The sequence below is a fragment of the Macrosteles quadrilineatus genome, unplaced genomic scaffold (genome assembly GCF_028750875.1).
Source record: "Macrosteles quadrilineatus isolate MER2022 unplaced genomic scaffold, UCM_ALF_1.0 Scaffold_7__1_contigs__length_78375512, whole genome shotgun sequence".
Classification (NCBI taxonomy): domain Eukaryota; kingdom Metazoa; phylum Arthropoda; class Insecta; order Hemiptera; family Cicadellidae; genus Macrosteles; species Macrosteles quadrilineatus.
The window spans coordinates 48,589,459-48,733,637 of NW_026542600.1; the positions used below are offsets into that span (position 1 = coordinate 48,589,459).

Below are 144,179 nucleotides of genomic sequence, written 5' to 3' on the forward strand. Positions count from 1 at the left end.
GTGTTGTAAGTTGTCCAACGATCCATGATTACTCAAATGCCATGACATTTGTTCTTGTTTAGTACAAAAATGAAAATTCTACGTGTAACAACAACTGATTGACATATGTTTAAAAATTATCCGTTATTTATGGACCACCCTTTACTAAAACATACATTAGACCAAATCAAAAAGAATAATAGTGTTTTATTAATAAGTGGTTTTATTACAGATGTCAGCTTTACAAACAGGAACGTTGAGTGTGGAAGATTGTGACTTTGGTGGAACTCTGGGGGAGTCGCACGACCAGGAGTTGCAAGACTTGAGACGGGTTGTGGAGAACCTACGAGACACTCGAGAACAGCTAACTCGACACCAGGCTGGTCTTCGAGCGACCCTACTAACTCTCACCTCCGTCATAAAGAGTATGTAGTGTATTATTCATAGGCTAGTCATAAAGTAGAACATCAGTAAAAAGAATATCTAAGTTATAAAGTTATTTTGTCACACTACTCTATTTTAACGGACTTTCCATTCAAGGAATTTGTCTGTAAATAGCTGTTTGCAGACGCCGAGCTTGTTTGGAAAACACAGTAAGGAAATCCCTTACAACTGTTCTCACTGGTATAATTTCTAAGACAGCTCTGTCCTCTTTGCCTATTCTCCACGTCTTCTTCATGGTCTTTTTTTTTGGTCATGCACATTGTGTATCCTATGTAATGTGATTACTACTAGGCCTCTTCTGACTTATAACAATTCCCTCCCAACCATTCATTATAAAAAGGACATAACAAATTAATATCATCTTAAAAAAACAAACAACAAATACAACTTCTTCATTAAACAATAATTATTTAACTATTCTTATAGGGAACTTGTTAACTTTTATTTAAAGGTCAAATTTAATAGGAGGTCTTCTCTCACTCTGAGAACGGCAAAGAGTTCCTCCAGGGCTCAGTGTTTTCACTATCTTCATTGGGTCAGGTCCATATACTTCATCGTTCTGAATCATAGGTTGATCCACCTTGCGACATCCTTCATCTCCTCAGCTGCTTTATTGATAATTAGGCTAGTCTTACTGTTAGGTCATCCTGGGGAGACTAATATGTAATGTAATTAGAGCTTCTTCTTCAACATTTGTTCCAAATTTAGGGCGCAGGTGAGAAAAAACGCATGAACAAAACAAGTAGGGCCTTGAACATTCACTAAATAACTCACTTGACCAACCTTAACAATCTGTCCTGGCAACCAGCTTAAACATTCTAGTCTCACGCTCTTAACAAACCTCCTCTCCCACCGCAAACGATCTGAATTTGTTTCTTCTCCTATTAGCCGTTTCTTCAATCTTCAACTGTTTTTCAACATCTGAACGAGCCAGGTGGACTTTAAACAAACTCAAGTAATTTCTTGGTACAAATCTCAAAAATTACTCTGCTGGGGAACTTCCTGTGGTTGAATGCAGAATATTTCGATAAGGGAAAAGGAAACTGTCTATGTGATGTTGTAAGGCACGAGGTTGACAGATGAAGGATTTTTTTCGTAGTCTGTACCGCTCGCTCAGCAAGCCTGTTCAAAGCTGAGTGACACAGTGGGGTGACCACAAGAAGAACTGCATTGTCTTAAAAAAAAACATCAAACTCCTTTGACGTTAGTTGAGACAACAAACAATTGGGTATACTTTGCAAAAAATGGCTTCAATTGGAGACTGTCATTAGAGCAAGGCTACCCATTCAGTGTATAGATAGACTACTAATTTGGTCAAGCCAGGGTTGAAGTGGGTGGCTAAACTTATTTTCTTCAAGGTTATACCTACAAATTTCTTTAAGAAACCTACGATTTTGCCTTGGCTACAATCAGAAACGTTATAGGGCAGCCTTGACAATTGTAATGGTTTTGGTAAACCCCAGCTAACTGGAAGTTTACCCACTGTTACTTTGGGTGACGTCGCTCAGGAATAAACTCATCACTCGCTTACTAAACTCAACTTTATTATTAGCCCACCAAACAATACAAAGAACATAGAGATAAAACAAAAAGGTAGAGTAAACTGGATCAGTGATAATGATTTAGTTTACAACAGAAATGCCAATTTGGGTCAAATACTCTGAACCCAAATTTTGAAAAACCCTAAGATTGCCTTACCTGGGCCCAAGGCCAAAGACCTTTGTCTCCAGCTCCCCCAGCAGGACCCCGTCCACCAGTACACCACACTATCACTACACACACACAACAGACCCCCTGATCAAGTGCACTGGCCTACTTAAGGCAGGGTTCACACGAGCGACATATCTAGTTGACTGACGTTGACTAGCATTCCTCGCGACCCGGCGACACACCAATTCACACGAGCGACGGGTCCACCGACTAGATCGCAGGCGTGACGTAAAAGATGAGCATCGATAAAAAAGTGACTGATATTTGTTTGGTGCAGTGAAGTGATGTTTTGGACAGTTATCAATGTTTTTCGTAACTAAATTTGTATCAAAATAATGATATTAAAGTAATTAACCATCAATTAAACTATTGTAATAGTTTTGTTCTGTAAAACCTTATTGTTAAGAGGAAAAATGAAAATTTAAAATTATTTAGAGAAACCTATCACTGATAGTATTGTTGGACTTTTAATACAGTTTTCCAAAACGCGAATTATGCTATTCAGAACATTGCTAATTTCCTATTAATTAAATACACTAATTAAAACTTAATAGGCCTACATGCTAATGGAAACTAAAGAAAATATTTAATTGAAACCAAAAGATTATTATTTGTTATATGATTATACTCCCATACATTTTGTCTTCTTAATTATGTCGTGGTATTCCCAAAGACACAAAAGTTTTTTCATAGATTCGATGAAAATACAGTATCGATATCAAAGCCACTGGAATACATACAATACAATACAATACAATATTCTTTATTGTTCATTCGTTAAGAATTACAATAGTGTCAATACAATAGTGAATTGTACGTGTTAATTTCCATAATTTTCATAAAATTCCTTTATTGAGTAGAAGGGTCTTGCGATTAGCCACTTCTTCAACTCCTGGTGTAGCTTGTTGCCAGTCAGGTCTCTCAGGTAGTCAGGTAGATGGTTCCTCAGTTTGCAGCCGGTGTAGGAAGGTTTTTTCTCCCAAAGAGTTGTTCGGTAAACTGGTAGGGCAAATTTGGAGCCATGACGGGTGTTGTAGTGGTGCAGGTCTTGGTTTCTTGGGGGGTTTATTTCATCCACATACTTTATGGTTTCAAGTATGTAGAGAGACACCACTGTGAGAATTCCTAGGTTTGCGAATGCTAGTCTGCAAGCCTGTGGTGGGACAAGGTTGGCAAGGGCTCTTATGGCTTTCTTTCGAAGAACAAGGATTCGATTCATATTTTTTGTTGAAGTTCCTCCCCACACTGTCAAGCCATATCTAAGATGCGACTCTACCAGTGCGAAGTAAGCTGTTTTGGCCACAGAGAGTCCGCCTATGTAGTTTATTCTTATGACGACATATACATAACTGGTAAACAATGAAAACAAAGGAAAACCTGTCGCTCCTGTGAAAGCTCCCATTAGGCCACGTGTACTGCTACGCCGCTAGAGATATTGACTAGCTAGCGTCGCGACACTTAGCTAGGAAGCGGGGCCTGGCGATGGACATATCAGAACCTTTTCTCTAAACCAAATCGTAATCATAGACTACTAAGGTCAAAGCCCATCTCTAAATTCGAACAGCCGTTTGAGTGTGACTTGTTATGACCAAGTAAAAAAGTCAAAGGACAAAATGAAAATGAAATTAAATGAAATTATATTTATTTCCCAATTGAAAAATAGATACAATTTGTGGTATATTACATAATAAATTTAAAAATAAATTAAAAACAGTATATTATAACTAAATGGCACCAAGAAAAAAAACCTTATCAAATTTTATAGAAAAGGTCTACATAGGCAGGGGCCTGTGCTTGAGTTGCGGGTAATTTAAGCGACGATGATCCGTCACTAAAAGAAAACACCTTCCATACAAACAACAAAGTATAGAATTTTTGGACTACAACTATTAGAGCGAGTGCTTCCTTCTCTATTTGTAAGTATCGAGCCTCATGTACTGATGGTGTTCTTGATCCGAAAGCTTGGTTTTTCAGACCCGTCAGAAAGCTGATGTGAGATTACACCTCCTACTCCGTATGGGCTAGAATTATCCATGACAACAATGTCCAGTTTTGGTTTAAAGGGTATGAGAACCTTGTTTGTCAAAAGGAGCTCTTTTCTTTTTTGTAAAGCCCTTTCAAATTCTTCCAACCAGTTACCATTTGACGCCCTTGTTTCACAAATTGTATATTGAGTATAGCATATTGGACAGATTTGGAGAAATTTACTGTAATAGTTTAACAAGCCAATATATGACCACAGTTGGGTTAGATCATTTTGTCTTGGAGTATTAGCAATAGCTGCTGTCAATTCCTCACTTGTGTATATCCACATAGCGTCCAGGCAATTTCCCAGAAATGTAAGACTTTCCTTAAACAATTCATTTTTCCCTGCGTTGGTTCCCACCCCGTAATGTTGGAATCGGGACAAAACATCCTTAACCTTTTCGTTCTTCTCATCCAAAGACTGAGAAGTAATAAGGATATCATTTAAGTAACAATGTACATCTTCAATTCCTGCTAAAATGTTATCCATATCTGACCTGAAAATAGCACCAGCACTACTAGTCATCCCAAAGTTTTTTTTTTTTTTTTTTTGTCTTAAGGACGCTAGGCACGAGCCTGGGATTGTTTTTTACATTACTTCAGGCTAGACCTAGGGGTTGCGGCATTATCACTTAGATAAAATCCATTGACTTGGCGGGGATCGAACCCGGGACCTCAAGGACTGAAGTCCCGCGCTCTAACCACTACGCCAGCTCGCTCCCCCGTCATCCCAAAGTAGAGTCTCTTGTATTTTAATAAATCCTCGGGCATATTTTTTGTCAAACAGTTTCTCAGAGCTTGGACTAACACAGAGAAAACACAGAGAACTTTAATGTTCAATAGGCTGAACTCAAATCAGGTTGGTTGTGACTCCCGCCTGAAACTCACTCAGAACAGACATCTTTATTATGCTAACCACTGCTCCAGTATCAACGAGCAATTAATATGCTCATTATTGATTAACATTTCTGTGACCACTACCAGCGTAGGCTAGGCATTATATAGCCTATATTATACAGTATAGCCTAACTCATAATCTGGTGTAGTAACAGATTTACCCCACTTGATCATTGTCACTCTTCGAACAAATATTTATTATTCCTTTTACAGATCTAGCCTAGTTGAGGGCTGTTTACACATTTTATACACTTACTTTAAAGTTATGACTAACATAGTCCTTGTAAAAACAATTCTTAAAATCACTGTTCTGAATTTCATTTGAACTAAGGCTACAAAAGAACTTTTCCCTAAGAGCATGATCAGGGAATTCCTTGAAGCCACAGGTAGGGACACTGTATCCCCTCCTTCTGTGCACACCTATTAACCCTTCCCGGACGGGTGACGGATATATCCGCCTAAGTCTTTGGCGATAAAGGACGGGTGGCGGATATATCCGCTTATGGTTTTTGATGTTCCGGACGGGAAGTGGATATATCCGCCTTTTCTTCAAGACTGGCAGGTGTTTGAGCAGTAAGCAGATGTTTCGCTGTACCAAAGCGCCAATCTCCTGCTCTCTCCATGGCTTCACTCTCTCCTGCACTCCTTCTCTCTCCCACACCTCCCCTTCTCCCGCACACCCTCCACTTCTCCTACGCTCCCCTCTCGACGTTTCGAGCTCAACAATACTTTATTTATTATTTATTGTTATTTATTGTATTTATTGTTTACATATTGTTCTTTATTTATTGCCTAACGTTGTCATGGTAATATCTTCAAAGAGGGGTGGCGGATATATCCGCTGCTTTTCTACTCATCAGCGGATGGGTAGCGGATATATCCGCATAGTTAAAAACGAGTAAAAAATGATTTTTACAGTATATGAAGTGTTCCATTGTGTCTATTTTATGTATACTTGTATAACAAAACACAACTAAGAAAAATTATCTTTTATTTTTTCCTATATTTTTTTCCCGTTCTATGTCACAATTTCGCCCGTCCGGGAAGGGTTAGAGACAAAGCTTTCATAGGCCTTATTCTTCTTAGGCAAAAAGAGTGAAGTTGAAGTTCATACGATCACATCAATGTTACCTCTCCAGGTTTTTTTTGCAGCAAGAGATTTTTTAGAGTAATATTCAGGTTCCGGTAAAATAGAAGAAATTTCAGTAAAACAAACTAGGAGAAATTCACCCTACAACCAAAAAATATCATCTGCAGATTGGTTTCATTTACTCTTTAGAGCTATGACGGATTGACAAACGATTCTGAGGTGTTTATGTCAACGATGTGGTCAGTACGATTGGCCAACTGAGCCCAAAAGTTATCTCTTTTACTGCTAACACATTTTTTAATAGATTTCAACTGGAAATCAATCGCAATTTGTTACCTGCAATGTATTGTACTGTTGTATTTATTGGTAGATTACTTTACTCATTATCAAAATTTAGCTTTGTAGGTTTTAAAAGCAGCTTATTTAGTGTAATGAAAAATAGTTTTTGCAAGTTTGCTTTCAATGAGAAATTAAAATCTCAAACTTGAAACATGGATCTCAAGCTTACAAAACCTCACTTTTGGCTATTGTAAAATATACCAATTTGGTTGTTTTAGATGGAACATCTTGTAAGAAGTGCAAGACATGTGAAAAGTCTGGTGTACAGACTATAGTGAATAGAGATTGTAGTCAAGTTGTTCAGACCAAAGTCACAACAGTCACAGAACCACTGGCTGATCCTGAAGACAACAGGACTATTCAGGGTAAGGCAGAAGCTAACACAACATTATGCAAATTCACAGAACCTAAACTGACCCCTAAGGAGCTAACTTAATAACCAGAGTGTAATTTTTTTGTCTCGAGCATTATCATGGCTCAAAATCACGTCTAAGATTGTTCCTTCAATCATTAATTCTTTAGGGAAAATAGGTGAGAAAAAAATATAAACATTATCAGCAAACTGACACATTTTAACTCTTGAACCGTAATGTGTACAGCATTGTAGGTTGACATTAAGTTGAAAGGACTGTAACATAACTAAATTTATATAGATCGTTTTTTGTTGTTGTGAAAATCCAATTGTTTCATTATTTTATGTGTGCTATAAAAATCAGTTTGATAAATCAAAGTTTCATAACAAATTTCAAAAATTCACCCGGAGATTCATCAAAATCAGACCACAGATATAGTCTAGAGCTCTGCACAAATCCTTACTCAAACACACACACACACAGAAATCACTTTGAAAATCACTTTTTAGGTTCAAGCCGAAACTCAAAACTAAAAATTTTTACAAAATCATTAGTTTCCCCATGAATACTTGTTGTCTTAATATTTGACCAATGTTTCTCGGATTGATAGGATCACCAAACTAAATATATTTACAAACTGTAGACTTGTTGGAATTACTTTAAAAAAATTTAATTACTTTACGCTGTAGTAGGCGAGACTGTAATTAATCATTCTCAGCCTGGCATTAATGGTTCGTAGGATAACTCTTCTTGACTGTACAGGGGCCATTTGTGGATAAGTTCTTCATCAAGGTCTTGAACGCTGTACAATCAAGGTTCCTCACACTTTTAGGCAGAGTGTTGAAGATTTTGATTACCGATCGAGCGTATCTCTTCAAGGTGTGACTTAAAGGGCAACTGGGCGTTTTCAAGTCATGGGCCTCTCATGCCATAATCATGCTTACTACCTCGGATCTCAAATTCGCCCAGGTTTTCCTTCATCAGAACCAGACTGTTGAGCACATATTGGCTTACAACGTAATGGATTCCCATTTCCCTGAAAATGGCTCTCTAGGGCCTTTTGATGTAATGACGCTCGCAGCTTTTTTCTGAAGCAACTGTATCTCATGGCATATAGGGGAGTGTCCCCAGAGCACTATCCTGTACACCACATGACTATGTGGCATGGTATATGGTTATCATAGCCTAGGTCTTTGTAATTTCTTCTCGGAGTTTCCTTTAGATGTAGGCCTACTATGTACAATGTATAGGGGAGCAAGTATAAACACAAAAGCTTTCACTTTAGTTTTTTCTTCCTCTTCAGTCTGGTGGCCAAGGCCTTTTTAGAGCAGTTTTTGTGAAGGAGCTTTTTACAGATTGCAGAAATATTCCATGTAACCATGTCTAAATATTACCACTGATTGGGTGATCCATCCCTTGAACGCATCATTGTAATCAATAGGCTGAATGACAATTTTAAGTGTCCTATTCATCACTAATACATTTATCCATGTTCACTTGTATTCTACTACGACATGAATATTGGGCCTATTCTTTTCTTGGTCAGTTTTTGTTGTTAGGAAAACTTGCTATTTTATGAGTATCATTTTGCGTAGCCTATTTAACTAATCATTACTGTGTGCATGTCCACCAAAAACCTGTTATAAGTAGGATTTTTTGTGTAAGGCCTACCGCACACGAGAGACTTTTTGTCGGCCGACTATTTTGTTGTAGTCGTGAGTTGAAGTCGGCACCATAGTGGTAAATCTGAGCGTGTACACGGGCTGACCATAGCCAGACAGTCGGCAGACTGTCAGCAGACAGTCGGGGCGTTTTGGGGCTGACCGATTTTCCCGCCGACTGCTCCCCGACTCGACTTTTGTGTCGTATTGATAAAGGCATAGAGACAAGTTTGAACATGCACACTGTCGACTAAATAGTCTGTCAGTCTAGCAGAGTTTTGTTGTGTGTACGCTCCGAAGACAGTCAAGTGCGTTATGACTGTGACAAGTGCAAGTATTTTGCAGGGTTAAAAAGTTGAAAAAACTTATTGATGTAGTGGAGGCACGGCCCCCTCTTTATTAAAAGTCATTGAAGGAGTATTCAGACATGATATTAAAGTTATGGGAAGAGGTATTTGAAGCCTTGGTGGATAACTGAGATACCCTGCAAACACAGAAAAAATCTGTCCGGATATTTTCTTAAATCCGAGTATAGGCTAATAGGTAAAACTGGCCTTTCAAGGTTCTCTGACTATAAATTGGATGCACCCAGTATTTTCTTTTACGTTTTCTTGCACGAAATCTGATCAGTAACGCACATATGACAGCGGTTTCTGTCATATCCATCCTTTTGACACTCGAAAGACGACTTAACAGTCGTGGTGTGTGCACCCACAGTCAGGGACCAAACAAGTCTTTTCGACTTTTCGATTGTCCACCTGTCTCCAGCCAGACAGTCGGCCGACAAAAAGTCTTTCGTGTGGGGTAGACCTAAGATGAGAGAAACTTGATAAGTGTATGAATAATTATATCAACTAAAAATACCTTTGAGTTTTAGTCTTTCAACAAAATTTCTCAAAAGATTGGTTGGTGCCTGTTTGGTCTTGTTTGAAAAAAAGTTTTGATCCTATCCAAAAAGTTTCGCTTTCGATCCTTACCCTGAAAAAACCCATAGTAAAAAATTGTTCTTACAGTATCGCTGCTTTCACAGAATCATTTGATTTTATCCCGGTTCATCCATGTATAATTTGTGGGACCACAGCTAATTTTTATGTCTGTTTGCTAGGTTGCTATGCCCGTCACCCTTTTCAAGTGATAAATTTTTATGAAGCAATGTTAATTTCATTAACCATTTGACGTTTTTACTCATTATTCCTATTAACTTAAAACTTACTTTGGCGCTACATTCCCAGTTGCTTTTTTATTACACATTCTACGTATGCTACATTCCACTACTTTTAATATTCATGAACCATTCATTGCCTGTGTAGCCGAGTGGTCATAGTGCTCCCCTACAAATTTGAAAGTCGCGGGTTCGATTCCAAGCGAGATCGATTCTGAACCTTGATTTCAAAGGACCTTTTAATGACACTAGTGTATTTCTTATTAAAATGTCAATAAATAAATTGATTGATTAATTTATTGGTCATTTCTTATTAGGCTATCAATTTTTAAATTTTTTTCCTTCTGTCCTTGGATGTTAGGCACGATCCCGGGATTGTTTTCACATTACTTCAGGCTAGACCTAGAGGTTGTGACATCACCTAGATAAAATCCATTGGTGATTTTGGGGGGATTTCAACTTTGAACCCAGGTCCTCAGGGACCAAAGTCCTGCACTCTACCACTAGACCAGCTTGCTCCCAGGGCTATCAATGATACTATCTAACAAACAATCGATGGTAGGTAAATAAGACAGAGTTTGGACTGTTCCCTTACTAAAAACGTAAAAAAATCCGATGGTGTACATAAACACAAATAGATTTTAAAAATCAATCCAAGCAAAATAAAATATAACTTCTAACAGTATTCAATACAGGGTGGAAAAAAAGTCTCAGGACGGTTAAATATTTTAAAAAATGATAAAAATATAACTTCAAAACTTGGTACACAGTTCCTGGGCATGAAAATCTTTTTGATACATTATTCATTGATGCGCTACCTCCTCAGGGAGACAATGAGCAATGAGTCAGAAGAAAATATTAAACAAAAGCATAGGTTGATATGCACATATATGATATAGCTACACTTATAATATAAACATGTACAAGACATTACATTTTGATAAAATATAAGAGCAGCATTTGACCCTCTAAGTATTTGATCGGACAGTAGGTTTGGTCTAAATCGAACAACACTTTGATATATATTTACTGTCATATAAGTTTTAAATAAAAATGGAGACGTATAGAATTGGACAAATAGTGATAGAAGACGTAATTTATAGTAGACGTTAACCGACCTTGTATTGACCGATAATTGGATTATCTGCCCTTGCTCATAAGATATTACATTTTGTTTTAACCAACCTTGTTTTGAGAGCAGTTTGGTTTAACAACCACTTAAGAATTTCAGCATTTCCACTCCAATGCTTGGCGATGGAAACAATATGCTAAACTCTACAGGATATAACTAATAAAAAGTTAATTTTTATGTAAGCCTATCCTAAAATTTATTGCATATTGCCTGTTTGTCATCATCTTTTGTAGCACGAGCACTTCGATTCGTCATCCGTGCGGCAAAGTTTATAATAATCGTAAAGTGTGTTGAAATGCATGTTTAGCTGTTTAGAACGACTCCAAGGTCAAGATCACTCAAGCCTTTAGTGAGAGGCTTAAACATACAGCTTAACAGGAATAAACATCCTGTCTCTTAAGGAAATGGTTGCTTGTATCTTTAATTTTGACATTAAATTCTGTACTGTAATAAACGATAGATTTGAAAAGCATTAATTAATATATTAAAGGTATTTAAATAAGAAATTTTATTGCCACTTGCCTACGACTATAGTTCATTACATTGAAAGTATTTTACTTTACTGTGTTTTGGATAGTGACTTTTCTATTGTCAATACATAAAAATAAAAAGGAATATGTAGTTTAATTTGTAATGCATGCACGACTTCGGATAATGATTTTATAATTCCAAATAAATTAAATAGCACTTCATAAGTAATTTCCCATAAGTTTTAGGGATTGCCCGTTTTAACCGACCTTTTGTGTAATCTGGTCGGTTAAGAGGGGGTCTACTGTATTACGGTATATTCGTAATTCTTAAGAAAGTGGCAATGTAATATGATAATGATAATCAAGAAGTTATTGAATTCAGTAATTTAGAACATTTTGTAAAACCAAGTGATATCAAGGAAACCAGTTATGCTGTTTCTCAAAACATTTTCTTGTTGACTTAAGGTTACAATAATTTTGTAGGTCAAGAGGTGGAGTTCGTAGAGGATCGCATCTGTCCGTTATGCGGTCAGTTCTTCCCTCGCACAGTTCCTTTCGAAGAGTTTCACTCCCACGTTTTGACTCATTTTTCTCACGAAGACGCTGATTATGATTCCATAGTTAATAACTATGAAATGGTCAACTAATAAATTTCCTTGTAGATGAAATATAGTATATTAGAAAAAATTGTTGGTGCTAATTTCGTAATGAGTATAATTATAGTGGAATTTTTTAGTGTTATTAGAGTTATTTATTTTTACTATGTTAAATAATATGCTAATTAATTAATCAGTAAGACGCTAACTCTTTTTTTAGAGGTTAAGTGTAAAATTTAAAAGATAGGAATGAGCAAGATTGGATTTTGGTCCAAGGACTGCATATTCTTCCCTAAATTTAGAGTTTTTCAAAAAGTTGTATTTGGTATACATATTTTGAGTTAAAAGTTGTAATATTTTCCTTCTGGGAGGAAAACAAAAACTAACCTTAACATTTTTTTTTAATTTTAAAAATACCAAACATATTTTTTGGTATGTAAAAATAAATGAACGAAAAATACCTTAGCATCAGTGATATTTCAGAAGTATATATGATGATCTAAAACAAAATGAGTGGTAGCTAGCCCTAGTAGCATAATTTAAGTAATACAGAACCATTTGTTTCTGTCATCATCATTTTGGTTGGTACAATGTGTTATCACAATTACATGATGACTATGATTTTTGATAGATTGTAAATTGTCAACTATCGCATAAACTTTGCAGACGTCTTTCACAATTGGGATAACATTAAAGTAGTTTTGTAAAAATATAGTAAAATTACTAAAGTTGTATTCCAAAATAAAAATTAAACTGAAATGTCTGGTATATTTTAAGTCTTTAACATCTCTAAAAATATTCTTTAGCGTATAATTGTAGAAATATTAAAATGCCTTGTCACTTAAGACCAGTGATCTCTTTATTGTAGAACTATCAATGAAACCTGTTGATTTATCTTTATTCTAAATTTAATATACTAAATCTTGACGGAGATTTTCTCAATTTCTTAATTACATGTTTAAAATGTACAGGAAGAATAGAGTATTTTGTACACAAATTGTAGAACCATGTGTATTTTAAGGAAGTTTTATGGATTCAAATTGCAATTACCTATTTTAAGTTTTAACTATAATGATCAATCAGTTTAAGCATGTTAACCAGGATGCATTGTGATATGTTACCAAGAATCATTTAGTTTTAGTAATAATCATGTTAAACCATTATTAATGAATTGTAGATTATTTGTTGATTTAATTATTGAATCCAATGATGGTAGTAATATCTGTTATTAATTGTACTTATTGAATGTGCGTCAACCTTGTTAAATTGCATAAAAAATGACTTGAAAGGCATAGAGATTTTAAGAGAATGGTTCTAACCAATTGAATATCACATTAAAGCAGTGCTTTAGTTTAAGGGATATATATTTTATACCTGTTATTTTCTGAAGATGTTTTAATTTTAATTCTCCCAGTTAGACCAAATCTGTTGATTTGTTATTCAACAGACTTAAATTTACTGTTATCATTGGGTCAACAATTAATGATGCTGTGTTATAAAACTTCAACCTTATAACTATATTAGGGTTTGGACCTGTCCTAAAAAAACTCTAAATTATACTGATGTAACATTGACATATCATTACATCAAAATGTAAAATTTACTGACTGAAGATTTTGATTTAAATAAAGATCAAAAAATTGCAATTAAGATTTTATATTTTGATTTTTGTTTAATTTGTTCATAAATCATGGCTTATAAAAAATATATTATATTGTATATAATGATATATATTTAAACTGTTTTCTATTATTATAATAATTTATTTGATTATTACCTGTGGGTTAAATCTGTCCAAAGTTTACTGTGTAATAAAAAGTTGTTTAAGTACAGAATTTTCTTGGATTTGTTCCCTCAACAGTTTTCTTATTGTTTTGAAAGCGACCATTGAATGGGACTGTAGAAATCTTTGTTAAACATACAACATTATACATCAACTGTAGTTGAAAGGACACTGCATTTAAGGTTACAAAATAAAATATGATACATTTAAAATACACTTTCCCCATTTAAAATGCACTTTTAGTTAAAATTTTCAAACAAATTCAAATGTGTCTACACTTAAGGCAGATATCAACCAAGTTTTGTTTTTTTTTTATACAGGGAGCCACAAAATGATCTGACGGTTTTCTTTGCCGTCCTGTCGAGCGAGTGAGTGGTGGAGGGTAATAGGCGCGTTACAAAGCAAATGTGCGGACATTTTTAGTAGGCATGGAACAGTGGATGGCTGAGCACCATGTATTTGTAGTGGAATTGTTTTTAAAAGTGGAAATTCCTGTGTAGCTGTTCAGTAGACGTTTCAATGTGGGTCAAAGAAGAAATGTCCCAACTGGAAACACCATTTTGTGTGGGTGGTTAACTTTTTAGAGCTACTTGTTCAGCATTGTGAAAAAAGGTTAACCAAGGTCCAAAGTCAGCCCGGACGGCAGAGAACGTCAAGTTAGTAAAGAAGACTGTGTGGCAAAGAAAACCGTCAGATAATTTTGCCGCTCCCTGTATATTGCATAGCACATTATAACCTCTTTACAAGGGCAGGTCAAACATTTACTATTATTTGAGGGCGAGTTTTCTAACCCCCTTTCCAATGTGTTTCTAAAGCCTCCTAAAACTGTACCCAAACTTATGATATTCAATTCCTGTTGATTCAAAGATATAACATCACCTTATGTTATGTCCTTCCTTAAACCTGGTGAATTTCCCATTTTGGAAATAAGCTATTACTGCAGGTCTCATGATAAAGACCTAGACCCAGGACCAATATACTTGATTTTTTTCGATCTTTTAAATATTTACATCCTCGATGTAACTCGAGTAAAAGTCAAGCGATTTTGATGAATCTTTGTACAATCATGTAAACATACGTTTATTCAAACAAGTTTATGAAGCAGCATGATTGGACTAAGGGACTGAGGTTTCATGGGGTAAAAATTGTTTTTTCCTATTTTTGACCCTCAAAACAAAAAAATGATAATCTATATCCAAACCATTTTGTAGAGCTTAAAAATTCAAATAATTTAGTATATAAAGCGATCTTCTGTGCCTAATGGTTACGGAGGAATTCCCAAAAATTGAATGTAAAATTCCTATATTCTTATGGTGGATAAATAAAATTGTTGTAGTTTGCTTGTTTACAGACATATTTTAATCAAATTTTATAGTTAATTTATTTCATAGAAAGCTTTTACGTTTCAATAAAAACACACCTTATTACCTTCCTTGTAGCAGCAAACCTAAATGCTCATTAAAATGAATGTTATTTAAATAAAAAAGGAATCTGATATATTTAAGGAATTACTTTAGTGAAAGTATCTGGCCAATGGAAATTCTATGAGTCTGCAGTTGCTGCCTGGAGGGTATTTTATTATTACACACAGATTACAGAAAATGCATGACATAAATTAATGCATAAATTATTTGTACCAAAAATTACTACTTATTTTATTTATTTTCTACTACTGGATAAAATGGTTTAAGTGCTTTTCTAGCAATCAGAAGGCTGCTGGTTTGATCCTGATTTTGAAGTCAGAAGCTTTTAGATGGCCCAACATTAGACCCAGTTGTCCTTGATCATAGGACTTTTAATAAACCTAATGCTATAAGAACGGCAAATTTTTGTCAGTAACAAATCTACATAGACCAGTGGTTCCCAACTCGCCGGAGTTGTGGACCACTTAATTGACAGACATTTAGCCTTCTTTCACACCGTCCCGGGGTTGGGGGGGGACCGTCCCCCTGTTTAGACTATTGAATTATATGGGAGCTTTCACACCAGTGCGGGTTGACCCGGACGGTCCTAAACCTCTGTCCAGGTAGAAAAATCACCCGCACGAACCTAAACTTCCAATGCGGGTCGAAACCGCATGAATACTTTTTAGATCATGGGCTCTAATGTATGCTTTCAAACTTGCGCGGGACGGGCTGGTTTCGCCCGCACGTAAATGAGTAGTTTTGACAGTCTATGCCTATCAGTGGTTGAGTGTGGTTGATTTTGTAATACTCTTGTTAACTTAATAGGGAAGTTTGTTGTTTTTGGTATGGAGGTTGAAATTTATATACAGCTGATTAGTTTGGTCAAGCTTTATATTTTGGTTCAGTTTGAAGGCCAGTGTGTAGGACGAGATCCCCACTGCAGCAAACCATCTTTCATTTGCATGTTTAAATTTTTACAAACGATTTTATTAAACATACCTGATTTATTAAATAAAGAAACATTTGGTTTAACGAGCACTTACATGTTCTTCTAAATATATGGAAGGAAATGAAGTGTTGTTTAAGCTAAAACCGCCAACAAATATGTGCATGAAATCCATATATATCAAAATTTGAACTACAAAATTACTTTATCTCCTACAGTGGACTGAAATAAAAAAAAATGGTCCCAGATGTTATAGTAGAAAGTGAGTCATTACATATTTGAGACCATGTTTGAAGTTTTTTAGAAATTTTTATTTTTAATGGGGATTTTCCCATAAAACCCCATAAAATAACGGAAAAACAGGATTTTCCCAAAAACAGCCATCACGATTTTAATACAAATTTAGTATGTTATAAGGTAAATGCACCAGTAGCTGACAGTGCTCCAGAAGCTGACAGTTTGAGTTTCTTAACATTATAATGTGGTCTCTTAAAAATATTTACACATGATTGCATTGTTAGAAGAACATATGTTTATTCTTGATTTGTTTACAAAAAAATCAGTTAAATTTAGCCCATACTTGCGGAATGGTGGTGGTTTGAAAGCGACCCTGTCCGTACACATCACATTTAGTCGATTCCCTTAATGAAATTGTTAAGAAAGTTAGTTTGGTTTTTTGTCATTTCGCTAAATTTCGTAAATAGTATTAATGATTAGGCTCATTATTTTTATCAATTATACCTTTGTTGACAATTTCATGAAAAAATTGGGGCGTTAGGGGTTTTGGATTTAAAATTATATCAATGTCAGGCTTTGGTACACAAAAGCCATACAAGTTCCACTAGCTGACAGGGGATATTTGCTACTTGCACAATATTAAATTGGTTTCACCCATCGAAATTTGCATGCTATTTATAATTTATGTGATCTCACATTTTTATAAAATTATTTTAATTTTTTAATTTATAAGCCAAATTATCTTAAAAAATGTATATTTTTTAAAAATATATATAAAATATATACAGGGTGACAAACAAGTCTGGAAACGGTTTAATATCTTTTTAAATAAATCCGTTAGAAAATTCAAACCTTTCACATCAACTTACATGTATGAAAACTACTTTTTCCAAGCATTATAATTTTTTTACCTCTACCAGGGGACGGCCCACGAGGAGTAGGTACATAATCTTTAATGTAAGCATATGTTGATATGCACATCATTTTAAAGGTCTGGTCAAGTGGAGTTCATTGCCGGAAACTGCGTCAAAAAAGGTTCATCCGTTACAAAATGGCGGCTGTCCAAAGTTCTTGTGGAATATACCCGCACAGGCCTTAGTATTGGTAAATACTCGTATTAAACATTAGCTTGAGAGCTGAAAGTGTATTTTAAAGTCAACTAGCTCATAGATTAATATTATAAAATCTTCAAAACAAATTTAACCGAGTTTCAGATTTCCCGGCTAATGTTGAATATGAGTATTTACCAATACTAAGGCCTCTGCAGGTATATTCCGCAAGAACTTTGGACAGCCGCCATTTTGTAACGGATGAACCTTTTTTGACGCGGTTTCCGGCAATGAACTCCACTGGACCAGACCTTTAAAATGATGTGCATATCAACCTATGCTTACATTAAAGATTATGTACCTACTCCTCGTGGGTCGTCCCCTGGTAGAGGTCAAAAAATGGTAATGCTTGCAAAAAGTAGTTATCATACATATAAGTTGATGTGAAAAGTTTGAATTTTCAAACGAATTTAGTTAAAAAGATATCAAGCCGTTTCCAGACTTTTTTGTCACCCTGTATATATATTTTAATGTAAATATTATTTATTTTAAAATATGTAAAATAAATTTTCTTAATAACGTTTTATGTGATTTTATAATTTAATTATTAAGTTAGATTTTATTCGTCTTATAAATGATAAAACCTTTAGGTTTAGCAGCTAGTACATTTAAGTTCCAGTGTCAGCTACTGGGACAACTGACAGTCAGCTACTGACAAGCACTTTTTTCACTGTCAGCCACTGGAACACGTACAAAGGTTGAATTAAGTTTAAAAATGTTATAAAATATATTTAAAAAACCCTTTTTGTATGACAAATTTGAAAACTACACTAAATTTAGAATCACATAAAATCCGTAATATCTCTTTAGTTCCTATTTATTCAAAACCACGGATTATTAAGTGCGTATAGTTTCTTATACTGTCAGCTACTGGTGCGTTTACCTTAGTCCTTTATATTCTGAACAAAATGGTACAAATCCCATTTCTGTAAAAAATACGGTTAAAAAGTTATTGTAAATTATGTTATTTTCCAATAAAAACCCCATAAAATAACAGAAAAGTCGGATTTTCACAAAAATGGCCCGAACGATTTTGAAAAAAATTTAGTATGTCCTTTAAATTCTGATCAAAATTGTAGTAATCCCATTTCCGTATATTTACTCTCACCGCTTACACATGATAAGGGTTGTTGACAAACTTATGGGAGAAAGTATGTGTCAGAATGCTGATACTGTTTATTTATCATTAAGTTTAAATATAAAATACATGTTCTCACTGCGCAGTTTTTCTAAAAATGTCACACACAATTTTTAGAAAGTTTAAATAGTTTGTAGCAATGTTTTCAGTGTGACTTTGAATTTGAAAAACTTATTTGAACTAATTAACTCTATTATCATGAATTATTTGTCATATAAACTAAATTTTTTTCATTTTCAATTTAAATCTACTCAATAATTATTTGTTGCCCCCAAGTCCCCACCAGACCACTTCCAAGGCTCTTGTGGACCACATCTTCGGTAGACCACCGGTTGGGAACCAAAGATCATCTTACTCCATTCAACATTCACTTAGGATCCATTTCAGCTTAAAATATTTCACTGTTTTATTTATTCTTGTAGTTCTGGAGACTGTTCTGATGTTGATATTGAAAGAAATCAGAAATATTACAGAGATCTTTACAAGATTTCACTATGAAATAATTAAAAACAGCATTACACCTTGAATATACCTCCGCTTCATAAGTAAGTTAATGTGCGTGCAGCAATTACCAGGAATTAAGAAAATTAAATTATTTTACATAAATGACTCCAAACAGGCATAAGCAATCTGTGAATTGAATTCTTAAATCACTCCTGATTTGAACAGGAGACCGATTAAGCATTAATTAGGTGGGGAAAAAGGTGTTCTTTAATAACACGAGGGAGGGAGGAAAAGCCACAATGAACTGGTTCACTAATTGATGTCTGGATGTTGAGCACTCTTCAGGCATACTAATGAGAGACCTACCCCTTCCCACCATAGTGTTTACACACATTGAATATATTGTTTACACTAGGCACACTTATGTATTCATTTTAATTCGTATTCTATGAAAGAAAACATTGTATGATATAATAAAATAACATTGCATTACATTAGCTTTGGAAGCGTACACGTTATTTATTTGGCTTAAAGCTTGGCCAACGACCGTTTTTTAAACTAGCTTTTTCAATTCAGTTCTTAGAACTGAAAAGATTCACATAATAGTATTGTTTACATACTTTACAGAATTATTTTTTACTTTACAGTACGAGTTTGGACCAATGAGGTTCAAGGATTGAGAGAAAAGTAAAATTGTAATGCTTCTAACGTCAAATTATCAGGTGTTAAGGCCAATTTAATTGATTATACAATGAATGATTGGTTGGGACAAAGAGTCTTTGCATCAGTGGCAATGAGAGGTTATAAACGAAAACAAACATAATAGTGTAGTCATTTTAAATCAAATTTTCTCCATTACCTAAAAAAACTCTTATAAGTGTAAAACTTGGTACGTATATTTAACTTTACTTCCGGAATAACATACTAAAAGTCCTCGGAAAATAAACTTATGCTACGACCGCCATCTTGGAAAATGGTGTCCAAAAAGCAGTTTTTCCCCAATTACTCAAAAACTATTCATCCTATAAAAGAACATTAAATGTGAAGAATGTTTGCCAAAGAAAGATCTACAACTTTTGTACTGAGAATATTTTGATATAATTAACCGTTTAGCCATAAAATGCAATAATTATAAAATTCAATTTAAAAATTCGTAAAAAAACATTAATTGCGATTAAAAAAGTTTTAAATAAAATATTAAAAAATTTATTTTATTATTTGTATTTAAAAATTTGAGTTTTCTGAACATTTTCATACCATTAACATAACTTTTCCTTTGCATTTATATTTGCTGTGACATTTTAAATGGTACACTGCTGGTGCTTTCGTTGATAGACTACCATAATAATCTCATACTGAGCTCAATATGGTACAACGATGGGATTTGGTATGTATGTTTTATTTACCTATTGGAATAACAACAAAAGCCCTTACAAAAACACCTATGCAATGGCAATTATCTTAGTAAATGGATATTGAAATTTACCAAAGGATTAAGACATTTAATTAGGGTGTTTTTAAAAGAATGCCTGGATTTCAAACGTTCGTTGCTCGGGGACTATTCCAGATAATTAAATGATTTAATTTGACATTTGTAGGTAAAAGAATAAAGTTTTTTCTCAGTATTTGATAAAACTCTGAATGATTTAATAAAATTCAGATTTCCATCAATCTTATATGAGCGTAAAACTGGATCGGCGGGTTTTTCCTGATGTCTTAATTCAATCTTTTTCGGCACAACGACTCTATCTTTTATAGATAACATCATCAAGTGATCAATTTGGGTTTGTTCAACTGAAGACTTCGTTGGGCAATAAATTTTTTCGGGCTTCTGATGCAGAATTGTTGGATTTCTTCGACTATGTCATCGCTTGTTTTTAGCCGGCCAGGTGCATGTCTCTGCAAAACACTTCGGTGCCACGAAACTCATTAAACCAGCTTCAAGTTTCTTTATCATCAAGTAGATTTAAATTTAGTTTAATTTAGCAATATATATAAACGATGCGAACCACGTGTGCCGTAAACCGTCGTACTGGCGTCAAGCATATGAGTCACAATATCGGCACCACCACGCACCTGTTTTGCGCATACCAAGGCCAAAGTTTCCTCCCTTGCTACAAGGGAAATAAAACTTTGTTATTTTAGCTTCAATTTGACGTACACCCAAACAATTATCATTTAAAATCCCGGCATTCTTTTAAAAACACCCTTTAAATCAGTGAAAATAGGTTAATATTGTATGTTGTGAAAAACAAACCACTTTAATACAATTAATTATTTTTTATTCAAACAATTAATTATCATTGTGATGTATCCTGTTACATAATTGCCCCAACCTTATTCATCACCAGACTGAAGTTCTACTGCTTACCAAGAGTTTCCGTGTTATTATTATTATGGTAGTCTAACAACGACATTTAAAATTTCACAGAAAATATAAATTGAAAGGAGAACTTATGTTACTGGTATGAAAATGTTCAGAACATTCCTATTTTTAAATTAAAATAATAAAATAATTTTTTTAATAATTTATTTAAAACTTGTTAATGGCAATTAATGTTTTTATTAAGAATTTTCATATTTATTTTTTAAATATTGCATTTTATGGCTAAACGGTTAATTATATCGAGATGATGTTAATACAAAGGTTGTAGCTCTTTCTTTGGCGAACATTCTTCACATTTAATGTTCTTTTATAGGATGAATAGTTTTTGAGTAATCGGGGAAAAACTGGTATTTGGACGCCATTTTCCAAGATGGCAGCCGTAGCACAAGTTTTTTTTCGAGGACTTTTAGTATGTTATTCCGGAAGTAAAGTTCAATATACGTACCAAGTTTTACACTAATAAGAGTTTTTTTTAGGTAATTTCTCAAATATGACTAGACTATAACCTCTCTTAGACGTTATGAGTAGGTAGTGATTGTTAGTAATAAAAAAATGGTCATAGGTAAAGTAGTGTACTAACCCCCCAAGAATTCATTGATGACAGAAATAAATTGAGCTTAAGAAAAAGTATTGTGTATTATTTATTCAAATTATCAACTAGTGTTAATTGTTTTCCACAAAATCAATGCAAAATTTTTAGACTTTATAAACAAAATTATCGTTGAGTGACAAATTGCTACAATCGATTATCGATGATACGGAAACGACTGTCGGAAGTAGCCGATGTCAAGCGATCATGACTAATGATAGTTTGAAACACACATTAACGCAGGATGTGATCGATGGATGTCTGAAATAAACACATGTCCTTGCAATAATCCTGCAGTGCAAGAGTGGAGGCCGGGGTTCATGGCATCAGAAAAACATCCTTATCAGGACTGTCCACGGTATAAGACGGTTAATTCACTTTGTGAGCTGAAACGCAGGGTGCTTGTAAAATGGAGTGGAATGTATGTGTAACTGATAAGCCGATCCTTTATCAAGGACAGTCAGCAGTGATCCTTTATCAAGGACAGTCAGCAGTGTCACAATTAAGACGAAACAACAACTTAATTCCTTGATAATATATATAATCTATGACACAAAACAATAAAAAACAAGTAGGTAACACGTCCAATGCATAAAATAGGACTCCTAGACCCTGAGATCTAAATCAGCCATACATGCACCTATGCATTGGTGATAAGGAACTCGCCCTCACTTAAAAACTCGTTGGCAACAAAACATATTTTGAGAATACTTTTAAATATATTTTCATACCGCTGTTACTTAATCTCCTGAGGGAGTTTATTTAGGAACTTTTCTGTTGGTTATGAGAACAGGCTACTCGAGTTTATTTTGGCAACCTGTACAACGTTGTACAGCCCTCGGCTCCTTGTAGGATATAAGTGTATATCGTGGATTTGTGTTAATTTGAAAATATTAGGTTGTTATTTTTTTCAAACGACGCTGATTCCATGATCTACGAAGAGGCAAGAATAGGTATTAAATTCATTAGACAGGCATTTATAGACCAACACCTTAAATGCAGCACAGCTGTTTTGGAGCTGGTTTTGGAGTGCTAGTCACTTAAATAAAGTAACCTGTATTTACAACCTTAAACATATTAGGCAACATGAATGTAATACATCTCTTGAAGAGCTTATTAACTATTGGTTACGGTTTAAACAGTTTAAGAATGTAAGAGATGTGATTTTCGTGGTCCTTAGTCTGGTAAAACATAACCACAATTAGACAACTTGTTTTAAAACCAGTTCACATCGTTCAGAAAAACAACTGATTGAACAAGTAATAATTTGTTACTGTTATAGTTAAGTAAATACTGTAAAACATATTTATCTACATGATAATCCTACAGTAAAGAATGCAACTGGTCAAGTTATTCTTCGTTACACAACATAGATTACACTACACCTTCAAACATTACCAAACAATTCAAACTCAAACAATACCTTCCACTAAAACCCAAGTTGCAAAGGGTTGAACATTTTCACCCCAAAATAAACTACTAAAAGGGGTTGAAAATAACTCAGGTGAGCCAAGGGATGATAACGTAAAGAGAATTAATAGTAAGAAACTTTCAACTTCTACGACATACTTCTGGGCTGGAGGCGAAGTTTGTAGCTAATGGAGAAATATGGTTAACCCTGCCTGGACTTTAGGTAAACCATTTCTTGTGGTTATGGAGTAATGGCTGCATTGTTATTGGACCAAGTCCATAAAACAACTTTGGTATTCAAAAGTTGGTCTATTAGCATATATTATTGTAGTACGTTAAGTTACAAAAATAATTGGTCAGAGTAAACTTAGAGCACCAAATTGAATGACCCTTTAAATGTAAATCATTGAATCGAAATACAATTTAAAATGTTTAAAAATTTAGTACAACGATTATTAAAATTTTACTATTTAATGGCTTTGTTAGAACATTGCCATATTTAAATGGAATACAATCAAAATATCTAATTAAGCAGCACCTTTGTTTCAACAATACTAAAGACAAAGATTTATATTAGACATTTACTTTGTTTGAAATTCATTCAATTTTATTATTACAAACAAATTAAAACGTTATAATTATTAAGTTAAATAACTTTGGTTTAATTACTTAGCAAATTAATATGATTCTTATCTTAGATCTGTGATGTTTTCGTGTATGTCAATGAAAAGTTAATTTAAATAATTGTATTATTTCATATTATTGTAGGTTATGCGAGAACATAGATTAAATATAAAATATAGATTTTACAAAGGTTCTTAAATACAAAATTTATGATGTATAACTAATTTCTATGTTCTTAAAATCCTTTTCTCAAATAACTTGACTAAAAAGCTGGTTAAAAGTCAAATAATTTTTGACATTGTAATTTTTTTTAACGAAATGCAAAGAGATAGCTGCGTTTATGCTAGTATAGCTGTATTATGGCATATCCTTTACTAACGAATATGTATTGAGAAAATGATAAAATAACGAAAAAATTACCATTAAATATTAGACATATTTGAGGAAATTCCTTTACTATTACAAAGACATATTTCTTGACAAATAGTTCAAAGAAAAAGTGTTCTTAAAACTTAGTGAACACTGTTAAGACAACTATGGAATCTTAGTAACGATGAAAATTTAGGTTTAATATTATTTGAGGTTTAAAAATTCGCGTTGACCTAAAAAACTAAGGAAACATACAGCCAATAATCCTTGTTTTACACCTAATTAATTTTAACTGAGGAAGTTAAAAATGGTACGCGCCAAGAAAAACTGAACACAGTAAAACATATCTTGCTGCACGTTTTAGTATCCCTCCAAGGATGTTGTTAAGGCACATTGTCCTTTCCCTGAGCAAGTTGGTCGCGGGAAGGGTAGAATTGCGAGGCAGCCTCATTACAATGGACTTCAAGTGCTCTCGACTTCTACATACAAATTAAGAAACCATTTTCAAACCACCAAGTCATATTCTCACCATCCAGGAAAACTTAAATTTTTATAGGTGGAAAACTTTCTAAAAATATTCTATTCTAATTTTTTCACTTTTTTAAAAATAATTTTCAAATGTTAACTTTAGCTGATGGTTTTAGAAGTCTAGAACTTAGGAATAATATAAAACGAAAGGCATTTTTGAAAAAGTCTATTCTATATTACCAGTTTTTTTATGGAGTTATATTTAGTACTAAATCACATAATACTGTGTAAACATCAAATTTCGTATTGTTTGTTTAAGTTTAACAGGAAGAACAATAAAAGGGTGTATTTTAATTAGTGGTTTGTAAGAAAATATTTTATGTTACCTTTAATTCAATTTATATTTTGTCAATATTGTGGTGATATAGATTTAAGCATGATGTCATATTTGTGTCCTGATTTCTGACGTTGTCTATTGTAATTTTATGTTGCTGAATGACAATAAAGATTATTATTATTATTATTATTATTATTATTATTATTATTATTATTATTATTATTATTATTATTATTAACTCATCACTTGCGTAATATTCTACAATAATTATTATCGTTTAGGTTTGGCTAGTAAAAAATATTAAAAGTTGAAAATGTTCTGATTCATTTGGATCAGCTGATGGATGATGGTCTATAAGAACATGAGTTAATGCTTGCACATTTCCTGTACCAGAATGTAATTTATTGTATGGATAAATCAATCACACCATTATCGCCGTCGATGACTTGAAACATGTAATGAATTAGAAATAATGACCACTTCAAACCATGTAACAAAATCGTTAATTATGTGCCAAACAGATTTATACCATTGCTATTTTATCATGACCCTTTATTGTAAAACATCACTTATAAACGGTTTTGGTCCGGCAAAACTTTTCAATTCTCACTGTTAATGGATATTACGACAATATTAAACAAATTTTAAACATATATTTATTTACAAACACAATATCATTACAATTTTAGTTTAGTACTAACAACGTTTTAACCGACGTCACTCATTTTATAGAAGGCACTTCAAACTATTCTCCTAACATGATTGTCTGAATGTATTTACAATAGGTTAAAATAAAGCATTAACTAAATATGTAAAACACTAACAATGTTGACAAACATTTTCATTATTTCAACCTGCGAATCAGTATCACTGGCTGTAAAAATATTAATTGCTAACATTTAACAGCCTTCCTTATTCCAAAACTAATTTGTCTTTTGAAGTTAAAAATACGTTGAGTATATGAATCAGAAGTAAAAAATAAATATGATTGGATTCTGTTGTTAAACACATATCAATAAAACAATAAACATCAACTGCAACTATAAAATCCAATTCACTAAAAGAATAATGAGAGGCAAATGGTAATATAAGAAACACTGGATTTTTTTCGCCTTGAAGTAACACCTTACAATTGACCTTAAGTCATGATGGTTACATCTATAAGCCAAAGTTTTTGACAGTGAAATTCGTTATGCGGATTCTGATTCTTCTTCAGAGATCTTGCTTTGGCGTCTATGACACTAATATTATCACAAGTAAAGTAGATATGATGACTCGACAATAGTGGATTGCACTCTTGGAGGCTACTTTGTTGTCATCAGACATGACACTTGAGGCTAAAACCAGTCCAGATCTACTCTTGGGTCCTTCGGTAACGGCACAGCTTGTCTGAAAAATCCACAAACCATCAGTATTTTTGCAAAAGTCTTATATCTAGATGCTTTATAGTGCCTAGCAAGAAGAATAAGGGGCTGAAACGAAAAAAAAAACAGAGGATCAAAACTGCAGCAACACCACAATGGTATTAGTATCCTGATTTAAACTGAACAATTCAAATTAATACAGATCAGTCACTGAACTCTTGAAAATGTTTTTGGCATATTCTTGATTTTCTGGTAACAAAATCTGGGTTTCTTGGTCGTGATTCCCGGTCGCCAAGTGTACCTTTTACAAGGGCCACGGGTTCGGATATTTTCAGGTCGGGTCGGACCAATAGTTGAGGGACCGTTTGGGGTCAATAATGGTTATCGGACCAACCTCGGATCGAGTCGAGCCGAGTGCAAATTGCGGAAATTGACGATTTCACGACGATCGCGGTGATGCTTACGGGTTTGTGCGAAGACTAATGAGAATTCATTGATGCACAAAAACATATTCGTGGGAATAGGTTGCGTGGGAGTTGTGGATTTTTAGTTTAGTTAAGAGTAACATCGTCAACTATCATTTCTGGGCAATCATGATGGGATAAGGTAGTGTTTTGTTAATGGGGACCCGGATAACAGGGTGGCTGCAATATATTTAGTTAAGGGTTAGAACAAACTCTGTAAACATCTGTGCTATCCGTGGCACTATCAAAAACTAAGAAAGAAAATCTGATTTCAACATAGCATATTTTTGAGAGGGGACTCAAACAAAGAATTTGCAATCCTCAAAGAATGAGAATTTGATTATTTTGGATTTGAATAAAAACCCGGTGCGTACGGCAAGGTCCCAATTTGATCGGTTCTGGGTCATAAATCATGAAGGATTAATCCAATATTATTCTGGCATAGCTAAAATACAAACATGTCTTAAAACGATAAAACAAAATAAGTTGAGATGATTGACTTAATTAGTGTAATTAAAACGCTAAAAATGTACACCACACTATAATTATTTAATCAATGTTTGTCTTCATCAAGACAAAACTGTTTGAAAACACTTCGTGGAATCAGCTTCGAACAACATTTTTTGTTGTTATGAAACGACACTGTCCTCCTTTTATTTATTGGTGAAGAGAATTTGCCATTAACATTGTGAGTCGTTAAATTGATATTTGAGTTGTCATCCTACAAGACTTGAGTGCGTTCCTGTGTTACGTATGAAGGTACAAAACAATTCGTGAAGTGTATATTTTCTAAATCATAATGAATCGGACCATTTTCGCAATTAAAAATCGATTAAAAATGTCCTGCTTGGCCTTAAACAAAACTAACGTCTAAAATAACAAATTTACATATAAAATTTGGCAATACAAATATACCACAGCGTAGTAGGGCTAATTTTGTACTGTTATAATCCAAACAATTAAACCAATAGAACAAGAAGCTACAACCATAAGACCAAATAAACAACAATTTAATGCATTAACGAAATTAATCAGTAATATTATGTATATAAGCCAGAATGAATTTGTGAATCTATTTTATGAAATACTTATTTAAAAATTAAAACATATTTGATACTGATTCAGTTTTAACAAGGTTATATTATGGAATGTCAAATGTTATTAATTCTTAATTAGAGTAGAAACAAAAGATGTTTTCTCTGTTACTGCACGTTTTCTTTTTTTCGTCGAGCATTGCTATACAATATCTGTAACACAATACATGACACAGTCTATTAACTAAGAATGTTATGATCAACCTTAAACAAAAATGACATGTACAATAATCTGTGCTCAAAGTATTTTTATAACGTAAAGTCTACGTTTCTTCTTTTAAAAAGATTCGATTTAAGTAAAAGAAGTTTTTACTATCAAAACAAACGTATACAATTTTAAAAACTCTGATTAAATATTTTAATTATGAAACGATTGTGTAAACTTATATTGTTTCAAAAAACCAATAAAAGTGAACATTTGTTTGAAACTGGTTTATTTTTAATAACAAAAGATAATACTTAATATCAACTATTAATATATTAAATACCCCCGCCGCAGCAAACCTGCCGTCTAAGCGAATTTCCATTTGGCTGAATTGATTTTCAATTGATCTATTTAAATAACATTAGGTTTAACGAGTACCTAGGTTTGCTGCTACAAGGAAACTAATAAAGTGTGTGTTTTAAGTAAAATAATTATTGCTTAGTATAAAATGAATATATTTGCCAAGTTTGATCAACAGATATCCATAAACAAGCAAACTACAACATTTTACAATATCCTCCATAAGAATAACATGGTAATTTTAAATTTACCATTTTTTTAGTTTTCTCCGTAACCAATAACCATACAAAAACACTTTGATATACTGAATTGTTTGTTTTTTTAAGCTCTTTAAGAAGGGTTAGAGAAAAATTGAAAAATTTTGTGTTTTGAGGGTCAAAAGTGAGAAAAACCAATTTTTACCCCATAAAACCCCCCATAAAACCCTGTTCCCATAGTCCGATCATGCTGGATCGCGAACTCATTCAAGTTTATCCTGCCTTACACCTTCAAACCAAATTTCATCAAAATCGAATAAAAATTACTCAAGTTATCGTGTTCACGGACACACACACACATATATATATATATATATATATATATATATATATATATATATATATATATATATATACATATATAAAAATTTGAACGAATGGTGTTTTTGGCCTCTGGGGACATCAAAATGAAAAAGTAAATCGGTCCCGGGCCTAAGTCTTACCATTAGACCTACGGTAATAGCTACTTCCCTATAGGGAAATTCGCTAAAATTAAGTGGGAACAACAGCTTTGTGTTTATTTTGCTACGGGAAGTATTTTGTGGAACAGTGATTGTATTTTATAATCTATTTGATTTGTTTACTTAACTTACCGACTCCTTTGTCTCGTTTTTCACCTCCGAACACCTGGACTTTTGATGACCTAGGCAGGCTATGTAGGCTATAGCGTGGGGAATGTAGCTTTGGTCCACGGTCCCGCTGAACAACTCCCTGGCTAATGGACCCTGGAATGTTGGAATTGAAACGTAGGTACAGAAATACGTTATTTTCGATAACAGCTAATATAAAAGAAAGTACAGTAATTGTTTACAAAGCTCTAATTTAGAGCAAGGAAAACGATCAGCTGACTCTCCCTTGTCCAAATTTACTTTTCCTACAGTTACCTAACAATGTACATGTTCTCTCACTGATTTAAGAAAGCAAAGTGGCCAATTCGCTCATCAGTAATTAATTTGTCTTACTCCAGATTTGGAACGTGAAGGCACGAAATAGTGAGCGCGTAACATGCAGACAAGGTCGTATGCGCGCGAAATACGTTGGCAGCACTGGCTGTAAATCAGCTGGCCAGCTGTTGTACTGTTGTATCATTAAATGTCATATTAAAAGTTCACTTCTGTGCAAAAATATGTTACGTTTCTTTACCAATTTATTTGTTTTATGGTAACGGTAGGAAAAATATAATGTGCAACTCGAGTGCAAAGTGCAATTGCCTCACTCGAGAAACCATTCCTCAGTCGCCTACGGCTCGTGAGTTTCTCTCGAGTGAGTCAATTGCTCACTAGTTGCACAAATAACCATTCCTACTACGTGTACTAGTGTTTATTCACAATTAACTTCTATTATTGAAATCAGCTGTTTTTATTGTTCAACAATAAAAAAAAATTGAAAAGTAATATGTATTAGCTAGTTTTGCTGTATTTTAGTTTGTAGTGAGTGTTTAATGCAAAATAAACATAACCTTAAACTTGAATTTCTAAATTTCACTTCGTTGTAGGTTTGATATAGTATTATTGCTTCTATTCTTATATTAAAATTATCTTAATTAGGACACATACTTTTGATTTTAATGAGATCTGTTATTCATGTGAATATTTTGTGTCGCGATGAAAGTATCATTCGTAACTTGTACCGAAAGTGATTTTCCTGAATTTGCTCCAATTATTCCCATCCTCGGCTGTTATGAATGTGGTGTGAGTGTTATGAAGAAGGCTCCATTCTCGTTTGGTGGTTTTACAGTCTGAACTATCAAATACAATAATAATGGTTAAATTAATTAATAGTTAGTTAGTTCAATAGTTTTCAAATCATGTTAAACAATAAAACACCTCAAGGATTGTTGTTGTTGTACGTAAACCACTACTTATTTTAATTCACAATCTTGGTGCAAAGGTGAACAACACGTTGATAACAGAATACTGTGTTATTTTGCCCTGCGACTTATTTCAAACACAATGTATACAACTACGTAAAACACACAAAACACGTCTTTACCGTCCCTCATACCGTGTTTGACTCAAGTAGAAGCACACTAACCACATCTATGGCGTGTTTAAATATGTTTAAATTGATGTTTATCCTAAGTTGCTCAAAATTTAAAAAATTGTCAGATAAAATTTCCATTGACGATAAAGGATGATGTTTATGGGGAAGGAGAATTATTTAGTTAGTTATTAGTTAGTTAGTTATTAGTTTTCACAATTGCAACATAAAACAAAAAAATTAACATAAAAAATGAAATTGAACATAATATGTAGGTCTATGTTTATTTTTTAACGTCTCTAGCAAATTAAGTTACTATACAGAAGTATTAATGAATGATTATAAGCCAATCGTCGGTCTTAGAATAAAGACTCTTTTGGATACTGCAACTGCAAGTGCCTATGTGATTGTCGATCATTTTACTACAACAGAAACACCAGGTAAAATAAATAATATCCAATGCAATAGCTGTGAGATAAATAAAAAAAATTAATACTGTATCTTAAAATCAATAATGGTTGTAAATTTTAAATGATGTTATCAAAAATTAATAATGGTCTATAGGTTTTTAAGTAACTCTGATTAACGTCCTAACTATGAAAGCACAAAATCTTCTGATATTCCTTTACAAGGAACCAATCACAAAATAGTTTTTTATACGTAACTAATTACTTTTTACTCACTATGCAAAGAGCACACATCAAACATTTTTACAGATCTTATATGTTATTTTCGGTTATGACGAGAACAAAGTTTTACATCAGCTCGAAGCAAAGCAAAACAAGCAGTGAAATAAGTTCAGAAGCTTAAAATAAATTAGAAACGCGATATGTTAGGATTGAGTAGGATGTGTCTGCTGTATTCGTATGATTAGATATTTCAATTCGAATATCGAAGTGTTACGACGGAGAATATTGCCGTTACTTTCTCAAAGGAAAAAAATGTTTGCCAGATTAAAAGCGATGTATTACTGTGAAACACATAGCATATTCTGATTGGGTGAGAATTCAATTCATCAACTGAACATTGAATACGTAACAAACTTCTGAAGTCTCATAAATAATTATTCGGAAGGGGTTGTTTTACTGAATAAAAATACATTATATATATTAAACATTGTCGATGAGAGAAACTAATTTAAAAATTTATTATTTTTAAATAAGTTCCCATATAACTAAACAGTTAGGTTTAAAGAGCATTCTAAATTGTTTAATAAAACTTTTAATTTAATGATATTTTATGATTTTTTAAATATTACCATTATAAAATATTAGAACTAAATGAATAAAATATAAGTGTCATACAAGTAAGTATACAAAGAAAAGGTAGAAACGGTTTAAATGACGTAAAAAGTGCGTGATAATATAATTTAACAAATAAATTTCCCCTTTCTAATAAATAATATTACAAAATCTCACCATTACATGCATTTACATACCAGGAATAGAAGCTGAAAATTAGAAAAAATACAGAATATTTCATGTAAGGTAAAATGAAATTAAATGAAATGAAATGAAATGAAAGATTCTTTATTTTACCAGGCAAAGTTAGGGCCACATGGCCCTCTCTTGCCATGTGGGATTGTCAGGCAACAAACTTAAATATAAATAAATAAAAATACAATGAAAAATCTTAATCTAATATAAATATATATATTTAACACATCAAGAACACGTTAAACAAAAATTCTATTTAAAAAATAGTAATTATTATAAATAGAATATATACAAAAGAAAACACATTCAAACTCTCACACGCACACACACCAGCAATCGCGCAAAGAAGCAGAAGCCCTAGGACACGCCAGCCGAGACCATTTGCTCAAAGTAGAGATTTTTTAGTGCCGCCACAAACTGGGAGCGTTTATCAAGGGATTTAATGTGTAGGGGTAGGCTGTTCCAAAGACGGCAAGCGGTAACAACAAAAGCCCTGTCATAAGCGGTGGTCACATGATGAGGTATACGCAATGTGATCGAAGAAGAACGAGAAATTCGTGAACTACCTTGAGACACAAATTTAAAATCTGATGTAAAATATTTCGGAGAGCCTGATTTCAAAATAAAAAAAGACCAATGAAAAAATTTTGATGGATCTTTGATAATTTAATTTCAAGATGTTTGCCTCAAGGTAGTATGGCGTGATATGCTCCTCACGCCGCAGACCATAGACAAATCTCAAAGCGTAATTCTGAGACCGCTGGAGCATACCCGCCTGAATCACAGTCATTGATCAATGAGTTGCAGTAACTGAAGTGGGGCAGTACAAGTAAATGAAGTTTTGTATGTTGTGGCAAAAGGTTCTGCAATCTTTTCAGTGAATGTATGGAGGCAAAAACCTTTTTTCGTGTGTCCGTAACTGATGTGTCCCAAGTAAGTGAAGAGTTGAAAGATATGCCAAGATTCTTTACTTTGTCGTAGTAGGGAAGTGCTTTGCCACTCACTGTGATTGGGTTTATTGAGTCTAAGTCAATTGAAGGGCGAAGTCGAGGGTGGCAGATTACAATCGGTTTTGTCTTTTCGTGATTTAGTCTTAGTCCGTGATTCTTAGTCCGTGATTCTCAGTCCAAGTAACTATTCGGTTGACATCTTCATTGATCCTTCTGACACAGTCATTTTCGTTGTTTGCTGTAAAATGGTCATAGATCTGTAAGTCGTCAGCGTACATGTGGTGTTTACAGTTGGCCAAGGTCAAGTTTATGTCGTTGACGTACAGTACAAAGAGCAGTGGTCCAAGGATTGATCCTTGGGGCACACCGCATGTAACAGTCATCTAGTCTGATCTTGTGTCACCAACCTCCACACATTGTTGCCTATCTGACAGATAAGATCTCAGCCATTTAAGAGAATTCTGGGAAAACCCTATTGCCCTTAATTTCTGCACGAGCAAGTCATGATTGACACAGTCAAATGCTTTGGAAAAATCAAACAGAGTTAGAATCGTTCCTTGTCGACGCTCCATAGCGAGTCTAATGTCTTCAGTCACTCGAAGGAGTGCTGTTTCTGTACTGTGCGTTGATCTGAAACCAGATTGATAATCAGATAGAATGTTATTTTCAGTGATGAATTCAGTGATATGACAGTGAACGATCCTTTCTAGGCCTTTAGAAAGAGCGGACAAAATACTTATCGGCCTGAAATCCCCAACCAGGGTTGGTGCTGAGATCTTTTTTAGGAGACGGACAATGGCAGACTTCCAAAATGAAGGGAAAGAACAGTGCCTCAAAGATGCATTAAAAATGAACGTGATAGTAGGAAGGATTGCGTAGAGGATGACTTTGATAAAGCGGATAGGTATCCCATCAGAACCGACAGCATTGCTTCGGATTCTGCGAATAGCCATCAAAACATCAGGCTGAATAACTGATTTGAAATTAAACTCGGGATATCCCAGGTGTGGGGTTGGAGAGTTGACTAATTCATTCAAGTAACTATTGACTTTATGCTGATTGGTATTTTGACTGCTAGAAGAAAAGTAAACGTTTAACCCATTTAGAGGGATGTGTACTGGTTGAGAATCAAATTGTTTCCTAAGCCCAAGACTTTTAACTTTACGCTATAAAACTCTCGATGGCTGTTTTTGATTTTCAAAAAGTGAATGAATGTATCCAAGTTTGGAATTTCGCAAAAGCTGTTTAACTCGATTACGAAGATTACAATATAAAGGTACGCAAATAATGATGGGGAAATTCTAAGAGTAGTGCGATTAGCCTTGATACTTTATGGGAAAAATCACAAAAATCACAATAACGTTTGAACCGTAATTTTATTGCTTAATAATATTTTTACAGTTAAAAGAACATAGGGGTACTAAATTTAAATCAAAATCATTCTTGCCTTTTTATGTAAAAAATCATTTTTTTTTTATTTTTTTTTAAATAAACATGACAAAATGAATAAAAACACCTGGATATTCATTGAACTAATCACTGGTGTAGTCTGAAGCTCTGCACAACTGTTCTATATACACAAACACACACTCACAGATCACTTAGAAAACCACTTTTTGAGGTTCACTGGTGCCCAAAACGGACATACTATCCAAAACTAAAACTGGACGATTTTGACAATAACAATACTTTCTCCATATAATATATATAAGGGGAGAAAGTAAAATGCAAAAACCGCACATTTTTCGTCCGGTATGATGACTAGTAGTCCAAGCACATCTAATTTTCATCGTCAGCGTTACCTCGGCCATAAAACTAAGGGTGTTTTGCTAGTCAGAGCTGGAGCTTCAGACTGTTATGGGGATATCCATATATGTTTGAAGGGAAAAGTAGATAAAAAAAACAAATACAAGAAATTAGAGCTCGTATAATTTAAGTCACTTTGGTGTAGTGATAAAATAAATACACAAATATATAAAAAGCCCCTTATTTACAAGCGAGTGTCATACAATATTGTTTTCAAACTAACTCAGTCAAAACTAAAAATTAAAATAATCTAATACATTTACACATCGAATGTACAAAACATTTCTAAAAAAATTACAATTCACATTGTACAATAGTTTTTTCCTGCAACCCTGAATAACTCTAGAATTTGGAGCTCATAATCTCCTGAGGAAGGCTATTATACAACTGCGGGCCGAAGTCAGATAAGATACTAACTACGCAGACATATCTCCAATAATTATTGCTATGGATATAAAATTATTATGAAAACTCTTAACAGGTACCGACTCTAAAACTGAGCGCCTACCTGAGCGTACACGGGTACGTCCTCGCCACCATGGGTTGCCCACTGGCGAGGGACGGCCGCTCCATGGACAGCGTTCCTCTCTTCTTCGCTAGTGTTGGAGGGGATGGCCCGAGGACTTGTGTACCCGGGACCGTTGCCGTAGAGCAGGCTGGAGTATGGCAGACCATCCATGTCTGACGGCTTGGTGTCCGTACCTGGGAAATTTGGTAATCACAAAAATGACTATGGTTATTTGTTAAAAGGATTGCTAACTAGTTTGACTAACAATTATTCGATTTAAGCTTTCTTTGGTGCTATAAAATAGTCAATACTCACACACAGTTGTAATATAATTTTGAAGACTTAGAGTACGAGGTATGCAAAAACGTAAAAAAGAATGTCAGAGAAATCGTAATCAATTACCAATCACAGTTTAGCCCGCATATTTTTTTTTACTCATTGACAACACCACTCGTACATCAGCTGATATTCCCCCTCCATATCCATCCATCTCCCTCACAAATATAAGGATTCGTCATCGTCGGTAACGCTGTGGCTCGGTCGTGAATGTCTTAATAGACTTGTAAGTCCACGTTTGCTTTGTACCGTACTTAATAGCAAATATAAGTTAACTGTTAAACTGCAAAATTACTTGTTAAATGTATTCAACCCATTTAACCAGCCTCATCAAGAAATGAAGTGGGCCATCTTAAGCCAGAATTTAATGCTTGATAACAGCAAATTATTCAATAGTGCTTAAAATTCATATTTTTTCAACGGGTTACACATATAGTGGGTTCAATAAAACCCACCCTTTTTGCTCATTTTTATTCAAGTATCTTACAACAAAATCAGGTCAAATGGAAGTCTTTAAGAAGATCAGCGACTCACTAACGTCGTAGTACAGTGTGGTACTATGACATCTACCGAACACCCAGTAAAGAAATAGTTAGTGCTGCTTGTGGTATCGTCTGTGGCTGGTAGGCAAAACTTTGCTCATTTGGTAATTTACCGATCTCATAAAGTATCTGATAACTACAATCATCTCTGGCTTACCCGTGTGCCTTACAGTGACAAAACTTCAGTGTCTTCCCAATCACCGTATAGTGCAGTAGATCTATGATGGGCAGATGAGGTAAAAAACTAATCGTATGTTACCTACATAATTGGTAAAATCCTTGTTTTACCGCGTTCTTCAAAACGTATCTCACAATTAACTTACATAAATCCGTTGCAAGATGCATACAGTGCTAGCCGATAAAGTTGTCACTCTCAGAAAAATTATGATTCCGACTATATTATAAAGTTGTATTGCGTTTAAGCTACGTTACCAAGAATAGGGTTGCCCCGCGGCGTGGCTAGGCCGCCCAGGGTGAGGACATTGGAGTGGTCAGATGTGACGACGACTAAGGTGTCCGAGGGGTCGACCATGGACAGGACCATCATCACGGCCTCGTCCAGTGAGAGGGTCTCGTCTAGAGCTCGGTAAGGGTTGTTGTAGTGGTGAGCGTGATCTATCCTACCACCTGGAACAATGAACAATTACAACTACATGTCACCATTGTCACCCATGACTCGCCACTCTTAACATACCTACAATGCAGTAATGTCGTGGGTTCGGATCCTGTTCCCTGCCGCTACTTTTAATCGGTATGGTTCGCCCATGTCCTGTACTGGCTCACCCCTTGCTTTGCTGGACGTCCCAAGCCGTTTTTTTGAAAATCCGATATTTTTGTTATTTTGTAGGGATTATTTTTATAGGGAAATCACAGTTAAAAAATAAAAAAATACACCCAATTAATTAAGTAATTATTATACAATGCTTAACTATTCATTATCACTTTTATCAGTCAATTTTTGTCATTATCATATGTAAGGTTAGGTTAGAACTACATGACCCTTGTGGCCGTTTCTTAAAGCAGTATACAATATGTTGATCAATATGCAGGCGTTGTGAAACTAAAATTTAACTAATGTTTATATAAACTATTTTGTGGCCTAGTGACCTATTATTGAATTACTTATTTGAAAGACAATATTGTAAGCAGTTTGTGTAGGTTAATGTAATGAGTGCTAACTTGGAGGTAAGTAATCGAGCTGTGTACTGGTTTACAAAAGCTATAATTGAGCTATAATTAACACGATATAAACTGATTTTTAACCCAACATAATGACCTCTTTCATATTATAATTTTCATTTAAGAAATGAATGACCTCTTTCATATTATAATTTTCATTTAAGAAATGCTATTGAATTCAACTAACAATATGACGTGGGTGGTAAAAAATAAGACTGCTCAAAAGGTAGAACAGTAAGTTATTTCATTCTTTGAAATAAATCCAGGCGTCATTCAGCTAAAGGCTACGTTTTAGAGTAGTGACAAATAAAACTAAAAATTCAACTTCAAATTAAATCATCACTACATTATTCATAGCTTTAAACTGCTAGGTAAAATAAAATACATTTGAAGACCTCCTAAACGTTTTTGGGTAAAACACAATATTTCTGTAAAATAATTTCATATCTTTCATTTTCAATGGTTACTGTGGCTAAGAAAGACCAGAAATAAATTATCCAAGCCACAAAATGTCATCCGTTGAGCGGCTTTTCTATTCATTTAGCTGAGATACTCTGAAATATTTTCTTTTGTTAAATTCAATTTAATTTAACTACCTCGAATCTTTACTTTGCTTGAGGTCTTGCAACACATATTACGAACATTACACAGTGTTACTGACATTAATAACTATTGCTATATAGTGTTAATAATTTAAGTCGGGTGAAGAAACGTAAAATATAATCACCGTTCTGTGTAAAAATGTTTAAAATATTGACAACCGTTCCTGAGTTTTTTTTTATAAATAAACTTAATTAATTGTGTTGCAAGTTTAACAATATTTTACTTTTGCCATCTTTCTCGTGTACGTGTTTAAATAACTTCACTTATATGACATATTTACGTTCGCCAAATTGATGGAAGACAAGCGCTCACCTTCAAACCGGAGGGTAGCTTGTTCGATCCTGAAAAGAACCGTTTCTGGACTAAGTCGTAGCTTGTGAAAATTCAACTGCTTTTTATATTAATGAAACCAGAATTTGGACTGTTCCCCAACGCCAAAAGTTTATAAGATCAATACCAGAAACGCGTATTATCTTATAAGGGTTTCTGGCTTATAAATATACAAAAAGTGAATTGATCCTCAGAAACTACAAACCATCAATTTGTTGAAGTAGCAATACCAAACCGAACTATTAGGTAACATACAACAAAAGAAGACAATTAATTGTAAAATATGGGTCTTATTATCAACGAGGGAACCTTGCACAAATTGGAAAATTGCGCAATAGAGTTTAAAACTTGTTTGCAAGGGAAAATGATACATACAATACACCTTTCTTTACCTTTCAAAGATTATATTCATTTGAGAGAGTTATTAGGTGAAGAAAACTTCTAATTTAAAATACAATACATTTGTTGATTGTAGATCTACACTATAAAGAGTGTAAAATAGCCTGTTTAAAAGTCATTTTTAGAAAATGTTTAGAGTTTTGTTTGTGGTCTTACTTTGTTTAAAAATTAAACTAATGGCTTAACTGTTAAATTAAAATTTCCATTTTGCCGTTATAAAGAAACTTGGTCAGCATTACTGGATATTTGAAAGCTTTTAGAAATAAATAAAACGCTGGGGGAGCGAAGCCCTAAAGGAAATTACCTTTTTGGTTACCATTCGTCACTCCAATAGATCATAAGATTTACATTGACACATCAATCGAATAAATCAATAAAAGTTGAACGGGTAAAAAAGGATGTTTCCTGAAAATGTTTAAATTGAACTATTGATGTATATGTATGAAAATGGTGACGTTATTAAATTAGTTTAATATACAGACTTTGACTGAAAAAATCTGTTTAAAATCATGTTGATTAAATTACTGGTATATTTGTTTTATTTAAGCCTTGTGTTCTTTTTGGGACTTAATACAAAAGCAAAGCTATGTTCAACATGCAAAAGAAAACCTTGCAATTGTTTTTATGGAGAATGTTGACTAAACTAAGCCAATGAAACTCAAAACAATGGAACAGTTTTATAATTTTACAACAAAAATAAATTACACAATTGTTTCTAGAAATATAATGAATAAAATTAATCAATGAGACTCACTTTCTACGAAGAGAAAGAATCCTCTTGGATTTTTTAACAGTATTTTCAGAGCTTTTGCTGTCATTTCCGCTAAGGAGGGATCTCCTGTCGACTTCTTGTCTCTTTCAGCTTCAAAGTCCATGTGTGAATAGGAGAAAAGACCTGAGAAAACGTGAAACAGCCTTACAACCACTTTACTCAAAATACTCTTAAATACTCTTTTTTAGGTTAATTAATTCTTTTGGCTTAACCTCTCTATTTATATAACTTTGATATTTTTCTTAACTTATAAATTGATTTAGACTATAGAATGCAATATATGTTTTAGATTATATGAGGTTCAATTATGTGTAGATTTTATATATATGAGTGTAGATGAACCTTCAACGTCAGATAGGTTATCATTAATGTAACAAAGTATTTAAAACACCAGGATGATTTTGTCTTGACATACAAACACACAAACATAAACAAAGTAAATAAATATACATTGGCAAGAAAACAATGTTTCACATCCTCATAGTATTTCCCACTGTGTTTATTTATTTTGTTTATGTATTCTCAATGTGGGAAGATATTATTGTTTGAATGAAATATTCTATGTGTAAGTGTTAATGTATTTAACACTTTCCTAATGATTATGCTTCGACTTAGAAATCAATGATAGTTAAAAGACCTATATTAAATGTTCATTTAAGAAAACATTGTTATTATATTCTTGATTCTATAACCATTTATCTTTTGCAATATTAGTAGTGATGGTACACGGGGTTTAGGACCGAAGGTAAGACCCCCCGCAAAGCCATACCTTGTTTATTGTTTACAATCCTTGACCCCTGACCTCCAGTAATCAGCCGATAGCGCCAATCAAACGTTTAACCCCAATTGACCCCAATTAAAAAACAATTAGATAAAAGATATCGCATTCCGGCGTTATCCGTTATCGGGGATTCCCCGACCTGCGGGTCACCGCGTCTGTTTACATCGTCCGCCATTGTTGTTTACACTTCTTTATCTCCTTTTGCGCACGTGATCAAGTCTGTCGATGTGTGCTAACAGCTATTCGCGCTCTATCTGTTGGTAAAACAGTGAACTAGATGAAGTACTAGATTTTCATAATTAGTGTTTTAAAAGTGTGGCAAAAAAGAAGTCATGCTGCCTCAATGGGATTTTTTTTAGTTTCCCTAACACTCACTATTTACAAAGCTAAGACGTTACCACTGAGCCAGCATGACTTCTACAGACTGCCTTGTATTTTATGTCATATAGCCAACCTAATGAATTCAGTCTTAGTGTGGCCATCGATCTAGTACAATGTCTGGACCTAATCAAGAACAGCCAAATTCATCTCTTGGCTCTTCAAATGCCAACAGAGCCAACCTTACTTTGGATTTTTCCAGACCACATCAACGCAATTATGAACGCATGACTGGAGATAGGAATCGTCAACAGAGTGGGTTCGTGTCATCATCTACTTGGACGACTGGAGATGACAGATGGTACAAAGCTCAATCTAGCGATGCTAGCCCAAACGTTGTTAATCGTCCAATCCAAGTTTCAAAAGTGACTAACAGCCAGAGTGATATAGTTGAAAACCAATTGAGGATTTTGTTTGGCTAGACAGAATTTTTGGTATAAAAGTCATGTTTCAAGCTTGTATGGTTTCAGTCTACTTTGATATCCGACTGTGTGGAAATGTCTATAGCAGTAAATATGGAATTTCACGAAGAATTTATTATAACAAATGATATGAAAATTCAATTCAAAAATGACCAATTGGAAACAAAAATTATCATTATTGTATACACACCAAATGGGAGAGAAAGCGTTTCGCTGGATGTTGACAAGTGGGCGGAATTTAAGAAATCAATCAGTGATGTGGACCAAGAGTTTTACAGAAGATTCAATCACCAGCCAGCATCAATGGATGCCTCATTAGTCACATCTATAACTCCACCATCACCCCAGAAATCTTCTATTGATACTTTTAATGTGCGGAACGATGATCTTGTAAAATCAGGATTCTACAGGACAAAATGTTATGAACAAGTAATATGTTGTGAGTGTGGTTGGCAGTCGGGCAGTGAAAGATTATCATTACGATACTTGAACTTTCTTCATAAAGTATTAAATCCCAAGTGTAAAATGAGTGAATATGCTGAAGATGACTATATAAACTATTTTAACCACAAAACGTCTATTGAAAATACTGAAAATACAATGACAGAAAAGTTTATTATATGGCCAAAATTATATCCGAGTATTGAAGATATGATTAAAACTGCATCCAGTTTCATGCATCAAGTGTGGTGTTGTCTTAGATCATTTGGGTCTTGATGACAAGCCTGCAGAAGAACACCAGAAGGTTTCACCCGATTGTAAATTTGAATAATAAAATGTATAAAACCGATTATATTGTTTTTTAAGTTATTCTCTTATACTCTTTAAGATGTTAATATGACTTATCAACTATAACACAAAATTTGCTTTTTGCAATCCCACTAAAAAACCAAGAGTGGACCTGAAATGGAGCTGAGTGGACCGGTGTCCACCCAGTGGACCAATCATCTTATTTAGATTGGCTAGTTTAAATGTCACACTTGTAATGATGGAGTTTTTTTTCTTAGACTAAATAAATGGGCTCTATATTAATGATGTACCTAACAGGAGTCAGAAATAATTTAGTGCAGGAAGTATATTAAAGAATAATACGTTTGTGGGAATGATGTGGCCACACTAGATCTGACTAGATTTGTAAAAGATATACTTATGAGCCGTTTACTACCATACTACTTCGGGTGATTATTAAACTTGGTAAATAGTATAAAAATACAAAAATCTATAGTAGTCTAATTCAAAACCATCTATATTTTTTTTAACCACAAACTAAAGAAAGAGAAAGAAAGTTTATGTTCAATATGACGATAAACTTAAAGATAAGGAACCAGTTGATAGATATATTGTGTGACCTCAAACTGGTCACTGTTTCATCTCTACACTTTCTAGTTAAAATACAATACTATAGATGAAACAAACTTTCTTAGGCAATACTGAGTAATCGTTATTTGTATTTTAATCATTTTATATTTATGGTAGTTGTTGTGAATCAAGATGTGACAGTTGTTGTGAAATAAAGAGTGCAGACCAATTTACAGGAACATTAAAAGGTAATAATTTCCAATTTATTGTGACAATCTTTGAAAGGATTTTATTCCTAGCAATGAATTAATAGATAATGACAAACATAAAATGTAGAGAGTTTGAATTAATTGGCTAAGAATAGAAATAATAGTATAACCATTAAGCATGTTAAGTGTTCATTTTTTATCAACTTAATTTAATAAGCACATGGATGGTTTTAAAACGCATTCTTATACGAGACTTTTGAATTATTATTAACTAGGTGAAACCCGTTAATAACCCGTTAATCCCATTATCGATGGATGCTTTAAATGTTTACGATAATTCTTCTAACTAAGATAAAAAGAGTAAAAATATCAGTCCTTTTTATTGATTTTTAAAAATTTGTAATTTAAGTCGAATTAACAAGATTTTACATGAGTGAAGCTGTATCATACTATACGTTTTCAAATAGGAAATTTAAAGACAATTTTATTGATGTCCAAGATTTTAAATGCCGTAGTATAAAAATACTATTTTTTGTAAACACTTATCACTGGAATATTTAGTGATATTCCAGTACATAAAGGATAAATTAATATAACATTTAACACGGAATTCAAATACTTACTGTTTTAGTTTAGTATGTACTACTGATTTCATTTGTAGTGCAGTAGGAATAATGGAAAATATACCTTAAGGTGGAACTAATTGCAACTAATCTTAAGGTTATAATTTTATATTTTAGTCTAAGAACCTTCAGTGAAATACTGGCTTTCATTTAAGCTATTAGTTATTCAAATCGGATGAGTTTCAAGTAAACGCGAGGTGAACAATCAACATAAAAATCATTTTTCATTAGGTGTTAATATGATTAAAAATCAACAGCTCCAGTATTGTTCATGTTTTCTATATTTTGTAGACTCAAAATAGTCAATAAATTATAGATGTCAATTTGAGCTATTAATCGTTTAAATTAGTTAAGCTCAAGATAATGTATTATTTAATTAAAAATCATAAATTTGATTATTTCTCAGATATTATATTTATTTTAACGCTGCAGGGCAGCTTGGGTCCTCTAGGTTGTATTAATTACTACAGCTGTTCATAGTAAACACATGATACACATGAGCGTTAGTTTTCAGAGTGAGTTTATTTTCAGTTACACTGGATTGATTACACTACCTTTAAGTTGACTGTCATCGTAAATTATAACTGTTATTCATTTTGAAATAACGCCTGCAATAGTTTGCAATTGCTTTAATTTGGATATTATTTATTGTGCTTTGACTGAAATATGACATTAGAGACTTGAGACACTATTTTTAGCAGGTTTTGTGTGAACTTTATTGAGTGTTTACCAACGACGTGTCTAAAAAATCCAACATTATTTCATATAATGGCCCTGCAGGGAGGTGGATGACATTAAATGAGTGGAAACTAAAATCTTCTTCTGCTAAACATCTTACTGATGGAGACTTCATCTGGATGCTTAGCTAAAAGGATACCACTAAGTGCGTTTATTGTGGAGTAAAAATGTTTGAAGTTACACAAACTTCAAACATCACTACTACTACTAGCTTCATACACACTACTACGTTATAATGAAAATTGATTTTAAGAAAATTGGAGTGGATAATTATGTCATGATGTAACATGCTTAACACTTTATAAGCATATTCCAAAAATGTGGTTCCATGCAACTATTAAAATGCCAAAAGTTTTGTCAAGAGTCTTTTAGAGAATTTGACGTTTAGTGTGTTGTTGAACAGACCACTTCAAAACCTCCAAAGTTGATGCATTTAATACACCAGCTAATACAGTATTTACTTTAATGATAGATCTTGCGATTATACTACTAACAAACTAAATAGCTAATATATCGTCTTTACTCAATTCAAATTCGTTTAGATCTAATTACTTCTTCATCAGAGGATGGTGGTTCTATTTCTTCATTAGGGACTTTATATAGTTCCCCCCAATTTAGATAGTCACTTTCCCCAGCAATAGGTAAATTGGCAGACCTTCCCGTATGTTTTTATGGATATAGTTAAATAGAATCACGCTGAATTTTTTCAATTCTCTATCATGATGTTCCTTGTTTTGCGTTATTAAACCTTGATGGTGTGATATTTTCTCATCGATGGTATTAATATCGGATTGAAGTTTAGCCAAATGTGTAGACATTGGTATAAATTTATCATTTATACTTTTCTCCAAGTATCCTTTTGTTACAGCACCATCTTTACCCTCAGGCTCAGCTAGATGTGTTATTTGTTTTCCCTGGGCATCATAATGTGAGTCCTTAAGTGATATACAGAGTCGTTTTACAGTCTGGTAGTTGACTCCGTCAGTGTCTTCAATAGGATTTCCCACATTTATTAACCTTTTACTTCTAAGATTATAGGAGTGTCTATCACCCGGTATTATTTTTTTATCGACATATTCCTTTGAAGCCGCGTCATTACTGTTTTTGGGTTTACCTATATTGGTCACGATTTTGCCCTGTAAGTTGTAGTTCCCCTCGGCTGTAAGAACATATCCCACACCTTTAATAGGGTCTTTGCCCGATTTGCTACTACGTCCAAACTTATCAATAGTCATTATATTAATGATTTAAACCTAGAGTTTCCACCACCTCTTATACACCCAGCTTCACGCAGCTCTTCTATGATACTAATGATCTCATTGGAATGTACTCTGTTTCCGGTCTCTGTAGGCATGATAATATACCCGAGTCGGTTTACAAGCTCATATACATCATCCCAATATAATGTCTCGAGAATGTATGTTTTTCTATAGTAAACCTCTCCCTTGTTCTAACATTAATGGCTGTATAATTCTAAGATATTTAACACCTTTACTCGATTTAACTCGACCTGTATGCTCATATTTCTCTCTATGTGTATTTGTAGCATACAATATACTTTTGTATGTATTCAAATCGTTTTCCATGTAAGTACCTTTATCGGGTAATCGTTTAAATAATAGTTCGTAAAGACCTTCAGACGCTCCATAGTTAACACCACCGAGATATATATATATATATTACCTTTATCGTCAAAGTCCAAGTTTTCACTACCAACCATTAACACACTGCCAAATGTGTAGTCTAAAGTTGCTCTATTTTAGAGGAGTTTTTATGAGGGACAGTTTACCATTGAGAGTTTATGAAAATGAATCAGCAGTTATTAACCTAGATAGTATAAAGGGAAATGGTACTCATTGGGTGTGTTATAAGAGAGGTTTTCATATTGAATACTTCGATAGTTTTGGCAACTTGAAACCACCAATTGAGTTACAACAGTATTTCAACACAGGATTTCATCCTATATTGGTCAAATATAACTATTTTCCAAAACAAAAATTCAACTCTGTCAACTGTGGTAATTTTTGTTTGGATTTTCTTGCTAAAAGAAGATGATTTGTATTACTGGAAATTCATCTAATTTAAATTGCTCACTGTTCCCTCCAATGGACTTATCATCAGCAAATGAATGGGAGCTAGGATTCCTGGATTTAATGACATATAACTCAATACCAAACGTGGAGGAAGGTATAAACAACATTTTACATGTTGGAAATGATATACAAATATCCTTACCAACAGGATCTTATGAAATCAGTGACATCAACACGTATATAAATAAGCAGATTAAAAAAAAGCATCCTTCTGTTACATTTGAGTTGGTTGCTAATAATAATACTTTGAAAAGTGAAATCAAGTGTTCAGAAACTTTAGATTTTAGCAGACCTTCAAATATAGGTTTGTTACTGGGATTTAGTGAAAAAGTCATTCTTGAAGCGAATAAATGGCATGTATCTCCAACTCAAGTCACCATTAATAAAGTTGATGTCGTAAGAATAACATGCTATATTGTGTGCGGATCATACAGAGACGGTATTGAAGGACATGTGTTACATGAGTTTTATCCTTTAGTTGGACCTGGTTTTAAAATAGTTGAAAAACCAACATCAATCATTTACCTACCTATTTTCAATAGAAAAAGTCTGTCAGAGTTTAACATTAAATTAGAGGATCAAGAAGGTAGGCTTGTTAATTTTAGAGGTGAGAACATCAATCTACGGTTACACATAAGAAAGAAATCACAACATCCATAGTGGGATTTATTTTTGATAACCAAAAATCAGTAGGAAAACCGCAAAAAACATACAAGCCAATAAATCCCAATCACACGATCAGTAACAATCGAGAGGTAAAACAGTTAACACTGAAGAACCGTTTATTCTTAAAATCACTAGGGTTTTACAAAAAAAAAGATGAATGACATCCTGAAGATTAGTGAAAATGTGAACTATGATGATACCATATGCAATATAGAATATCACAGCCACACACCATACTCTTCCAATTCACTAAAGAACAGCGATGAAATACGAATCCCAGTTCATCAACAAGATGTCTATACACTGCCTAGTAAGAGTTTTTTAGTAATCGAGGGGAAAATTGTAAAGGCTGCCGATAAGAAAGATGATACTACGACTGAATTGATTACCAATGCCATGTCTTTTTTGTTTGATGAAATTAGATATGAGTTATGTGGAACAGAAGTTGATAGAGTAAAAAATGTTGGAATTACAACTACAATGAAGAACATATTGACTTCCCGCTCTTCTGATCAAAATTGGATGGAAAATGCTGGCTGGAAAGTTACCACAGTAGCAGTGCTAGATAAAAAACTAATTTTTCATTTTGCATACCACTGAAATTACTCTTAGGGTTTGCAGAAGACTATAATTACATTTTGTTAAATGTTAAACAAGAATTGATTTTTTTAAGGTCTTCAACAGATAAAAATGCAATTTTTCAAGCTGCTACAGCTCTTCACGATGTCAATATAATCCTAGACAAGGTCATATGGAAAATACCCTATGTCCAAGTGGAAGACAATACAAGACTTTCTCTCTTAAAAATAACCGATAGGGATCAACCTATATCTATGCCTTTTAGAAGATGGCAACTGTACAAATACCCAACTCTCCCAGTATCAAAACTACATTCTTGGACAGTCAAAACAAGCTCAATGATGGAAAAACCACGATATGTAATTTTAGGTTTTCAAACCGACAGAAAAGATAAGTCAAATAAAAATGCAGCTCATTTTGATATGTGTAAGCTGGAAAATGTCAAACTATATTTAAATGCAAAATACTATCCTTATGATAATGTTAACGGAAACAAATCTCTAATGTTTAACTTTTACTCATCATTCCATTCTTCTTATTATAATGGAATTGACGATCAACCATGCCTTAACAAGGAAACCTTTATTAATAAGGCACCACTGTTTGTAATAGATTGTTCAAAGCAGACTGAAACAATTAAAACTGGATCCTTATATATTAGAATTGATTTTCAAACTTCAGATGACATGCCTGCTAACACATCAGCTTACTGTTTAATTATACATGATGCTTTGGTTCAATATTTACCGCTGTCTGGTTCTGTGCGAAAAATAATGTAATATATGATTAATAAAACAATTTTATATTACTTTATTTTCATTATTATATCTCTACCTTAACCATTATGGTCCTCTTAGTTGTAACACATATCAAAATTTGGGTTTATACAAAAAAATATACACAAGTCTGGATGAGGTTACAACTAGGTACTTGACAGTATGCACAAGTGCCATTGTTGTTGTATCCATCATGAAAAATTATGGTTATGTTTTTTATCAGCACTCAACACAATTTTGTTGACTACTAAAGTTTTTTTTTTTTTTTTTTTTTTTTTATGGGGAGGAGGTGAAAATGCAAATGCTTTTACGCACACTGAGGTGCTCAATGGCCACTCAGTAGTGCCGGACTCCCGTGGGCTCATTGTCCCCGGACTACCGGCTAAAAAACCCCCTCGTCTCCTAGGACACTAGCCTGGAACTGTTTCGCACATTACTTCGGGCTAGGCCTTTTATACTACGCCCCTAGGGCTTTCCTTCTGGTTTCCTCAGAAAACTAAGGCCGATCGAGGTCGACCTTCTTATCCCGAAGTATGGCTTCAACGAACTGCTTTACACAGTTCCAGTTTCCTTCCCCCTGTATCATAGCTCCAACGATGTTGTCGGGAGTAATGTCACATCTGCAGAACTAAATTTTTTAGTTGCATACATACTACTATTGATTATAATAAAAAGAGTTTTTAAAACAACAAGAACAGATAATCACACCATAATGTAACATGCTTAAAAGGCATGCTTTTAGGTATATGCCTAAACATGCAATTCCATGCAACTACAGTACTAAGATATCAAAAGTATTTTCAACAGTCCTTTAGACAACTTGAAAAGTCACATTTATTGTGTCGTTGAACATGAGAGGGTCAGACCACATCAAAACATCCAAAGCTGGATATAAAATAATGATAGTGAATGAAAGATTTATCTCAGAAATATATCTGAGTAAAAGATGCAAAATATCCAACTTAAGATATAACAAGTTGAGTTTATTAGGTGAGAATAAAAAAGGATTATAAACCCTTTCCACTAAAGTTTACAAAATGTCATATCACTATTTTAAATTGATGTAAATGAGTGATTATCACAGACATGATTCAAAGAAAACACGTGGTACCTAGGTTCACAGTTCACAGTCCACTGCATGTTAGAATATTCCACAAAATTCTATAAATTACAAAAACTTAAGTAGCAGGAGAGCGGAGATTAGTAAGAACCATAATTGAAGAAAGTCTCTGTTAAAAAAAATCAACTCCAAACTAAATAGATTTGAAAGAAAATTCGAGCAAGTACCAGGAGCGCTGAAGATACTAGGAAACAAAATCGACGGATTCAAAAGCGCACGCAAAAAAAAATCAACACCGGACAAAATAGATTTGAAAGAAAATTCGAGCGAGTATCAGGAGCACTGAAGATACTAGGAATCAAAATCGACGGATTCAAAAGTGCGCGCAAAAAAGAATCAACTCCAAACAAAATAGATTTGAAAGAAAATTCGAGCGAGTATCAGGAGAGCTGAAGATACTAGGAAACTGAATCGACGGAGCCAAAAGCGCGCGCAAAAGGAGATAAAGAAGTGTAAACAACAATGGCGGTCGATGTAAACGGACGCGGTGACCCGCAGGTCGGGGAATCCCCGATAACGGATAACGCCGGAATGCGATATCTTTTATCTAATTGTTTTTTAATTGGGGTCAATAGGTGTTAAACGTTTGATTGGCGCTATCGGCTGATTACTGGAGGTCAGGGGTCAAGGATTGTAAACAATAAACAAGGTATGGCTTTGAGGGGGGTCTTACCTTCGGTCCTAAACCCCGTGTACCATCACTACTAATATTTGATCATCCGAAACTAATTTCGGTGTCAAATTACTGCCATTTTAAGGCTATACATGGACATATATTTTAAAACAAATCTTAAGCTGAAGGTGCTACTTAAAAAAATAAACTAAAAAGTACAACTACCGCACACACTTACAAGTTCAGGTGTTAAAAATTATATTTAGTTTATGTCTCGCGTTTATCATAGTGATGAACTTAAGCAGAAGATTAGACGCTGGTATGTGAACGAATATCCTAGCTAAGTGCAATTTAAGGTATTACCATAAAAAGTACTGTATTTTCCCAATTTTCAATGGTTTGTAGATAAAACAATGTGCAAACTAATTAAACATTGTTTTATCTACAACGATGCACGGATTTCCTCGAATGGTAAGACAATAACGAAAACAGCAATATTGTTTGCAGAACAGTAGAACACATTGTCATAAACTATAACTCTTAAGCGAGCCTCGAGTATTAGACTACAGCTAAACTCTGAGCCTTTGAAAGCCGCGTGAAACTACTAGCTGGCCGGTTTACATATAATTTAGGTTGTGTAACTGCATGCAGAAATCTCTTAAGAATAAATAGCTTTTATTAGATGTATGAAATTGGAAATTATTTTGTGTTAACTTATTAGGTAAAATTAGTGTTCTAAATAGATTATTTAAGTTTACAACACGATTTCAAATTTACTTGTGGATATTTAATGCCATTATCCTAATTAAAATGTTTCAGAGGTTAGTTGAAATGTGAACATATCATATTTAAAACTTCTATAGCTATAATTTAAAACTTCATGCTAGAATAAAAGCCATGGCTTATCAATAGAAGTCAATAACAGTGTTATTGATGAAAATATTATTTTTTAAATGACAACATATGTCAAGTTTATATAAAAAGTTATAATTGACACGTGAAAATATTGATGCTAGTAACTTGGCGTTCCTCTATTGTTAGACTGTCGAGTATACACAAAGCAACCATCAACAAAGAAAACCGTCCATAGAAACCAATAGCCAGATTATTTTACATAACATCCTTGGAACAGGAATTTAAGAGACATGAGACGGTATGTTTTATCAAACAAGATTCCAGCCATCAGTTTTCTTAAAGAAACTCTCTTAACTTACCAGCAGTTTTATCGTAATTGTAATCAATCACTTATTCAATTATCGTCACAAACTTAGTACGCACCATCGATCAACATGTTTTACGTCTCAGGGTGAAATTAGGAAACCTTAATATTGTATTACAATAAAAATACCAATATTCGAATATTTGGCATTTTATACATACAGGGTGAGTTTTAAATGAGTGCCCCCATACTTTTTTCTAAATTTCTTAAGATATCCACTCCGGACCACGTCAGATCATTGTAGATTAGAAAGTACTTAATTTTGACTGGGTATACATATTTGGCCGCCATCTTGGATCCGCCGTACTGGATACAAACAATTATTTTCAAAAGTAAAGGTGGGGTTGTGACCCATCGTTTCAAACTAGATTTTTAGTCTAAATACAATGCTGCAATCCGTTTTCAAAATCTTAATCCGTTAAAAAGTTATTAGGAATTTGTGTATACATTTTATTGGCCGTAAATTAATAATTCGTTAAAATAAGGTCAATTTGACCTTAAAATAATCAGAGTGTTAACTCTTAATCTTAGTATTTTTTTATAGCAAATTTAGGAGATTAGGATTGTATCCGATGTATCCAATATAGCGGATCAAAGATGGATGGCCAAAAATTTATACCCAGTCAAAATGAAATATTTACTACTATACAATGATCTGACGTGGTACGGAGTTGATATCTTAAGAAATATAGAAAATGTAGGGGGGGAACTCATTTAAAACTCACTCTGTATGTTACGCGTAACACATTCATCATTTACCTTTCATTTTTTACACATAGCATTAATGTATTATTTGTTTTTGATCTCCAGTACGTCTTAGTGGTTTCTCATGACGAAAAATCGGGAACTTAACTATTCTTCACAATTTTTATTCTGTTATCATTACTTGCATTATGTCATACTGATTATTTGTGAAAAATAAAAAATTGTTGAATGAATAAAGATATTTTGAAATGGAATTAAAATAAGTTTTACACTTATTCATAAACATATTTGAAGTTACTATATGTCATCCGTCATGGGGGAGCGAGCTGGTCTAGTGAATAGAGCGCGGGACTTCGGTGCTCGAGGTCTCGGGTTTAAATCCCGCCAAATCACCATTTTTTTTTTTTTTTTTTTTTTTTTTTTAAGGGAGAGGAGGGAAAATGCTTTTACGCACACAGGTAGCCAGCCTGTAGTGCGAGACTCCTGAATCTGTCGCAGACTTCAAGTCAGGCCAACATGTTACCTAAGCCCTCAGGGCTCTCACCGTTTATGGCATTTGGATACTTTATGACCTACACCGCATCCCGGTCAAGGTCGAGCTTTTTGGCGCGGAGAATACCCTGGATGTAATGTGACACACAGGTCCAATTGTCCTCACCCTCCGTCATCATCGGTATGACCAAATCACCAATGGATTTCATCTAAGTGATAATGTCGCAACCCCTAGGTTTAGCCTGAAGTAATGTGAAAAACAATCCTGGGCTCTCGCCTAGCATCCTAAGAAAAAAAAAATAAAAACTATATTTCATAGCCATGACGTAAAAGCAAATAATACGTCATTTAATGTTTTTAGATACAGATGAATGCGTAAATCCCGTTAATTAGGGACTATGACGTACAGTAATTAGTAGAAAACGCACGGCAATTAGGCCTACATTCAAACAACAAAAGAGTAAAAGTTCCGTTTGTACAACATTTGAAATTGACATCCCATATGTTTTTTATGTTAAAAAATCCTCGGTAATTTTAGTAATAATGTTAAATTTTTAGTGTGAAACAAAAATAATTCAATCGTAAACCCACTGTATAAAATATGATAAATAATTCTTTATACTTTTATTATTTTATTTGTTATCATCACATGCGTGTTTAGTTATAATGAAAACTACAGGTGTTAAAAAAATACTATGCTATTGTTCACCATGTATCCATTGTTACATATTAGAAAAGGATTTGAAATTAAATAAAAGGGGAGTTACTACAAGTTGTTCTATCGTGCAGGGTGGCAGGAATGATTTTTATTTTGGTCTATTTGAAAAGTAGGAAAACTGAGGGAAGCCCACACTTGAAACCCTGAACTTGAATAAAACAGCTGATCTAAACTGAAAAATTACTATTGGTAAATCTAACATGGACAAATAGGTTTACCTAAAAAAAAAACTAAATAAATATGATACAAATAACATCTGTTGGGTTGCTGTTACCATACAACAAACATTATTTTCTTTCAGCAGTTGTGTTCACACTGTCGTTTGCAAATGTAGATCAATTTATCAAATTTATATCAATAATAAACAAACGCCAGAGAGGGGAAATCTTCCTAAAACGTTAAAGGAAATTTTAAGACACACACGAAGTTTAAAAGAACCACAAACATTTGGAAATGTCGCCAACACATCTACCAAACAACCATAAACAATAAATCCATGACAAACTAAAAGTTAGTTTTTTGGGGCATTAACACCACTAGAATGTACAAAATAGCGAGCAAATTAAAAAAAGAGTATATAATATTCTTATACATGCAATGCACCTTCAACATAGTAAATTCATATAAAACACCCTATATATTATTTAAATAGAATACAATAAATTACTCAAGCAAATACAGAAGTTACATCACAGTGTAGACGCTAGTCTAAAACTAATGTTTACTGCAAACATACTGCCAAGCAAATGGGAGCTGTATTTGAACTCGAAGCATGTAATAGCCAAGAGGAATGTACTCGGTGTTTGAAACAATAGTTTCAGACGTTTATAAATTACTGACTACCAGACATGCATATGCAAACATTGGGTCACCAAGTCATAGCCACTCCTCATACATTTCTGCATCCCCTTGGCCATTAATAATACTAGGGAGTAGGACAGCAATAAAATGCACGTTTGCATACTCTAAAAGTTTTAACATAGTATATTGTCCATACATTAAAATGACAAATTAGTCGGTATTGAAAGGTTTTGAGGTAACGTGATAATTTAAATAAAGGTTTCAGCGGTAAGTTGTGAACTCTTATTTCCAGGCAAACTTATTAAATTTTATGAAAGAAAGCAGATACATTGATGTAAATAAATTACAAACAAAACAACATATTTCATCAATAGGATTAAATTCATTAATTCATTATTTCATTAATGGATAGCTGAAAGCCCACGACCAAGGTGAAGCTGAGATGTATCACGAAATTGTAAATATAAATGTGTATATTTTTTACATCTAAATATTTGTTACAAACATTATTTCCGTCTAATTTCTATATTGATCATGAACAGTATGTAGAACCAACATGAATTTCTCTTCAAAAAATGATAAAATACTTTTACTTTGTCTAAATGGCAAGATCATTGTGGTGAAACTTGCAAGGTGACACGATATCTTGCATAAACATTTGGATAACCTTGTTATCATATTTTACCAATCGAGCGAATTTTAAAGTCTGAATAATGTATAGCTGATGTCTTTTCCAGCTGACTCTTTTTCGTCATACTGCAGTGACTGTTTTCAATACATATGTTGCAATTTCTACTTAGTGCGAAAAAGAATCAGTTGTAGTGGAGGTCGATGAGACTATTTTTACTGTTTTAAAAAGCTTAAGCCTCTATCCAGAGGTATATCGCAGTACTTTAGTATAATACAGGGTGTCCGGTCATAAGTGTTAAATACAATTTTGCATGAAACTACATGGTAATGGTGACAGAATATCGCAAATTCGAGGTTCCCAACTTCAACAGTTAGAGAATGACAAATAAATAAATATAAAAAAAAAATATTGTAGTTGTTATGAAAAAGGTTATATTACTCTGCTAAAATGAACTTACTGTAAATTTTCAATGTAATTTGCAGAATCCTCAAAATTTTTTAAATATATATATATAGCACATAATCTTTGGGGTACGGAAACATATTCTATTTAAATTTCTTCGTTAAACAAATAATTTTTATATTGACGAAAATGTAAATAACATTCAGAGCTTTGTTTCTAGGTTGCCGAGTTCCGGTGAGGTTATCAAATATTACTAAAAACTTCCTTATTTAAAGGGCTTTACAATGGTGTATAATAGTTTGAAATACCATTTTTATTATTATTTTTATGTCTAAGTATATATAAAGTAAATAAACAATAAAAAACTAAACTCTTATATAAAAAAATAGTAGTATTAAATAAAAAGACTAATAGATTATACGTTATTATATAAAAAGACTAATCTAGACAATATTTAGCCAAGATGCGGTGATTCTTTTAGCCCATGTGCATAATTTGTTTTTTGTCTATCAGATACTCTTTGTTACATTGAAACTATAAGTGTTTTATACCATTGTTTGATCATAAAATTGTGCTTATTTTAGTTGTCAATTGAAGTTCCTAATGTTAGTTTTAAAACAAAATATGTCAACAAAGTCAGAAAATGTGTTTTTTCTACAATTCTTTCCAATTCGTCGAGACTCCTGATACTGCAGAATATGGTAAGTTCATGATATTTACTAATTATATATTCCTTGATTTGTTCTGAATAAAATATTGGATAACATGATGATGTTGTTTAATGGATAACTACGTTTAACCTTTCCAATAGAATTCTGGCAAGGGACATCCTTTCCTTGTTAAAGACAATTATTTATTCAACAACGCTTCTTTATTGATGTATTCCTAAGGATAATCACCGTCTAGCTATTTACCTGTTACACATTCAAAGTTCTGAAATAACATTTTTACAATTCCTCCCAACGACCGCTTAACAGAAGTTATAATAGGACAATTAAAGAGTGAGTATAAGTGACTTTTAGGTGCTAGAAAATCGAGAACGTTTTAATACATCTATAAACATTCTTAATTTGGATTAAATGTATTAATAATTAATTGACTTTTCTCTTATTTTAGGAAAAATGGGGAGACCGATCAAACGTTGCTCTCGATACGAGATTGCAACTAAGTAAAAATCGTTTTTTACTAAAATAAAAAGTAGGGCCTACACATAATTTATCATATGGTACACCTCATGACGTCATCCGTCCTACATCACACATAAAGCCACACATCATATGTTATCCATCGTAAGCCACACATCATGACTACGTTCATCCCTACGTCACACTGCATGGCGTAATTCATCCCTACGTCACACTGCATGACGTAATTCATCCCTACGTCACACTGCATGACGTAATTCATCCCTACGTCACACTGCATGACGTAATTCATCCCTACATCACACTGCATGACGTAATTCATCCCTACGTCACACTTCATGACGTAACTCATCCCTACGTCACACTTCATGACGTAATTCATCCCTACGTCACACTGCATGACGTAATTCATCCCTACGTCACACTTCGTCATCAGTCTAACGTCACACATCACGATGTAATCAGTCTTACGTCATAACTTATGACGACATCCGTTCTATGTTACATACAATGACGTCGTCTGCCCAACGTGATACATCGTCAGGTCATTCCCTGGGGAGCGAGCTGGTCTAGTGGTTACAGCGTAGGACTTCAATTCCAGATGACCCGAGTTCAAATCCCACCAAATCCCCAATGGATCTAAGTGATAATGCCACAACCCCTAGGTTAAGCCTGAAATAATGTAGAAAACAATTCTGGGCTCGTGCCTAGCGTCCGGGAAAAAATGCGGGGGAAAATTAGCCCTACGTCATATGTGATGATAACATTTTGCCTTGATTGTCATTGATGAATGAAAAAAGTCGACTTCGATTCAGAATTTGTCACGAAAACAAATAGTATTAAGGCGATACCGATTTGATTATGTCAGTCTCCATTTAGGCCTGATGATGATAACGGCGGGGGTCTGATTCTATCGCCATTGTATATGTATTTACTGTCTTTGAAATGTATATTACTTGAATAGTGTCAGAAGACTCTTAATTTTATAATATTTTATTGAATCTGTATGGTTGTATAAGGAAAAATATTATTTTGATAGTTTTCATACAAGCTGTATACGAACGGAGGAATAACTACTCATCCTGTGATACCTTATAAATATGTTAATATCATGCTTAACATGGTTTATATGTATTCACTAAAATAAGTCAGTTAAAGCAAAGAGGAATTCTCAACTATAAATGTTACCAACACCTACAAAGGTAAATTCATTCTATAAACCCTGGCACATTTCAATGGTCCAAAGTTTGACTGTTAACTCCTTGGTAATAAAGCACAAGAGCAATAGTTTATGACATTACAGTATTGTGTAGTACTATATTGTCTAGCTTGCAGTCGTATCATATGGCTGTCCTCACGAATAATATCTTTGCAAAGTTCTATACAGCACTGATGTACTATTGTTCTTAAACAATTTATAGTACTTCATAATTAGGAATCATATATATCTTATGAGTAAATGTACAAAGTTTGAGATATTGTGATTTCACACCTAAATAAATGTAAGTAATATTTTACTTACTGTAATTTGTGGTTTGTGTCTTTTGAGTAATAATAGTAGACGAGACTCGTCAAATGTTATTTTAATACTTTTTGATCAATGTCGAATCTGAAATCTAATTTTCTGCAAATAAAAATTATACAATTAAAAAATTTCTGGTTTAGGAGGACCAAAAACCAGGACAAAAGACTTCCACCCAAAACTCAAACTCGAGTTTTTACGAAAACCATACTTTCTCCATATACTAGGGGAAAAAGTAAAAATAGATTTTTCCTACCGCCACAAAGAAACTATCACATTACCACACCTGTAAACAGTACGCAAAATAGCTCATTTACGCTCTAGTGCGGGAATACATAATTCCCGCTTGCTAGTCAGCTGATTTTACTGTTGGCGTTTCTACACCAACTACAGTCGTGGATCCGGTACGTTAGTTAACAACCGGTAAGAAATAACATTACCTTTAAAAAAGCAAACATAACCTAAATGGCATTTTAGATACATCTAATAACCTAATCAGATAATCTACCTACAGATAATCTATCTGTGTGTTAATATAAGTTAACTATGGTGGTAAGGAAAAAACTTGTGTGTATTACGAGCACAAACAGTTATTGCGCTCTTAATACACAAATAACTATGCATAACATGTAATTGTAACGATACCTAGCAGGTAGTCGACGGACGCAACGCTTACTGCGTCCAACTGCTGTTTGTTCCAGACGTACTCTGCTCTCTGATTCTTCTTCTTTTTGTCCCTGAGCCAATCGTCTATCAGGTTTCTGCCGTCCAGACGACGACCCTCTTCCAGTGTCTGCTCAGGGTCCCTAGCGACTTTGGGCAGCCAGTGTCTTCTGCCACCACCCAAAATCACCTGAACAAATAAAATCAACTCATTTTTAAATAAATATTTTTTTTCGACACATGTTTCCTGCATAGTGAATATAACCATGAATTTGGGCAGTTTTGATCTCGTTACGCCATAGTCTTTTAGCTTTTATTTTTATACTAAGATAATGCTAATAAGGACAACTTATATGTGTCTGTTCAGTGTTCATGTATGTATACATGGTTTTTTGCGTCAAGATGAAAAGTACCAAAAGTAATTTTCCGACACTTGCTCCAACTATTCCCGTCCTCCAAATTTCTCCTCGTACGTGATATTTGGAGTTCCTGTATTCGGCTTTGCCTCTTACATGAAACTTGAGCGTGCACAGGATGCGTGCACTTTCGATAAAAGTAATGAAATATACTACTGTATTCTTACCTCAATAATTACGTAATGATGAAGTGATAGATGTTTGTAAAATATTTTACGCCACACTACACTGTTATAACGAACTTTCCACGCAAGGATTTCGTCCGGAAGACAGCTGTTTGCCGCCAGCTTAATCAAATGGGGGTTCATTACGTACTACACTGTATTGTACCGTAATGAGCTTTTACCGGACACCAAATAGCTATATTTGGCAATGAGTGATTATAAACAAAAACATAACCTCTCTTAGAGGATATGAGTAGTGATTGTTAGTCATTGGGAATAATGATTTGTAGAGATTTTTTATTTTTAAGTGAGCTTCTTAAAGTAGTATGGCATAAAATATCGTTCGTCTCGTCCAAAATGTGTGTACCGGACTCGTATGGTAATCCCGTACTCGACTTCGTCTCGCACGGGAACGACCACACTCGTCCGGTAAACACTTATTTTCAGGACTAGTAACGTAATATATACTATTCCAGCAAAGCGTTCTCTAAAAGATTTACAAACTCCCTTGCCGATGCATGTTAAGTTTCGCCTTGATATTTTTCTTGCATCCTTTTACTTCATACAACGTGATCAAAATAATGCCTGTAAATGTCGCTATACTACACTGCTTACAGGGTTATTGGGGTCTTCTAACGATGCATTGCACTTAGAGCATGTTAAATAAAAAGCATAAAATAAATTATAAAATGTTAAGATCATTTTCGGCATGCTTATCTCACAGAATAGATTAATACTAGTACCAACATTTTATAAGACCTTAGCTTTGTACCTGAAGGTTGTTTGGGAAGCTAATATACTGCACATGCCTCATTGTAGGAGGAAAGTACAGTACTGTAAAGTAGTAGTAGCCTAGTGCAGTAAAGTAGTAAATAGTACAGTAAAGGACAGAGCTTTTGTTGTAACTGCCTGCTGTCTTTGGAATAATACACACAAATATTCGATCGTCACCTCAGAGCTCAGTTGTTTGTGGTAGTACTCAAAAAGATATACTTAGAGCACATGGTTTCATGAGGAGCTCTCTAAGATTATTTTTGAGCTAGTTTTGTTGCTGAGTGTGCGAGTCAGTCTGTTGTCAAGTTTTTCGTAGAAGTGTAGATACTGTATTTATGACATATCTGTCCAGGTAACTTTGCCTGTTTGAAATTAAATATTGTAATTTATTCAATCATGGTTCAGTCGGATCACTCTAATTCAAACTAGAACGATCTTAAACAATGTACAGTACCTAAAGTGAATGTTACAATAAAGTAATATAGCGATACGTATAGACCAAAATCTTCAAGAGCAAATAGCTCTGTACGATCATATTCAAGAACTCGTCAACGTCAATGTTGACGTTATGGGAACTCTCTAAGTTCATAGTGTTTTGTTTTAAAATAGTTCAATGTTTTCATGAAACCAATTATAATGTGAGACTTTCCATGAACTCCGTGGAAACCTTTGATAACACGTTAAACATAAAGTAAATAGGAAATTATGCACTTTACGAAATAAATAATTGTATTGTTTGGAGATATTAACACGTATTTGTCATGTACTTATCGGGCAAACTAAAAGTTTTATGTAAACGCTAATATTATGTGCATAGTTATATTGCCAAATGTATGTACTATTTCTAAAGACTGATTGCTATATAGCCTAGTTCAGCTACACAGTTCAGTTTTAAGTGGAATTGTAATGTTACCTTTTATCCATGTAGATTTTACTATTGCGAAAATGAAGGATTGGAATTAATTTTAAATTTCCTGATCACAATTACTGTTTAGTTTGAAATCCCATTTAGTATCAAAATACCATTTTAAATACAAAGCTAGTTGATTACTTGAGCGTGCTTTTGAATAAATGGTAACCTTTGACGATAACATCACGATGAGCTTCTAAATTAATTGATTGAAAAGTTAAACTAAATGAACGAGCCTTTATGTTTTATTTAACATTTTAATACATTTCATCAGGATGAAATTACTTACAACTCAACATTTCATTTTAATTTATTGGTTTGTGTGAACGATTATCGTAGGTAAACATTAATGTAAAATAAATATTTTTTTGCAATTTCCATCATTAACATGTAGTAGTTATGTTATATTAAATATATAAATATTCAACGGAAAGATTTAGAATTGTTTATACTTTGTATGAATTACTGTGTGGATAGACTAAAGGCGAAGGTGTTTCATTTTGAGACAAAATGTTGTTCCAATGGAGTGAACAGCCACATTAATTACGAGTCAAAAATGACAGCTGTTCATAGATTCATTGAATTTGCTATGCTATTATAGGTGACCTCTTAAGGGGGGCAAGCGGCTAGGAATCGGATGAAAATTGTGAACATAAATATAGGTCTATGTGCACATCAAATTAAACTTTATTTGTAGACTACAATGCCACGAATGAGAGCTTAAAAGAACAACTGAGTAAAAAATGGCAGCCGTTCAAAAATTCAAAATGACAGATTCAAAAATATTTGAATGGCTGTCATTTTTGACTCAGTTGTCCGTTTCAGTTCAAACTCGCGGCATTGAATTATGCTAGTAAAAGTCCTTAATTCGATGTACATATCAACCTATACTACTATTTAAGATTTCCTTCTGACTCTTGGCGGGACGTCCCCATGATATTACAGAAAACTGATAGTTGATTCAAAAAGTAGCTTTTTAGCTGTCATGTTGATGTACCAAATCTTATTGATTTGTCTGTTATCATTCGGCACATATTAAACCCGTGCGGGACTTTATTTATACCCTGTATAAACTTACACATCTTATCGAACCCAAATGACTAAAAAATCTTCTGGATAAGAAGGTATGTATCAAGTGATTTATACTTTCGGACGCAAGCAAAATGCCTACAAAAATTGATATCTAAGTTTAAAAGGCACGTTTAGATAAATAATAATCTATGTTTAATCTTTTAACCCAAAATGTTATAGGTGAAAAGGTGACCTAATTTGTGACTTGATGAAAACTATTATTATAATTTTTGTGACGTATAAAACTGACTCAACATTAAATATTGAACAGATAATATTGAGTTACTAATTAAAATGGTTTTATCTATTTACTCAAACAGATTCGTAAATGCCTTAAAAATAAAACTTCCATTAATATCTTAAACTAAATCCTTCCCTAGCTTGACAACTGAAAATATCTCTAATTTGGTCGACAAGGAAAACACAACAATATCGTCAAGGACAAAATCCTTTGTTGTTTTCGAATTTAATTGGAATAGCAACCAAGGAGCGTTTCTCAACTCGGTGTCTAATTACTCGGGTCCAAAATCAAAACTCAATAAAAACTCGGAATGGTTAAGATTGAGAACTGCTGTACAAATCGGAGCAGTGTTTCTGCATGCAAGACCAGAAATCAAATATCAATTTGATGGCTGGCGAACCGTAATGGAGCACTTATAGAGATTTATTTCGTCTTGTAAAACAACTTCCCTTTTGCCTTATCATTATGGAAAATTTCCTCAATTACGTTGACTGTTTGATCACATGGAACCATTTATAAATTGGAATGAGCAAATGTGTGGTATACACAAATAAATATTTCTCACGATAGTTTGAAATTGTATTCTTACTATCATTTGAATTATTGTGATCACAATATTACGATTATTTATTGCATTAAAGCTGTTAACCTGTGGTTACTATTTGATCACATAGCAAAGGGAGGAACAAATTTAAAGGTCGCGTATTAATTGCGACAAAGAGTTCCTTAATTGCGCAAAGCCCTCAAAGGGTCCCAAAAAATGCTCCTTAGTTGCGCCAAGACCAATGTAAGGTTGAGTTCCTGGTAGAAAGAATGTTTACCTGTCGTACTAACCTATCGTAACCTAACCTAACCTTAGCTAACTTAGTAAAAAATGGCTAACCTATCCAAACCAAACCAAACCTAACCTACTCAATTATACAGTCAAAGAGGGCTGCCACTTGATGCAGTTAATGAACGTATCGGGTGGCTCCCTGTAGTAGTTTGCGCAATTTAGGAATACCCGACTACCTGACTCAGGTCAGTTGGCGCAATTTTAATATCCGCCTAATTTAAACATGACATTTCGTCCACGTTAACTCATTATAATTACTTTTGAAGTAATTAAAGAGTATGAATGAAATTGATTAGGGATTTAAAAACCTCCCTATTTGTCTGTTAAACTGCATGTAATGAATACTATAACTGTGAAATTGTAACAACCGTTTAAGATTTTTTTTAAACTTTATTCTCACTTTTAGTTGGGTACTATTGATACCAAAGTAGACATACAATTTCTATGTACCAACTGTAGCTTTTTTGCTCATCTCAGATCAAAATTGTTTATTGATACAATGAGGGAAATGTAGCATTAAATTGTTGTTTAGGAGTTTAGAATATATTACGAAAATTAAATTTTGATATCGGCAACAGGATAGGGCACCAAAGATAATAAGTTTGCGTGGTATGTAAGAAATAAAGAGAAAGTCATATCATAATTGCAAGTAACAGTGTGTGTTCTTAGCTGATAAGCGACTCAGTGTAAAAACTCACGGAGGACATATTTGAATTACCCTCTCGTAGAGTTTGCTACTCTTAAAAGTTTCATTTCTTCTTTCAGTTTTCCAAACTACGACAGCTGATGAGGTCATAAAAGATGCAATAGCTAACAATAATTTGTTTTAAGCTGGTTTTAAGTTGTTTTAATAGTGCTAACTAAATTATATTAACTGATATTTAACCTAGGCCCTATGTGTGTAGTTAGTTTATTAGAAAGAAAACCATACTTTAAAGCAGCCTAGTGGCAATTGAGCTAAGATGTTTTTATTGCAAAGTTTTAACAATTTTCACAAAGTTATTTCTACTTAACTGTACAATATCTATAGTTAGAGGTGGTACCAACGAAAGTATTAATCTTATTGTGCTAAATAATTTATTCTGACGTATTTGTTGGAAAGGTTTACAAACCTTTTTTTAATCGCACCAACGGATATGATGATTGAATATACACATGAATATATAACGGACATAAATATGATGTTCATATCTTAAAGTCATCATGAAAAAGGGCAAAAGTCGACATTTTGAGCTCTTTCAACCATCGTACTTTACGCTATGCTATGTATTCCCTTTTCCGCAGTCGTTGTCTTAAAATTACTTTAATTAACCCCAGGACAGAAGGTAATGGTGACAAGATAAACAGCAGTGGGATTTACAAATTAAATTTAATAATCTTCCAAAATCCTAAAAAGGACAAACAGGAAGATCATTCAAAATCCACTTTAAGGAGCGTCTCCCCAAGAAAGCCACCACCCAATAGTCGAAATGTATGGAACATCTCATGCAATGTGGACAGTTACAGTTCAATTTTAAATAATTTGCAAGTATTACATAAGTGCAAGAAAAACTATTTAATGTTCATTTAAGTCTTATGAGATATATAAGGCATTACAGTGTGTACCTGTTAATGTAATGAATGACAAAGTAAACACTTAAGGAAATCTATTCTTCGACACTGTGATACGCCTGAAAAAGAGCAATGACGTGACGGGTGTAAACTACACCACATAAACGCTCTTGCATCCTGCAATAGTCGCCCTGAATTAATCGTGTATATACCAACAATATAATCTTGATTGTTATAAAATACGTACGTGTGTACGTGAGATATAGTCACCGTGACGACAATACATATTTGTCAAAGGCAGTTTTTTGTCTAAATGGTATGTAGTGACTGTTTCATGTTATTATTTATGACGAAGCTATAGTGGATGCCTGAAGAAGACAGTGTCTTGACGAAGTACGTCAAAAATTAGCAGCATATAGGAAAACTATAAAGTAAAAAATTATATTTATTAATATCTGACGTTCCAGTAGTAGGAAATGAATTCTAGCTCAATTTCTTGTCCTTAAAGGGGTTTGACTCTCACAGTTGATGACTCATTCAGTTTTGCCCAAATCCCGGAGCTGTGGTGTCTTACACATCAAGAAACATTTTAATTTAATATATCCAAGACCTTAAGAAAGAATAACAAGTCGCACTGATCGTGGCATCCTCAAGCACATTTTGTGACGTTATTGTAACCAAGTAACATATTCCTCTTTCAAGGGTTTTGTTTTTGTGATGGATTTAATTACAATGAGAATAATCCCTTTTACTGACTGGCTATGCCAACAGAGTGGTGTCACACTCATCCATGTACAAGAAGCAAAGAGTAGGAATATTATATAACATCGTAACGGAAATTAGACACCTCTAACAGATGTCTTTAGTTAGGGGAATAAAAGAGGTATGTTGGTGTATACAGTCTGATTTATCCACCTGGTCCATCCGTTTTAACCCTTTATCATAAAGAAATACTCCCACTACCGTAAAGCTGCAGACTAAGTGAATTTAAATTGGTCTGGTACGATTTTTACTAAGATATTTCCATAAACAAGACACATTTATTCCCCATTTAAATAGATTTGATAAGTACCTAGGTTTACTGCCACAGAGAAGGTGAAGAGTGTTACCTAAAAATGTTAACAGTATAGGATGAAATAAATACATTTGCCAAATCTGATCAACAACAACCTTGAAAGATTTTGCAACAAGCTTGATCCAATAATAAGTAAATTGCAAAATTGTAATTTTTCCCTAAAAATTAAAGTTTTTTTGAAATTTTCTCTGCACCGTTTGATTTTACATCAACGCTTCAATTTACAAAAATGTTTTTCAAGCTCTAAAGGATGTCTGCAATGAAATTGGGCATTTTAAAGTTTTAAGGGTAACATTTGAAAATCCTATTTTCGACCATTTTTAACTCCAGAATACCCCAAGTCCCATTACCTGATCTTGCTGGTTTTCGAAGTCATTTAAGTTTATCCAGCCCTACACCTTTAAGCCAAATTCAATCGAAATTGGACCAAAATTACTCGAGTTATCACGTTTACCTCTAGGGACATCAAAATGAAAAAAAAGTAAATCGGTCTCGGACCTAGGTCTTACCGTGCCACCTACGAATGGCACGAGGAACACTTAATCCTTTACAAAGATTAAGTTCCCTATAGGGGAATTCACTGAAAGTCATCAAAACTGTTCATACAGTATTCACTATTAGGAGTTTTACTCACATTCATATTGACTCCGGGTTTGTCCTCTATCAGTTGTCTGGTGATGTCCTTGCAAGTTTTCCTTGTCCTAGGAGGAATCTTGCTGTCGTCCTCCCAGTATCTGCTGGCCGAGTGAGCATACAGGGCTGCCGGTGTCGCATGGGACACCCGGGTATTGGTCACTAGACCCGTGGACTTTCCTGGACAACGTCAAGAAATATAAATACCCATACTACCTCGTACCAGAGCTTTGCTGACAGAAACAATTCAATGCTAATATAAATACTTATCATGAATCTTTTTAGTCTTTCACTTACAAACAACTTAGTTGTTTAGTCAAGACTGTTATTACCTTATTTAACAGAATTTAAATTATGACCCTCAGTAGTACTTTGAGTCACATAAGATCAATATTAATATTAAGAGCCATTTACGACAATTAAATAATAAAATCCTTAGATATTTATTTAGGTATATGGTTGAAATAGTTAACAATATTTTTATTATAAATGCACGTGCTTTATGTTTATTGATTGCCTACCACTCTAAAGTAAATTATTTTAGGATTGTTTTTACCTTTGAACACAATATCTGTTGAAAAATACCCGCAAATAGAATCGGCACACGATCTTTCAAGTTCACTACAGCCCTTAAAATCAGTATTAGTTTTTCATGTACCTTTTTAGTTGTTTAATACACAACTTAAATGTTAAGATAATTCGAGAGATAGAGCTACATTAAAGCCCTTGTATTCATCTGAGCTGAGGAAACCACAGCTTTGTGCTATCGAATATGCAGATCGTGCAAGAAATGTTTCCATGGATCAGGATTTTGAAAAAGATATTAATTAAAATAAAAATGAACTGAAAATATTACAAAGTAAAAATAACCCAAAAAAACTGTTAGTTATCTAGTAATTGTAAAATTTATACGACTTAGGCTATAGTACGTTATTTTCGCGTATATTTCTAATGGGTTCAGTGGGTTGAAATTAATTGAACGAGACATGGGGAAAATCACTTGCTAAAAAAACTACAATCGCATGCTTCAATAATAAATTTTTAACCGTCAAGGGATTTAGGATACGGTCATTTAACTGTTTACAAGTCTCTCGGGACTCTTAAAAACCACTGCGCCTGACATCTGCAATAAAAATAAAATATAAAATGTTTGTTTAGAACTTGTATTTTTAGTTGATATTACAAATTTAACACTTAATTTTCATAAAAAAAACCATACGTTATTTATAACGAAAAAGCATACGTTATTTAATCGGCTACATAATAAACAAAATTTAACGAATTGTAATATAAATAAATCATAACTCGGTTTCGTAACAGCCATTTCGTACATGAAAACCTTTTACCGTAGAAACAAACCATTATTGTTGCCATAGCACACGATTTTTTAAGAAAATTATACTCAGAGAACGCGGATCAGCACTTTATATTATTTGATAAAAAGTGATTTTCAAAGAATTTATACTCATTAAATTTAATTATAACAAAGCTTATAAAATACTTTATACGAATGGTAAGAAACAACATCTGTATATGAAAATAATTTTATCAGCTTTTAATTAACAGCTTACAACTATTTAGAACAAAATATCAAATAATAAATAATATTAATGGTTTAATTAATGCTTATAAAGTATTTAATCACCCTGTTTACCACTAAGAAATCATTTCAAATCTAACTAATGTTCAGTAAGAAGTACAATGCGAGGGCACAGAAGGATCAGAGTGCAGTCTAGATTGTGTTTAAACTAGATTACAAGTCAAGTTTTATGGCAGTCTATCTCAAAATTATATGCAACATTAGTTTGTAATGATGTGTAAATCAATTTAAAATAGCTTGCATATGTGGGAACTGGGAACCTTCCTGACATTAAACTCAGATTAAAGCTACAACTTTTATACTATGGTATTTTTCCTCTTACTTGACCACCTGCCTTTGCTGGATATATATTTTTACCACTCCGTACTGAAAGATGCTATTTTCGATAACATCTGATACCAAAGAAAGTATTCTCGCTCTAAATTTACTTTTCCTAGCAAAATGTTAAAAAAAATAAAAAATGTTAAACTAACTACAGTAGTGTGAGTAATAAAATATTTATATTACTTTATATTTATATTTATCTGAGTATTCTATAACTATGAAACCATCATACGTTGTGAAGTAGATATTCAACGATAAAGAGTCTAAAACTTAATGGCTGAAATATTTCGAGTTTAAGTTGTAAAATGGGGTAGAATAAGGCAGAAGCTAGTCAAGTTTGCCCCATTTTACAACTAAAAGTCATAATATTTCAGCTGTTTCTCATTCGATCTTTTTGAACTTGGTATCGTTTGATAAATGAATAAAAATGCCAAATAAAAGTGTTGTTGACATTTTCTCATAAAACCAGCCATTTTCGAGTAATTTAAGTTGAAAAATTTAAATGGCCGCCATTTTGAAATTTTAGGTTGAATCGAGATAAACTTTTTTTCTAACATGGGTATCTTCTACCTTCACATACATACCAAGTTTCATAAAAATCGGTTAAAAATATTAAAAGATAAAAATGTTTATGTAAAAAAATAAAATGGCGTATATCTGGTTAACGAAGCGATTTTGGAAAAAAATGTTATTCTTGATTTGCTCTATATTTTGACTCAATAAATCACTAGTTAAAATATTTCCCCACCTTTTTTGAACACCCTGTAGAAATATAGTAAAAACAACAGAAATAAAACTGTCTCTGGTGGCCAAATCTTATTAGGATTTTCAACTTCAAACTTATTGCATTGGAAAGCTCAACACCAGAAACTGAATATCGACGAGTTCAGATTCAGTTTGATGTAACATACTTTTTTGTCGTTGAAACTGGGTATTTAATTGTTCGCAAAATTCATTAAGCTATTTAATGTTAAGTGAATAACATTAAACATTAGGTTGACGTAATAAGGGTGTGCAAATTATTACTCAAAATAACATTAGTAATCAATAATAGATTAGAGCTAATTAGTATGTAATTATGTCAATTTACAAGAATAAAATAAAATAATTGTGTTAAATTAGTTATTAGTTATAATACCCTAAGGACTACCCTGCCATGCCATCGTATTTTAATTATATATTCAGCATAATATTATTGTACACTGAAGCTTTGACATTCAAAACACCACAATTGAAGTAGTTTTCTGCAAATTAAATGTTAATATAATCTATTACGCTAAGTGAGCGACTTACGTTACCTTTTCCATAGTTTGCAAAGTATTATTTCATAAATTATAGTTATTTATTCAATTCGATCTTGGTAAATGTGACAGAAGGAATCACTAAACAGCACGAGAACGCTTAAAACCTCGCTCATAATTTATTGATTAAAGTTATTACAGCTTCAGTGATAAACATGAAATTCATTCTAAATACAGGCACTTTTTGCAATTTTATTTAGCTTAAAAAAAACAAAAAATGTATACGTTTCATTGTTGTTCTACTCATAATGTTTAACTAGACAGCCAGAATGATTTGAAAAAATGACATGTCTCTAATTGTATAGTGAATGAGTATTATTAATTAAATATATAATTATTATTCTTAGATTATCTCAAGAGCATATTTTTATACTTATTTTATACATCATACTTATTATAATGTTTACTTATGTACAATTTATATACTTCACGAGAACCATGCTATTTCAAAGAAACGACACCTTTATATTTTCATGTTCAAGTATGGATGGCTTTAACGGATGTGATTGGTGATATAGCGCATCCCTGATGTGATATTATATTGTATACGTGATGCAATATCATAGTATATCCGTGCTGTAAACAAATTGTTCATGAAATTCGCGCTTGAACACATTTAGAATTTAATTAAAACTATTTGAAATATAAAGGAATATTTTATTAATTGATTCTGTCAAATGTGTAACAAAACGTTAAGAAATTATGAAAGTACCAACAACCAGGATCGTTGGGGACATCAAAACAGCTGTACGCGATTAAAATGAATACTGTGCAAAAATCGCGTTCTGATAGAAAACCGTTATCGTTAATGAAATTATGTTCGTTGGAATAAGCCAAATAGAAAATTCGTGAGTGTATTAGTAGAGAAGGGATGGCCAATATTGCATCAGCATTCTACGCACATGTGATCTTAATATGCTACTTTGTAGATCGAGCAAGGCATCAAATATCTATCTCAGGTTTGTGAAACACCTTGCCAAGAACCGTTGGGACGTGAGATCTACTACTCCTCATGTCCTTTTAATTGAACTACTAAGGCTTAAATCCGTAAAATACTTTTCTAAGGATGGTCTCTTAAATTGACCCGTGCATTTTTGAAGCTTTGCATGGAGGAGTCTTGATTGATTATGGGCATAGGTACTTACCTATTATACCGACCACACCTAATAATTATAACCTAACATAACTAAAGGGTGGTAAAATAAGGCTAGGAAGATTTTTTAATTGAGGCCTAAACTATTTATTAAAATATTAATTAAAAGTCGATTTATCGGTGTGGTCAGTATAATACGTAAGTAACTAGGCATAGCAAAGGTGTAGCCAGTGTGTTTTCTGCGTTTTTTAATCTAATACACCATGATATATGACTATAAAGTCATATGGTTGTTAACTATTATTATATTATTTTTGTAAACAAACTTACTAGTAAACAAACTAACTTGTAGTTCATTAAATGGAATTCTTTATCTAAAGATTTAGTTTTATTTTAAAACAAGAAACATGGTGCCGAAACAAAGATCCATAAATAAGAATAAAGAAAGACAATGTTCTCCATTCAGAGAGGTTACAGACAACATTGATTATGATAATGATGAGATGAATAATCAAGACTTGCCAATGAACATAAAACCACCAAAGCCACTGTTAGTTACCAGCGGTAGTGAAATGACAAAGAAGTGGAATTTATGGCGGAAACAATTTCAGTGGTATGCTACTGCTGTCAATTTAAAGAAGAGAACATTAGAGAAACAGATATCTACTTTTATGACAGTACTTGGAGAAGATGGAATTGAACTCTTTTTGAGTATTTTGATATTGATGAAAAATCTACTAGCTTGGATGATATAATTGCAAAATTTGATTCGTATTTTGAAAGGAAATCAAATGTCATATATGAACGTTTTGTCTTCAACAATCTAAATCAGGGTAAAGGAGAAACTTTTAATGATTTTTTAACTAAAGCGTCTAACCAAGCAAATAAATGCTCGTATGGAACAATGAAGGATAGCTTATTACGAGACAGGCTGGTTTGCGGAATCAATCATGACAACACTCGCCAAAAACTATTTCATGAAGAAAATTTGACGCTTGAAAAGACAATAAACATCTGTAAGACTTCTGAAGAAGTAGAATTTCAGCTATCTACAATGTCTGAAAAGAAATGCTGCAACGTTTATGCAGTTAAAGGAAAAGAAACTTTAGATGAGAAGCAAGAAGAAAAAACACTAAGCAAAAAACAAGAGGATAACACCTTCACTTGCAGTCGCTGCGGATATCGCCATGGCCCTCGAGCTTGTCCTGCTTACCAAAAGAAATGCTCTAACTGTGGTATCCCTGGCCACTTCTCTACGGTATGCCGCTCAAAACCAAATAATCGAGTGAAATCATTAAAAACTGAGGACTCCGATGAACATGGTGAAGTATTCGATTCAACACTCAGACCAAATTAGATACAGGAGCACAATGTAATGTAATAAGTAAAACTGTTGCATTAAATAGTAGTTTAGAAATTAATGGTTCTAAGATTAAACATTTGATTTCATACACAAATAACAAGCTACCGGTGCTCGGTGAATGCACTGCAGCTGTAGAAACAATTAACAAACAACGACAAAAAGTCAACTTTATTGTAGTTGATGGAAATTATCCAGCGATTTTAGGTCGAGATTCATGTCAGACATTGGGATTTGTTAAAAGGGTACATGAATTACACGCTAGCAATCTTGATGAAAACCTATTCAATGGGATAGGGTGTTTGAACAATTATGAATATGACATTCCAAAGTTTTCTCTGCTCTCAATATAGCAGGTCTTAAGCTCAACAAAGACAAATGTATTTTCAAAGCACAAGAAATCAAATTCTTGGGACACATAGTTTCTGGAAATGGCCTCCTTCCAGATCTTACTAAGATTGAAGCTATACAAAATCTAAAACAGCCCTCAAATGTAGCCGAGCTACAGCGATATCTTGGCATGGTAACTTACTTGGGTAAATTCATTAATAACTTTTCAAAGTTGACAGAGCCTTTGCGCAAACTACTGAACAAAGGAATAGCCTGGGTTTGGGATTTTGATCAAAAGACAGCATACAAAAAGCTAAATGAAGCTCTTGCGTCACCTCATTTGCTCCGTTACTTTGACCCAAAACTTCCCATTACATTATCAGTTGATGCAAGCTCACACTCTGTTGCATCAGTGCTCCTACAGGAAAATCGGCCAGTAGCATATTCTTCCAAATCTCTAACTAAAACACAGCAACGTTACAGCCAGTTAGAGAAAGAGTCTCTAGCAATTTCAGTTGCATGTAAGAAGTTTCACGAATATGTATGGGAATCACAAGGTCTAGTAGTTGAAACTGACCATAAGCCTCTTGAATCGATCTTTAAAAAACCCTTGCATGACACCCCTCCAAGAGTTAGGCGTATCGTTATGTAGATAATACCCTACAATCCAAGAATTGTTTATAAGAAAGGGACAGAATTATATATTGCGGACACACTGAGTAGAGACTGCATAAATCAGGCTACCCCTGAAGAAGAACTTTCTTTTGCAGTAGACTTGGTAGACTTGGTAAAATCCATGCCAAAAGAAAAACTTAAGAAGGCTCAACATCTCACGGAAAAAGAAGCTGAACTCTCCAAACTTAAGCACATCATTCTAAGTGGTTGGCCTGAAGAAAAATCTGAATTGCCAGAAGAGCTACACAAGTATTGGAATTATCGGGATGAACTAGCAGTTCATGAAAAAATAATTTTTAAAGGGGAAAAATATTGCTTCCCATGCATCTTCGTCCACTTACACTAAAACAGATCCACCTAGGACACAGAGGAATACAAGACTCACTAAATTTTGCTCGAGAATACGTGTTCTGGCCTAACATGACAAACGAAATCAAAAATTATGTTTTGAACTGCAAAATATGCTCAAAGCTCCAAAAAGATAATAACGAGGGAAATTATTACAGCAAGAAGTACCTACTAGACCGTGGATGGAAATAGGAACTGACATTTGTCACCTATCCGCTAAAGATTATCTTGTTGTTGCGGATTCCTACTCTGGTTTTTATGACATTGTTGAGGTAAAATCTACAACATCTTCAAAATGTTATTACTGAACTCAAAAAGTTGTTTTCAGTACATGAAATTCCTGAGACGTTATTATCAGATGGAGGTACTCAGTTCAATTCATTGGAGTTCAAAAATTTTGAAAAAGAGTGGCAATTCAATAAAAGGGTTTCAAGTCCTTTGTTTGCAAGATCAAATGGATTAGCTGAACGGTATGTTCAAAAGGCTAAACTCATTCTTAAGAAATGTTTAGAAGAAAAGACGGATGTATTCCTAGCTCTACTTCATCAAAGAAATATACCCCGGAAAAATCTTGGATCTCCAGCTCAAAGATTAATGGGGCGCAGAACAAGGACACTGGTCCCTAGCACAGATAAAATTCTGCAACCTAAAATAATTCAAAATGTTCACAATGAATTGCAAAATATTCGGGGAAAATCCAGACAATACAGTTACAGAACAAAAAAGAACAACTTAGAATTTGAAGAAGGAGAAAAAGTTCTGTATAGAAAAGAACACAGAGACTGGCAGCCAGCTACAGTCGTAAGAAAAGGTCCAGAGCCAAGATCATACCTTATAGAAACTCCAGATGGGAATATTTATCGAAGGAACTCTTGGTTTTTGAAGAAACGTTTTTGTGCCGTTGAAGAACCGGCAGAAGAAAGTAAAGTGAACGGAAGTAAAGCTGGAAATGGAGTTAAAGATGTAGATAGTAGAAAGTCACCACGAAGAGTAAATCCTCCCAAAAGACTTGGCTTATAAGTGAAGAAGGGAGATGACATATGACTATAAAGTCATATGGTTGTTAACTATTGTTATATTGTTTTTGTAAACAAACTAACTTGTATTTCATTAAATGGAATTCTTCATCTAAAGATTTAGTTTTATTTTAAAACAAGAAACACACCACAAACGAGTTAAGTCGAGCTGTCTGTAAATATATGTCTCGTAATCCAGCGGAAGGATTTTAACAAAAATTTTGGAATTAGGGACTAATAGCCCTATAAACGTGATTAGTGACAGCCACTTCCTCAGGAAAATTCTTATTTCGTTATACAACTCATTTGAAAATTTAAAATTTTAACATTGGCCTTATGGGTTCCTAAGTAACTATGTTGGTTGAACAAAATAACAAGAAAATACCCCCGCCGCAGCAAACCTGCCGACTAAGCGAATTTCCATTTGTCTGAATTGATTTTCAGTTAAATATATTTTAATAACATTAGGTTTAACGAGTACCTAGGTTTGCTGCTACAAGGAAACTAATTAAGTGTGTTTTTGAGTAAAATATTGATAGCTTAGTACAAAATAAATAAATTTGCCAAGTTTGATCAAAATGTATCCATAAACAAGCAAACTACAACATTTGACAATATTCTCCATAAGAATAACATGGGAATTTTAAATTTAGAATTTTTTAAATTTTCTCCGTTACTAATAATCGAACAAAAATACTTTTACATACTAAATTATTTGTTTTTTTAAGCTCTTTAAAAAGGTCTAAAGAGAAATCGGGAAATTTTGTGTTTTGAGGGTCAAAAGTGAGAAAAACCAATTTTTACCCCATAAAACCCCCCGTAAAGCCCCGTTCCCATGGTCCGATCGTGCTGGTTCGCGAACTCATTCAAGTTTATCCCGCTTTACACCTTTAAACCAAATTTCATCAAAATCGGACAAAAATTACTCAAGTTATCGCGTTCACGGACGTATATATATATAAGTCTATATATATATATATATATATATATATATACATATAAAAATTTGAACGAACGGTGTTTTTGGCCTCTGGGGACATCAAAATGAAAAAGTAAATCGGTCCCGGGTCTAGGTTTTACCGTGCCACCTACGGTAATAGCTACTTCAAATTCGCTAAAAGTAAACAAAATACTTGTAACATGTGTTTATAACAAGCCATCTACAGTATACTAGGCAATTACAAAATACAGTAAAATGGGAAAAACGTCAGTTGTAACTACATTGAGCAAAGATTTTACTGAAGATTACTCGACATAGGAGAAAATAAATAGAGTGAGTGTTTCTTATTGGTGACGTTTGAGTGCACTGGCGTCAACTCAATGTTTAACTCTTATTTAAGGGTAGATTTTAAACATTTTATTCACTCTATTATTGTTTACAAAATTTGGACAGCTGTATTCAGTTGATTTCCTATTAAAGTTAATTGTATTATAATCATCTTTTAGTAAGAAAACGCTTGAATCGGACTTATCTGTCTTCAGCTAATCCGTCATATGTTAGTATTTTAGAGAGTATACTCATGCTGTGGTTTTACTTATACTTAAAGACAGATTTAATTTAGTATTAAGAAATAATTCACACCCCTTGCTGTACTATGCTGCATTAATGCTATTGTAGCTGATTGCTACTGTATTAACCAACTAATATAAAAATACTTATGTTTTTTGCACATTTGTGTTATTTATTTACAATGTAAGAAATGTGTAAGATTAAAATAAATTATAGTGGTGGATTGCCAAGTTCGTCACAATAAATTGAAATTCCACTGAAACTAATCGAAATAAACATACCGAGCCATGGCTCGTTCCCCCGGTACTATTAGTTTATATGTAAATAATTTACTACCATAAGCTGTATTTTATTTGATTAAAAGGTACTACAAGAATTCTAGTGTCATGGCTATATGTGCTATATCATTCTTGGCTTCAATTCCACATTTTCGACCGATATAGTCAAAGTCTACATCAGCATTATCTGCACAAACTGCCACCGATCTTTTTTCTGTAGTCCACTCAATCCGTAGTTTGTTTTAATTCAAGTCCCTAAGTGGCTCAATTTTATTTTTCAGAGTATCGACTTGTTATATTTTGTTGCAAATTTCCCCTATAGGGAATAAGCTATTACCGTAGTACTCATGGTAAGACTTGGACCCGGGACCGATTTACTTTTTCGTTTTGAGGTCCCTAGAGACCAAAAACACCATCCGTTCAAATTCATATATATATATATATATATATATATTTATATATGTGTCCGTTAGCGCGATAACTCGAACAAAAATCATCCGATTTTGATGAAATTTGGTACAAACGTGTTAACCTACGTTTATTCGAACGAGTTCGCGAACCAGCATGATCGGACTATGGGAACAGGGGTTTATGGGGGGTTTTATGGGGCAAAAATTGGTTTTTCCCATTTTTGACCCTAAAAACTTAAAATTTAGCATTTTCTTTCCAAATCATTTTGTAGAGCTTAAAAAAACAAATAATTTAGTATATTGAAGTGTTATTATGCGCCTAATGGTTACGGAGAAAATTCAAAAAAACTAAATTTAATATTCCCATGTTATTTTTATAGAGAATAAGTAAACCGTTGTAGTTTGCTTGTTTATGATCATATTTTGATGACATTTGGAAAATGCATTAATTTCATACTAAACTATTAACATTTTACAAAAAAACACCTTTTACCCTCCCTGTTGCAGCAAACCTAAGTACTCGTTAAACTAATGTTATTTAAATAGGGAATAAATTTAATATTTTTAAGGAGACATTTTATTGTAAATCCAATCAGGCAAATGGAAATTCGCTTAGTCTGCAGGTTTACTGCGGCGGGGGTATTTTTTGTTACCATAGCTAAATAAATAGTCTTAATGCTGTCCTCTACATAAGTAATTAAATAATAAACTGTAAAAACATTCTGAAATTTTTCTCACGGAACGGAAACTAAAATCTCATTCTCTCTGCTCGTATTGTCATCTCAACTTAGCCCAGTGGTGAGCGGCGGCAGGATTTCAAATTGGATGAGACATTTTATTTTCGTGGTCAGAAAAGATGATTGACGCAACAATCAATTCTTAGGTACAGTACCGAAATAATTGTTTTTTTCTGAGATTAAAATTAAGCATCAGTGGTTTGTTAATAGTTTAAATTATGCATGGTATAATTAATTCTAAGTGCAACAAAGAATTTAATCAATCAATGATGTTGAATTTATGCTAATACAAAAAAATGCAGACAAATCTTGTATGGTTTGTGCACCTTCTTTATCACATACATGCAGGTGTGGCTGTACCTATCCACCTGTTAATTATTTCCTAGAGTTTTATAAAGAAAATACGTTCTGTAAATATTTACTTTCTTGTTTACCTTTTCTTTCATGGATGTTATATTTTTCATTAATGCAAAAAATTTTATACAATGTTCATTATGGTATTCATTTAACACTGTACAACCACAATAACCACACAGCAATTTTTTTAGTAAATAAGTTGCTTGATTGATTTGGTTTCAATTACAGCATTTTTGAATTACGTAAAAAACTATTTGAAAGAAGCTTATCAACGACTGAAACATCGGGCATTTATAAGTAAATACATTTTAACAAGCATAAGTAAGTATAAGTCTTTTCTTTGGTATTAGGAGTAAATAAAATTGCAAATGTCTCTTAATTATGAATATGTAGTGAATTAGTGAATACAAATATTTTCAAATGGAATCATCTCACTTAATAGTGCCCGGTCATTTATTTCCTTTCGTTCTTTTAAGAAAGTTACATTGATTGTATTACTTCTGTGACTTGGGGATTTAAACAGTTCAAACTTTGACATAAACACAGTTAATAAAGACAGTAAGCTGATTTACCCTCTTGTTGCGCCCAGACGACCAAACTGTCAACCTTTGAGTGGAGGGATGAGTAGCAGTCCTCAAATCTCCCCCGAGCATCCAACCCCACTGTCTCGAAGTTTGTTTTGACTCCGCACAGCAAAGCCGTAGCGCAAGCGGACGACTCCCCAATTTGTGCGTCCAAATTGTAGGTCTGTAGAAATACAAGGGTTGAAATAGCAAGTGTACTTTTAATACTTTTCAATGAAATGGCGACCATACAATGTAGGTACTTTAAGCCAAGTATGAATGGGGATGAGTGTAGGATGAGTGGCTAGATCTTTTAGTCTTGTTACTGACTAAGGCCGACATATTCCTTATATTAATTAATAGCACATACAGCTAATGGCAACTAAGGGACCTACAGTTTTTAGAAGAATCCGAACCAAATTTTACCTTGGTATTAACGAATTGGTCTAATTATCAGGATTGTTCTGCGGATAGTAGTAGTACTCACTAGTGCGGACGTTAATCCACCACCAGGGAGTATCGTTTCATGTATAATGTACTAGGATTGAGCGCGTTCTGGGAACATGCACCGGTGCACCGGTGTTGCCCCGGTGCAAAAAATGTGTCGTTCTGGGAGACCAATGAGTTAACCTAGCAGACAGCTATTTCCTCTTTTTCCTCCACCGGTGCAAGATGTATGTACCGGAGAAATTGTACGGTGCATAATACACCGGCGGCCTCTGATTGGTCAGTTTCTTGGACAACAGCATGCAGCTACGGCAAGATGGCGGGTCCATCGAATAATGTTCATCAGTTTTATAGGTTATGTTGCGTAATGAGTGAATAATTTATTCTATGAGGGGGTTAAACTACGAATAAGTGAATAATTTTCAAATAATTTATTCTGTGAGGACAAATTTGTTTGGTTTAAATATTATAAAGTAAATAAAAGGTGAATGTGTAAATTATAATCCGATGTGTACCGTAAACCGGTGAATAACCGTTCTGGGATACCAAGACTCTTGCCCCGGGGCGGTACCGGTGAATAAGTCTCCGGTTAATCTGTACCGGTGCACCGGTACATGTTCCCAGAACGCGCCCATTGTTTTTAGAGCAGTGAAAGCTAGTTGAGCGGAGCGATCACGTTACATGGTTTTTAATAACGCAATAAATTAAAACAACGTTTATAGGTATAATACAACTATTTTATCAGTTTAACTTAGCAGATTGTCTCAGAAATATCAACATCTATAACAAGTTTCATAGGTAAAGATGTGGACATTACATACATATACTTTGTATCGGTATTTTTTCTATGTTTGCTTGCTAATGTCATCTGGAGACCCCACAGCTCCAGTTGAACCCGACTGATCGACATTTTCTTAATCTTGTCCAGATTTTTGGCAATGCAGAGCGAAATAATCCTGCATTGATCTATATGATCGGAGATTTTTTTTAAGGACCTGCCTGCTTTGAGAGAATTGAACAAATAGTTTTTACCATACCTTATAAGATCTGTTTTCTTAAATTTTGTACATTTAAATTGTAAAAGCGTTGTTTTCAAGCAAGTGTATATTAAACTGTCACAAATATTGCCAGAAGTAGTTGTTCATGCGTTTCGGGCGTTTATAAGACTTCTTCATTTTCTACAAATACTAGGAAGTTTTTGAGAATGAATTCTGAAATGTCCCTTAACATGATACTCTTATGGGGAATTGGATATTTTCTTGTAAACAAAAACGCAAAAACTACTTTACGCTCACTTACTTGGGCAATTGTATACCCAAGTCGTTGCCAACATGCTGATCAATACATCATGACGATCAAGTGTCTTGCCAACACGATACTATCATCAAAAATATTTTAAGTTTTACAATAGGTTGGGAAGTATAGAACCATAGTAGACCGCGTGTTTTGTTGGTAAGTTAATAGCCAACTTACATAAACATTAATTCAACGATATGCTTTATTAGTCAAAACAGCTCATTAAAATTGTTTGTTTAACTCTCATTTACATATTATGATCAATATTATATCTTTGCTATCAAACACATTGTCGTTATATTTAGTCGACATTGGCACACTCAAACGTTTCCACATTTAATTTCACAATAGGATAGGAAGTTTACTTGCACTGCTTAAAGTAAATAATAAGACCGCATCTTCATAATAGCCTATTTAGATAAAAATATAGATTTTATAATACCTAGTTTTTTCAAACTGCTGATTCATGTAGTTGTCTTAATTCCCATTCACATAAGATGGGTATTATTTGTTATAACCTAATTTAAATTACATAAATACACTGTGTAAAATACTGTACCTAATCGATCAGTGGTAGTTTCCAAATGGCATGTAATATTTTCTTTATTATTTGATCAGTGGGCATTATTAGAATGTTTATCCTTTGTATTGTATTTAGGTAATTTATTCTGGTATTTAGGCCGGACACAGAAAGTAAAGTAGATCAGAATGTTTATCCTTTGTACTGTATTTAGGTCGTATATTGGCTTGATTGTAAACATATGCTATGATTCCTGGTTTTGTTTACATTTACGTCGTTATTTTGTAACCATCATGGCAACCCATAAAGCCAATGTTAACATTTAAAAACTTCGAGTAAGTTTTAAATGCTATAGCCATTATCAACAAATGAAATGTTTTAGTCTTAAAACAGCAGTTAAGCAGTTTATTGTTAGCAGTTATTGAGTGATAGTGTTAGAAAGTTTACATTGAAGCTGGCCCCAAAGAGCTTCGCTTCACTCCGCTCAATTAGGTGACACTAATGTACTACCCGAATAAAATAAATCAATTCAAGGGGTGTGCTGCTAGTCTAGTGGTTAGCGTCCCGGACTTCGGTGCGGGAGGGTCGGGTTCAATACCGACACATCCACAAAACATTTATTATCTCATGACTTCTCTTGTGAAAGGGCACTGGCGTGGAAAAAACTCAACAATGAATAAGAAATCAAAGCTAAGAACTGCTAAATATAAATACAGAATTTTTCTTATGATTACTTCAAGTGAAATAAACAATTTAAGTACAAAAACCACTCCAAACTATCCATCTTCACTATTAACACATTAAGGCAATTAGTCTCGTTGCAATGTCAAAAGTTAAAACATTTTTATTTAATAAAGTCTAAAGTGTCATTTCGATAGAATTTTATTTGTTTTTTTTATCTTTAAACCTTTAATACCATATATTTAAAACGATCTATATTAAAGTTTCCTAAGTTACTAATAGTTTGATCATGCAATTTGAACTAAGGTATTATAGTGATAATTCAAAGTGAAACGGTGTAGGATTTTCAACTGATCTATAGAATAAAAATCTAAGTGATTTGTTACTGTATTGGTATGGATAAAAAGGATTTGCACTTGAGTAAAGCATCTATTAGTATTATCTAAAAAAATGACCAATTCAATGAACCAACTATTGACCACCGGATCTTTTACCCCCTTAACCGAAAATATCGGTCCGTTATAAAGTAAATAAATACTGATGGAAGTTTTGTTACATAGTTAATAAAATTACAACCACCCGAAAAAAACTGAAATAGTCTGTCAGCTGTAGTAGCATTTACAGTTGTTATCATCGGAAAATGGATTTGGATCTCTCAAGGACCCTTTCTACCCATCTCCACTTCGCAGCGGTTATAGAAATATACATCTACATGTTATATAAGCATGCACAAATAAGAAGTAACATTTTTAATTGTTACTTTTATCATTATTTTAATACATCTTAACGGCTAAAATCACAGTTAAACGAAATAAAGCAACAGAATATATTAAAGTGGTCAATGTACAGTTCACTATGCGTAGAATTACTGTATACTATGAAAGTCCTACTTTCACGTTCAATTTAATTTTCCTTTTTTATTAAATTAAATAATTACGCATCCAATTTTATTACAGAACAAAATATTGTGCTAATAAACGAATAAAAAGTCCTTAGCTAATTTAGTTTTTTTTCCAAACACTGTAACATTTATAGTCATTAATTTTTAATAACGGTCCTATAAAATTTTAAATATTTTAGTATTTTGGACGAAATTGTATGTTGATTTCAATACTTAGGATGCTCAAACAATATTGAATGTTGCGAAAGATATACGTGGAGGTTGTTTCTGGTTCAACTAAGTTCAATACAAACGTCACATGAAGAAATGTGACATTCAACCCGAATGTTTTATATACTTTTGTTTATTGTATGCGTATAGTTTAGTATGTCTGATTACTCCTTTAGTTCACGAAATAGTGATTAATTCATATACTTGCTTGACCTTTAAAAAAATATTCCCAGCTGTATTAGGGTTGATTTATATTGAAAATTTTTTTATGGAAAGTAAATAAAAGAAACGTCTTATAAAACTTACGTAACATATATTTACACTTATACTGTTACTCACAAGACGGTAAATATACAAAAAAGATGGTAAGTGGTGATCGACATTCGCTTATTGGGTCTGATGATGTTTGGAGTGTCCAATCGAAATCGAGACAATAATGTAGTTTTTACTTCAATTAGTCAAATCATCATAGTTAATTACTGGGATCTTATAGCCAGGAAAAAGCCATGGCGTAAGTAAATTTGAACAGAAAGCTATACACTTGAAACTTATAAAAATATAATTTTCAACCAAACGTTCAATGAAAATTTTGTTCAAAGTTTTCAGAGCTAAAACTCTATCACTTTTATTTTGCATTTTCACGACAATGTTTACACTACTGAATAACGTAATCCATTTTTTTCTAACAATTGTAGTGAAAAACCAGTTAATCTTCAATCTAATCCAGCTACCATAAAGTGCTTTAAATACCTCGGTGGATTCAACACGACCGCGGTGATATATATTATCAATCATGGATTTGTTTACAATCATGGGGCCATTTTCAGGCATCAGAGGACGGAAAAACATAGAATTAAAGTAAAGTGATATGTGTTTTTGCCGCAAATACGTGTGTAACGATATGACAAACTACATTCCTAACAAGTAAACTGTATCGTCCTTCAATGCCGAAGGATGGTCCCATATTGTAAATCGACATCAGTAGCCAACTAAACCATAATGATTACCAATAATGCAGGTATTTCAACCACTTTGTAACCGCGGCAATCTGGAGGCTACATGCCTTGCAATGTAATCCATGCAAATAGTTATTATGGACTTGGACCTAAAACCATAGATTAAGAATACCATTAAGAATATCTGAGTATTTTCAGCTATGCAAATAAAGGGGGTGTAAAATTAAGGCTCGGTTTCGTAGGTTAGGGGTGGATTTTGGATCCAGACACGTCAACCACAGAATATTGTTCACGATTGATGGGAGCGGACGCTGTTTTAGGTTCGTTCTCATTCAGAATGTGAGTAAAGCGATTAATTCGTGCATATTACAGAACAAATTGACTATTTCTCATTTATCTTAATTTTCACAGGGCAAGTTCAATAATGATAGCCTTCTTAAAAAAAACATTCAAAGCACTTGGAATGAAAATGTAAACTCACTTTGGTTAGAGCGACAGCTGGAAACTTGTCCCAGGAGAGGTGGGAATCCTCACCACTCATTCCATGTCGTTGGCCCTTGAATATCCTGGAAGCCGTAGTGGTGGTCATCCCTAGACCGTCGCCTACCAGGAGGACGATATTGCGGGCGCTAGGTCGGTCCGCCAAGGGGGCGGAGCCCCATCCTCGCAACCTCTGGTGCAGAGCCCTTCCAGCCTCCTCATACCAGTAGTCTCGACCTACGGAAGATATTTTACACAGTTAACTATGGATTAAATAATTGTTTATTTACATTCAACATTAAGTTCTGCTTATCATGAAAAGCTTGATGGATCAAGAAATATACGGATCTTGCTTGAGTTTCTATATTGTAAAAACAAAATGTTTCGTATCTTCTTCTTCTTTTTGTATTTTCAACATGATTTTGCTCATTAAACGTACAAGGGTAAAACATTTTTGGAGATAAAACGAGTAATCGTGCATTTTGTAAGCGGAAAACGAGAAACAAAACGGAACGGGCTTTTTGTATTCCTTGTTCATTTTATGGATACATATATATTTTTCAACACAGCACACTTAACAAACAAAAAACTTTATTGAAATAAGGTGATAAGAGTAAATTGAACTTGTAATTCTCTAGCCTGTGGTGGGCTACGAACCATCCTGTTGTTGCATTGTCGCATTACAAAAATGTAGGTCAAGGTTTTCACTTTAAACAATACTTAAGTCAAGACCTCAGTACGTTAAATAACAGAACTCAATATTTTCTCAATTCAAACTGTCATATTTTGTTAACATTTAATCATTATTTTGACCCCATAAAATCTACCTTCACTCGTGTCTACCTTTTTCCCAAAATGAATTTCGACATTGGAAAATCTTCAAAATAATTCAGCTATTAATTTCAAATTTTTTATACTCGGTCGTTGTGTATAAAAAATAATATGAAGAAATTATATGACAATAAATAATATATTATAATTCTTAATCTTAAAAATAAATTATAAAAGATGTGCTAGTCTATAAATAGTATACAAATAAAATTATTTGGATCATAATTTAATCAGTAACTGCTTTTTACATACCAAAAACAAATGAAATATTACTTACTATGGACCAATCAATATTAAACTACTTTGATATACAACAAAATAAAAACACACATACATATTTTTATGTTTACAATGAAACATATTATACGACATAATTTTGATTTATGATACATAAATTGTAATATATATTTTTGTTAATACCTTTTTGGGAAAATGTGCATTTTATATGGAGATGAAATCAGCATTTTGACATTTTAAACGTCCGCAGACTATAGTTAGGCCTAAATAAATAAGATGCATGATTAAATTATACTGCTTTGAGTTAAAATGTCAAATTAAAATAAGAAATTTCAGCATATCCAAATTCTACACTTTCGTGTTTACAAGACTGCAAAAGGTTCACCGCTTTTAGTTTATTGGCTCTTGAACTAGATTGTGTAAAACTCGACCCTATTTCAATCAGCTCGAACCTGGCTGTAACGTCAATGGCACAAACTCTAAACAGTCTAAATTTGATTGCAGATAGGGTTTAATATTTACAATTAAAAACATGTAGGTTGAACAAGCTAGGTAAATAATATACCTAAACATTAACATTTCATCATAAATTTAATATTCAACATTTCATTATAAGTTAAATATCCAACATTTCAACAAATGAACTCTTTTTACAGCATTATGAGGAAATCAACTATGTAGCTTTTAAGATTATTATATGTAAGTAAATGAAATAAAATTTTATTTAAATTCAAACAAACAACTTTATTCGCTTATAGTTATTTATGATGATTCAATGTTTGTTATATGGATAGTTATGTCTTATTTTATTTCTTAATAACTCGGGCTGCCAATATTTCTTTCCTAGAAGCATTTAACAGTGAAATTTACTTCCTAAATTTTACATTTTTAAAAATACCGTGATAATGAATCAATGAGAAAATTCCAAACAACTAAATAAAATTATCCATATTATCCATATTATAGTTAATAATCCAATAATCAGATAAACAATGAAATCTAAATTTTACGAATAAATGTTTACAGCCCATTGTCAAAAACTTTTGTTTAGAATTTTCAAAACTAAATCTAATTAAGGGGGCTTAAGCTACCTCTATTATTTGGGAGAAAAGAATAGTTCAATCAGCAAAATTATCCCGACGCGACCCTTACTAAGGTAAGATGTTGGGACCTGATAAACTCAAAACACTGCACAATTAGTGAGTAAAGGAGGTGGTCGTGCCTTGGGCGACTGGCTTATACTCGTCAAACTAAAGTTTTGAGGGAGCGAGGGTGAGCTTAAACCAACCCTTGTTCTGAAAATTTGTCATATTTACATTCAATAATTTTGTTTTTATGTTTCTATAAAATCGCCTGTGGAAATCATAGTTTAGTGAAATAAACATTAATAATTAACATAACTGTATTACAAAATGTGTGAGAACACTATGTGAAGGTTGTATTAATGTTAGTATTGGCATTATTAAAATTAGATTAAATAAAAGTGTGTGTAAACACAATTTTATGACTATGAGGTGTCATGCGTGGCAAAAAAATGATATTTAAATTTTTTTAGCGAATTTTCCTATAGGGAAGTAGCTATTACCGTAGGTGGCGCGGTAAGACCTAGGTGCGGGACCGATTTACTTTTTCATTTTGATATCCCCAGTGGCCAAAAACACCATTCGTTCATATTTATACATATATAAGCTACATATATATATATAAGTAGATAGTATCATGCTGATAATAGGCCACTTTGGATACTAATAGAAAATACGTATAAAATAGTTTTTTATTACATATCATGTTTATACAACTAAGACTCGTGAGTTTTCATGATTAATTTTTGTGTGTATATATATGTTCATGAACGCATTAACTTAATTTTTGTCAAATGTTTGCAACTCTAATTTTTTAGTAATTTTTGTCCGATTTTGATTAAATTTGGTTTAAAGGCGTAAGGCGCGATAAACTTGAATGAGTTCGCGAACCAGCGAACTAAAAAAAATAAATAAATAATTACTTATTTATTTATCAGTAATTTATTTATTTATTTATCTATTAATAATATAGTTATTTGAAATCAGTTCAAAACTATTTCAATTGCTAATATTTTTTAAGTGTATGTATCAAAGTTGTATGCTGTTTGCTGTAGGGTAGTTGTCGTGCATGTAATTTATGTTATTGTGTATTAGTGCCTTATGTAATTGGCTGTTAAGCTGTATAAGAGAACTTAAAGAAGAATTTTGATTTTTGAGTTTTTAATCGGACCATGGGCTTTACGGGGTAAAAATGGGGTTTTTCAATTTTTACCCTCAAAACACAAAATTTCCCAATTTCTCTAGGCCTTTTTAAAGAGCTTAAAAAACGATAATTTAGTATGTCAAAGTGTTTTTGTACGGTTATTGGTAACGGAGAAAATTTAAAAATCTGTAAAAGTCCGATGTTATTCTTATGGAGAATATTCTAAAATGTTGTAGTTTGCTTGTTTATGAATATAATTTTGTTAAAACTTTAAAAGTTTATTCATTTTATACTAAGCTATTATTATTTTAAAATAAAACACACTTCATTAGTTTCCATGTATCAGCAAACCTAGGTAATCGTTATTTAAATAGATTTAATTGAAAATCAAATCAGACAAATGGAAATTCGCTTAGTTGGCAGGTTTGCTGTGGTGGGGGTATTTTGAACAATTAATATATTTTCCTGGGGCGTCTATAGAACTAAGTGATCTTAAATCTTTGGTTCATCGGTGTTAATAAGTGAAGTAAGAGTCTTTGGATTAACGAAACCTTATATTTCCAATTACGTATAAATTAACGTAGGATTAATTTATAAATAAAACATTGTTGTTCAAATTTTACACAAAACTTGTTCTCATAAACATTTGGGGGTAAATCCTCATTCCTATAAATATGCATTTTTAAACAATTGCTTTGTCTTGGCCCTGATTGTTTGCTTATATTATAACATTATACATAAAATAACTCCTATTCAAATCAATCGTTTTCGATTTTATATTATCTATCTAAATAGACTTTTGTTTTTTAAACATATAATTTACTATCTTATATATTTATTTATATTAAAATCTTAATAATATTAACATTCTCTTAACAAAATTATCTCAATCTAAAAAATATAAATAATTATTTATATTTTAATATTTATCATAGTTATTCTGTCCTTTGAGCATTAATATAGCGATTTAACAGCACATTCTATTATTCTATAGTAGCTTTAAACAAATTAATCAAAATTGTAAACAAAATTCTTTAAAAACCATCTGTACCTTTCATGGGTTTTATGGCAAGTGTTATTTTTCAAACTTTAATCGTGCCAAATTCAGTCCTAGAGTTGAATAAAAAGACGCTAAAACAACGTATGGATGCCCACTATTAAATGGAATTGAATTACAAGCGGGAATTGGAAAAACAGTTTCAATGTAATACCATTGACTATAAATAGTCAATGGTAATACTACGCCTTCAACTATAAAAAACTGAATATTCTGCTTGTTTTATTTACATCGAGGCTCAAGTAACCGTCGATTTTCAACTATTCGCTATTCAAATCAAATTTGTTTGTGAAATTGTAGTTTAAATTATTCGATTCTGATACACATATTAAATCATCAACATAAAAAAAATATTTATTGAATGTGTATGATTACATTTATTAAATGTAATTTTTTGAAGTTATGGTGTTCATCTAGTATTTAAAAGATTTAGGTTAGATCCTGAGAAAAAGTACGTTTTATCAAATTGCCTTTAGGAAGAAGCTATTACCGTAGGCGGCAACGAAACATTTACGTCCGGGACCGATTTACTGGTTCATTCTCGTGTTCCAGAAGCCTTTGGAAAAAATATGGGACAGCATATTACTTTTTCACTACTCGTTTAAATTTTTATATTTGTGTTTATATAAAACACATTTGGATATTTGTGTCCATGAACACAATAACTCAGGTAATTTTGGTCCGATTTTGATGAAATTTGGCATGAATGTGAAGAGATGATGAACTTAAATATATTTTTATTAAATACAATTTTACGAAAATCAAATAAATGGTCAGCGACTGAATATTTTCAAATATATTCCAGCCTCCAGCCTATTGTCTAAAACAAGCCATTCGAGTGGGCAAATATTATATTCTGTTTTAGATTTTCGTCAAGTATGCTAAGAATTAAAATAAAAGTAATAAGTTAAAAGTAAAATACAACTGTATCTGGCGCCTTCTTGTCAGGTACGGCAATCTGAATGCAGCATCCATTTTGCCGCTCCGATTTGGCTGGCGTTCTGCATAAGGAAGAGCGCACTCGATGTAAATTGACTAATTACAGTTGTAGTTTATTTTACCTTAATCACCACGACGTCTCAACTACGAGTTATTGGCCAATAAAACTGATCTACATGGACCCCATACAAATTTCTAATATGAAATAATTTCTTAATCTTGTGGTCCAAAACCCATATGAAGTAATGTTTACATGGATTTACTTGCACATCTGTTAGAACAAGACATTGAATAAGCAACAGATGTACTACTTCATCCAAATATATGCAAAAATAAAAAATAAACTATTGAAAATAATCAAGCAGTTTTTAATAATTTTTAGAAATGAAATCCATGATATACAAGTATTTTAAGTAGTCAATTTCGAGTATACACACAATCCAATGAGTAGCATAAACCATTTATTTATCTAAACACATTTAAGTGACATTAGTTAAAAGCTTTAACAGTAGAATTTTCTTAAAACATATGTAATATCCTAACAGTTTACAAAAGTTTACCTGCAAAACAACGTAATCGAATGAAACAAGCGAAAATTGTTGCATTCTGAACATTAACAAAAGCTGAAAATAATGTCAGAACATCTCGTTTTGTTAAACAGATCTCGAACAAATACTCAGTCAATGTTTGCAAAGTAGTTCCCACATGTTGTGGGAGTTCTAACCCTCCTACACATGAAACTTCTTAGATTTGTGTATTTTCTGCTATTGGCATTATTCACGTATGGTGTTTTGTAAGTGAAACGGTTAAATTCTAGTCTTGTTGTCTAATGTCGGCCATTTAGAAGATAGCATAAAAAGTTGTTTGACCAATGACAAACGAAATCTGGGTCATCTACTCCACGGGGAATTGACCCAACGATTCTCAGATTTGAAGGCGATCCCCATAAGCACCTGCTATATGACCTATATGAGCCATGACATATACAAAAAGAATTTAATATAGACCGTCAGCTGTGCTGCGGTTACCATAGGTTCTGGCGCACACCGCTGGGAGCACCATTTGTTATGGCGTACGCGCTACGTAACTACATGGCTTTCCCAGCGGTGTGCGCCAGAACCTATGGTAACAATGGTAACCGCAGCATGGCTGACCGTCTATATTTAATTCTTTTTGTCTATGGCTATGATGAGGATATGTTGGAGGAAACCATCTAATGGCACAAAAATCGTATTTATAGAAGAAAGTTTGATATTTTGCTCTACATTGTTTAATTTAGTCCACTACCAAATATGGAATTGATTTATAGTTTGTAGTAACAAAGTATGTTGATTATAAAGCACTATATTTAAATAATTTATCCATAGCATTAATGGAATATTGGGGATAAAAATGGACGTGCTAAAAATGACATCAGTTCAATGATCAATTTTAGTTTCTACTTTGACAGGAAAGTTTAATTTAGAATCGTAGTGGTCTGCGTTATTTATTTGTGAAATATTCAATTTCATGACATATTTATTAGTCTTTAGTCAGTGTTTAACACTTTTTTTAATACTCTCGAATCATGTGTTTTTCTGATATTTAATACCTATAGGCCCGATATATAATTTTTAATATAATAATATATATATATATATATATATATATATATATATAATATAATATATATAATATATAATATTTATTCTATATTAATTAATTGGTCGAAACAGTGAAAATTTCGTCCAAGTAAATTTGACTAATCTTTTCGTCACGAATAAAAATGAAGTCTTCATAAATATCTGAACTTTTTTTAGGCACGAGTCAAACAAATTGGTAGGTTAGTAATCGATATTTGTAAAAACAATATGGTTACATAATAAAAAAATATAATGTATACACATTTTAAACTACACTGGTAATATGTATAGTATCTAGATAATTGAAAATGTTGGAACGTGTTTTTAAACATGATTTCTGTTAACTTAATGGTGTTTACCATTAAGGTAATAGGTAACATCTCAAAAGTTTCACTAACATTTGAACAGTAATTTTAACACGAATGAAGGGATGCACTATTTCGTTTAGAATTAAAAGGACAATAACAGAAGAATTTCAATCAGAACCAGTTTCCCAACTTCTTGAAAGCACCATTACTAAAGTCCCTAGGTTATAATTTTAATTGTCTACTTGTTTTTATGCAGTTTGACCACTTTTCACACAACTTTTATGTGAATATGTCTTATGGAGTAGATTGTCTTATGGATTTGTCATACTTGTAGATCAGCTGAAGATAATTTTAATGTTAGTTCCTTCTGGTTCATTTAGAGGTGTGATTTTGTTTACAATTTGTTCCCTGTTAGTTTAGTTATTTCACAACACATCTAAGGAAATACAATCAATCTTATTATAGTAGCTATTACAATAGCTGGTCCTCTGGGTTTTAAACAAACAACAAAGTACAAATCAAAAAACTAACCATAAAATGAGAGAAAACAGCTTCGTTAGCTCTAGCGCTCAGTGTCCCCAACATAAAACATACAAAAGTCTACTTGTGTTAGCTAGTATATGATTATGGTTTCTGCTTCGCCTGTAGGTTATACAGGGTGGCTGGTCATCAGTGTTACAACAGGTTTTTGGTGTAAGTACAAAGTAAACGGAGTGTTATGATGCATATAAGGTGGTCCAAGTCTAATAATTGGCTTCCCAAAGAATTATTTAAATTTTTTTTATAACCATGTTTTAAAGCACAATACAGCAATTTATAAATTGCCTGCAAACGGATTTGAGTAGATGATGTAATTTTCATGTTCTTCGTTAGATTTGGAATAAGAATCATTGACAATTTTTGACGATAATAATAACAACCCCATTATAAATCGTTCCAAGGATTAAAAGAAGGATTAAATAAGGCATTTGATAAAAATTAAAAAATTATCGGACTATTGCATTTTCTACACCCTGTACACGAGAATGTAGGAAAATATGTTGAAAACTGCGCCATTCATTAAGCTTTCCAACCATATGCTACACTATAAGGTGTACACAATAAGGTTTTGATCTCCATTTGCTTGTTCCAGTGTTTTGAATACTAGAAAACACAAGGATTATTTTACTGTTTTTAAGTTTGTATCGTTCAAACTGAAAAAATACAAGTTTTGCTAGTCCAGTCATTTTAGGGTTTTAGATGGAAATAATTCCCTAAAATGGTGGAGAACACACTTTATCGCTCTACCTGTAGCAGCAAACCTAGGAACTCGTTAAACCAAATGTTATGTATATAAAGAAATAAATAAACTGACAGAAATCAAACTAAATTGACGTTTTATTAATATCAATTTAAATTTTCTAAATAACCGTTAGAGATAGGGCAAAAATAGTAAGATCTAATAGATGCATTTTAGTGCGTTCTTTAACTTTTGTTTTAACAAGATTTCTGTATTTCCATTGGTTGGTAAATATTGACAAAAGGGCAGCAAAAATATGAAAATCGGCCGCCATTTTCCATGATGGTGGCCGTAGCACTGTATTCACGAATGTTGATTTTTGATATGTTGTTACTGGGTACTAGTACTACACATGTGCAAAGTTTCACCACTTAGGGAATTATTTCCAGGCAGATGGGTATTCTACCTACAATGCCTGGACTATGCTGAATACATCCCTACTTTGTTTAAAATGTAAAAACCCTGTGTTTTGGAGTCTTCAAACCATTAAAGCAAAAATAAGCAGATCCAAACCTCAACAGTGTAGCATGGTTGGGAAGCCTTATGAATGGCGCAGTTTTCAAAATATGTTGCTACCTTCTTGTATACAGGGTGTAGTAAAATGCAATAGACCAATGATTTTTATCAAAGACCCTAATTTTTCTTTTGGAACGATTTACAATGGAGCTTTTTTAATTGATCCTCTGACGTTTACAATGATTCTTATTCAAAATTTAACGTAAGACAAGAAAATTACATCATCTACGCAAATCCGTTTGAAGTTAATTGAGAAATTGCTGTATTGTGTTCAAAAACATTGTATTGTGTTATTAAAAAAACATTCTTTGGGAAGCAAATTTTTTGACTTGGAACCCTTAATATGCATCATAACACTCAATTTACTTTGTATTTACACCAAAAAATGTGTGTAGCACTGATGACCAACCATTCTGTATACTGCATACCAAAACGTTATGATGGGAATGATTTTATATTTACGTTGGGAAAAATCAATTTTCTATTCAACATCCCTTTTTAAGTAATTTCTTTAAATATACAAAACAATATTTACTAAAAATGAATTATATAAATTTCGATTGAAAAACAGAAATAATCTGATAAAAGGTACAACAAAATTAATTCTTACCTTGGTCGACAGTGGAAGATATGCAGAAGGTCGAGGACATGAGAAGGCAAATCAAGGCGATCTGCTGGGGAGCAGAAGAACCAACCATAGCTCCAAACTACATCAACACTTGGACTTGCACTTACACTTTAAATTGCACTTAACCCAGTAGTAGATCATTGTTAGTACACAATTACAATCACACTGAAAAAGTCATAAAGGCTGTAGAAACTACAGATCTTAGGCTGTTGAAATCTGTACGTTTTCGATTTGATTAAATATTAATTTATACGAAAACGAACAACAATCGCAACATCTGCAAGATTTTATTGGCACTGACATGGATAAATGAATGGATATATCTTTATTCACATCTATAGTGTCTGTTTATTGTGAAGTCACGAAACCACCAAAGAAAAAACATAAGAAATAAAAACAGCATATAAAATATATAACTTGAATTGCGCAGTAAGCTCAGCTAATCAAAACTCAATTCATATACTTTTAGATGAGTAAGATTAGAAATCCACCAATAAAAACTTGAAATCGTTAAAGATTTAGGAATCAAAAAAGTGGTAAATTGTTGGTAAAGACTATCGTATCGTATAAAAATTGAAACAAATATACCCAAATTTGCCCAAGATATACCCCAAGATCAGGGAAAAATAATTAGATTTTGTCCTTAAAATCGTTATAAATCATAAGTTTACATACAAACAATTCACAGCGGGAATTAAAATTTTTAAATTAAATTATTAAATTAAATTTTTTTTATTTTTAAATTATTAAATTTTTGAGGGTGGTGAAACAAGATTGATACTTGTAGCTAATTTTAATGTACAAGTTGTGTTAAGTTAAAAAATCCAGAAGAGGGTTACGGAGCAAATTGTATTGTCATTGTTCGATTTGATGAGTTATTAAGGTGTATACACCAAGCTTTACAGTGAGTTGTGCTCAAGAAGTAATTACACACAAAGGAGAGATGTCAAGCAAGTTGTATACTTGTGATTTAATGAGTTACTAAGGAGTATGCAACAAGCTATAACATAGTGAGTAGTGTTCGACGAGTAATTACAAACAAAGGAGAGATGTTAAGCAAGTTGCATACTTGTGATTTAATGAGTTACTAAGGAATAAACAACAAGCTTCGAAATTGTGAGTTGTGTTCAACAAGTAAATACACACAAAGGAGAGATGTCAAGCAAGCTGTATACTTCTGACTCGATGAGTTACTAAGGAGTAAAAAACAAGCTTTAACATAGTGAGTAGTGTTCGACAAGTAATTACACACAAAGGAGAGACATGTCAAGCAAGTTGTATACTTGTGATTTAATGAGCTACTAAGGGGTATACAACAAGCTATAACATAGTGAGTAGTGTTCGACAAGTAATTACACACAAAGGAGAGATGTCAAGCAAGTTGTATACTTGTGATTTAATGAGTTACTAAGGAATAAACAACAAGCTTTAACATAGTGAGAAGTGTTCGACAAGTAATTACACACAAAGGAGAGATATGTCAAGCAAGATGTATACTTGTGATTTAATGAGTTACTAAGGGGTATACAACAAGCTATAACATAGTGAGTAGTGTTCGACAAGTAATTACACACAAAGGAGAGATATGTCAAGCAAGTTGTATACTTGTGATTTAATGAGCTACTAAGGGGTATACAACAAGCTATAACATAGTGAGTAGTGTTCGACAAGTAATTACACACAAAGGAGAGATGTCAAGCAAGTTGTATACTTGTGATTTAATGAGTTACTAAGGAATAAACAACAAGCTTTAACATTAATAACACACAAAGGAGAGATGTCATGCAAGTTCTATACTTGTGATTTAATGAGTTACTAAGGAGTATACAACAAGCTATAACATAGTGAGTAGTGTTCAACAAGTAATTATACACAAAGGAGAGATGTCAAGCAAGTTGTATACTTGTGGTTCGATGAGTTAGTGGTGCAAGTGATCTCAATTCTCTTGGGACCCAACAGATGTCTAGAGGGTTGTGGTTAAGCCACGCTGACAAATTGGTTCAGAGCTCTCTTGAGCCTCTGCTCTTCGTGTTTGTCCGGTTTATCCCAAACTGTTTACGGGTATTAACCACTTTACATTGAATTATTTCGGAAATGTCTTAATAAATAGTTTAATTTGTAGTTGATTACGAGTTTCCCTTTCAACAGTGCCCTTTCAAGTGTTGCTTTTTCATTTTAGCATCTTGGTTTGTGGTAAAACCACTTTTGTAATAATTTCAAAATGGAAATAGGTACTAATTATAAAGGAAAACATATCATGTTTTCCTTCATTTTAATTTAATTGTTTTCTTATTTTGAACAAAAATGTGTAAATATTGGCTCTTTTTGTCCCGAGACCGAGGCTTAGGGCTCTTGTATTTTGATGATCTTTCGCTGAAGACCACCATCGCGTGGCCAAGCATGACATGAAGATGATGTGTTTCTGTTATTTAGTTTGTGCACGTGTTTGTGTATGTGTTTGTTAATAAGTGTACTTTTTCATTTAGAAATATGACGATCTTTAGGAGAATTAGGATATTCAAGAACAGTGTGAAGATCGCGCCAATTAATGGTTAATTAATTGCTGAACACAATTGAAATCATCACTATAAACGGGTATTATTAGCAATTTTTAGGCGTCTTGGTAATACAAAGGCCTTGTCATCAAAATACTTATAAAGTACTTGGAGTAGTTTCACTTTCAATAGAATCATAGTGGTCTGTGGATTTGTTTATGGACTTCATCCCTACCATTTTTATAGACCACATTTTATAAATATATTTAATATTCAAATCCAGAATGGTTTGCCAAAGTTGCAGGAATTTCAGGGGATTTAGTCGCTCGGGACGCGTCTGTTGCTATTGTCGCCCCGACCTCAAGTTGGTTGACAAATTGGCTCCAAGATGTCGCCATTGTTGCTTTCGTGGTTGACAAATTGAATCATGGAACCGCCTTAGAGTCCGATTCTAGTTTAGCGCCTTTTGTAACCCACATAGATGAATTTTAAGTTCCTATTTCGAGTGGGAATTTCAGTATTCGTTTTACAAAGAGTTTTAGACACAAGACTAATGCCAAAGAATAATTAATGATCGAAGCAAATATTTAAGTGTATTTAATACAGTCATAAAAGTATTTCGTACTAATTTAGAGAGTTAAAAATATAATTGAAATACGAAGAAATGGCAATCTTTTAAAACATTTTTTCTGTATTGAGGTGGAAATAATGTCAAACTTAAGAAATTTATAACGTACTCATGGTAGTAAAAACTAAAAATATGCTTAAATGCTTGTTGTTGTTTATTAATTTGAACTTTTATATTTTATTCGTGTCTGTGGTAATATTCCCTACTGATTAAACAAAAAATCAATAAGAAAATAAACGAATTTTTTTAATACATACTAGTAAATAAAAAGCCATATAATACAAAAAAATCAAAACAGCTAAAACATATATTTACGTTTAAGTTTGAGTTCAAACGAAAATCATTTAAAGTGTACTTAGTCAAATATTAACTTTAAAGTTAGAGGAACGAAACTAAACAGAAAAATGTGTTATGAGTAATGCATTTTTTGTTTCATGGGATTAATGTCTCATGGGTAAATATCAACCATGAATAAATTTTATATGAGTTAGATTTTATAATTAAATAAATCTAATCACATAAAAGTAGTTATTAAAGTACGAGGGACATCTTTGTGGGCTAAAAGTGGTAATTAATAATCTCAAGTATGTAATATTATTGTTTGAATAAATTTAATCTTTCAAATGTGTTACGGTTACTTACTTTGTTCTCGACATCATAACTCAAAACAGTGGTGTCTGATGAGACGGTTGAAGGGGAGGGGGGTTGGATGGCACATTAGGGGGGGGGGGGAGAGGGTTAAAAGTAATTACATCCACGCACAATGCGAGCGTAAACAATCATTAACGGATGAGTTTTAATGAAACTAAAACTACCCCTCTGAGACCTCATGTTGATTTAGATCCGCGTATAATGAACTTAACCTTTTATTTAATTTTATTTATTTTATTTAACCTTCTAAATAAAATATATATTCACTGTCTACGATGTACTGGCGATGTTTTGCTGTGAGGGGCTTATTGTATCGAATAAAATTATCTGAGGCAAATTAACCGGCAATAATTGTAAATAATTTCAATTAACACTGCAAAACTTGATTATGTTATTGAAGATGTACTAGAGGGATAATGTAAAAACCGTTTAACGTCTAGCGTTGTCAAAATGTAAGTAAAACAAGAAGCCTAAATAGTTTACATTGAACTAACAAAAGAAATGTAATTAACTTAACTAATTTATTGAAACAAACCCCGTTGCTGTACACCGACATACTTCGCAAATTTGTATCCGGTACACATTAATTCAGGATAGGCATAGAGCGTCAACAATATAAATATGAGATAGCTAACAGGCGGTGGTTGGAGGGGTATGAACTCGGTACCGCGGGGACCAAAGCCTCGAACTACGCCAAACATGACTAAACCTTTCCACTCAGAAGCTTTCCACGTATAAATATTCTATGAATATAACAAAATTAAAATATTTTAGTTTTAGATAAAAAAAAAAAAAAAACAAGCTAAAGCATAGCTGGGGTTATCTCCTTCAATTAAGGATTCTATCAAATGGAATTGCTTTTTTGTTCCTTTCTGACTGTTTAGTTATGAAACAAATTAAATTAGCTTTTCAGTTTGGAACTACTACAAACACGGTTCAAATAATTGTATAAATACAATATATACTAGTTTTCATATAAAACTATGAATCTCAAAACAAAGGTGCTTTACAGTTTTAAAAATTATTGCACCGAACAATAGTTCCTTTTTGACGGTATACATATTGTTTGGTCTTATCAAGATAAAGCCACAATGAAACGGGACCGAATCAGCTAGTTATGATTATAGAAGTCGTTCTAACACATATCAATCCAATAATTAAATTTGTTCTTTGTTCATACATAATATTCCTACTGAGGCCTTACATGTCATTTGATCCTTAAACATTACTTTAATTTATTTTCATGCTTGCGATAGCTGTGTTAACATTGACATACAAAAAACTATGCCTTTTAAAGAAAATTTGAAATGAAAGACTTCACTTATTTTCTTTGAATGTTAAACATATAAATTCGATTGACTGTATTTTTTCAAATTTTATTTGAAACCCTCTAATTTAGACCGTCCTAATAGACCCCGTCCACATATAAATTCCCCAATTTAATGACTAATTCAAATTGCACATGTAATTTAAAAATATAGAGATATTAGCTGTAGAAATTGTAGAAGTTCAATATATTTTAAACAATTAATACACGTAGAAACATTTCGGAAAGATTCATATATAACGGTCGGGATTTTAATTAAAATTCCTTACAACAATAATAATTTTTATCATGAGTGTATATGCATAAATGTTGATTTAAAACCCGTTGATCAAGTTTTAACATATTCAACGTGTAAATACAAGATCGTGCTCACTACTTCTTACATGAATCATCAATAAAAGAAAAAAAAATTTTGGAAATAGTATAATGCATGCTAATGTCCATGAAAATGCCTCATATAAATGGAATTTTTATGCTCATTTAAATTAAGTATTTTTTCTTTGATTTTGTAGTTTAAGAATTTAGCTTTATTAAGAAAAGGATTGTCAAACATCACAGAGAGCAGGTGTCTTTTTTATGTTGAGCTAGGCTGATTTAATGTTTATTTTTAGATTATTAAAATTTTATCTACTGACCACACGACTTGATAAAGTGGTCAGTTATATTTCCAATATTATATTTGTTAATACTTTGTAAATTTTTGATGGAAATAAAATCATTTAATCATTCATTCATAAGACCCTTAAAGATGTGACAAAAAATGTAGGATCTACCTACATAACACCTCTCAAAACATCTGCTATGGTCAACTTATACGCTTAATGAATTAAAACGCGTACACGGAAAAGTCTTTAACAAAACATTATAAGCTATGAAGCACGTAGCGTAATTCTCACACTTAAATCAATTCAGCTGACAAAATAACGAACTTGTTTGAAAAGTTTGTTTTCAATTGATCGTTTTGTGTTCGTTTCGAGTCGGACCACCGTGAGAGCATGTCGTGTTTATTATGTCCGTGGTGTCAAAACCCAAAACATCCTTTTGGCCATTGAACAACGACCACTCATTTGCATACAACCGGAAATAGTCCTAAAACATCGAATTCAGAGCTTTGCATGTCCATTGAACAAGTGGGACCGATATCCAACGCGTGAATTGCTACTTTAATTGGCTGTGAAAAGTGTGTGAATAATCAACTATCTTCTATTTTCGGAGGAAATAGTTTTTCCATTTTTGTTTACGAATTTTAAGCTTTTAACTGTATTTATTTATAATATTACGTATATAATAATAACTCTTAACTTCCTATGCGTGGTTTATTACGTTAGGTTAGGTTAGGTTAGGTAAGGCTAGGTTAGGTTAGTAACTACTTTTAAGGTTTTGCCATAAAGATAAAGCGATGTATTGTAGTTTAGTTAGGCGATTTATATTTATTTGAACAAATTGAAATAACGTCGATTGAATTTGTACAATATACTCAATATTATGATTTATAGGCCTATATTTAATTTGTAAAAACGTGGACTGTCGAATGAACTTTCCACCTTTTAACCTTAAAAATATATTCCTATTTCATAAAATATTAAAATATCTTATATTTAAGATTAATTTACGTGTTATTAACTCGACTGAATTAAAGTTTATTATCGATTCAAATACGGTATGTCAGTTTTAAGATTTATTTAACCACTAACAAAAATATTAATATTTTTCATTTATTTTACTGAATATTAAAACGGTTATTTAGATAAAATCCTAACTGATTAATAGCATTTTTGAAGTTGGTGACAAATTTCGTCATTAAATTAAATTAAAAAACATTATTTGTATGGTTACTAATTACTCCCTACTAATACTTGCTCCCTTAGTATAAAAAAGGACAATCATTTACACAACACCTATTATATTGTCAAATTTCAACCCAAGTTTAGTATAGCTAAAACTGTATAGACAATATATAATTTATATAATTTTGGAAATCTGAATATTGATACTTAATCGTTAAATCTTAATTCAATCTTACATAACATATGTATGTATCTTAATAACATATAAAGTACATCTTATTTAGTTATTAGTTCATTCATTCATGTCTCTACATGTAAAATATATGTTTCCTAAGCTTAAAACCCACTCCTGCTGATTAAAATCTACTCACGCTGATTTAATCTATTCATTGGACTAAAACATTATTGTGAAATAGTTTAATTTTTGCAAGGTCCTTCTGTCATCATCGAGGTTGTTTTCATGGACGTATTTAATTTAACATTGGCCTTTTAATGGTCAAGATGTTTAAACCATCATAAAATCCGAGAAATTGCTTGACTAACAGGACACCGTTCACCTTGGATAACAGACGCCATTTTGTCAAGTAAGGTATGTAATTCCTAGATATCTTAAAAATCAACACACAGGCTGGACATTTTAATTGTAAAAAAAGACCAAATTACATACGCAAAAACCCAAAAGTAAAAAAAAAACCATAAATAGAGAAGATGAAAATGATGTAGTTTTGTACGCAGTGAAACTAGATTGAGATTAAGACACGAACGTTATTAATAAAGGAATATAAATCAAAAATAAATGTAGGCTAAGCCTCGACAGTAACAGTTTATGCAAAGTTTGATTCTGAATCTCATGATTACTCGGGGTTAATTGAACGAAAACACGCACATGTTTGGCATTGCGGTTTCTGTAGACAAACATTATTATATTGCATGCACGGGTCGGAAATCGTTTCAATCAAATACCACTTTGGCCCTTACTGACTATATCCAATGTAAAGCAAAGCTAATGTAGTCTACAAACAGCAAAATATTTACGTTAAGCAAGAAGCGTAGGTTTACAAACGGTAACTTCAGATATAAGACTCCTTGGAAACTCGTATATCAAGATATTAAACTTGAAACTTTAAGTTTTAAACAAGCATTCGATGTGAACTAAGTTGATGTTCTTACTGAAATATTAAGGTTATGAGAAGATGTGAAGTTAGAAAGTCACTTAGGCTTAAAAAGAGATTTTTTCGCATTCATTGTCACATTTCATCGAGAGTTTTGATTTTAATCCCAGATAAAAGTTAAATTATTTGAGATGCTTACTGAAAGATTCACAAATCGTCCATACTTACAAAAGGTAAATTAGTGAAGTATTAAAGTATTAAATATATATATTAAAATGACATGAATTTAAAAAATTATTTGATTGTGATTTAAAACAACTTTATAAACAACTTGATAAAACGTTTTTGAAGAGTAAGGAGACTTTCCTAAACTAAGGAGATTACCTAAGCGAATTAGGAATCCCATAAGGGCAATGACAACTTTCGTAAGTTCACTACTGAAAAGGCATTTTCTTTTACATCCTTAATGGTACCTTATCTCTTGGACTGATTTTATCTCCAAATTAATTACAGGGTGTTTCGAAACTCTCTTTCAAAACTCTGTGGGCATGTTCCTTAGGTCAAAACAAACAAAACATATTATATAAACATATGCCATATTTTGCTTCGTTTTCTGTCTGTCAGTGTGTATGTATTTTTTACATAACTTCCTATAACTTTAGAACCATTTGAGGTACCAACTTCAAACTTGGTACGTATATATACTAAAACTATGTAAGTATACTAATAGGAACTATTTTCTGTAAAGCATCAAGTTTCTACTTTGTATAACTTTAAAATGGCGTTCGTTATTATTTTTCAAAGCTCAATAACTAAAAAAACCTATTATTCATTAATAACTGACGTTCCAGTAGTAGGAAATGAATTATAATACTTATAATAAGGTTAAAAATGACCAAAAGGATGGAAATTCAACTCACTTTAGAGAAATGTACAATTTTCATAGGGTCATAACACAAATGACGGAGAAAATTACATTTTTATAAAGGTAAAACCTGCTAATTTATTGAATTTGTAAAATTTGTAGTTTTAACTTCAGAAAAAAATATTTTTCTCCGTTGTTTGTGTTATGACTCTATAAAACATGTACGTTTCTGCAAAGGGAATTAAATATCCATCCTTTTTGTCATTTGTAACTTTTTTATAAATCCTATGGTTTTTGAGTTACTAAACAAACAAAAAATAAAAATGCCCACCATTTTTAAGATATAAAAAGTAGAAACTTGATGCTTTGCAAAACAATAAGTCCTATTAGTCATCATAGAAGTACCAAGTTTGAATTTGGTACCTCTAGTGGTTTAAAGTTATAAGAAGTTATGTAAAAAATGCATACACACTGACAGACGAAAAACGAATAGGGCATATATGTTTATACGATATATTTTGTTTGCTTTGACCTAAGGAACATGCCCACATAGTTTCGGGAGAGAGTTTCGAAACACTCTGTATAATGAAGCTAACATTTGTACAGGATTGGATTGTTGAGAGTATTGTTATTATATCTGAGCATGAGTTAAAAAGGGAATGACATCACAACTATTTGATTTCGATGATCATACTTGAAAACCAACATATATTTGTGCGAGTTCACAAACTAGGCAAAAAATATTGTTGATTGTTGTCAGAGGTGTTTTGTATAAAAGAATAATGATATTTCTCAAATATATTACAAAATCTGATAGCTATATGATAATATTAAAATATGTTCGAAAGGAACAACCTTATAGTATGTCTACGTAAATGGTCAACTGAGATATTAAAATTTCCAAACATAGAATCTTGTCTCAAATGTTCTTAAGGTATTTATAAATCATTTAACCAATACATTTTTCTTACAACCTCTGTTCCATCAACACTGAGTAAATGGTATTCATAATAAATTGTCTATTATTATGAAGGAGATTGAATGAAAGTCTTAATAAAGCTAGACATGGACATATTCCGTATCAAAGATACAAACTAGTTGAATTCAAAATATTATAATTAATATATATGATACAAAATAAAGTGATTAAGTCTTTCATCTACAAAGAAAGTATAAGTGACTTGGACTTAAACAATTTGACATTTAAAATATAAATTTGGAGGCTGAACAAAACTTTAAATGAACACAAAATAACAAACCACAAGTAATGCAATGTATTTAAACGTACAACGTATTATAAGGTATTTAAAACTATAACTCATACCCAAACCTAGAGAAAAGTAAAGAATACGGACACAAAATCCATAAAAGTTATTGAGATCATTTTTAAACCTTTTTTAATATTTAGGCATGCACGTGCCCTACGCAGCAGCAGCTGATTTTGAAATATTCGACAGATTAGGCAAGATGTTTCTTATCCAAACTTTGTCGAAATCTTTTGCTACTGCTGAGAATAAGCAGATGTTGGGATTGTCACTCACCCTTACTATGCTGACTTGTTGGACAAACAAAGTCAAGTTTCTATTCCCTACGAAATTGTGGTTGTTTTTTTATCAACACAATATTTAACAATCTAATTGCCACACAAATATAGTTTTTATTTTAAACTTAACTACACTACTGAAAAGGGTATACATATTTTGCTTGTGCAATATGTTTAAGAATTAATTAGATAAATAATGTTAAAAAACTATTTAATAAAAGCTGACTAGGTATTTTCAAAGGAAATGAATAAAAAAAAATTGAAACATAACCATAGGGAAGTAAAATGGTAGAAAATAAGCAGATTAATAAATATAGCTATCCAAAATGTTTTACTCTAATCTTGGATTTTATTTTCTCTGATACCTTATTTATTTTTGACCTAGGACAAAAATAAATAAGGGCATTAGAAAACCCAATCTGGTATAGTTTAAGATAAAGTTCTGTTTAAATAATTTATCATCTATGATTAATAATAACTAATAAATTATTAAATTATTAATAATTTGACTAATAATTTAATTAATAATTATTAATTATTAAAACCTATTAACTAATCACAGTAAATTATAATATAATCTTAAGTAGTTAAAATTAATGATTCATTTATATTAGCATTGTTACCATTAAAATACAATACTGAATGGAATTGAAATTTTAAACTTTTTAAATCACTTCGATTTGCTGGTGTAATTAAACAGTAAATGTTTATGTAATGTTTGTAGAGAGCAATCCCTTCATAGTATCGAGTTAAAAAACTTTGTTGAGGGCCTGAAAAAATCAAAACCAGAATTTAACGAAACCCACTCAATTATTTATGCTGTAACAATCAATTTCTACGTTTTTATGTTTTGTTTTTACGAGTGTTTAAACTGTTCCCAACTGTATTTGTCGAAAGAACAATCTACAGTAATTATCTACAAGCTAAAAAATAAATAACTTACGCCTTAAAGTCAATATTATAAATACTGTAAGATAATGGTGGGGATAGTTATTTTAAATACATTTTGAAAAGTCTGATCAGATATTTATACTCAAAATATATTAAATTAAAGTTTTTATAGGCGATGGTGGTTATATATTCAAACAGAACCATATTGGCTCAAACCACATATTGCTATTACTTACTATTAAGTGATATAGTACATTGATAAACGTTTTTTCCTAAGTAATTTAATGTGAGTTATTGGTACCGATATTTTGAGTTTATACTAAACAAAACTAAAACTACACTATACTAAAACAACTATACTATAAAAAAAACAATTTTTAAAGACATAGCTGCATAAAGAAACCTCAAAAACAAAATTATCACCAGAGAATTAAATATTCATCGTTTAATAAACTGTAAACGTTCCTGGAAATGTGCAAACATAATTTTAAAGAGAAGTTTTTAAAACTCCAAAAGTTCAGTCAAAGAGATATAACTCTTAATCCAACTGCTTTGGACTAATATTGTATTCCACTTTACCAAAATCTCGAGGACATAACATTTGGATTTGTTATGGAATAATAAAATTATAGTTCAAATACTTTTTGTTTTTTAAAGTTTATGACCCAATACATCCCTAACAATGCATCCTATAATGGTGCTGACCGTTAATAATAAATATAATTAATATAATATTTAAAGGTACAATAATAAATATATTAATATACAAATAATATATAGATAAATATACAGATAATAAATATATTAATAAAAGAAGAACATAAATTTTCCTTATTAACTGCTATACTGTGATCGCAGAACACCCTTAATAAATCATATCTATAAATGAATTGACTGAAATTGGAGATAAAACTAGTCTTTAAATTAATAACAACCACCGACTCTCCCAATTAAATCGGATTATGAATTAATAATGCAATAAAATAGTTTTTTTGTTAAACATAAAAGCTATATATCATTGAGACAGATTTAACTTATATGCAGAAGTACGAATAAATAAGGTATATCAAACGTTACGTCATTGACAAAGGTAATACAAATTTTTAGAAATATTTAAGAACACGAATCCAATTATTGTTAAATAGTTCAACATTGAACAAAAGTGTACAATTTATAACTTTACTGGTATATAGGGTATTTTTATTTTCAACAAAAACATAACCAACAACTTTTGTTTTGCTTGCAGGAAAAACGTAACACATCCCATTTCAGTAAATATTAAAAAACTGAAAAAATTACAAACCTTTTTATTCCTATAATCCGGTAAAATACAACTACTTACAAATTACAGAAGCCAAATAAAATGATGTTAAATTATTGAACTTTTAAAATCACGCCGAAATTCTAGACAACGCTATCGACTTAACGCGGCCGTCCACGAGTGAGACCTACGCTCAACTGTTGAGGTCTGAGTGGATCCAGACTTGCGCAACTACACAACCCCTCCGGCGATTATTCAACTTCAGCCCTAATAACACTACAGACACGTTAAGACGGTTAAACAGCCCTACTTAAGTCGGAGAGGCTAGAACATATTTAAGTTTTAATAATGACTGAATCGACATAACACAAAATATGCGTTATTCATTAATCACTAAAATACCCCCGCCACAGCAAACCTGCAAACTGAGCGAATTTCAATTTGTGGGTATTTTAACTCAAATATTTCCATGAAGACATATTTTTTACCCTACCCATTTAAAAAAAAATAAGGGGAGAGTTTTTTATAAATGTTAATAGTATAGGGTGAAATAAATAAATTTGTCAAGTTTGACCAACATATGTCCATTAAAAAGAAAACTAACACAGTTTTATTTTTTTCATACGAATAACCTAGGGATTTTAAATTTACATTTTTTTTTAGATTTCTCTGTAACCTTTAATTATTGTAGGCTACAACTATTCTTCAATATACAAAATTGGTAGTCTTTTAGCTTTACATGTTGGCTGTGATAACAATTGGGCATGTCCATGTTTTATAGGTAAAATTACGCAAAGATCAATTTTTGAAAATTATAAGGCCCCATAACAGGGGTTTCCTATGTCTCTCCGTGCCACCTACGGTAATACCCTCTTCTTTTTAGGAAAGTTCGCTAAATGGTAATTTTAATTGTAGACTACAGTTTGTAAAAGCAATAAATTTACCGATTGGAATTTTGTAAGAAATGGTGAGACTCATATGAAAGCTTGATGAGGAAAAGAGCTGGACAATTTATTCTAGGAATTGGAATAAAATACTGATTTCAAAAACCTTTTAAAAGTAAAGAGAAAGCACTTGTATTATAGGAATATGTGAGTAAAGAGATATGTTTAGGATTTAAATATCACATTCCTCACAACAAATATTTCTAATAATTTATTAAATCAACCCATTTTATTAATCAAAACTAAGACTCGTAAAAAGACTAATGATACAAAATTCTCAATTTTTCTGTAATAACCTATGAGTGATATGTAACACTTTTTTGGCAGACACATATTGTTACTTCACACGATTTTAAGGGATACTTAATTGACAAAAAACAACGCAAACCAGTCCAAATTATGTCACCTCTATAAGACAGTTACAGTGATCAAAAAGGGTAATCTAAAAACAGCTTTTTGATGTTTTGAAACTGGACCCAGCTGTTCATGGTTAATTTGCTTTAAATAAATGATCCTGACTAATGAAACAGCTGGTCTTAGCAACAAAGCTACACTGATCATCTCAATCCATTCTACATTCATACTTAACTCATATTTGGGTTAACATACGCTCATAGGTGGCGTCACCATCCTAATAATTGTAATAATTGATAAAAACTAAGTAACTACAGTTTTACTATTGTACGTTCATTCACACATGAAATTTCCAGTCTTTTTGAAAACTTGGTTTAATGAATTCCTCGTCAATCAAATAATTGACATAAAATACAATAAAAAATGCTCAACATTAAACTGCTTCGAGCACGTAGGGATTTCAGAACTAACAATTTTAATATACCTATTTAAAACTGTGTAGACTACATAGTTTTGGTAGAATTAATCTACATCCAAACCAAGCTGTAGAATGTATGTTTTCTGCGTCAGGTCGTGTATAGGGCCTAATCACAATAAAACTATCCATGATGAATCCATCAAGAATATCCTAATAAAATATACGTAAATATCCATCGATGTAAAACATAGTTTTTTAAAAAGAATTTTGCCGAGCACGAGAGGGATTTATTTTTTAAAGGGCAGTCACCGATCTTGCATATAAAATGCAAATGAAGGTACATTATTCCCCTGTGCGAAGATACTTAAGTTTACCATGAGAACATTATCATACGGAGCTCATTAGCAGCATGATATAAATCTAGACAGACGGTTTTATATTACTTATAAAGTGATGTAAATATTAAAGCATAACGAAAATATCCTTCTTATTTTAAAGGGAAATAATCCCTTTAAGGCTTAGAAATTTAGCTTAAACGTTTAAATTTAACTGAAGTAAAATTACCTTAAGTTTATTTATATTGATCACTGGATGTTTTATTTATTGGAACCAATTGTAAGGTAACCTATGCCGAACTATAAGACGGCTTAAATTTGTGAAATTTCGTTACCAAGTTCAGTGTTACCTCTGATATTTCTAATTGGTTCTTTCAATTATATACTAAATGTATTTATTGCATGTTGCACGACTTGTTTGTGCTAAGAATGGCCCATCGATGTTTTGTTAGTTATTATTAAGTGCTCTTCAATAGTTTCAATGAAATAATGTAAGATAATAGGATTTTTTGTCGCTAAAACATAAAGTAGGTAACTCATTTCGGGCCGAGTTCAAGTTTAAAGGAAAATGTCCGAAAAGACACGTATTCATTTCTAATTTGAAGCTAAATAATTCACACGCACATTTCGTACATGGTATACATTTAATGCAACAGTGAATGGACAGATGAGCTTATAACATAAATTGTGTTTTTTCCTGTGGAAACCTATTTAAATACCCAATAGCGATTCTTGAGCAAACGCCCAGAAATTTTCACGAATGTTTAGACCACATTCCATCCTTAGTCAACATGGCACTGCAGATCGGGAAAAGTTATGGAACTAAATAAAATTATTTAGGATAACCTTAAAAACCATCGTGGTAGCCGCAAAACCCTTCGTACATTAGCAAATGCCGAAAAAGTGTGATTCGCAGTTACTAGAAGTCCAAAGAGGTTTGCCAGGAAGCTTTTGTTGTTTGAAGCTTTATTTTTGCTCTTTTCTTGCTTTAGGGGCTCTTCCTATAACTTCGACCTGTACTTTATGTACAAGGGCTCATAAAGTCTCCCCAGAGATTTGCTTGAACTGAAGCTAAGAATTGTCCAGGAAATTGAAACAATTCCTGAAGAAATGCTGGAACGAGTATTTGAAAGAATTTTCAAGCAACTAAAAAGACATATTAGCAGTACAAGGAAGTCACTTGAGGGACGATGATTTCAAGAAATGGGAAAATGACTTTGCCAAATAAAAGTGGCGTAAGATAAGCTGTATTTTTATGGGCTATTATATTTAGAGGGTAAATAGTATTGAGGTTTGTGATATTTATCAATGGGGCGCTTTCACAGCCTCACACTGTATAAGTTCATATTCTATTCCGGACATTACTTAACATTTCAATTGGTCTAAAATGTCGATCGTAGGGGTAAGGGGTGTAATCGTAATGATAATAATAGGAGTATGATACGAAGATAAAAGAAAAAATAATAATAATGGTACGATAGTAAAATTTAGTAGTTAGTTAATTCGTTAATTGAGACGATTTTATTCGGTAAAACCAACGGACGAATTTAACATTTATAACAGTTTTACTGTAGTATTGCGAAAACATGTTTTCGTTGTACCGCAACTAAAACGAGGGTTTCAATGGGACGTTTCGGGGCTAAAGAAGTAATTTTACTCCATAGGGAGAAAAATAGTCAGCTGTTCATTTCTCGACTTAAATTCATCTGCTGAATTTTCAGAACATAGTAGAACATATTTATAAAAATATTATTAAATCATATTTCTTTTATCATATTCAATTTCCACTGCAATGTCAACGTTATTCAGCCTGTACTATTGGCATTTACTACTTACCCTTATCATGTATTTATTTCATGAGATAGGCTAGACGTGTGCGGATTAGAGAGAACTCATCATTAATAAAAGCTGTGGACCAGAACAAACCAGAAGGCAGAAGACCACTCGGCAGGCCGAGACTGCGATGCGGCAGGAGTCGGGTGCTGAAGGAAATGTCTGCATTGGGCAGTGGGAACTACACCTGAGGCAGCCGAGAATAGAGAAGAGTGGAGAAGCATCGTTGGCGAGTCTTCTGAGGTTTCAATGGCCATGGGGGTAAGGTAAGGTATGTATTTATTTTAAACTGAATTTCATCCCTAGAATAATTTTAATTTAAATATGTTGAAAACCCTTAAATATATTGATGCTTCGTAAATTTCAATTAAGATATATGGTGGGCAAATATTTCAAAGACGTGCGAGTCGAAAATACAAGTCATTTTACATATTTTAGAAGTAGGATGTTTTTTGAAGGGGAAAGAGTGAGATTTTCGAAAAACGACTAAGAGTGTATTGAAGAAAATGTAATTCCTGACCTTGAAAAGTCTTTCAAATCTATGCTATATCTTACCGTTTATGAGCTATAGCCTTAAAAACGTGTTTTTCTAAAAAAGGGGGGGGACTTAAGGGACTTTTTTACGGGGTTGTAATTTGAAAATGTAACTTTTTGGGGTTTTCTGGGTGGTTTGCAACCGAGACGGACCTCCCCGAAAAATCAGATCCCTAGCTATTCTAGATGTGGGTAAACATTTGTATACCTAATCAGTGAGTCAGTAAGTTACACAAGCGGCTGTATATCCCGTCAAAGTATGTGCACGGGTTGTTTGGTTCACCCTGTATTTTTACCATGTGGTATTGCTGTATTCCAGTTGTAGCCTACCATTTCCCAAGTTGTTGGACCACGTATTTTATAAAACATAACGGGAAATGTCTGTCAGCTTAGGAGGGCTTTTCTTAAACAGGGTAATTGCAAAGACTGAAACCACACGATAAATTATTATCAAGGAAGCATTGTATCTTTCACAACAAATGCATACCGACATGAGAAATAAAAAAAATAACTTAACGTCACAACTTTCCATTAAATATGTATTTAAATACAGTTCAAATAAGGACAACGATATTTCACCCATCGTATCACTGAAATGACATGAATATTGATTCCCGACATTTAGTTATTATAAATGTTATTCTATGCAGCTTTCCACATATGCCTACTATCAAATTTAGCTTACCTTGCTAAACAAAATTCTTTTTCCTACAGTCACCCAACAAAGTTGGCTTCCTTGTACTGTTTATGGTACAGAAAGCTGCTAATTGGTGCATATTTATACTTTGTCGTACGGTTTATACTTTGTCGTACAGTTTATACTTTGGCGCACATCAGGATTCCAACGAAACAACACAAAACAGCGTGGTTCTATTATGCACGTAATCCGTGTACGCTTGGAAATAGGTTGGCAACACTTAAAGATAATAATATCATGAGCAGCTGATTGACTATTATAACTACGATTTAACCTGCCATTTCGTGTTTATAGTTTCGGTATTTATGGACTTTCTGGACTTTTCTTTTAAACGTTTTTAAAACATTCCTACGATCTTAATAAACAAGAAAATACCTTTAAAGCATTTTTTTAGGCGCGGAAACCACTTCAAGTTACAAAAACATACGGAACTATATTCTCAAGTCGCGGAGCACTTTACTTGCCGAGGAAAAATAGCGGAGTGATACGGACCGGGTACTACTTTCTCTAGGGCACCTATTTGTGTTACCAGCTGAACCTAAAAACGTGTTGTATAGTGTTTGAAGGACTAATTATTTATATGCTTTATAGTGACTGTAGGAAAAATATAATGTGTAACACGAGTGCAAAAGGCCTTTGCCCACTAGTTACACAAATAACTATTGTAATTTTTCTGAAAATGTCATGCATACCTTGCATCCCAGTCCACTTGACAATCTCAAAGTGAGGTTGAAATGTCAATCCTTTACATCCAAGCCAAATTATTTTCTCATCAAAGTCATTGTATTGCGCCTTGGACTAAAGCATTTTGGGGCTTATCAAAGTCAAAGGCTTCGACATAGTCGAAGACTACAAGGCAACTATGCTCTTGACTTTAGCAGCGATAAAATCGTTCGATAGGTTTGTCGAAACTGTTTGGGTACATCATGTTGTTCTAACTATGTACGTTCTAATGTTAGAAGTATGTAGATATCAGCTAGGCCTAAATACTCTATTCATAAAGAATATGTATCTTGCGTGTACATATTTAACATCCAATGAGCAACAATCCAATGGTTCTCGCTCAAACGTAACTATTAATGTATTCAAATAAATCGGTCAATTTAGAATATTCGTATTCTTATCAACACCCTATTTTTAGGAGTTGTTGTGATTCAACGTGTAATTTAAAACCTTCTTTGTATTATTTTCAAAATATATAATTGTAAGTATTATATGTAGATATTCAATATTATTCTCAGTTAGTAATGCAAGGGAATGATTGTAGATAATTGATTTTTTTAGGATTCTGTAAAATGCTAAATGTCTAAGAACAAAAATATTTTTTATTCTATGTCAAACACGAATCAACACTTAACATAAATGTATTTTTGAATATGCATTTCGTTAATAAATTTAAAGTGGAATATGTAACACACTTATAATTAATTTCATTTACATATCTACATAATATAAATGACGGTGAGTCGGTAGTGACACACAATTTGGACCCGAGGAAGTGTTGTTGTGGGTTCGGATCCTGGTAGCTGTGACTACTTTTGATCAGTAGAGGTCTCCCTTGTACTGTATCGGCTCACTCCTTGCTTTGCTGAGCACGTTCTACGCATATGCCTCTGAGACCCATGTGGACCAGAAAATAATAATAATAATAATAATTTTGTTTTTGGAAAGGAGGGAAAATGCATTTATGCACACAGGTGGCTAGCCTGTAGTGTGGGATTCCAACATGTTTAAGGCCCAGAGACTACCCACTAAAAACCTCCTCTACTCTTCGGACACTGGCCTGGAAACACTTTTTGCACTTCATCAGAACTAGGCCGAGTTTGCCTACGCCCGAGGGGCTTACGCCGTGTCTAGCCGTTTATTTCTTATAAAATCTAGACTGTGATCCGATCTAGATAGTTCTTTTTAGCTTGAAGGACATTCCGGACAAAGTGCGACCAGCAGTCCCAGTTGTCCTCACCCTTCAGCAAGGTCTCACAAATCGATTCAATCGACAGCACCCCAAGATGTTAAATGACCTCCTGGCGGAGCATATCCCATCGTGGACAGCGGAAAAAGTGTGTTCCACGTCGTCGGGAATGCATGGGCAGTAAATACAGCCAGTTGAATTCGTTTTGGCCATCAAGTGCAGGTACGACTGAAAATAGCCGTGACCTGACAAGAACTGCGTGAGATAGTGGTCAACCTCACCGTGCCGCCGTTCCACCCACGGTTGGACCTGTCTGATGAGTCTGGCAGTCCAACGTCCTCGGTCTCCCTTTCCCAGCTTTCTTGTCACATCTGAAAAGTGCGGGAGCGCTCTTCCATTCTTGCAGCGTCCTTTCCGATCTAGCCTTGTCTCTGGTAGATTGCCTTCCTCTCCGCTGCCAAGAGTTTGACAGGGATAACTCCAGCAATCACCAAAACGGCCGGTTCGGACGCCGCTCGGTACGCGGATGCGACCCTGAGTGCCACCTGACGCTGCACTCATGCGAGCCTCAACCTGTACGTCTCCTTGTTAAGCGCCTCTGGCCACAACTCAGAGCCGTAGAGAAGCACGGGCTGGACTGCAGACATCAATAGTCTTCTACGGCTGGACCGAGGAACACCGACATTGGCCATAAGCTTACTAAGAGCAGCGACACTCCTAGCAGCCTTGTCTGCCGTACGGACGATCTGGTCCCTCCAGCTCAACTTGTTGTCCACCATGACACCGAGGTACTTGGTGGTTCGGGTGGTTTGGACAAGTACGTTCCCAACTCGTAGCGGAACGATGGTTTCAATCCGTTTTTTCGTGAGGATGACGATCTCTGTCTTGCTCCGAGCGAGTGTCAGACCATGATCAGTCATCCAGGCATTTACAACGCGCATGACTTGGTTCAGTTTCAGTTGGGCTAGCTCAACGTTGCGTGCAGCAATGAGGGCTGCAACGTCATTGGCGTACCCAACTAAAACGGTCTCCTCTGGCATCTCAGATCTCAGAAGGCTGTCTTAGGCAGCGTTCCACAAATCTGGGCCGAGTATCGAACCTTGCACGGCACCGGAAGTAACATCCATCGTCCGTGGACCATCTTTAGTTTCGTAGTTAAGAGTTCTGCAGCGCAGGTAGTCTTTGATCAGCCTCAACAGATATGCTGGTACGTGGAAGCTGTTCCTCAACGACTTCAACATATCGACCCATCTCGCCGAGTTAAAAGCATTGACATCTAGCGTAACAAGAAGCACGATACGGCGAGAGAAATGATTGAAGCCCTCGGCACGCTCGACCGCTCTGTGTACCTCGGATATCGCGTCGATTGTTGACCGACCCTTTCTGAAGCCGTACTGACGAGGAGACAAACTCCAGCTTCCATGGCAGACGTCAGTCGGGAGCTAATCAGTTTCTCAAAATGTGTTCTGGCCGTATCCAACATACAGAGAGGTCTGTAAGACGACGGCGTATCTGGATCACCTTTCCCCTTGCTGATTAGCACAAGCCTAGCCCTTTTTCAAGGAGTTGGGAAAACACCTTTGTACAGGCATGTGTTGTACATTCTCAGTAGTAAGAGGGGGTTAACTGAGAATACCTTCTTGAAAGCCTCACTGGGAATACCATCAGGACCAGGTGCTTTTCTATTTTTCAGGGAGAGAACAGATGATTCCAACTCTTCAATGCTAAAGAGTGGAATGTCCCCTACCCCACCATAGTCGAAAAAAGGCCGCTGAGGATGAGACGGACACAGGGCGGTGACGATCCTATCCATGGCCCAGTCTCCAAGGATCAGAGTCGACATCTTCCTGAAGCCTCCTCCAACAGCTAGCCTTGCTCTTGATGATAGCCCGACGGAGAGCTTTCTTTGCAGCCCTATACGCCGCTGACTTAGCCTCGAAATCCGGGAATCTTCTGGCCCTCATAGCGGCACGTCTGGCTTTCAGGCAAGCTTTCCGAAGGTTCGAGATCTCTAAGGTCCACCAGTACACAGCTTGCTTATCGCGACGGTGTCCCCTGCGTGGCATGGCCTGGTCACAGTCAGAGACAATCAGTTCCATCGTGGACGTTACCAGTGCCTCGGCGGCAACAGGTGCAGCAGGATTCACCAGCACTCCCCGTGAGATTACGTCAGTGAACTTCTAAACATCCAGCTTGTCCGTATTCCATCGGCGTGGCCCAGATCGTGATACGGGCACTTAATTATGGTGTTCATCCAGTATATAAAAAACTTTGACCTGATGATCACTTGCCGTGAGGTCTTCGATGAGTCTCCAGTTGGAGATCCGTGTTAGTAGTGATTCCGACGAGAAGGAGATATCGGGGATTGTACCTCTCATGCCGGGGCGCCGGAAAGTAGGCTTGTCACCCTCGTTTAAGACGACATAACAAGTCCGGCCCTGGCGGCAAAGTCCAGGATGTTTTTCCCCCAGGAGTTTGTAGAGGTATTAAAATCACCAGAAACAACGACATGCCCAACGGTATCGCGCACGCTGACTTCTAAGCGGTCAATCTTCAGACGGAATTCCCGAATTGGCTCGTTGGGGGTAAGGTAGACACTAAAAAACGTGACGTCCCTACACCTGACCTAAACGAAGCCACGGCCGCGTCCGTGATCTCGCACTGGTGCTTCGGTGCTGTTTCGAACCCAACAAGTGGCAGTACCGAGAGAATCTGGGAATCAGAAGTGTGGGTCCCTGTCACGGTGCACGGTACTGCTCGCTGATCAGACGGGTGTCCGCGCCGATCTCTTGGGCCAGCTGATCTAAAAGGGAGGCAGCCGTTCTGGACCTCTCAAGGTTACCCTGGAGAATCCTCACTTCCTAGACCTAGCCCTCTCAAGGTCAAGTGCAGTTTTGAAAACACTGCATCGCCCAGCCCCTGGGATATGACCTAATGAGGCTAGTATGACTTGAGTCAACCCAAGACTTCAGCAAAAGATCGCCCCCTAAGGGGTTGATCAGGATTGTCTCAGCCCAGGGCTTTCTCAGCCTGGGTTTCTTTGAAACAGGGGGGGGGGCTTCCCACGAACCTCCCTCGCCGAAGCAGGGTCAGCAACCTTTCGATCTCTTGCTGCAGGTTCTTTGTTAGAGACAGCCTCCATTCGTCTCCATTTCCTCTTTTCTTTGCGGGGAAGCCTCTTCTCCCAGTTACCCACATTTGATGGTGCCGCAGCGGAGGTCTTAGAGCTGCTTCCGTCAACCATTGGGAGAGAGGCATGCTCCCTGGTTTGCTGAGGGCGCTTCTTTAGAGCTGGAGTGTGCTCAGTAGGGGGTGTCATCTGGTTGGCCCTGTCCTCGACCTTCTGCTCGGCATCTGACAGAGGCTGGTTGGCCAATTCAGGAAGATCGGGGCTATCCGCTGGTGAGCTCATTGCCCGGCGTTTCCTTCGGTTCCCACCCTTTTCGTTCAGTTTAGGGGCTAAAACTTGGTTCACAAGCTCCCGTTCATTAACTAAAGTCTGTCTCATCAAGCCTTTAATTTCAAGAATTTGGGCAACCCGGTTCTTAACCTTCGGTAGGCCGTCCTTGATTGACCGGTTTACGTTGGTCTGGACCTTCAAGGTTCCCTCCATATTATTGATGAGGTCCATTATCTCTACCAGGAGGTCAGACTCCTCCTTATCAGCATCGTCGTATTGTTGACGGTAACGCTGAAGTTCGGGATCCAACCTCTGGGGTCTGTTTTTTGGCGCTGTACTTTCCAGGAGGGTTCCCGTCAACGCCGGATCAACGTCTATATTTCCTTCTCCACTTTCAAAGGAGATGGGGGAAACTCCTTTGAGCCCTTAAAGGTTGCAGGTGGTGGAGTTGCCTTAACGTTGATCGCTGGTGGCGACCTCTTGACCTTGGAGCTACACCCAAAAGGGCTCCACTCCTTTTCCGACCTCGTTTTTTGCTCATTCGAGCTGCTATTAAATAATGTGTTGGGTGGGGGGTTTTGACAAGCCATACATGTGTTTACCAGCGCAACGTGTGGCAAGAGACGGCCCGGATTTAGTCAGGAGCGGGTATACCCTCGGGGACAATCTACTCCGTTTGCCCAGCACCGGATACCTGGCGTGCCGGGGGTCGCCTGTTGCAATGCAGAGCCCGACCTCTGCATCCATACCACACTTCCTGACCAAGGACCGAAGTGGCTGGCTCCTCACGACCCACTGAGAATACCCATCGGCAGTGCAGAGCACACATCAACCCCTGCAACACAACAGGGGCACTCCCAGCGACTCCCAGTGAGGACGTCAGTCGACCTTTTAGTCGTCTCTTACGACAAGCCCGGGAGGGCTGCGGTCCTATTCTAACCCCGAAACCGCACGGGGGAATAATAATAATAATAAATAAATAAATAAAATAAAAACTCTGTAGGGACAGATTTGTCATTATAATGTTCCTGATACATGGGTGATATGGTACACATTTTGACAAAAATATGTTGTGTAAGTAAAAAGTAAATTAAGTGTGATGATGTATATAAGAGGTTCCAATTTAAAAAATTAGCTTCCCGAAGAATTATTTTAGGTTGTTTTTAAAAAATAACCATGTTTTTAAACTCAATACAGAAATTTCTCAATTACCTGTAAAAGGATTTGAGTAGATAATGTCACTTTCGTGTTCTACATTAAATTGTGAATAAGAATAATAGAAAACGATGGAGGATCAATAGTAAAAACTTAATTGTAAATAGATCTAAAGATAAAAATTAAGGTGTTTGATAAAAATTTATAAATATTGGTCTATTCCATTTTTCTACACCCTGAATACAAGAAGGTGGCCAAATATGTTAAAAATGCGCCATTTTATAAGCTTTCCAACCATATGCTACACTATTGAACTTTAGGTCTGCTTATGTACGCTTATGTTTAGTGGTTAGAAGACTACAGAATATGGTGTATTTAACATAAAAAATAGAAAGTAGGCATATATTAAGCAAAACTTGTATTTTGGTTTCCGTTTTAACAGTAGAAACAGTAAAAAAAGTTCCCTGTTTTCTAGTATTCAAACCACTAAAACAAACGAAAGCATATCTATACCTTCATACGAAACCAACATCCTATTTATGTGTTTTTAATGTTGTGTATAATTTTTATCTTTGAATGAATCTATTTACAATGGAGTTTTTACTACTGATGCTCCATCATTTTATATTATTCTTATTCCAAATTTAATGTAAAACCTGAAAATTATATAATCCACTCAAATCCATTTACAGATAGTTGAGAAATTGCTGTATTGAGTTTAAAAACATGGTTATTTTTGAAAAACTTAAAATAATTCTTTGGGAAGCTAATTTGTATACTTAAAACCTCTTATATGCATCATTACACTTCATTTACTTTGTAATTACACCAAAAAATGTTTGTCACACTGAGTTCCAATATTCCTGTATACTTTTAGAGGTCAACGAAAGATCCAATTTTGAGAATCCCAGGTTTTTAGAGGATATTCCTGTTTGAACACGAGTTAGACCAAGCTCAATTAATTGAGAGTCCTTGTATCAATCCCTAAACTCAGCAATGTAATGGAAACATATGAGCGAGAACCATTGGATTGTTGCTCATTGGTTGTTAAATATTTATACGCATGATACACATTATTTATAGATGATGTGCAAACGTTTGTTATAAAATGGTTATTTGCATCAATAATTGCGAAGCTTCAGTCACAATATCTTTGTACTACATTGATAGATTAAGAAGTCAAATATGGTTTGAAGATTGAAAAGAAAAATAGTTTATATCGCTGTAAATAAAAATGAATTTAAATTGTACACCTTTAATTCATACAACCTGATTGTTCTATATACCACCCTTGTAACGTAACAGTAATTAAATTACATACCTAAAAATATATGTATACCTTAGTATACCTTATACTTTCCTTTCTTTAGATTATTAGCTGAGTTTAAATATATAAAAAAAACTATTAAAATGTAAATAATAACTTATGTAATAAGTAAACCTGCAAACTAAGCGAATTTCCATTTGCCTGGCTGTATTATCACTAAACTATTTCCTTAAAACTGTCAGATATTTAAATAACATGTTTTATGAGTTCGTAGGTTCCTTGCTTCAGTGGAGGTAATGAAGTGTGTTTTTTATTAAAATTGTAAGAGTATAGTATAAAATAAAAAGAATCCCGAATTTGATTTGTAAAATATACCTTTAAACAAGAAAACAACAGTTTATTTATTCATTATAAGAATAAGAGGGGACTTTCCTTTTTTAATTTTCTCCAAAACCGTTAGCAATACAACAACGCCCCAATATACTTAAATATTTATTTTTTAAGCTCGCCATAATTGTTTATAAAGAAGTTGTAAACATTTATGTTTTTAAAGGGTAGCACTGGCAAAATTGAGTTTTACCCCCATATAACGCCGTCACCATAGTACGACCATGCTGGTTCACGAGCTCATTCGAATAAACGAATGTTTACACGTTTGGTCCAAATTTAACCAAATTTGAAAAAAAAATTGTTACTCTTGTTATCACACCAACCACGAGTTAGACCAGTTTGTTTTGAAACATAAAAGCGAAAAAGTAAATCGATCCTGGGTGTAGGTCTTACCATGAGACCTACTGTAATAAAGCTACTCCCCAAATGTGAAATTTGCTAAAAAATGATAGGGTCCTGTAAGGGGGTAGAGGATATTTATCCCCCCGGAATTTTAACCCCTGAGCAAACGTGACGTCACAAACCAGGGGGTAAAATTCCGGCCGCGAACTTTTGATTTTTGCGAATTATATTTTCACGGTTGTGAATTTAATCAGAACACATCAAATTATAAAAACCTAGAGTGTACGGCCCAGATTTTTACCCCCGGAATTTTACCCTCTGGCCAAATATATAAATTAGAGAGAATAATTAATTATCTTCATTCTGTTTTAATTTAATAGTAAACATTTTATTATTAAGTTGCCTATCTTAATTTATTTGTAACATCAACTAATCGAACAGGTTTTTGATTTTAATTTTGAGATTCGGGTATCAGGATTCGATCTTTGAAGCCAACTGTTGATTAATATGACGTATAAGCAAACATCAGAATGGTAATTGATTCGAAGATTTCTTTAACGATTTATTATACAACCGTGGTAAAAGTCCGTGGTCATTAGACTTCCAAATCCGCGCGGGTAAAATTCCGGCAGCGAACAAACTTTTGGCCACTCAGGTTACTACGTCATAGTGACGTCAGCTTTGCCCAGGGGGTAAAATTCCAGGGGGATAAAATCTCGGCGACCCCCTGTAAGAAATAGATATTTTTAAAACATAAAAATACGGTGACTATTTTTAAAATAGATAAAATACTCTTAAATTGATATACTTTTTATAACAAAAACTAGGCAACAGTTATTGTTTCGTAATTTTGTTTGACTCAACGATGTAGATATCGTTTGTTTGACTTTGACGTACAATTTGACGGCAATAGGCAACAAATAACAAGCATTTCATTTTTAAACTATTCAAATAAGATAGGCTGTCATAGCCTTCCTGGAATTCTCTTTTAGTTATATTATACCTCTCTGTCTCTATGGTTCAAATTTCCACTAAACAATTAAAAACGGGGTGAAAGCAGACAGTAAAAACGCAGTTCTGTTGTTGAATTTCTCAGTAAATCTGTCATGTGATAAACAAGAAAATGACCAGGAAGTATGGTAGAATGCCAAATTTTGTCAGAGAGGAAACAGCTTTTACTGAACTACTTGTTGACCAAGATCGTTGCAAATAAATAGCTTCAGATAGATTTACTTTGATTTACATGTATTGTAGAAAGTATATTTAGGAAAATAATTTAAGAAAGGAAATGATTTATTCAATGAACAATTCACCAACAGTGAACAATCATTGCTAAATCACTTCATGTAGCTATAGCGAGTAAATAAATATTTATTTTAAGAGTTTTATTCATGAAAAGAATTTTACTAAATACTGAAACAATGTGAATATAATTTATAAATACAAGTATATCTACTGCATAAATAAAAACATAACTTCTTACTTCATGTCTTGGTGCTACCATATACATATAATAAAATAGTTATTCTGCTAATTTTCTATATTTAACACTTATACTCTTCCTTGGGAATTCATTATTTTTTTATACATTTTAACTAATTTAGACTTTTTATGGGGACTAAAACCTATTTTGTGTTTTTACCTGTGTCACCAAACTAAATGTATTAATAAGGAGTTTAGAAGGACTATTTAAGAAGAAAATAAAATTAAATATAACATAATAATATAATTAATATAAACCGATAATATCAATTGAATTAAATTATATATTCGTCTTAAACTCCCAAATAGTAGTGGATAGTGGAAACCCTATAGTTGAAGATTTTATTAATCTAAGTTACTGAAATCATTAGACCTGTATTGCACGAACTATCAGCCCACACGCTATGATGCAGGTCTAGACAATGCTGCGACTGACATACCTTTAGATATGTGTAATACCCGGGTTCTGCCATATACTCTAAGTGACCATAAAGCGTTAAGTGTGGAAATCATGGACATGAGTATTGGTAATCAAATAAACCAACGTGCTGACAAACTAATACGACCTATTACTCCTAGTAAATCTACCTTGTTTTGGGAAAGACTTTGTTGGGTTGACTGGAGTAGGGTCCTTGTGTGGACAAATGCTGAATCCAACTTTGATGCTTTTTTCTATACATTTTTAAACATTTTTAATGAAATTTTCCCGGAGAGAGTTGTTAAGACTAAACAAAACCTGTCCAAGAAAGTTTTTTAACCGTCATGGGTAAATCAATCTCTTATGGAGAAGAAGAAATGGGTACTCTATGCCTATGATGTCTACAGAAGTACCAAAACAGAGGAATCTAGGAGTTACTACAATAATCTTAAGAAAAGCTATAAGCAAGACTTGAATCAAGCTAAACTTGAATACAACATGCACAAAATTGAGAGTGCGAGCAATAAATGTGCGGCAGCATGGGGTGTTATTAGGTCACAATCAGCTACCCCGAAATCTACAGGCACTCTGGTGGATCCTGATGTGTTCAACTCCCATTTCATTGACTCTGTCCAGGTGGCTAGAGATGGTATTGGAGCCTCTGAAGCGTCTCCTCAAGAACTTGTTCACCCTGCACCAACTGCGGCTGGCTGTCTGCGCACATGGAGACTGGTGGACCCGGAACATGTGGCGAAAGTTGTTGGAAATATGAAGAACACCTCGAGTATGGATATTTACTCTTTATCCAGCTCTTTTGTTAAGTTAATTATTAATCATATATTATTTCCATTAACCTTCTGTATAAATAACTGCTTGATTGAAAGTGTTTTCCATCTTGTCTCAAGGTAGCAAAGGTTGTACCTATACATAAGAAAGGAAGTAGAGACTCTCCTGAGAACTTCAGGCCCATATCGGTACTTCCTATTTTTTCAAAGATTTTTGAAGCTATTGTAAAAGAACAGTTACATGAGTTTTTTGTTAGCAACGGTCTGTTTTCCTCCTCACAGTTTGGTTTCAGGAGTGGCCTTGGCACCATAGATGCAGTCGATAGCGTGGTAAGTGAGGCTCTGGGTGGTTTTAAGTCTGGGGGCTTTGTTGGGGCCACCTTATGTGACCTCAGCAAGGCCTTTGATACAGTCGATCACTCGGTCCTTTTGTCTAAACTTGAACACTATGGTGTTGTGGGTGGCTCCTTGGAGTTTTTGCGGTCTTATCTGTGGGAGAGGAGGCAGTCTGTGGTTGTGAATGGACTGAGTTCGCAAGAGAGAGTCATCTCCCATGGCGTTCCGCAGGGCTCGGTCCTTGGGCCCCTGCTTTTCCTGGTTATGATGAATGATGTCAGTTACAATATCGATGGTGGTGTTGTTTGCTATGCAGATGACACCACCCTCATATGCAAGAGTCAAAATTTTGAGAATCTCAATGACGCCATGAAGCGGTCCCTAGATTCGGCCGAAGACTGGTTCCGGGCCAACTACTTTTTATTAAACAGAGATAGTTTTTACCATAGACCATAGTTTTTACACTGAAGCATGTTGCTACAAACAGTGAACCTGTGAAACTATTAGGAATAACACTTGATAGCAAACTCACTTGGAGTTCTCATATTTCTGGTGTGTGTAGTAAATTATCTAGAATCATGTGTTTGCTTAGGAATTTAAGCTATTTAGTTACAAAGCCATACCTTAAGCAGGCTTACAGTGCTTTTTTTCAAGGAACCAAAACTGTATGGACTGCGATTGTGGGGTGGAGCTGCTGATGTTAGTAGGGTTCTCTTGTGGCAGAAGAAGGCTATCCGCCTACTGGCTGGTGCTGACTACCTTGCACACAGTAAACCACTGTTTATTAATGAAGCCATCATGACTGTCTATAGCTTATATGTATTTCTGCTTTTGCTTTCAGCTAAAAAATGCCAAGGTACTTTAGTCAGTAGAAAAGATGTACACTGTCATAACACTAGAAATAAGAACAAATTTGATGTCCCATATGTAAGACTAAAAGTAGTTCAGTCAAATCAGGAGGTCACTAGATTAAAGTTTTTCAATCATCTGCCAACAGAGGCACGGAACCAGTCTCAAAAAACCTTCCATACAAGTGTGAGAAACCTGTTGCTGGCACACCCATTGTTCTTAATCCAGGAGTTTTATAAAATCCCAAGTAATATTGTAAGTAGCTTTTTTAAGACTTGAGTGATGTTTGCAGTTTGCTTTTTATTTATTTGGGTTTGTAGTTAGCTGCATGGTTTTGTCTGCATGGTGTTCTTTGTTAAGATGCAAACTGTTTTTTTTCTGTACATTTTCTTTTTCAAAGAATCAGATTCTTGAGCTACCTGACATACGAGCAAATGTGAGTATAAGCCTATTTTGCGTGCTGTGTTTGCTTGGTTTTTCTTAGGTTAAGTTTTGCATAATGCTTATATATATTGACAAGTGTATTTTGTTGACGATGCCCATTGCATTTTGTACGGTGCTTAAAGGAAAATAAATTTCATTTCATTTCATTTCAAAGAAATTATATTAGCTAAAATACTGTATGATTTAAAGGAAATCAGATAAGTTTGTGCTGGTAGGATTGCTGCCTAAAACAAAATGTTGCTGCCTCTTAAAATTATGATATTTGTTTTTAATTATCTAAGGTTCTCACAAATAAAATGAGCCTTCAAAACAAACATTTTTGTTTGATAAGTAAACTTGGATTTCCTATAACTATTGCATATTTTTATTCTTCATAAAAAAAATTAATAACAAATACTCACAGTCATGCTACTAATCAGCCTGTTGTAATACATTGCACACGGACCTTTAACCTAAGGCTATTTTAAAGATCCTAACATATAAGATGCTGTCATATAAAAAACTGTATTTTTACAGGTAATTCATAAAAAATATCTAGTAACAAAAAGGGCATAGAGTACATTTATGACACAAACAATGTCTAAAGGCAGAATATGGCAGTCTGCGCGACACAATTTCGAAGTTAACTCACGTACCTACTTATTGAATCATGATTTATAAACAGTTGAATAGCAGCTGTTTCAGAGAATGTATTTCCCTTCTTGATGGCCCACTTGCGAGTGAAATATGTTGCTATACATCATTTTAAAAATTGTATTCGAAATAAAAATGCGGAATAATTGATTCAGTTTGTGTATGGGAAAATGTCAGATTAAGTTTACTTTAACTTATTGATTAGCATTTTTTAAGATTTTGTATGGATGTAATAAAACACGATTTGTTCACGAAAAAACTTCTACGAGTGATGTTAAGACTTACACGAGTTGCGTACACTACTTTACCTACGATCATATTTTAATAACTAACAATCACTTCTCTTAACTCCTAAGAAAGGTTATGTTTTCGTTTAAACCCTCTCATTACTACTGAAAGTGATGAAACGACTTAGTGTACCCACCAATAATTGCACCACTCATCAAAAATTAAATCGGTATTAACAGCTGATTAGTTGAATTCAGAGCATTGCAATAATTGCGATGCTCATCTTTGCAATAATTGCGATGCTCATCTTTGCAATAATTGCAATGCTCATCTTTGCAATAATTGCAATGCTCATCTTTGCAATAATAGCAAAGAAGTAAAATAATGTCTCAATCCTTGAACCTTACGGTCCGTTACTCGTGTTGTTAAGTAAAACAATGCTGTCAAGTAAATCTTTTCAATTCTCTGAACTTAACTGAGACGGTTAGTTTAAAAACAGTCATAGGTAACATATATTAACACAATACGGAAATATACATAACATATGTTACAATGGTAATTCAAAATCAATCAGGGTTCGAGAAGGTAGGTAGTTGGGTGTGAACAGTCTGCTTCTAGGGGTCTAAATTAGGATGAACACATTGTAAAAAGATCAAAACTAAAATGAACTTAATTAATTGACATGTTTTATATTAGAATTTCAGGTATTCGAACTATAATGCATTGAGAATAAAAAAAATTTAAACACTTTTGCAATAGTTACTCTTGGGCCTGATGATGCTCGGTAACTATAAAAATCAATCGAAATTGAATTTTTGTTGCACTTTATCTTAATCTTGTAAAGTTTTACGGCAAAAGTGTGTATGTATTATAAACACAACTAAACATATACAAACCAAAGTGATAGAAGATCATTTTTACTATATTAGTATATTTATTCAATATTACTAGATTATGAAGTAGGCCGTAAAATATATATTTTTTATAAATAGCAACTTAAGAGAGGAATCTAGCGTCTCTTCTAGGATAAAACTCAACGTAAGCCAAGGGTACAATTAATGTGCGTAGTCCACTCCCACTTGTAAAAGGTCAAATTTATGTGAAATTCCAAACCATATTGAAGAAAATTGTATGTTTTTGAGATTTTGTTGGCTGAAAAATACTGCTTTTTTGGATGACTTATTGATAAGCTCTACCAACGTTATTCAATGTGTTTACTCGTACATAGGCTTTTCGGAAGGTAAACATGTACAAAAAATGTTAAAATGCCAATTGATCTTAATCAAATACACCGGTCATCATCAGACCCAGTAGGAGGCTATGAAATTAAAATAGTGACCATGCTAACAATATATTGATTACCAGAGGTCCTTGGAAACGGACCCCAAAAAGTTCCCGTGTAATCGAAATAGATTTTCTCTATCATGAATTTGTAGTTTTTTTTTATTTTTCTTATGAATATACAGTACCATGGATATGTGTGGATGTTTAGGTGCTACCGGAGCTACTCTGACTGTGTATCTGTTTGGATGCAGCCATGTCAGCCACCAATCACTCAGACCTCCAGCGTAGTTTTAAAAGGTTCCAAAATACTCTTTTTACAAAAATATCGTTTAAAATATAATTTCCCCTTTCCCTTCACTTGAAAAAATTCTCCTTTGTGAGAGATGATTTACGAAGTTGAATTTATAAGGCTTTACTCAGACGATTTCTATAGACCTAATATTCACAGACTAAATAATAATACAAAACATTTATGTTAAGAGTTGAAATTATGTAATATGCAAATTTTTGGTGAAACGAATGCTACTTTGATATTGATTTTACCATTCTCCTCATACATTCGTAACATTTCTTATTTTGCGTATCTTGAAGAAAGAGAATTTCCTTCAAAAGTATCCATTTTCCAATGAATTGATGTCAGAGTAGGGTCTATGCAGTGTAACTTATTTTATTTTATGTGCCACCGAGTAGAACATAGAATAGGAGAAAACCATATCAAGTACTGCTAAAAAACCTAATTTATTATACCCACCATGTATTTGTTGGCAGATTATATACATATTGTTTTATCAATTAATACACAGACAAAAGATTGATATAAAACTATTTTAAAGGACATTACTGCTGAGTAAAAACCAATTTTGAAGAAAACAGAGCTACAAATAATAGGTAAAACTAATCAAAATAAACCAAAATAATAGATAAATAATAAATAAACCAATTGTGAAGAAATTTCATTGTGTAAGGTACACTATTTAGAAATGAACCATGTTACTTACTACTCAAAACTAATACTTAGATGTTATTTATGCCTAACAATTGCCCGATATGATAAACTGGATCAAATTAAATATGTACTATTTAAATCCCTGTCCAACAGCAAATTCAGGGCAGACTTTTTGGTACGCTACATGGACAGAAGGGAGGATTATAATGTGATTAAACCACATTTGATTACGAAATACAGCAATATTAAGAAAACTCCCAAAATGTAAAAAACCTATAAGATTCAGAAAAGAAACATACATGACATTTTGAGTTATAGGAGGAGTTATTTGTGTATTTATTTAGAGAGCTCACTGATACAAACATATGTCTGAGGAGAAGCTATAACATTGCCTACTTCACCACAAACTACAGAACGCATTACGACCTCTAATGTATCCCAATGACGTCATAAAGAAAGCATCCATATTCGTTTCATGAAGTTTACGCCCTTAATGTTTGAAATCCTATAAGCCAACAAAACAGTCCTTAACAAAATACGTTATAGTTTATATACAGTAGATAATTGTTAATGGTAGTGCAGGGTTAAACTTAGATTTAAGACCAATTTTAAATTTAATTATATTTAATCGTAAATTCAGGCCATTAAGTTTTCGGTAGATACAATCTAGATTCTATGTAAAATGCAAATTTAAATATATTTTTATATTATATATATTATATTTTTAAATATACTTTTAAATATTTCTTTCTTTATCTAACTTTAGGAAACAAATATGAATCCTTAACGTATGTGATATATTTGCTTGCAAGATTATTCTAGTAAACAGATCAAATTAAGGTGGGGAGCTTAACGAATATTTATTTTGTATTAACATTGCAATTTAATAAAATATTAGACAAAAGGAAGAGAAATTGTTTAGAGCGATTTCATTGATATTATTATTGATAGAAATAATAGAATGATTTTCAATGGTTGCCCAATAAATCACAGTCATAAGCGACATTCAGCAAAACAGCAAAATAAACAAGTAATACAACACAAGTCAAAGACGAATTCTAAAATAAAATACAAAATCAAACAACAAGATGATGAGTTAACTGTTGTATCGAGCGCACTTTGCTGCAATAATGTAAATAGCTAAAATCCGTTGGTGATTTGCGGTATTTGAACAAGACCTCCAGAAGAGAACTTGTCCGGAAAAATCCGGACAAGGACACTTCAAGTCATAGAAAGTTCCGGACAAATATAAGTGTTAGCCATGGGGAACAGATAGAGGTCGACTAGGCTCTGTCCAAGTCCTAGTTATTTAGGGTCTTTAAAATTGCCTCGTTCTTCTGTTTCGGATCATGGATTGCCATTGTTTTTTAATGAATCAGACTTAGTTAAACTATTGCAAGAGGAAAATATTGTATTTATAATCAAATTTTGAAACTAAGGAATGGTTATAATCTGAGTCGCATTTAATGGGTGTACAACACCTGATACATGCTTAATTACTGTATCGTTGCTGCAATTGCTATTTGCTTTGTTGATTTCTATTACTGTATTTAAATTTCCTAAGATTATTATCTAAATTAACAACTATTGATTGATAAAAAAATCGGTCGATTCAAACTTTGCTCGTATTTGAGCATAAGTGTAGATGATTGCTTAGTAGCGTTTATCCGAATTAACTAACCATTCCCTGTGTAATATTTTTTCTTGTTTGTGAAAGCAGCTGTTTAAATTTTCATTTGCTAAATTAATTGCTAAATATTTACCAACACGGCATATCATAGGCATCCATGGATCAATGTTGATGAAACACTCGATAAATGAACACATTTTAATGAAAATATAAGTTTGATTTTGTAGAAAGAATATTTGTGAAATTTACTTAACATAGTAGGTTATTTTGGAGGATTAGTTCTATTTGTAGAGATAGATCAAATGAGACATTTTAATCGATTTATTGAAAACTTAAGAAATCTATCTTGATCGGTGGTACAGTTTTCATGGAGTAAACCGAGTAAATTAGCACATTTTTGACCTAATTGCAATCAAACACGAAGCAACAGGGATAAGAACCGTTGCGGCTTTCTTAGGCAATCAGACATAAAAACCGAAAATCTGACCTTTTCCGTTAATTCACTACCACTAGTTTTTAGAGCAATATATTTAGTGGTGGTGAATTAATGGAAATGGCCCCAAAAATCTCCTACTTCTATTCAATGCGCAAACAAAACAGTAATTTTATATATACGAGTATATTGTATAATTGAAATTCATAAGCATTCCAGTTTTTTTCCTTGCAACCCAAAACTACGCAAACATAATATTTTTTACAATGTTACTGTGCTACATTCGGTAGTATTATCTACAAAGAATTATTTTATAAAATGTTTTACATTAATATATATTGGAATTGTTCAATAGAAGGAAAAGCAAGAATAAGTGGTCTTAGGATTAGGCCTAAGACAATCTTTCCTTGGCTGTCTTTCATTTTTAGGTTCAATGTTACAATTTTAATTCAATGCCGTTATTGTAGCTCTCAGTGAACTGAAATAATCGGTTAGATTTAAAGAGTCACTTATACATTTAGTTTAGCACTTCTCTACCCCGGCTCACACCCCTACCTGTCCAGAACTTCCCGTGTCCTTACTTTTTCTTGTCCAGATTTTCCCTTAACCCCTCTATCACCTAATTTCATTGGTACTTCTGATCAGATTCATCGTACCACAAAAAGGTTTGGTGATACAGTATTTATAACACTATAACATTACTAAACGTCGATGTCATGACATCATTTTCATGGTACAGAAAATTGGTAGAACCTATTCTAAACGTCTGAATCCCCTAAAAAAGGTTCTACTAGTATTTAAGTACATACTGTTTAGTGTATATTTTCTTAAAACTTAAATAACATATTTAAATTTTTAGTTATGAAAAAACTGACCTTAGTTGATCTGTTGTAAAAATAGAATTTTGGTTTATAAATCTTTTTGAGACCACTCTACTTCAATGCTTAGCAAGTTACAATGGTTTAACTGTATTTCTTACAACTTTTAAAGGTAATAAAACTATCCTCGAGAGGGAGTTTACTCACTTAATTAGAAATAAAAGAGAGAATTGTTTCTTTTAATGTCCATTGTATTTATCTGGCTGTGGAATAACAAGAAGAGGAAAATAATAAAAAACTCTTAGAACTGCTTCCGGTAATTAACCTTCTTCCTGTTGGACTTGAATAAATTAATGGCGTCATTAATTTAGACCGAAGAGAAGACAGAACCCCCTGCCCTTTTAAGTACTAGAAGATTAAACATAAGGCTCTAATAGGACTAAATTGTAGCCTCAAGCTATTCTGTTCTTAATTAGTTTTTAAGACTAAGACCACAAGACGTAACCAATAATCGTTTAGGCTTTTTGGGCGTAAGAGAAAGAAATCTAAATACTACTATTTATAAAATTGGAGATGTAGTGTAGTTTATGTAGCAAATAAGTTCACTAATGATTATCGTTTTCAAAATTAATTGTGTGGAATAGAGTTTTTTTAAAAATATTTCAATCAGTTTTTTTTTTCAATTATTTGTGTGTTGTGAATTTATGCAAACAACAACTATTGAATAATTTTTGAATGCTTAATCGTATGACAAGATAACTGTGTATTCAACGATTTACTTTTGAGGAGTACACCCTTTTTCTTTATTATTTTATACTGTAATTTACATTTGTGTTTTTTGCACCTTTGATGGTTGAAAAAATTCTCTTACATGGTTTTATAGCCGGTTATGGTAGACTAATATTCATGCTATAGTTACCTGTATTTATTATCTCTTGGGAGTTTACAACTTTCCGACTATTCGATTCATATACCTAACAAAGTAATTAAATAGCTTTTTTCGGAGGAAAAAATATTGCAGCAATTGTCAATAGTTTACTATGAATTTGAGAACACCAGTTGAACTCACATTGTAATATAAAAGATGAATCAGGAAGGTTCGGAATGCATATGTTTAAGAAGCTTCGATGTAGGTCACTAATATTACCAATATCTATGAAAACAGGTCACAGCTGTTTTTGACTTACGTACGTGTTCACTACCAAAAACCAACCTGTTTTTGCTACAGTGCGATTTAGAGTGAAAAAAAGAATAATTTTTTTCGACGGATAAAAATATATGCTTATATTAAAAAACGAATTTTCCTCTTAAACACGTAACGATAAGTTAAGGAGATTAATTTAAACTTTTAAAGCACTAAGTATCCACGTATAATATACGCTTTTAGGTCTTAATGTTTTAATTGAATTCCATATTGTAGCTAATGTATTTTAATTAATTAATCGAAAAGTTCACTTTACGTTTGTATTAATAACATAATAATATCACAATTTAGTAGAGTAAAGAAAACTATTTGGCATTGGCACAGCTGATAATAGGAACAAAGCTACAAAAGGCATATCGCCCTAAGGTTTCAATAAATAATATTTATGAAAATAACTTTAATATATGTGTAAAGATAACGAAAATATACGAAAAACAAACATTACTAACGTAAATACCAATAAAGACACATAAAATAAAATCAGTAATTAGGACATACGAGTGTTAACAACATGCACAGATTAATCATATTAATTTTAAAATGCAATAAATATGAATTTTTGCTGTATTAACATCTGTATTTATTCTGGATATTTTATAAGAGCCAGTATGCAAAATAATTTAAATGTAAAAAGTAAGTAAAGCTTGTTTCAGATCAAAGGTATGAAAATATAATATTACATAGAAAAATAAATATTACAATTTGCAAACGCGACAGAAACTTTTAAAATCTAAATAACATTTAAAAATTAAAATGACGAAATGTTTATGATTTTGTCATCGGAATTAGAGTTAAAAAGGAAAAACTCGCAAATAAAGAGTATTAAACTGAAGTAAATCGTGTTTAAATTATCGTTAACTTGTAATCTTATTGATAAAGTCAATAAATTCTTTTCAGAAAGGAGAGGCAAAATAGGAGAACCAGGCGACCCAATCAGTGCTGGAGAGGTTAGGAGTATCGGCTAGTCAGCAGTCTGAGTTTAGAGATCTACTTTGGGATGACCACTCTATGGAAACGAAACAGTGAGCATAAACACGATAAACTTATAAGTTTATAGTTATAGGTATATAGTTTATAGTACTATAGTTTATAGTATAAGTTTATAAGTAGTATATATACTACTTAGATAAAATTAGAAATAACCTCAAAATGTAGTGTATAATGAATGAGGATTAAGATACATTTTCTGACCATTTTCGATTTGACTATCTCCGACTTAATTAGTTGTTTTCGAAGATTAGAAGTGTAGTATGTAATTTTGAAAATGATTATCTACAAATTGCATTTATGAAGCAGATAAGGTGATATACATTTCAGGTTATTGTAAATATTTTTTGTCCCAGGACACAAGGCTCTAAGATTGTTTTTCCACATCACTTCGTATTATGTCTAGGGGTTGCGGCATTATTACTTAAATAAAATCCATTGGGGATTTGGCGTTATTTGAACCCGGGACATCAGGCACCCAAGTCCCGCGCTTAAACCACTAGACTCGCTTGCTCCCGACTATTGTCAATAATAGAACCACTACGAGTAATAATAGAGAATTTGAACATAAGTCATTAAATGAACCAGAAAGAACACTCTTTAAGGTATTCACTAACAGTTAGCGAGCTTTTTAAAGCAATACTGTTCAATTAAAATTATATTGGTTACACATTTTCTATTGATACACTTTAAAAGTCAACGATCGTTCCATTTAGATACTAAATTTGTTTAAGTCCTTGTTTACAGTTGGCGTTGATTTTAAAATAATTAAACCCAATTGGTTGATACTTGGAGGAGTTTCCAGTTCAAATAGTGTTTTTCAATTACAATCCAGCAATTTACTTAACAAGCAAATGCAGTATTAATTAGATCGTTACGTTTAAAAGCATCGTTTACTGACGTTTTGTAGATAATGAGGGGAGCCATTGGCTTGCGTCGTTATTAAGACCTGTTTTAAAATACCTTTCGAGTGCTAAATACGAGTGAATTATTATGCAATGCATATCTTAAATATTATAACTCAGATGTAAACATTATTTAATACGTCATACTCACTTGTTTCGCAAGAACAATCTCTATTAAGCTGACTTTAATTGATGATTTTAGTATTACATATAAAGACTTAATTTAAATTAAAAACAAAATTTAAGACCATACATATTATAAAACCTACCAATAATATATACCCCGCGATTACAATTCCTTTGGTACGACATGCCATACTTTAATGCAAGTATGTTTTTACTAATATGTAAGATAAAATCTACTATCTATTGTTTTCAAATTTTGTTTACATAAATATTGCCTTTAATGCCTTTATTTCTTTTTTAGTCATCCACAATGAAATTGAAATTTGTTGAATATTTTGTTTATATTTATTTAAGATAGTATAAAATTGAATATTACTGGTTTGTTAGTTACATGCAAAATATCGTACAAATAACCAACCCGACGATTCAAATCATAATAAACATTGTAAATTAATTTCTATGAAAAATACGACATAAAACTTGGTTGTTAAAATACTTTGGTTCGGTTGTTACACTATTTAAAGTAAACAGAATTCTCTTTGAATTTTCACCCGGAATAAACAACCGTACGAACAAATTAAACATATGTAGCATTCCAAACATTGTTTTACATCGACGAGCCTGAAAAAATAGTTTGCATTCAGATATTGTTTTAGAGACTTTATCCAATATTGTTTTAAGAATAACATTTTTTAGGATCCCATATTTGTTTAACCACTTTTTATTTATTTTAAATGTGTATATTAATAAATAAAATATGATATTGTTTGTGAATAAACTTTACCGTTATTAACAAAATATTAATTTCTGGTATCAAAGGGAATAATCTAATAATGTAAAATTTTATGGAAAAAAAATATAGGAAAATATATTTTTCAAATTTTAAGAACGTAATTGTGTTAGAATTGTTTTAGTTCGGAGTTTAATTGAAAACTTTTTGAAACTAAACATAATTCTTCTGTCTCTTACAAGTTTGTCTTTTAAATTGTCCATTTAACCAACTTAACTTGGTAAATTTTAAGACAGTTTGTCTATGAATAAAACATTAAATAAAATATTACCAATTGCTAGAGAAAAATATGATATGTTCATTTTAGTCTTCTTGGTATTTCCTGCAAATGCATGCTATTCTCAATACCATTACTACCTAGGCTATACAGCCACATTATGAGTTTATATATGACGAACAATAAACACCTTTTTAAGCAGTAATTTAAGTAAGGGTCAAATCAAATCAAATCAAATTATCCTTTATTCATTTAAGTACAATTGTACAGGAATAGAGTCAGATCTTACAAAATAAAATATTTACATTGAACTAAAAATAAGACAGAATATTTATTTTATTTGTTCTCCCAAAACTCTTCAAGAGAATAAGGGGCAATTTTAATCAAATACTATTTCAGACAATTTTTAAACTTTTTTGTATCATTTTCAGTTAGAAGTGCTTTTGGAAGATGAGACATAAATTTATTTCCTGTGAATTTCGTTTAGTTTTTATAAAATTCTAGATTATGTCTATCAATTTGAAATTGAGAACGAGTGTTATAATTATGACTCATTTTGTTTAATGCCTAAATTTTTGTAATATTTTACGCGTAAATAATAGTTTCCAAGATATATGGTCCATGAACAGTTAGTATTCCAAGATCGGTAAAAATATGTTTTACCGAAACTTTCCTTTTCAAATTAAACATTGCCCTAATTGCCCTTTTCTGGTACGATAAAATCCGTTTTAAGTTTTTTGATATAGTTGCTCCATATATACTGATTCCATAAGCTAAATTAGAATGAACTAAGGCATAATATATTGATATTAATGTTTTTAAGCTGCAAACTTTATACATTTGTCATAAAGCAGATACTCCTGAAGACATTTTTTTGATAACATGATCAACATGTTTGTCCCAGGTTAGATATTTATCAATTATTAAACCAAGAAATTTTGTATGTTCTACCTGCTGTAATTTATAATCTTCTAAAATTATGTCTGGATTTAATTTGTTTTTGTTTTGTTTTGTAGAAAATGATACAAAATTAGATTTTTCAGGATTTAAAAGGAGGTTTTTGCTATCTAAGAATTCTTTTATGATGGAGAGACTGACCAATGATGATGCTTCATTACTTTTTTTTGAGTTTCCACGAATGGTAATATTAGTATCATCAGCATACCACAGGCCACCCCACCCACAGGCATCAAGTCCGGCAGACCCCTTAAGTATATTAGGAACAAGAGGGGCCCCAACACCGACCCCTGCGGAACTCCATGGCGGACCGTCTGCATCTGTGAATTAAACTTTTGGATGTAATTATATTTACTTGATAAATCTGATTTATAATGTTCTATCTCAACATATTGTTGCCTAAGAAAGAGGTAGGATCTAAACCAATTTAATTCTTTGTCATGAATACCTAATTTTGATAAAGTGTCGATAAGATTTTCATGCGACACACTATCAAATGTCCTAGTTAAATCAAGAAAAATGCCAATTACTTTTTCTCCTTTATCCACTGCATTTATTATACTTTCAATAAATTCAATAACTGCAGTGACTGTCGATTTGCCTGCTTGAAATCCATGTTGTACTGAATCCATTAAGTTATTTTTATTTAAAAAATCCATCAAGTGTATAAAAACAACTTTTTCTAAGATTTTTGAAAAAAACTGGGAGAAGTGAAATTGGTCGGTAACAGGAAACATCGTTTGGTTCGCCTTTTTTGTAAATTGGAATAATTTTGGCTATTTTGAGTCTATTAGGAAAAATGCCTGAAATGAGAGAAGAATTTACTATATGTAGAAGAGGTTTTAAAATAGCATGAAGAACTTTTTTAACAGTAATAATTGAAACATCATCATAGCCGGTAGAATGTTTGTTTTCAAAAGATAATATTAATTTTTCAAGATCTTTCTCATCAATTTGCTTGAATTTGAATTTATTAATGGAAATTAAATGCTGAGAATGAACCACACTATCTTTTCCTTGAAGAATTTTAGGAAGAACATAATTATCAACCACAGACACAAAGAAATCATTGAAACTATTACTGACCCTCTCCAGGTCAGTATATAATATACTGACTATAAAGTAAATATACCATCTATCAAAATATCAATGTTACATTTTGAAACCTTTTTGTTGTCTGAGTTAATTAATTTCCAAGTTTGTTTTGCTTTATTCTTTGCATTATTTACTTTTCTATCAAAATTTATTTTTCTTGTCAATGCATTGCTTTAGTTCTGCTTTCAACTTTTTAATGGTTACCTTAAGACTTTCATTCTTACTTAATCTAAATAAAATTTCTAATTCTTTAATCTGCCTTTTTTTTGCATATTATTTCTTCAGTAATCCAATTACTTTTTTTCTAACAATTTATCGCTGTTAAAGTTTTAGGGAAAAATACATTAAAATTATGATTAAATATACTATAAAAAACGTCATATTTCTTATCTACAGGCACCTGATAGACTTCCAACCAAGTTTCTGTCAATAACTCTTTCTAAAAAAAATCATAATTATTTCTCTGTCTGTTTTAGACCTAATGAAATGTCATTTTCATCAAAACTTGGAACGATAATAATCACCACAAGAAATTAATGAAACTCTTTCTGACTCGAGATTCAGTCAAACGAACAAAGGCAAAGACGAGGTAGGGTATTCAGATATTAGGTATATGTTGTTTTTCGAGTACAGATGACTAACTACAACCGTTTAAAACCCTAGTCAGCTCTAACTAAATATTCTTGAATATAAATGAGATTATAGCGAATTATCCACACAATGAATACGCCATTTCCATAGGTCATACGGTACTACCTGGACCCGGGACCGATTTAGTCAGTTAGCACGATAACTTGAGTAAAATGTTTCGCGATTCAGCATGATCGGACCAATCGGACTATGGGAGCGGGGTTTTATGGGATGGAAATAGTTTTTTTTCCATATTTGACAATCAAAACATAGAGTTTTGCCAATTACTCTTTAAAACATTGTGTAGAGCTTAAAAAACAAATCACACGAAGTAAATTTTTACGATAAATGAAAAGTTTTTATTCATTTTGGTGAATTTTAGATCAGCTTGACTATAGCTTCGTCAATGTTATCTTTTTAAATATATTTATAAGTATAAATTTGGTTATTCAAATCCAGTGTACGTGTAGTGTTCAATGGATAGTTTTAAAATATATTGACAGTTGTAAAGTATACTTAGAATTGTTTTAAATCAGCATGAATGTAGCTATTAAATATTATCTGTTTACTATGTACATTCTTTTCTTGGCTGACTATTCTTCTTGACAGAAGGTTTTTGTAGATACGAAACTGTCTTCAAATATGATGAGATGTTTCAATTTGCTTTATACTTCTTCACAGTTCTTTTCAGTTGCTTATCTAACTCAACGTTAGTTTTCTTCCTCTTTTCTTCAGCTCTATCCTCATGTACATACTGTAAGATTCTTCCGGTTCACTCTTCAAAGAAAGGATGACATCTCCTGAGCTGTATTGCATGACTCACTTCCAACCAGCTCCAAGTATTAATTTCCTGGTAACGCAAACCTTACCCAAAACTGTCGTATTGGCTCTTGTGCGCTTGCTTCACACCTATACGAGTGCTTATTTCGTATATTCAAAACCACGACGTAACGAACGGTGTTACTTAACAAATTAGCAGTTCCGTTAGGCTAACCAGGATGTTCTTCAATAGCCGGATCCGGAAACTATTGGGTTGCGAGGTTCATGGGAAGGTTTGTGTGAACTTGTTTCAATATGTTACATAATTTCATTAACCTTAGATTACTCTTTGTTCCGCAGTAGGATATCCACCAAGCAACAGAATTTAGTACTACAGGAACTTAAACAAAATTGTTACTTTCCACCCGTACAACATGGCAATACGTAGTGGTATTTTAATAGCTAAGTGAACAATGTAACACTAAAATTGTAACATATTGAACAACTTTGTCAAAATCACTTAATTAACAACTTCACACACACACCCACACACACACACACCAACAAGTACTGCATTTTCGAAATGTTCAATAGATTTGCTAAACAAAGCCAAAAATTGATTGAAATGGTAATACACACATTTCCAATAGTTCGGCAGGGAATCTTCACAAAATTATTTGAATGCTTATTCCGAATGCCAAATAGGAGAATTAGTAGTATAAAAATGTATCAAATGTAGGATAAGAGATTGTATTGACAATAAACATATGTATTCTTTTTTATATCTAGTCATATAATCTTTTTAACATAACATGATAGCATTTTCCTACAATATACATTTCATGTATTAATGACATTTGTTATAGTATATTTGTATAGATCTCTCGAGCTATATTAGTAAAACTGTATCTGAAAAACAGCAAAAAGCTTTTGTAAATCGTAACCCATTTATAACTTTCTACGAATCTTCAAAGGGATGAAATGAATCATTTCTTCTCTTTCCATCAACACGCCGGATTGAAAAGCTGTTCCCGTAGCTGAGAACAATATTGTCTTCAATCTATGTGATGCTAACTTTTGAAATATTGCATTCGTTTGTACACAGCGCACAGTAGAAAGTTATTATGTCCTACAAATAAATCGAACTGTATGAAATAAATTGTCAACAGTGGATTTATTATGTTGTCAAAGAAATTTACAGGTTACCGGGAATGAAAATGATAATAATGTTGATACAGTAATAAAATACAAAATGCACACACTGTTTTATTTTATGACAACGGGTTCTCTAGAGATTCGTTTTGATCTCGTCCCTGTCCTAATGGGCAATACGATACGAAATCAAAGCCATTATAGAATTCTTTAATCATTGTCATTAAACACACAACTCTGGAATAAAGTCAGGGTTATTAAATACTTGTAGTGTTTATCTCAGGTGACAATGAGTGTTTCATTGATTTTTTTCCGTTATATCGTATTGTTTACTCATGTTTGATTGACTAATATTTGAATTGTTATGTACAATCTGTAGTAGATTCTAAGCTAAGCTCTTCCAGCATTCATTTGAAGTATATAACACTAGAGATGTGTGCAGGAAATGCTGTCTAAAGGCTCGCTATAATGTGAAGCTCAATCCCATGCCTATGCATACACTATGCACGATGCACAATGAGCCAAAGCTCAATACAGCGTTGTTAGTGGAAGTGCTTTCAGAAAATACCCTTCCGATGTACATTGCATCCAATTGCTTGAATAAAATAGTTTTTAGAATCGAATTTAACTACTATACCGAATCATAGACTATGTAAAAGGTTGTAATAAAATAGAAGAAAGCCGAAACTTACGCTTAGAAACGTTTAAACTTTTAGTTCATCAGCTATAAAATGTTGAGTTGTATTATTGTGACAGGTCAGGAAAGTATTTAAATGGAAATTCAGAGAAGCAAATGCGTGCGCTTAATAGAAACGGTTAAAAGCTGTTTACTTTATAAATTTGATGATTTGAGTATAAACTAACTTGGAGCTATAAAATGACACTAATTAAGTACGTACGCATTATTAATTTTTTGTGAAATATTGTTTTAAGGTACAGATCCAATAAGCAATTATGAGTTAAATTTTGCATGAATTTAACTAGCAGTAATAGTCTATGATACTACTTTAGTTACTATTATTCTTCTGCAATTAAAATTATGAATGGATGGTTGCATCTTTGTGATGATATTATAGTGTTTTAAAGCTAGTTTTGAGGAACAAAGGCTGGTGTTTTGAGGAAAAGGAAACAACCTGATTTTGAGAGTTTCCTTCTTTACAGTTTTATACATGTATGGACTTACTAATATAAAGCCACATATTTTTTCTATTGCCATATAATGATATTGTTTGGAATCCAGCCAGTAGTATTTACAGAACTGTTGTTGAGTAATTATAGCAAATCTTATTTTAGTAATATGTAAAGTAATAATAATGCTAAATATGAATTTCATAAGGTTTTTATGAAAATTCAAAAATTAAGTGTTCACTGGATACAATGTGGATAATATGGTGATGGAATTATTAATTTGAAATAAAAGTTCAATTAATCATTTATGCATCCCAAACATTTAATATTTATCTCTCAAAAAGTTATATCAATATCGGAAAGTTTACTACATAATCAAAAGTTAATCGAACAGTTCGTAGAAAATATATGTATGAGGTTTATTAATTTAAAAAATTGTCTTCATTTATTCCGCGTAACGTAGTTTAAAAAATATATATTACTTTTTATAACAGGGTTATATTAACGCAATAATTAACTCCTATCGTTGTAAAGGCAAAAGAAAAACATGACACATAAAGACAAAAATTGTTTCACAAAAGTACAAAGGCTGTTACTTCTGATAAAATAAACTATTGCGAATCTGTTATCCCAAAATAAAATCTTGTTGCTTTAATTGGCTGTTATTTTCCGATATTGTACTTCTATCTTAAGATTTCAGCTGGAAATTGAGTAATATGAAATATCAAGAGCAGTACTCAAGGCACTTGAATCATGTGTCTCAATAAATCGAAAACGTGAGCCAAGCCTCTGTTGTTGTCGCTTTTGTATATTCCACGAAATAAAAGTTTCAATCTTAAAATATTGAATTTATTTTGTAAAAAAAAAATACACAATTACCTTTGCATTGGTTTCTTATTTTCTGCCAAATCCAATTTCAAAGTCTAATCTAAGTCTATCTAAGTTACATTCATTACTAGAGTTTCTTGTTTCTTGTAGCGGATTCCTCAAGTAGAAATCCAAATAATGTAATTTATCTGTATTATTATATTGGATTCTGCTTTACTTTTGATGTGCATATTGATAAAAATATCAATTTATATTGTCTGCGACAGACTTATTTCTATATTAAATTTGCAAACTAATTAATTTGTTAGCACATTTACCGTACAAGGAACAAGCTATTACTATAGGTCTTATGGTAAGAACTGGTCCCGGGACCGCTTTACTTTTTCGTTTTGATGTCCCCAGAGCCCAACAACACCGTCCGTCCAAATTGGTATGTAATTATGTATGTGTGTGTCCGTTAGCACGATAACTAAAGCTAAATTTATCCAAATTTGATGAAATTTGTTTTTTTTTTTTTTCAAACGAGTCCGCGAACCAGCATGGGAACGGGGTTTCATGGGGACTTTTCCCATTTTAACTTCAAAAATATAGAATATCCCTACTCTCTCAAATCATTTTGTAGAGCTTAAAAAACAAATAATCTAGTATTTTAAACGTTTATCGGTTAGGGAGAAAACTTATAAAATTGTAAATTTAATTTTCCAATGTGAACGTTCTAATGTTCAAATTCTCTTAAAGGATAAGTAAACTGTTGTTGTTTGCATGTTTATGCGTATATTTTAATTAAACCTTGCAAATTTCATTATTTTATACTAAAAAAGCGCCTTCATTACATCCCTTTAGTAGCAAACCTAGATACTCGTTAAAACTAATGCTTTTTAAATAGGGTGAAAATACAATCGGGCAAATGAAAATTCGCTTAGACTGCAGGTTTGCTGCAGCGAGTGTAATTGCTATTATTTCGTTAACAAAGTGAGTCATTCTCACTATGAATAATTGTAATTTTTTATTCTCTAAGTAAACTTTTATTGTTGCCTGTGGTCATACAATGTAGGCCTACCACTTACAGTCCCTCAAACCAGATTTTATTAAAGCAAGAATGCTATTTTATGTCAGTATTTTTATTCTCTGGAACCATAAAATGTTTGAAGCATAGTTAAATATTGTTTATATATTTTTTTATTATTAATTGCGTTTTATTTTAAATTTAATTATGGAAGAGCAATAATAATAATAGACCTTAAATTGTCTCGGACGCTTACAACTTGATACATATCTTTTGAAATGTACTACATATAGGTTACTTTCAATATTTTTGCCTTATATTATATAAATAAATAAATGATGTTTTTTTTAGCAAACAAATAACTTAATTTTAAATCTACATATAGGTTATTATCAAATCATATCTTAACTACAAAGAAGGAAAGCAGTTTTGCCACGAAAGTTAATATAATTGGAAATTTCAATTAGGAAAGTGCAATAACACTTCTGTTAATTCTATTTGGTCAAGTTTTAGCAGCAAAGAAGTAATGTAATATTTGGCGGGCCATATGATGACGTAAGAGATTCCTTTTATCTGAATTAGAAACATATTTCACTGACAGTAAAAAAATGTTATTAATTGAAGCCTAATACATAAAAGAAAGACAAATATGGTTAAGGCCTAAAATTATCTCCCTTTTTAACTTACTGAATAATGCTATACAATAATTTTAAATAGAATCGAATATTTATTTATAATAATGGTTCGTATTAAATGGTACCTAAATAAATTGTACAGATTTAATACCTTACGGTATCCTCTTTTAACGAATTTCCTCTTTGTGAAAGAAGCTATTTCCGTAGAAAGAATGGAAGGACCTAGACCTGGAAGAGATTCTTTATTTTGATGCCCCCCAAAACAAAAAAATACTATTTACAAATTGTATGCCCATATTGAAGCGTTATCGTATGGCCAACGGTTACGGAGAAAATTGTAAATTTAAAATCCCCATTTTATTCTTATAGAGATAAATAAACTGTTGTAGTTTACTTGTTTATGGATATATTTTAACAAAATTTGGAAATTTTAATTATTTCATTTTAAGCTATCAACATTACAACAAAAAACACACTCAATATCTTCTTCGTAGCAGCAAATCTAAGTACTCACTAAAAATTAATGTTATTTAGATAGGAAATAAATCTGACCATTTTTGGGAAATATTTTAGTAGACATCCAGCCAGGTAAATGGAAATTCGCTCAGTCTGCAGGTTTGCTGTGGCGGGGGTATTTCACTTATTCAATCAACTTGCATTTATTTAAATGGAGCTGTTTTCGACAAACAAATTTCACTACATTTCGTACCATTTTGATATGAGGTTGATAAATCAAAATAATTATTCTTTCAAGACTCCATGTTGCATTTAAACCTAGCATATAATTTCCCTTCATGCTCTGTAGGCATTGATTTCAACGGAAGCAGTTTGTTAATTACTGTATGAAATCACAATATTTTTCTCTTTTGATTTTCAAAACTATATCAGACACATTTTTGAATCGTTGATTTTATTCAAGATTCAATTGGGTGTTGCTTAGTGGCTGGCTTCCAAGACTTTGGTGTAAGATTGACGGGTTCGATCCCCAACATATCCACATAAGATCGAGGAAATCAGATCGCTTTCCCTTAATGGCGTTTTGGAATTCTTTTACTAAAAATGTCACTGGCATAGACACACGCAAATAATCCTACTAAACTGTGTACATGAACAGTTTTTAGAAACAGGGTTTTACTTAAAGCCGTGTTAACACGATGCCAGTTGGCGAGACAATTGTCAGGAGACAACTGACTGGCTTGGAATTACTGCGGCTTCGTGTAAACACTTCAGGCCAATTGTCCCGCCAACTGTCCCGAAATTCAGTTGTCTCCGGGAGTAGACTGAGGACAATGAGCTGGGCCCATTGAGGCCCCCACCCCTCAAAAACCCAGTTGTCGTGACAATTGGCGCCGTGTAAACAGTGTAGAGGCCAATAGCACTGTCTTGTCTTTTGGCAGTAGTACCCTGGTTCACTGTAAAATGTCGGGGCAAGTGTTGGTCACGTGTAAACAGGTTCTCGTTCAACTTGCCTGGCCTACGACAATTCCAAAACCACGTGATGCCAATTGGCAAAGACAATTGTCTCGCCAACTGGCATCGTGTAAACCCGGCTTAAAAGTATAAAAATTACATCATGGGTTGTATTCGAGATGTTAAATCAAAGAAAATCCACTCATATTAACAATCTTACTTTTTACCAATTACGTAACTTACGTTTTTGCTTACTTATTGTTAGTAAAGCTTTTTTTAGCACTGTTAATAACTGATACGATGACAATAACCTATTTATAATCGCATTTATAGTTTTAACTCTTGAATTACCTATATATAATTTTCATTTTTTCAGTTTTTCATTTCCTGTTGTTTTGCCCAGATTTTTAATTTTCTTATTCATTTCTGTCAATCTTAAGTTCTGCAATCATTTTTGCCGTCTGGCATTTACAGTTGTTGTTATATTATTATTAACAACCTAAATATTTATTGTCAGTCTTTATATTCTTTAATCAATTATTTACTTTTATTATCGTAGTGTTCTTATACATAGTAATTTCTTAGCATGCTGTTCTATATTCTCTGTTGCTTTATTTATAGTACATTAATATTGCCAAATATCAATTTATAGTCTTTACAAAAATCATAAAATTATGTTAAGTAGCCACGATTGAGTAATTTAACTACCAAACCATATTTAAAGGCCGATAAACTAAATATCATTCGGAAGTTGGACTCAAGTTGTAAATAACAGGTTTTCAAGCAGGCTGCCGAACAGTTAGACAGATCAGTATTCCATGTCGATCAGTGGTATGGTCTAGTTGGCTCCGACTGGTCTATACTGCTGCTAGCTGTCAAACCAACCGTGTATGATGCCTACTTGATGGCCTGCTGCCTTACATTGTTCGCTATTACATTGTGGCAACATTAGCTTTAGGAGAGTGGGTACATTTAGATTGCCAACGAAGAGAC

At 33.2% G+C, this 144,179-nt stretch overlaps 2 protein-coding genes across 2 annotated transcripts in view; one reads left to right on the top strand and one right to left on the bottom strand.

Moving 5' to 3' along the window:
- Window positions 1-13,647, top strand: part of LOC128998731 (protein spindle-F-like) — a 17,381-nt gene extending 3,734 nt beyond the window's left edge. The window contains exons 3-5 of the mRNA XM_054425055.1: window positions 212-404; window positions 6,703-6,849; window positions 11,746-13,647. Coding sequence (XP_054281030.1) covers window positions 212-404; window positions 6,703-6,849; window positions 11,746-11,909 — 504 coding nt within the window. The 3' untranslated portion in view covers window positions 11,910-13,647. The remainder of the gene's footprint in view (window positions 1-211; window positions 405-6,702; window positions 6,850-11,745) is intronic.
- Window positions 13,648-26,017: 12,370 nt separating this feature from the next.
- Window positions 26,018-93,088, bottom strand: LOC128998518 (alkaline phosphatase-like). Its single transcript, XM_054424689.1, has 10 exons — window positions 92,913-93,088; window positions 83,289-83,524; window positions 77,806-77,980; window positions 65,896-66,074; window positions 58,207-58,414; window positions 39,612-39,752; window positions 36,779-36,973; window positions 35,469-35,662; window positions 29,382-29,513; window positions 26,018-26,493 (listed from the first exon to the last, which is right to left on the bottom strand). The coding sequence occupies exons 1-10, from the start codon at window positions 92,998-93,000 to the stop codon at window positions 26,338-26,340; spliced, it is 1,704 nt and encodes a 567-aa protein (XP_054280664.1). The 5' UTR covers window positions 93,001-93,088; the 3' UTR covers window positions 26,018-26,337.
- Between the last annotated feature and the right edge of the window lie 51,091 nt (window positions 93,089-144,179).

Coding starts and splice junctions, on each gene's coding strand:
- LOC128998518 (XM_054424689.1), bottom strand. CDS start 93,000: ATGGTTGGTTCTTCTGCTCCCCAGCAGATCGCCTTGATTTGCCTTCTC. Junction 66,075..77,805: donor CGTCTGGGCGCAACAAGAGG/GTAAATCAGCTT, acceptor GACGTTGTCCAG/GAAAGTCCACGGGTCTAGTG. Junction 29,514..35,468: donor ACGTACCCGTGTACGCTCAG/GTAGGCGCTCAG, acceptor CCAACATTCCAG/GGTCCATTAGCCAGGGAGTT.